The 128,489-nt window shown below is 41.6% G+C and overlaps 14 protein-coding genes across 21 annotated transcripts in view; 7 read left to right on the top strand and 7 right to left on the bottom strand.

Moving 5' to 3' along the window:
* The window catches only part of LOC137596181 (T-box transcription factor TBX1), a 4,321-nt gene extending 2,254 nt beyond the window's left edge, over positions 1–2,067 (top strand). The window contains exons 6-8 of the mRNA XM_068316494.1: positions 10–77; positions 447–535; positions 1,904–2,067. Coding sequence (XP_068172595.1) covers positions 10–77; positions 447–535; positions 1,904–2,067 — 321 coding nt within the window. The remainder of the gene's footprint in view (positions 1–9; positions 78–446; positions 536–1,903) is intronic.
* Positions 2,068–4,662: 2,595 nt separating this feature from the next.
* bace1 (beta-secretase 1) lies at positions 4,663–14,414 on the top strand. Its single transcript, XM_068317464.1, has 9 exons — positions 4,663–5,548; positions 9,032–9,120; positions 9,563–9,779; positions 10,262–10,399; positions 10,489–10,623; positions 10,716–10,817; positions 11,242–11,391; positions 12,490–12,661; positions 12,924–14,414. Exons 1-9 carry the CDS (start codon positions 5,225–5,227, stop codon positions 13,160–13,162), a joined length of 1,566 nt encoding a protein of 521 aa, XP_068173565.1. The 5' UTR covers positions 4,663–5,224; the 3' UTR covers positions 13,163–14,414.
* Positions 14,415–28,226: 13,812 nt separating this feature from the next.
* Positions 28,227–46,516, top strand: pcsk7 (proprotein convertase subtilisin/kexin type 7). The gene is made up of 17 exons (XM_068318020.1): positions 28,227–28,346; positions 31,356–31,652; positions 32,462–32,677; positions 34,072–34,206; positions 34,412–34,577; positions 34,744–34,834; positions 36,570–36,624; positions 37,021–37,159; positions 37,262–37,362; positions 39,494–39,661; positions 40,342–40,446; positions 41,235–41,337; positions 43,464–43,620; positions 43,795–43,889; positions 44,029–44,134; positions 44,327–44,444; positions 45,312–46,516. Exons 2-17 carry the CDS (start codon positions 31,407–31,409, stop codon positions 45,570–45,572), a joined length of 2,262 nt encoding a protein of 753 aa, XP_068174121.1. The 5' UTR covers positions 28,227–28,346; positions 31,356–31,406; the 3' UTR covers positions 45,573–46,516.
* A 1,389-nt stretch (positions 46,517–47,905) lies between these two features.
* Positions 47,906–53,659, bottom strand: tagln (transgelin). Of its 2 annotated transcripts, XM_068317213.1 has the most exons (6): positions 53,501–53,648; positions 50,297–50,339; positions 49,264–49,455; positions 48,996–49,167; positions 48,593–48,695; positions 47,906–48,498 (listed from the first exon to the last, which is right to left on the bottom strand). In XM_068317213.1, exons 2-6 carry the CDS (start codon positions 50,306–50,308, stop codon positions 48,360–48,362), a joined length of 618 nt encoding a protein of 205 aa, XP_068173314.1. In that variant the 5' UTR covers positions 50,309–50,339; positions 53,501–53,648; the 3' UTR covers positions 47,906–48,359. The 2 variants fall into 2 exon arrangements, with proteins under 2 accessions (XP_068173314.1, XP_068173315.1); XM_068317214.1 differs by lacking the exon at positions 50,297–50,339 and having other exon boundaries at positions 53,501–53,659.
* A 5,214-nt stretch (positions 53,660–58,873) lies between these two features.
* On the bottom strand, positions 58,874–61,396 carry cbln18 (cerebellin 18). Its single transcript, XM_068318297.1, has 7 exons — positions 61,330–61,396; positions 60,241–60,340; positions 59,880–60,059; positions 59,641–59,778; positions 59,428–59,516; positions 59,265–59,345; positions 58,874–59,123 (listed from the first exon to the last, which is right to left on the bottom strand). Exons 2-7 carry the CDS (start codon positions 60,338–60,340, stop codon positions 59,004–59,006), a joined length of 708 nt encoding a protein of 235 aa, XP_068174398.1. The 5' UTR covers positions 61,330–61,396; the 3' UTR covers positions 58,874–59,003.
* A 12,012-nt stretch (positions 61,397–73,408) lies between these two features.
* On the bottom strand, positions 73,409–74,411 carry cbln20 (cerebellin 20). Its single transcript, XM_068316493.1, has 4 exons — positions 74,405–74,411; positions 74,164–74,268; positions 73,934–74,074; positions 73,409–73,842 (listed from the first exon to the last, which is right to left on the bottom strand). The coding sequence occupies exons 1-4, from the start codon at positions 74,409–74,411 to the stop codon at positions 73,409–73,411; spliced, it is 687 nt and encodes a 228-aa protein (XP_068172594.1).
* A 1,607-nt stretch (positions 74,412–76,018) lies between these two features.
* ftr86 (finTRIM family, member 86) lies at positions 76,019–81,693 on the bottom strand. The gene is made up of 12 exons (XM_068318179.1): positions 81,601–81,693; positions 79,672–80,398; positions 79,402–79,497; positions 79,028–79,261; positions 78,758–78,917; positions 78,581–78,682; positions 78,398–78,448; positions 78,276–78,326; positions 78,111–78,182; positions 77,935–78,000; positions 77,664–77,866; positions 76,019–77,098 (listed from the first exon to the last, which is right to left on the bottom strand). The coding sequence occupies exons 2-12, from the start codon at positions 80,170–80,172 to the stop codon at positions 76,763–76,765; spliced, it is 1,872 nt and encodes a 623-aa protein (XP_068174280.1). The 5' UTR covers positions 80,173–80,398; positions 81,601–81,693; the 3' UTR covers positions 76,019–76,762.
* nudt8 (nudix hydrolase 8) lies at positions 80,915–84,054 on the top strand. Its single transcript, XM_068318180.1, has 5 exons — positions 80,915–80,953; positions 81,574–82,446; positions 82,536–82,668; positions 83,097–83,174; positions 83,849–84,054. Exons 2-5 carry the CDS (start codon positions 81,575–81,577, stop codon positions 84,032–84,034), a joined length of 1,269 nt encoding a protein of 422 aa, XP_068174281.1. The 5' UTR covers positions 80,915–80,953; position 81,574; the 3' UTR covers positions 84,035–84,054.
* An 803-nt stretch (positions 84,055–84,857) lies between these two features.
* On the bottom strand, positions 84,858–89,943 carry mfrp (membrane frizzled-related protein). 6 transcript variants are annotated; one of them, XM_068318176.1, is made up of 13 exons: positions 89,516–89,943; positions 89,176–89,287; positions 88,470–88,601; positions 88,094–88,261; positions 87,733–87,982; positions 87,004–87,134; positions 86,680–86,805; positions 86,540–86,616; positions 86,298–86,446; positions 86,043–86,173; positions 85,691–85,825; positions 85,252–85,379; positions 84,858–85,093 (listed from the first exon to the last, which is right to left on the bottom strand). In XM_068318176.1, the coding sequence occupies exons 1-13, from the start codon at positions 89,567–89,569 to the stop codon at positions 84,869–84,871; spliced, it is 1,818 nt and encodes a 605-aa protein (XP_068174277.1). In that variant the 5' UTR covers positions 89,570–89,943; the 3' UTR covers positions 84,858–84,868. The 6 variants fall into 6 exon arrangements, with proteins under 6 accessions (XP_068174277.1, XP_068174278.1, XP_068174276.1 ...); XM_068318177.1 differs by having other exon boundaries at positions 87,763–87,982; XM_068318175.1 differs by having other exon boundaries at positions 86,540–86,805; positions 88,470–88,626.
* Positions 89,944–90,482: 539 nt separating this feature from the next.
* si:ch1073-280e3.1 (complement C2) lies at positions 90,483–97,073 on the top strand. The gene is made up of 19 exons (XM_068317057.1): positions 90,483–90,637; positions 90,720–90,826; positions 91,486–91,633; positions 91,723–91,908; positions 92,372–92,545; positions 92,714–92,812; positions 92,928–93,070; positions 93,143–93,284; positions 93,450–93,584; positions 93,697–93,801; positions 93,965–94,102; positions 94,240–94,328; positions 94,423–94,534; positions 95,149–95,296; positions 95,653–95,726; positions 96,177–96,274; positions 96,402–96,534; positions 96,617–96,666; positions 96,754–97,073. Exons 1-19 carry the CDS (start codon positions 90,586–90,588, stop codon positions 96,934–96,936), a joined length of 2,316 nt encoding a protein of 771 aa, XP_068173158.1. The 5' UTR covers positions 90,483–90,585; the 3' UTR covers positions 96,937–97,073.
* A 38-nt stretch (positions 97,074–97,111) lies between these two features.
* On the bottom strand, positions 97,112–104,859 carry pnkp (polynucleotide kinase 3'-phosphatase). The gene is made up of 17 exons (XM_068317059.1): positions 104,534–104,859; positions 102,997–103,043; positions 102,470–102,748; positions 102,048–102,347; positions 101,496–101,575; positions 101,269–101,326; positions 101,084–101,191; positions 100,749–100,820; positions 100,547–100,595; positions 100,121–100,191; positions 99,864–99,956; positions 99,451–99,547; positions 99,306–99,367; positions 98,930–99,039; positions 97,728–97,815; positions 97,570–97,637; positions 97,112–97,407 (listed from the first exon to the last, which is right to left on the bottom strand). Exons 1-17 carry the CDS (start codon positions 104,652–104,654, stop codon positions 97,287–97,289), a joined length of 1,824 nt encoding a protein of 607 aa, XP_068173160.1. The 5' UTR covers positions 104,655–104,859; the 3' UTR covers positions 97,112–97,286.
* Positions 100,113–111,278, top strand: LOC137596480 (TRPM8 channel-associated factor homolog). Of its 2 annotated transcripts, XM_068317056.1 has the most exons (14): positions 100,113–100,203; positions 100,761–100,850; positions 103,782–103,845; positions 105,958–106,654; positions 106,964–107,180; positions 107,404–107,695; positions 108,078–108,379; positions 108,492–108,666; positions 109,198–109,292; positions 109,389–109,599; positions 109,729–109,965; positions 110,058–110,281; positions 110,428–110,541; positions 110,694–111,278. In XM_068317056.1, exons 4-14 carry the CDS (start codon positions 106,008–106,010, stop codon positions 110,934–110,936), a joined length of 2,757 nt encoding a protein of 918 aa, XP_068173157.1. In that variant the 5' UTR covers positions 100,113–100,203; positions 100,761–100,850; positions 103,782–103,845; positions 105,958–106,007; the 3' UTR covers positions 110,937–111,278. The 2 variants fall into 2 exon arrangements, with proteins under 2 accessions (XP_068173157.1, XP_068173156.1); XM_068317055.1 differs by lacking the exon at positions 103,782–103,845 and having other exon boundaries at positions 100,119–100,203.
* Positions 111,279–112,104: 826 nt separating this feature from the next.
* Positions 112,105–114,115, top strand: LOC137596179 (serine/threonine-protein kinase pim-2-like). Its single transcript, XM_068316492.1, has 7 exons — positions 112,105–112,282; positions 112,413–112,507; positions 112,630–112,677; positions 112,781–113,002; positions 113,386–113,563; positions 113,681–113,785; positions 113,991–114,115. Exons 1-7 carry the CDS (start codon positions 112,105–112,107, stop codon positions 114,113–114,115), a joined length of 951 nt encoding a protein of 316 aa, XP_068172593.1.
* A 7,838-nt stretch (positions 114,116–121,953) lies between these two features.
* Positions 121,954–124,075, bottom strand: diabloa (diablo, IAP-binding mitochondrial protein a). The gene is made up of 6 exons (XM_068317644.1): positions 123,766–124,075; positions 123,492–123,624; positions 123,267–123,392; positions 122,897–123,007; positions 122,678–122,774; positions 121,954–122,451 (listed from the first exon to the last, which is right to left on the bottom strand). The coding sequence occupies exons 1-6, from the start codon at positions 123,897–123,899 to the stop codon at positions 122,246–122,248; spliced, it is 807 nt and encodes a 268-aa protein (XP_068173745.1). The 5' UTR covers positions 123,900–124,075; the 3' UTR covers positions 121,954–122,245.
* Positions 124,076–128,489: the final 4,414 nt, after the last annotated feature.

The following is a 128,489-nucleotide window of genomic DNA, read 5'->3' as shown; positions in this document are numbered from 1 at the left end:
CTGTCTCAGATCACCCAGCTAAAGATTGCTAGCAACCCCTTTGCTAAAGGCTTCAGGACGTCAGACCCTCAGGACCAGTGAGTGTCAATCTGTCATTCAATGTATTCTGAATGAAGTTTGTCAAATTAAGAAACACATTTGTTCCTGGAAAAATCAGCTCGAATAATGACTTTAACACAGTGTATTCTTATTGCTGTTATCAGTTGGTACGTAGTGATAAGATAGTAGCATTGCTGATAGCATATCTTTGAACTTTGTATGCAAAGGAGGTCCACATGTGCTAGTTCGTTGGCCATGATGTATTGCATTACTGTAGAGACATGATTCTATTGGAATTGGCTTTAGTGTATGTGTGTAGGGATGTCTGCTGTGCTTGTAGAGTATATACAGTATGTACTGTAATGTATAATGGGTGAATATTTAATTGTGCACTTGTGTTTGTTCAGGTCAGTATGGTGTCCACCAAAGGGTAGAGCTCAGCCTCTCATCACCAAACCAGGGAAACAAAGAAGCTGGGGCCCAAATGCTTCAACTGGTAATTATTGTGATTAATTCTGACAACAATCCTCCATTCATCCATCCATCCATCTATCCATCCCTTTTCTTGAAGATTTCTTGGGTTGTCACCTTCTTATCTCCTTGCAGGTCATGGGTGACAACAACTATCATATTAAGTACACTATATTTGCTTAAAGAAAGAACTACCATTAAATAAAAAATTCTACAAAATGCACTTTTAGTTATTGTTACTGGTCAGCCACATTAAACGGTCAGGTTCTGGTTTGGGTCTTCAAGAAGGTTTCTGTTAGTCCTGTATAGGGCAAAGGGTTCTTTCTATCATTAACAGCATATGTGTTCTGGCAGCCACTTCTGAAGAAACCTGGTCTTGATACCAGTCTGCTAGCCAATTTTAAGCCCACCTCCAAGCTTCCTTTTATTTCCAGTATACTGGAGAAAGTTGTTCATGCTTGAAGTCTTTCTGGACAAGCATGGTGTCCTACAGGTATTTCCGTCTGTCATCTCTTTTGAGAGTTTTTAATAACATATTTAAGTTGTACAACTCTGGTGAACATGTGATTCCTGTTCTGCTGGACCTAACTGCTACCTTTGACATGGTGCCCCACAATACTCTAGTGGCCCGGTTATGCCACCTAGCAGGAATTAGTGGTACTGCTCTGAGAGTTTGTCTCGGAAACTCGGAGTCCATCTCTGTTCCACTGTTGCATGGGGGTATGCTAGACTGCTGCATCAAACCCAATGACAATATCTAGCTGTGTCAGTTCGGGGAATAACTTGCTTAAATGAGTGTGATATTGAAACCACTCCAAGAAAGGATTAATTTTTAAATTTTTAATTTTATACACTGTTATAATCCCCAAAGGGAAATTAAGAACACACACTCTAGTTTTTGTTAAGTCAGTCAATCACACACATGCATATTAGTGTGTACAGACCCCTGTAATTCACACAACCACACACATGGGGGCCTGTAAGCATGCAGAGGAGGTAGAGTGGCGGGCAGCTCCTTCGTGGTGTGCTCCAAATGAGAAGCTTGTGAGGGGGGACGGCGCCTTACTCAAGGGCGCCTTGGCAGTTCTCCAGAGGTGAGCTGACACCTTCCACTGTCAGCTAACCTCCTGGTGTTATTTTTTGGGCGTGAGCAGGAATCGAATATGTGCATTAAAAGTATTTGTTACTGTCTGCATCCCCTCTGCACCCAACTTACCCAACAGGTAAAAGGCCTCTTGTTGCCTTATCATGCAGTGCTTTCACCTCTAAACAATTGCACTGTTATGTTAGTGTTACGAAGCTCGACAAACAGGCATAATCTGATTGTTTTAATCAACAATAACTTTAGTTTAATTGTTGATTAATACTTGTCTGTGTTTTCATGCATCTTCAGGAGATCCAGACCCAGCATCCCTATTGGTGGAGCAGGGGGGACTTTACCACTACTGTAAAGAGTCTGTGGGACTGACTGTGGAGAGAAAGGATGGGCAAGGTATATTAGCGCCTCCCTACTTCCTCCCTATTTCATCCTACTGGGACTGTCCAGGATCATCTTAAGAAAGAACCAGTTTGTCCCAGCAAAGAAAATCAAACTGATTGAACTGTAATTATACACGCATGGTTCCTCATTATACAGTGTAAGTGGGTTTTACAGAAATGTGAATGGTTTGTTTGTCTTTGTTGCAAATTGGTTTTCAGAGATTAACATAATATTTTATGCAAGAAACAGTAAAGGGTAACAGTACAGTGAGCCCCAAGTGACTTTTATTATGTTAATTTTTGAAACTCCTATTTATTTGTTGTCTGATAACAGAAAATAAATTTTAAATAACAGGCCATAAAATCAATGATCTTTAATTATTCTTTAATTCTAAACATTAAAATGTTAAAAATGTAATTTAATAATGTAATTATTACACACAGAAGATGATTAACGACACATGAATTCTCTTTATGTAATGTGTTTAAATTTAGAAGCTGTAACAATGAAATGTAATATTGTTTTTAAATACAGCAGGTAGTAATGTCTCATTTATTGAGTACAATTAGTGTGACCCACAAGCTATCAGGCGGAAAACTTTATTACCCAGAATACAAAGTGTGTCAGAGCCATTAGAGCCATGACATGATGGATATCTTCCAACTAAAAGGCATTTTCAAAGATACTATCTATTTCCCAAATTAAACGGTCATTCCATGAAAACTGTTGAATTTGAGTCCCCAATACATTGGGCATTAAAATAATTTATTGATCCCTGAAAGGAAAAGAAGATCAATCCCTGAAGGGAAATAATTTTTCCACATTAGTTTTATCCACATTAGTTTTATTCACATTCACATGTATAGTATACAGTATATGTGTACAGACCCGTGACACACACACACACGCACGCATGCACGTGCACGCACACTCACACACACACACACAAACAAACACACACACACACACACACACACACCCACACACACACACAAACACACACACACACACACACACACACACACACACACACACACACACACACACACACACACACACACACACACACACACACACACACACAAACAGGGGTCTGTAAGCATACAGATGAGAATAAGAGCAACAGGCAGCTCCTTTATGGTCAGCCCCCATGAGTACCTTATAAAGGGGATGGTGCCTTGCACAAGGGTACCTTGGCAGTACTCAGGAGGAGAACAGACACCTCTGCACTGACAGTTCAAACTCCAAATCTTTTTTCCCTGTGTGGGTCTTGAACCGTCGACAGCCTAAGATCAGTGGACTGAGCTACTGCTGCCCCATTCGAGGTAAAATGCAATTAAAAAATAAATCTCCCCACCTTTATACTGTATTTGAATAAACTCACTTGAAAACCTCACGGTGTCACGTTTTTACTCCACCCACTACCGCCCAAACCAATGCGGTGCATCTACCAGAAGGAATCATGTGAACAATGTGGTGCAAAGGATCAGGCAGCGAGGCTTTTTGTTGCGGTTACGCCTTTTATTCACACGACAACGCAGATATCTGGGACAAAAACAGTGGCCAAAGTGAAGTTTTTTTAAAAACGTCAGGTCTGCGTTGTTGTGTGGAAGCTATAACCAAAACTTTTTCTATCCGGGGCGCGTCTCCCTGCGACAAAAACCGCTGTGAAATTAGTGTGTGTGTGACCCGTATCTACATGTACACACAGAATGGACGGAATTAAAACCAGCTATTTATGACGTATAACAGCTCCACGTGATAAACGTGCTTGACAGTTGGATGTTTTTTCGTCTGTTTCTTTCTTTATGAGTCATAAAGTTTATGTATTTATGTATTCATTCTTTCTTTCACGCCAGTTCTGGGTCAGACCGGGATGCGCTGCTTGCTGGTGAGAGAGGTCTGTGATTGGTGCGCTTGGTTAAAAATACCAATACATTTGTTTTCATGTTTGGTAAGAAGTCTGACATTGTTTTATCAAGGAATTTCCACAGGTTCCCGCTAGTAAATAACAATTAAATAATAAATATACAATTCTGCTCATGTCCGCTCTGAGGATTTTTGTCATTCATGTTTTGTCATTCAAACTTAAAAAATATACAATAAATCTCACAGATTGCTCTTATGGTTAGAAATACTTTCCACTTAATAGGAAATGCGGTACATATATATTATTTTGATCTATTCATTTGTTAAAATATTTAATGTTCCAAATGTAATTTTGCGGCAAAACGCACACTTCCTTTAAGTGACACCACTAACAGGAAGTGACATAAAAAAGTTTTAAGACGTTCCAACAATTGAGAATTTTGATTTTCTTTTATATTTTTGAGATTTTTCTTTCAAAAACTTCTCCGTTAAGTTTAGCATCTCCACCCTGTCACGCAGGGAAAAAAACATGGGGAAAACAATTTTTGAATCAAATTTCCAAATTATATTTATATAAATCTTGCATCATGATGTGATGATAGATTGTCCAACTTTCTACCGCAAGTAAATGAGAAAAATAAAGTCTGATCTCTGGATCTAATGTGCTAAAAGTCTTTCAGGAAAATATGCTTTATTGTAGCATCCATTCATTTTCCCCTTCTTGGGGTCTCATTTCTTATTTTGAAAATTTCTACAGGAAGCTTCGACGTGTTCCATCGCTAACTTGCTGGCGGTGCTGTTTGTGCCTTAGCAGTGCTGAAGGATGCTACTGGGTGAATGGAGGAGAAGGAGGAGGAGGTGAACGCGGGGAAGGCGGAGATCAGAATGAACGGGTCGGGTGATCTTAGGGATGCTGATTCCGGTACCTCCTCTGGCAGCATCCCTATCGATGGTGGTTTTGGTCGTTTGACAGGTGGATGTGCAGAGAAAACGACACGGGCCTGCAGTCTGCACTGAGGGAGAACGTTGCCCGTACATGACACGCCAGATGATCCGCGCCACCGATGGTTGTGTGATTGTATTGTCCGGCTGGTTTGATTTGTAACGTTACTCACCTACATGCTGTTTTGTCATGGCGTAAATCGGGGTGTCTTCTGTGTTATCTGATGTCAAGCAAAGTCGAGGGAAAGACCAGTGACCCTCCTCATATCCGTGGGTCAACCGGAATCATTGGTTTAGCTATAATTTTAGCATCATCGCCACCTGACCTCTCCTCCGACGCTGCGGTCGGGATGTTAAACTGAACGGCGCATACCGACATCTAAACCAAACACACCATATTTTTTAACATTACGAGTGTCAAACATGGAGCCGTCGGTGCTACAGCCTCTGTTCGTGTGGACGACGTTCACGCTGATCAGCAGCGGTCAGTCCGCGGCGGACGGCTCGGGCCTTCCGCTAGCGATCCGCGTGCCACTGCGACAAGTGGCTCGCGCTGAGGCGCCACCGCGGCTTCCGCCTGACGCTCCGCTGGACCGCGAGCGCGGCGGCGCGAGGAAAAGCACCGCGCGCAGGAGGAGAGGAGCGTCTGTGGGCGGCATCAGCTTCGTGGACATGATTGATAACCTGCGTGGAAAATCCGGTCAGGGATACTACGTGGAAATGGCCGTGGGCTCTCCCCCGCAGAAGGTAAACGGTTTATTTACATGTTGTCTAAGCCCTCATTAAGCGCAGTTTACAGCTTACATACATGTATAATATAATATATGTATAATATATGTATAATGTATAATGTGTAATTAACAGTATATTACAGTTATAATATATAATGCATGCATAATAGTGATTCCGAATTTTTGACCTCTTGAACGGATAAACATTAATAAAATCTAATAGACAGGATAACTTGTTGAATCCATACAGAATAACAGCTCTGTATGATACTACACTAAAATAACAATTCAATCATTCATTCATTGAAAAAAAATGAATGAATGAACTAATCAATTATGTACATTTTAATTTATATGAAATTGCTTCATTAATAAAGACTTATAATTTACTATTAACGTCATCCTGTAACACAGCACACACATGCTCAAAGATTTGCATGTACATTACAACGAAACTCAATTGGAAGTTACCTCACTAAAAAATAACCTTATAAACACAAGCTGTTTACACGTGCATATTATGAGTGCTCCAATGAAAATATCCCTGTTCTTTTATTTCAAATATAAAATTTCTGCTTGCTGTGAAAGGGGGACTTAAAGTTTGTTGAATTGAAAGCACTTCAAATTTATTGTCTGGTGAGTGCAATCATGGTGATCTGGTGACAGATGAGATAAGTGTGTGTGTGTGTGTGTGTGTGTGTGTGTGTGTGTGTGTGTGTGTGTGTGTGTGTGTGTGTGTGTGTGTGTGTGTGTGTGTGTATCTGTGTGAAAGTAGAGAAAAGACCTAATGATGCAGGCAGATAAGGGAGCCATTAATTCTGCAGAGTGAGGAGTGCCAGCAGGGTGCAGCTGCAGTGTACAGGCTGGCACACAGAGGGCATCGGGAGGGGGGAGGGGGACAACGTGGGAGGCAGGAGAAGGTGAAAAAGAAGAATAAAGAATGAGAAAGAGAGGGAAAGATGGTGTGAGACAGGGGGTTTCTGGAGCTTTTCCCAGTGGACTTACAAGCATGGGGCGGGGGACACTCTGGGCACGACGCCGTTGCACCGTAGAGCCACAAAAAAGAACAAACAATTTTTTTGGGAGGTGGGAGGAAGCTAGAGAACCCAGACAGAACCCATGGAAACATGGGGAGAACATAAAACACTCCACACAAACAGGACTTGAACCCAGAACCCTAGCTGTGAGGCGACAGCGCTACACACTGTGCCGCCATGCCAGTGTGGTAAACTCCTCCCCTTCTTTGTTCAATGAAGACTCACTTTAAAAAAAAAAATTAATGTTACTCACCTTTTTTTTCAGTTAACCTCATTAATTTTGAGATGTTGCACTGGGTGTTTTTTTTCTTTGAAACATTTCTCAAGTCTTGTGATCATTATAAAAATTAATAAAATAACAACCAAAGAATCTTCTCATTTCCAACATTTGATATGCTGTCTGTTATTTACAGATAAAAATAGCTTTTCAGTTCTGCACATCCTCACATTCTGTTTCTATTTATGTTTTACACAGCGATAAGGCTTCTTCCTGAAATGTGGTAGCATTAAATATGATTTCAGGGCCTTTGGAATGGTAAAGATAGGGTTTAATTTTGGGCATTGAGACCTTAAACTTAATTGATGAGGAGGTCTGAAGGCTGTGTTCTGGTTTGAGACTTGTAACACAAAGCCCGGAAGGGGTCTTAAGGGTACAAACTGCCCTTCTAGGACTTATAAATATTAATAGCAGGTAAACTTGCTGATTGGGGGTCAGCAGGCATCTCATTCATTAAACTGACCAGTCAGGATTGTTTTATTTATTTTAACTCTTTTCTTTAGTTTATATACAATATTTGCCCCCCAAAGTGAAATTAGTTGGTTGCACACTCTTTCACACTGTTCTGTGTAGGTTCTCAGTCATCCAGGTCATGGTTATCCAAAAGCTGTTTAAGTCAATCCACTGGACGTTAAGAAAGTTCTTGAAGACGTTTTGTCTCTCATCCAACTGAAGAAGTCTCTTGGATGAGAGACGAAACGTCTTCAACAACTTTCTTAACGCCCAGTGGATTGACTTAAACAGCTTTTGGATTTCACACTGTTAGTTCTTAGAAATACATGTATATAGTGTATACAGGCTCTCAATGTATTTGGATATTTTGATGACAGGCGTTTAACTGGAAATTCTTGAGAGAACTAAAGTTGTTGAAATCATCTTAAGTCATTGATTCATGCTACCGTTCGTGTCGTGTTGTGTTCAGGGAACCTCAAATTGAGGCTTCCTGCATAGTGGTGGGGGGAGGGGCAAATATAATGACTGGAATACACAGGCACTCTTCCAGGGAGAACATGAAGACAAGGAGCAGGATAGCAGGAGTGACACCAGATAGAGAATGTTGGGGGGGCAGGGGGAGGGGAGGGGGTGTCGTCTGTGACAGAAACAGATCTCCTTCTAGTTGTCAGCACGTTTCAGGCCAACAGACGGTGTACGGTGTGTCTCTTTTTGTTCAGCAATTGTGTTTTTTATACAATCAGGTGCAGATATGGGTTCATTTTAGACATGTGATACCAAACAAGTATCAATACATGTGTTCACATCTATCTATCTGTCTGTCTGTCTGTCTGTCTGTCTGTCTGTCTGTCTGTCTGTCTGTCTGTCTGTCTGTCTGTCTGTCTGTCTGTCTGTCTGTAAAAACACACACAAACACACACACACACACACACACACACACACACACATAGATGGATGTGTGTGAGGTTGACGCTCAGCATTTATTCTGTGCTTTCTGGCCGAGCCTTTGAGAGAATAGGACTTGATAGGATATTTAAAGAGCCAATCTATTATTGAAAAGCTTGCTGATGCTCCAGACCTGCCTGTCTGTCTACCTGCCTGCCTGTCTGTCTGTGTGTCTCTACTTCATTTTGTCTTTGTGTTACAATCGCTGTCTTTGTTCAAATACAAATACCAACAATGAAAATTCAGCATAACATTATCAAATATTTCTGCAAACCAGAACATTTTGAGCGTGTATCTTGTCATTCACAATCTGTAACGGGGTGCACATAAATACAGGTAGTGTATATTAATCTCCCTCACCATCTGCTTCATTCACACAGTCAATGTTTTGACTGATTAGGCAGAATAGGATATCCGCAGAAGAGGAAGGGAGTAAGGAGACAGGGAGTAGAAAGGGCAACCTGAGAGGAGATGAGGACGAGGATGGAGACAAACACGGGGCAGAGAAGGACGTTTAGGGCAACAGGAAACAGCATGGGACATTATGCACTTATAGAGTAATTGATACAGAGAAAGCTGGATGGAGGAATAGAGGAAATTTGTGAAAGGCCAGAACGACAGACAAAAACTCCATGGTGACAATGGTCTCACAAATGGCCCTGTCTGTCTCCACGGCAACACAGATGGATAAAAGCTGCTCCTCAGAGATTGAATTTAATTGATTTCACAAATGTATTGACATTGTTAAAATTTACACAATAAATCTCCTTATTTCTGTCCACTTTAGTTGAACATCCTTGTTGATACGGGAAGCAGTAACTTTGCTGTCGGGGCGGCTGCTCATCCCTTCCTCCGCAGATACTACCATCGCTCACTGTGAGTGCAAACACAAGTATCGAGCTAATGCAGCTATAATACACACATTTTTCTTTACTATTCCATTAAAAGGTGATTTTATGATGACTTAAGTTTGCTCATCTGGATTTCACACGATTTACTGTGCAGTAGATGTTTGAAGTCTTGCTTACTTTTCTTATGATTTACATCTTGGTGATCAAGTCATTGTTAACATACAATTCATTTTATTGAACTCTTCACTCTTATTTTAAAATGACCCTTGCTCCATTTCTCTGCTCATCAACACCATAGTAAATTAATCTGAATCCTACTGCCTTTGCAACCTGCTTTCCTGCACACATAATAAATCTGTTTTCATCCTGATTCAGTCACTTTACAATCCCTGACTTGGAATCATATTTTAATTTACTTTCTAATCTGCCATTTTCTTCACCACTGTTCCATAACCATCCATCCACAGCTCCACCTCGTACCGTGACCAGGGAAGAAGTGTGTATGTTCCCTACACCCAGGGTCGCTGGGAGGGGGAGCTAGGAACTGACCTGGTCTCCGTCCCACACGGCCCTAACGCCACCCTACGAGCCAACATTGCTGCAATCACCCAGTCAGATCGATTCTTTATCAATGGATCCAACTGGGAGGGAATCCTGGGACTGGCATATGCTGACATAGCCCGGGTAAGATCAACACATTAGTTTGTCGCTAAAAAAACAAAACCATTATGTCTGCTGCAGTATAAAATACAGAGATGAACAAATAAGGTTTAGGTTAAATCTTGGGTTGGGTACCAAAACGTGGTTCCAGAGAGGAGCTGATTTTAAGTCCTCAGCCAAACTGAAGCCAGCAGCCAGCAGCACGTCACAATCGATTAGGCTTAGAGTTACATATAATAAAATAATGTATTCTTATATGTGTTTGTTACGATTTGGGTTAGAGCACAGTTCCTGATTGTCTTTCAGGAATAAAACTTTCCTCTCTCTCTCTCTCTCTCTCTCTCCGTCTCTCTCTCTCTCTCTCTCTCTCTCTCTCTCTCTCTCTCTCTCTCCGTCTCTCTCTCTCTCTCCGTCTCTCTCTCTCTCTCTCTCTCTCTCTCTCTCTCTCTCTCTCTCTCTCTCTCTCTCTCTCTCTCTCTCTCTCCGTCTCTCTCTCGTCTCCCCAGCCTGATGACACATTGGAGCCTTTCTTTGACTCTTTGGTTCGACACACTTCCGTCCCTGACATTTTCTCCCTCCAGCTGTGCGGAGCTGGATTCACCCAAAACTACTCCCTGGGTAGCGCTACGGTTGGTGGCAGCATGGTGAGACAGGGATGGGTACATGTGTGTTCACGGCATCTAATATCTCACCTGGAGCCAGCAGTGACTTCTATTTTTCCATTTGCTGTTAGATCATCGGAGGAGTGGACCCGTCACTTTACGTAGGGGAGCTTTGGTACACCCCCATCCGCAGAGAGTGGTACTATGAAGTCATTATTGTACGTATTGAGGTTAATGGACAGGACTTAAACATGGACTGCAAAGAGGTAAGACTGGCAGCTGCAAATAAATGAAGAAAGAAATAACAACCAATAAAGTTAAGTCAAGTTTTTTCAATTAATGTTGTGTTTTTCTGAAGTACAATTATGATAAGAGCATCGTGGACAGCGGCACCACTAACCTTCGACTGCCAAGAAAAGTCTTCCAGGCTGCAGTCAAGGCTATTGAAGCTGCCTCATCGGTCAGTCAGAGCAATTCCTTCAGATTTCTAATGCAATGATTGCGTTTTATCCATCATGAAAAGCTACAGACACAGTATCGTAGATGTAGAGGGAATACTCTCACCTTTTATGAAAGCAATGAAAAGTCCATGAAGAGCGACCTTAACCCGGTGAACAGCAAGAACATTTATAGTAGAAGGATTGTAGTTAGTGAAAATTTCAGTTCTTATTAGCTGTCACGTTTACAAGTGGGTGGAGTTAGGTACAAATGCCGCAAGCGTTTCTCTGGGTCATAACATGCTCTCTGGACATCTTGTGCATCTAATTATGGTGAATCTTCTCATTCAACTTTTCCTACTGGATAAAGCTCAGACCCTTGTGACCCAGATTCATAATGAGCAGGTTTGAGGAAAGACGCAATGTTTTCCTGACCTTGTTTTTCAGACAGAGCAGTTTCCCTCAGGGTTCTGGCTTGGGGAGCAGCTGGTTTGTTGGGAAGCTGGGATGACACCTTGGCACATCTTTCCAGTTATCTCTCTCTACCTGATGAGTGAAAACCATAACCAGTCCTTCAGAATTTCCATCCTACCACAGGTGAAGTCACTGGACCTTATCAGGAAGGAGATGGATTTTTGAAAAAATATCTCTATTTATTACTGTGAGTCAAGTAAATCCTCTAATTCTAAGGTTTCTCTGGTCATAATTAGCCACCTTGTTCTTTAGTCTCACTCTTTCAGATAGTCCTTGATTAAAGAAAGCCTGGTAATGTAACATGAGGACAAGAAATAACGAACACATTTTGAAGAGAAATGCCTTTTAAGATGGTTTCTAAAGCATTTCATAGAGCTCTGAAAAATATTTTTTGTTCAGATTTCATCCACTCATAAACCTTGGTGAATGAAGTTCAGAGCTATAAACCAGTGGGAGGCTCACGCTCTTCTGAGAGCAGCACGAGAAACTTGAAAACGTTTTTACTTACTCTGGCTTATGTTGCAATTTTAATTGCATATATAGCTAACATTCCCCACCACAGGTATTAACCTGTGACACCGATTACAAAGCAAACCTGGTTTATTCTACAAAACATATCAGACTCTCTATAAGTATGCTACAGATGTTCTTTGTAAATTAGCAGAATCATATCAATGAACTTTTAGGCTGATTTTGTAATCGTTATTACTGTGGAAATCTTTTTAACATTTTTATAATCATAAAGCAATTCAGAAATTGTGATTGGACCCCCTTTTTAAGTATAAAGTATGAAATATTAAAGATACTCTATGTACTGTACTCATTGGTGGGCTACAAATGTTAAGCATCATGTCAGCGCTCTCTGGTGGCGTAACTACCTAATCACAGCCCATTAGTGTTCATTCTCTGAAGAGTCATGTCTCCAGTCCTTGGTTCTGACTTTTCTCTACTCTGCCACTGCTCTTAGATTCTTTTTTTCAGGATTGTTTTCCATCACAGGATAGCGTTGCCTCAGCGTAGCTTACTGTCATATTAACACCTTGTGAAACATCAGCAACATCCAACACCATGTCGAAGTCTTTTGATTCCCTCATCAGCTATCAAAGCAAATAACTTCTCTTTGAAAGTGGTGGATGTGGGTTTGTGTTGGGTTCCTTCTGCTCCCTGCTGCCACGTGTCATTTCACTTTTCTGTTTTGTTTTTTCATTGTTGTGTACGCAGCAATACCTGCGGCCAGTGGAGGACGTGGCCTCTGCCCAGGAGGACTGCTATAAGTTCGCTGTGTCCCAGTCTAGTACTGGTACAGTGATGGGGGCTGTCATCATGGAAGGCTTCTATGTGGTCTTTGACCGAGAAAAGAAACGCATTGGCTTTGCTGTTAGCACCTGCCATGGTGAGGAGGTGTGGAAGGAATGAGGAGATGGAAAGAGATAGAAGGACAGTCAGTAAGGTTAATAATGGGAAAAGAGGAGAAGAAGTTACACTCTGGTGAAAAGTAGAGTGAACAGACTGTGAAAGGGGAAGGGCAACAAAATTTAACATAGAAAATGGAGTATTTATTTTGAAGGGATTTCACTTCAGACTTCTTGGAATTATATACAGTCTCATACGTATCATTATCATGTGCTGACAATCTGATTCTCTTTTGTTTGCAGTGCATGATGAGTTCCGAACTGCCTCTGTGAAAGGTTCGTTCCATGGTGTTGACCTGGAAGACTGCGGCTACAACATTCCTCAGACGGATGAGTCCACTCTTATGACGATCGCCTACATCATGGCAGGAATCTGTGCACTCTTCATGCTGCCGCTGTGTCTCATGGTGTGCCAGTGGCGCTTCGCCCGCTGCTTCCACCCACATGGGGACTTGGCTGATGACATATCTCTCCTGAAGTGACTCGGAGAAGAAGGAGAAAAAGGACCGACGGAGACCTACAGTCGAAATGCAAAGCAGAAGTGAATTATGGTGAAAGGGATGTACATTCTAACTAAATGTTGGTGCTGTTGAAAGAGATCTTTGAGAAGGTTCTTCAGACATAGATAATGATGAGTATAGATAATGCTGACATACAGTGAATACACAGTGAACAGTGCTGCCCTCAAATGGGCAAGCACTTTGTATGCAGAGCCATTATTGAGCAGAGGAGCAAACAAGGAAGCTGTCGGCGTCAACTTTGCCCATTTGAAGTAGTGTGCAGGTAAGCATAGCCAGTGAAGCTGGAGTTGCAGTAATGTGAAACAAAAAAGCAGCTCTGTTCTATAAATATTGTATAAATAAACCACAGAGATGAGCAGGAATTGGAATCTGAAAGATTTGTCTCAATTTTTCAGAGAACAGAAGAAAAATTCAAGAATTGCTGAATAAAGAATCTCTTCAGGTGGTTGTGAATTTGTTGTGGGGATCCATCATGTAATCAGACATGCTAGTATGATTTGAACATTGGAGTGTGTGGTTTTTCGTGTGTTCGTTTATTGCTCTCCTGTTTGTGGCTTGTGAATGAAATGAGCGATTTATGTGAGCATGCCTGTATGTTCGCACAGCTGTACTGTAAGGGAAGAATATAGTAAAGAGAATTAATGAAATGGTACTCCAGAGAACAGCGTTTATGAATTTACACTATTTTATAATTCTGCAACGCAAATTTAATAAACTTAGAGAAGCTGGTTTGACAGAAATCAGATGATTACAGCTATTTCCTGTATTCAGTTTTATTTGGTGTGAAAGCAAGACTGGAATGCTGTCTATCAGATGTTATCCTTTTTTTCATACTGATTGCTTAAATATATCTACTGTACACAAAAGTTGTGCATTCCAAATATTATATATGCACATAAGCACATGCACACAAATACTCATTGCTTGTCATTCTGCTGCACATCTGATGATTTGCACACATAATTATATTACATGCTGACAAACTTAAATTTAATAGGGCTTCTGTCATTGACACAAATAGCATAACTACATTTTTCAACAGGGACCATCTATGCTTGAAACCAGCCCAAAGTATCTTATATACTAAAGATCTCTATGTGAGTGTACAAACACACTTATATTGCAGCAAGCTGTAAATAGATAAACTCAGAACTATATGGCTGTCAGACGTTGGCAGCGCCATTCACCCAATAAAGTATTACTGTAACTATAACGTGTGTTCTTATTTATTGTCATGCAAACTCAAACTAGCTTGTAGTCTGACGTAACTCCCCCTGGACCATAGGCCGTCGACAACAATCCAACAGAGTGCTTTGTCCTGTGCCACTCTTTCAAGCTGATTCCAGGTGTTTCCCATCTTCTGCTGTCAAATCTGTCATAAATATCAATATGCAACACTTTATTTCTATAAATATGAGAAAATATTTACATTAGGTAAATAGGGGACCAACCAATACGCAACTCCCCTACATTAGGTAGGGGGGTTGCGTATTGGTTGATACCATCTCCTGTGACATGTGTTGTCTTAGAGGTAAGCTGATCCAGAGCTTCAAGGTCCTGCTTGGATCTAGTAGCAGGTTTGCTGCTCTGAAAGGGAAGGAAATCAACTTGCCACAGCTTCTCTACATTGTGGCGGGGATCAGACTGGACTGAGTGGCTCTCAAGAAACAGGTTTTGGACTACATTTACAGATTCTGACTCAGCAGCAGTAGAGTCTTCAGGAGTCAGGGGAAGCATAGTTGGACCTTGAAGAGCCCAGCGGAGGATATGGGGGGCTCAAGTAAGGAAGCTGCCGGTTGGAGGGCTCCATCACCACAGTTGGCTGTGCTGCAGGTTGCGTTGAACCAGGGGGTGCTACACAGGAGGCTAGGTAGGCATCTTGTGGGGGAAGGCTTGATGCTGGAATTACATATGAAGTAGGAGCAGGGATGGAGAGCCTCTGCAGCTGTGGTACCTCACAACAGGAGGGAGGCACATTTCTGTCAGGTGTGGTAGGGAACTGCTACACACACATGGAAAAAAGGATACACCTGTTCTCTATCCAATTTATAAATTGTCCTTCCTCTAGCTCATCCCACTTCCTGATCCTTCAGCTCCTCCTCCAAACCTGCTCTTCACAACACTTAGCAACTTTGACTGTCCCACTTACAATACACATCCGATTATCCACGTCTGTTGCAACTTTCCAATCAACACAACTGTTGTCAGCAATCTCACAACTTAGGAGCTCCTTGTTACAGAGCAACACAGGTGTAAGACATTTCTCTATTTATGAACTTATTTTTTATTGATATATTCTAACATGTGATCAAATTACACTATTTATTTTAATTTGTATCTTTTAATTTATCCACGGTAACATGACGATGGCGCAGTGGGTAGTGCTGTCGCCTCACAGCACGGCGGGTCTGGGTTCGAGTCCCGCTCTGTGCGGAGTTCGCAATGCTCTCCCTGTGTCGGCGTGGGTTTTGTCCGGGTTCTCCGGCTTCCTCCCACCTCCAAAAGCATGCGCTTCAGGTTGATTGGCCAGTCCCAAATTGCCCGTAGGAGTGAGTGTGTGTATGCACGGTTGTCCGTCTTTGTGTGTGGCTCCGCGGTACACTGGCGTCGTGCCCGGAGTGTCCCCTGTCTCACGCCCTATGCCAGCTGAGTTAGGCTGCAGCTCCCTGTGACTCGCTGCGGCGGATGAAGCGGCAGAAGATGAATGAACGAACGGTAACATGACTGGTAGGAGGCCAGCTAGTATCCCTTTGGACCGTGCCCTACAAATAATCCAAGACGGATGGGATGAAGAGCCTGTCACTGGTACTGACTCAGAATCTGACATCTCAGATATGGAAGACCCAGACTATGTCCCCCCACTGAACAAGGGCAGTCAGACACACAGGAGTCCCCTGATGAGTCATCTGAAGAGGAAATGGATATTGTGCCCAACCTAAGGAGCCAAGACGGCTTAGTGGGCAAAGTTACCTCCCAAACAGGCTAAAACACCGAGTCAAAGTATTCTACGTATTCGGCCAGGACCTGTACCTGCGTTTAGGACTGTCCCCCCAATAGATGCATGGAAGGAGTTCATGTCTGGTAATAAAATAGAAGTGGGATGACATGCACAAACAAGGAGGGAAAAAGAGTAGCCTCAGACAAGGGGAAAGAGGGAAAAAATGTAACCGAAGAAGAGCTGGTGGCCTTCATTGGATTGACCATTCTTGCAGGAAGTGAGGAGAACTTGAATGAATAAGTCCATGTTTTTGGGAGTCCCCTGCAAAACCCATTGTATTAGGCCAATATGTCATTTCCAAGATTTGAAGAAATTCGCCATTTCTTACGCTTTGATGACAAAGGGACCAGAGACTCCCGACTGAAAACAAATCACAGCAGTTTTTCACTACATATGGGACCTGTTCTTGGTCAGTTGCAGGTACAAATTCATCTCCGGTGATTGTGTGACAGAGGATGACAACTTGTGCCTTTCAAAGGGAGGACCCAGCTTCTGCAGTACATGCCAAGCAAGCCTGCCAAGTACGGCATAAATATCATCTGTGTTTGTAATGAACGTATCCCATATGCAATTGATGGGATTTTGTACCTCCGGAGACAACCAGCAGAAAATTCCAAGAAGGATCTGGGAGAAAAAATTGTCCAGTGAATTCAGACACGCAAGTCGCAACATCACCACTGACAACTTCTTCACCAGTATGCCTCTTGCAGAACATCTCCTGGAGGAGGGTCTGACTATTGTTGGAACTTTTGGACGAACTAGCTAGACATTCCTCCAGTCATGAAGGCTTCCAAGTCCAGAGTGGTCCACAGCACCGAATTTGGGTTCTACGTCAACATAACTGATCAGCTACGTAAGAAAGAAGGGAAAGGCTTAAAACAGCTGAAGTATTTTTTTCCTCCGCCTTCTTCCCACCTCTGAAAGCACTTAGTTTAGGATGTATTTTACAATTGCAATTTCCACCTGTCCAGCATCCAAGCTCAACGTTGTCCTTATCTGCTCAGCAATGCATGTTGTGTCTGACGAAGGATTAGAAATGAATGACATGCATGGCTCAAGCTGATCAAGGTCACAAAACCTGTTCTTAAACTTTTGCCCAAGTCTGCTTATGACTTAAAAGTACTTTTCTGCAACTTTTACAAAAGTCTCAGATGCAGAAGCATTGTCTTTCAGCACCATCTGCACAGAGGGGCAGCATTTTTTTCTCTGTAAATGCACAGAAAAATCGTTCATTGGGCTGTAAAACATTTAAGAGAAAGGGGGAAAGATAATAATTGTCTGTAGGAGTTGAAAACATCTCTAGGATTTCCACCTCAACAGAAAAGCTATTGAGGTGGAAAAGCAACAGTCAAACTCTTTTTGAACAGGACAATATTAACCTACGCAATATCTGAATAAGTGTTTTGATTTTATGAATACAATATCGACAGTCAGATTGTATCTGATCAAAAGTGTGGAAATAGAGCATACATTTGAATTTGTGCTTATTTATTTATTGATGAACATTTTGAGAAATATTGAACTGTTTAATTTATGACATATGGTGACTTCAGTAAAGGAGTTGTTTCAATGGATTACATAATTTTGAATTTGAAATTGCCATCCTAAATACAACAAATATCTGAACAAATGTTATAGAATTGTGTATCAATCTTGTTGGTTTTGGGTTCGTCACAGTTGAAAAAGCAAGGTTTTGATGATTGTTATTTGTTATATTGGTTTAACTCGTTACAAACAAAACTGTTATAGTGATTGTTTACTCATTTCAGAGGTTTTGTTTATTAAATTTGGAAAACCATTTTGCAATGATTTCTGTTTAGAATAAAAATGTCTTGATCTGTAGATGTGGAAAATGATTAGTCTGGTCTATCACCAGACGGGAAAGGTTTGCGGGTAAGCGGCTGAAATGAGTTTGCTCCTTAGAGTGGTTGGGCGTACCCTTAGAAATAAGACGAGGAGCTGAGGAACTCCTCCACATCGAGTGGAGCCAGCTGAGGTGGCTTGGGCATTTGTTCTGGAAGCTTCCTGGACACCTCCCTGGGGAGGTGTTGCAGGCATGTCCTACCGAGAGGAGACCTCGGGGGAGACCTAGGACACGCTGGAGGGACTATGTCTCTCGGCTGGCCTGGGAACCCTCAGGATCCGTCAGGAGGAGCTGGAAGAGGTGTCTGGGGAGAGACGAGTATAGGCATCCCTGCTGAGACTGTTGCCCGTGCGACCTGGGGCCCAGATAAGCGGTTGAAGATGGGTGTATTGTGGATGGAGAAGTTTGCGGGCTTGGTAGTGACGTTGAGGATGAAGTCGGAACTAATAAGATACACCTCTGGTTGAAGAAGCACGGCATTGCTCAGTGGTGATTTTATTCCCCCGTTTTCCAGAGTGTAACATTAGCATAGTAGCTTTCGTGACAGGTTCTGAAATGTCTCATCATTGTGCCGCATTGCATCCCCACGGCCCGCGGGCACCATGTTGGTGGCCCCTGATTTATTCAGAAGGAAGGCATCAATTTCTTGTACCACCTCTTCTTATTCTTCTTCTTAAAGCTGGATGTCATATCTTCTGTCTCCATGGTCCACTTCTGCTCCATCTCGTTCAGTGCGTCTTTCTCCTGAATTCTGGAGGACTTTTGTCTTTGCCTGTGAATTCGGCTGCTATTTACCTGCTGCTCAACCTCATTCTGCGGCCATCTCTGATGGGCGTTGTTGACAGCAGTCAATTTTCTCAATTTTCTGTTCTCGTTCTTGCTTTCCAACCTGTCCAATGCCTGCTTCTGTTTTTGCAGAGACTTTCTCAGATCAATTGTCTTAGATAATCTGTCCACGGTGAAAATCTGCTGATGAGCTGCACCCTCATTTTCGTTAAGTAGAGCCTCACAGTTCTCCAAGTTCTTTTTTAGCAGTGTTGTGGTGGTCACTGACTTCTTCCAGTCCTGTTCCATCTCTCTGAACTTGGATTTCATAGCCCTTTCGTTCTTCAACCACTCATCCTCCTTCTTCTTCAGCAGATTGATTTGAGCTTCTGTCTGCTGAAGGTGAGAGGACTTTTCCTCCTGCCATTGAATTTGACTGGTCTTCAACTGCTGCTGAGCCTCCCACAGAGTAGTTTTAATGGTGTTAACTTCCCTTTTCTGCTGCTCAGACTGTCTTTCAAAGAAATTTCTAGCTTCTTCCATCTTGTTTAACTTGGATGTCATGGCTCTTTCATTCTTCAACCACTCCTCCTCCTTCTTCTTCAGCAGATTGATTTGAGCCTCTTTCTGCTGAAGGTAAGAGGACTTTTCCTCCTGCCTTTGAATTTGACTTGTCTTCAACTGCTGCTTAGCCTCCCTTAGAGTAGCTTCAATGGCGTTAACTTCCCTTTTCTGCTGCTCAGACTGATTCTCAAAGAAATTTCTAGCTTCTTCCATTTCATTTAACTTGGATGTCATGGCTCTTTCATTCTTCAACCACTGCTCCTCCTTCTTCTTCAGCAGATTGAGTTGAGCTTCTATCTGCTGAAGGAGAGAGGACTTTTCCTCCTCCCTTTGAATTTGAATGACCTTCAACTGATGCTGAGCCTCCCTCAGAGTAGCTTTAATGGTGTTAACTTCCCTTTTCTGCTGCTCAGATTGTCTCACGAAGGAATTTATAGCTTCTTCCATCTCGTTTAACTTGGATGTCATAGCCCTTTCATTCTTCAACCATTCCTCCTCCTTCTTCTTCAGCAGATTGATTTGAGTCTCTTTCTGCTGAAGGTGAGAGGACTTTTCTTCCTCCCTTTGAATGTGACTGACCTTTAACTGCTGCTGAGCCTCTCTTAGAGTAACTTTAATGGTGTTAACTTCCATTTTCTGCTGCTCAGACTGATTCAATAAAATATTTCCAGCTTCTTCTATCTCGTTTAACTTGGATGTCATGGCCCTTTCATTCTTCAACCACTCCTCCTCCTTCTTCTTCAGCAGATTGATTTGAGCTTCTTTCTGCTGTAAAAGAGTGGACTTTTCTTCCTGTCTTTGAATTTGACTGACCTTCAACTGTTGCTGAGCCTCCCTTAGAGTAGCTTTAAGAGTGTTAACCTCCTTTTTCTGTTGCTCAGACTGTTTCTCAAAGAAATGTTTAGCTTCCTCCATCTCTTTGAGCCTAGCAGTCATGACCATCTCTGTCTTCAAGCACTTGTCCTCTTCTCTCTTGAGCAGAGAGGTTGCAACATTTACTTTCTGAAGTAGACAGGAGTTTTCCTCCTGCCATTTAATTTGATTGGCCTTCAACTCTTTCTGAGCCTCCATCAGATCAGCTTCCAACCTATTAATTTTCTGCTGATCAGACTGACTTTCAAGGAAATTGCTATCTTCCATTGCTTTGAGCTTGTCCGTCAGGACTCTCTCCTTCTTCAACCACTCCTCCCTCTCATTCTTCAACAAAGTGTTTAGAGCTTCTTTCTCCGAAAGTAGTGTCACTGTGTCCTTCTGCCATTTTATTTCGTTGTCCTTCATCTTCTTCCGTAAGTCCCTCAGAGTAGCTGTAAGAGTGTTAGCTTTACTTTTCTGCTGCTCAAACTGATCCTTAAGGAAATTTCTAGATTCCTCCATCTCTATGAGCTTCTCTGTCAAGGCCTTCTCCTTCTTCATCCATTGCTCCCCTTGCTTCTTCATTCGAGCTTCTTTTTCTTTATGAACAGACACTGTATTCCTTAGGAATTCAATTTCATTGACCTGCAGCTGCTCACTTTCACTCTGAGCAGCTGTAAGGCTTTCAATCTTCTCATTCTTTAGCTTAAGTTGAGCTTCAGAATTACTTAGCTCTCTCATCATGGAGTTAACAGAATTCTCTAGCTCCTCCCACTCTTCCTTATTCATCACAATAGACTTGGTGAAAGTTTCAAGCTTTGCCTTCAATTCTTCAATTTCAATTTGAAGGTCTTTCTTCTTAGTTTCCATTTTGTTCACCTTGGCTTGAAGTTGAGAAGTCAACTCTTGATGTTCAGTCATAACGAACTCAATGTTTGACTTGAGGTCCTTGCCTTCCTCTTGTGAGGATTTCAGAGTGTTGTTTTCTTGGAAATTGAAGGTACTCTTCTCCTTTACCAACTTCTTATTGTTTTGTGCCATCTTACTAGTTGCTTCCTTATTTCAGAGGTGTGAAAAATATGTAGAAAAATATATTGTAATATAATACATTGATTGAGCTATTGACTCCCAATATAATGTTTAGAAAAATCCAAATGCTTTCATCATCAAAGATATCTTTTGGCATTACATTTCTTTGTTGTTGCGAGGATACCTCTGTACATTACTCTCAAACTACATCAAAGACTTAGATTTTTTTATGAACTTTCCCATTTATTCTTTATGAGAAAATGACTCAAAATTACCAAATTTTCACAATTTTATATCTCATAACTCATCTTTCATCATCGGCAACTACGTGCTTCATTCGCTGTCGCGGGTCCTGGGGTGCTGGAGCCTATCCCAGCTGACTGGTGCGTGAGGCAGGGTACACTCCAGGTGCGATGCCAGTGCACTGTGGAGCCACACGTAAACGGACAACCACGCATGCACACACTCATACTTGTGGGCAACTTTGGAATCATCATTCACCTCCACTGCATGGTTTTGGAGGTGGGAGGAAGCCGGAGAGCCCAGAGAGAACCCACGCAGAAACAAGGAGAACATGCAAACTATGGACAGAGCGGGACTCGAAGCTGGAACCGCCTTGCAGTGCGGCAACAGTTCTACCCACTGCGTTACCATGCTGCCCTCATTTAACTAAATCTAACATTCATAGTTTTCTCACAATTTCTCACGAGGGTGCTCTGGTGATTTTATGTTAAACCTTATTATAGAAGTCACAGTTTTGATATATGTTATGGAAGGTGCCCACCCTCTGGAAGACGTCATGCATCGTTCCAGTTCCCAAAAAGAACTGGCCCAGCGAGCTGAACGACTTCCGACCGGTGGCGCTAACATCACATCTGATGAAGACTCTGGAGCGGCTCTTCCTCAATTTCCTCAGGCCTCAGGTGAACATGCTGAGGACTCTTTACAGTTTGCCTACCGGGAAAAGGTCAGCGTGGACGACACCATCCTCCACATGCTATACCGAGCCCATTTTCATCTGGACAAGGAAAGCGGCACAATGCTCCTACAAATGCGAGTGGACCACGGCCTGGTTGTTTGGATCCAAGACTACCTCACCGACAGACCACAGTTTGTCAGGCTAAAGGACGCCACATCTGATACTGTGGTCAGCTGCATCGGTGCTTCACAGGGGACTGTCTTGTCTCCAGTCCTCTTCTCCCTGTACACGGCGGACTTCTGCTACAACTCAGAACTGTGTCACATCCATAAGTACGCAGATGACACAGCTATCGTGGTATGTATCAGGGACAATGAGGAGGAGTATAGATGCCTGTTGAAGGACTTTGTTGACTGGTGTCACAGCAACAGCCTGCAGCCCAACACCTCCAAAACTACAGAGCTGGTCATTGACTTCAGGAGGGACAGACCCCAACATAGACCAGTTCTGATAGGAACAGAGGAGGTGGAGATTGTGCAGACCTACAAATATCTTGGACTGTGGTTAGACAACAAGCTGGACTGGACCAGCAACACGAGGCAGCTGCACAAGAAAGCACAGAGCAGGATGTACTTTCTGAGGAGGCTGAGGGCATTCAACATCTGCAGGAAGCTCCTTTGGATGTTCTATCAGTCTGTGGTCGCCAGCGTCCTGTCATTCGCTGTAGTGTGTTGGGGAGGGAGCGTGACCAAGGCGGATCTCTCCAGAATGGAGAAGCTGATCAGGCGGGCCAGCTTGGTGGTCGGGATGAAGATGGACCCTCTGGAAATGGTGGCAGAGAAGAGAACATTGGACAAACTGCTGGACATCATGGACAATGTCAGCCACCCTCTGCACACTGTTACCAACAACCAGAGAAGCCTAAGAAGCCTGACCAGCCAGAGGCTCCGCCTTCCCACATGCAGGACAAACAGACTTAAGAACTCCTTCATCCCCTGAGCCATTAAACTTCTCAACTCCTCTCTGGGGGAGTTGAATACAAAGAAAGTCTACACGAGAGCTGAGGGATGACAGAGGGCCTTCTCCTATCATGCCCCTTTCCTGTGGAATAATCTCCCTATAGGTATTAGACAGACTGAATCCGTAGATATCGTTAAATCTAGACTCAAAACGTATCTGTTCTACCTAACATATAAGTAATATCGGTGTGGCAGTCTCAATGTTTAGGATTAGCCTAGTCCTGCCGACGAGCCGTAGGATTTCTTAGTTAGACCCCTGCCTCCCAATTAATCCTCTGCCATTCAGGTCCCTCTAACACCCCTCTCGCCCCTGTTCTCTCTATCTCTCTCCCTCCTTCTCCTGTTCTCTCTCTCAGGCCTGTGTGGTGGGTCATCGGCAATCGGCTACCTCTGTCCGCTTCCATGGCTGGCGATATCAAAAGCTGCACAATGGTCCTGTTTCACCATCCACTAGGGGAGTCTGGTTTCATCTCATTTGGTTTTGCTGTGGTTTTTAGGTTTTGGCAGGGTAATTCTTACACTGTAAATTTTTTGAGAACAATGACTTAGGCACTGTTTGGTCTGTCCTCAGAGTGGTGGATTCTCGGCAACTGGTGACCTCTGTGTGCTTCATCGGCTGGTGGTGACTCGCTCTACTGGATGGATCAGCGTGCCTTTGTCATTCATTTATTATTGCTTTTGTTATTGTTATTATCATTGTGTTGTTAATCTGTACATGCGATATCTATTGCTTCATCTGTCCACTCCTGGAAGAGAATTCCCTCCTCTGCAGTCTTCCTGAGGTTTCTCCCATCAATTTTTTCCTCTGTTAAAAGGGTTTTGGGGGGAGTTGTTCCTTTTCCAATGTGAGGGTCGTACTGCTCACAGTGCACAAAGGTCAGAGGGATATCGTCCATGTGTAGATTGTAAAGCCCTTTGAGACATTGTTTGTGAATCTGGGCTATATAAGAATAAATAAACTTGAAACTTGAAACAGCACATGTTAGAGGTTTTGGAGATAAAGTCAGAGAGGCCAGACGGGGTTGGTTTGGACATATATGAGTTGTGAATGAATAAAATATCCAATGTAAGCGACTTTGAGTGCCTAGACAAGAAAGCGCTATATAAATCTAATCCATTATTATTATTATTATTATTATTATTATTATTATTATTATTATTATTATTATTATTATTATTATTATTATTATTATTATTATTATATCCAGAGGAGAGATATTGAATATATTCGTAGAAGGATGCTGAGTTTTGAACTGCTGGGCAGGAGGCCTACAGGAAGACCAAAGAGGAGGCTTATGGATGTAGTGAAAGAGGACATGAAGGTAGTTGGTGTGAGGGAAGAGGATGCAGAAGACAGGGTTAGATGGAGGCAATTGATTCACTGTGGCGACCCCTGAAGGGAAAAGCCGAAAGGAGGAGAAGAGGAACTACCTGGATTATTGAAGGTGTTCGGGAATGGAGATGGCAGAGGGAAGTGACAGAGTAGGAAGTGAGATGGGAGAGGAAGTTTGGAGCATTGCAGGTGAACAGCGTTTGAATAGGAAAAAAACGGAAGAAAGTGGCTAAGGAGGCAGCAAGGAGAGGGGATTATAACTCATCGGTATCAAGCAGTGAAGGAGAGCAAAGTGTAAGGCCAAAACAAAATGAGGAATACAAAGTAATTATTAGAATGACTCAAGAAGGACAATCGTTTGGTGAGTGGAACCCGGTTAAGCTGACGAAAGCTATACATAAAGTTCTGGGAGAGGTTAAAAGTGTGAAAGTGCTGCGAAATGGGGCATTGCTGGTCTTATGTAGGGATGGGGCACAGCAAGGAAAGGCAATAAGAGTGAGTAGAATGGAGGGAAAGTCTGTAGAATGCTCGATGCCAGAAGAGAGGAGAGGGGCTGTGGGGGTTATTTCGAATATTCCCACAGCTATTACCTGTGACGAGATCAGGGATAATATAGAAGGGGCAAGAGTGCTGGAAGTGCAGAGACTAAAAATGAGTAGAAATGGAGAGAAGATGGACAGTCTCTCTGTTAAAATCAGGTTTAATGAACCAAAGCTGCCAGAGAATCTATACATAGGTTACATGTGTTATAGAGTTAGACCGTTTATCCCCCCACCGCTCAGGTGCTTTAAGTGCCAGAATTACGGACATGTTGCAGCAGGAAAATAATAGAAGAATTCATAGATGATAGCGAGATGGCGTGTAAAAATGACGGCAGAGGCACTCGATATAATACCTCTAGAAATACGGAAAGTGCAATAGATCTCACTTTAATGTCGGCTGGGATGGCGGGAATTAGTACATGGGAAGTATTAAAATGCACAACTATGGGGAGTGATCATTATCCAATAATAATTAAAATAGGAATTAGTCCAATACCGGATAGTGAGGACAGACCGCCAAAGTGGAAGCTAGAAAGTGCAAACTGGGAAAGATTCAGAGAAATAAGTGAAAGTAAATGTGAGGAAATAGATGAGGAAAGAATAACGAATGAGGATGAGTTTAATAAGAAAGTGGTGGGAGCAATAAGGATAACAGCAGAAAAGTCAATTCCGCAGATGAAAGGAAAAAGACCAAGGAAGAGCATGCCATGGTGGAATGAAGACTGTAGCAGAGCAATCAAGGAAAGAAATAGAGCATTTAGGAAATTAAAAAAGCACCATACTCTGGAGTTGTTGACTAAGTACAAAAGAGCACAGGCAGTAGTGCACAGAGTTATACGCCAAGCAAAGAATACTTCATGGAGACAGTACTGTAATACGATAGGGCGAGAAACAAAATTAATAGAAATATGGGGAATGATAAGGAAAACGAGTGGAATAAACAGAAACTACGAAATCCCAGGGCTACGGGTCGATAACCAAATAATAGTGGGGAAAGTTAGAGCGGTTTGTCAGGGTACATAGCTCTGAAAACCTAACTCTGAATGCTAAAACTAATAGAGAAAAGATGATAGAACAAAACCAGGGTATTGAGAGTAAAAAAAACAATATCTAGGGAGGGAATAAATGTGCCGTTTAGGATGTTTGAAATAAAGAGAGCAGTAGCTAAAGCAAAGCAGACGACACCAGGGAAGAATGGAATCTGTTATGGTATGCTGGCACAGATGAGTGAGAGAGCTCTCAATACTGCGCTAAAGTTGTTCAATAAAGTATGGAAGTCAGGCAAAATCCCAGCCAAGTGGAAGGAATCAATTGTAGTCCCTATACCAAAACCAGGGAAAGACCAGTCAGACTCAGAAAGTTATAGACCCATTGCACTGACATCTCAGTTGGGGAAAATAATCGAGCGAATGGTTATGGAGCGGCTATTTTACTATATGGAGAACAAAAACCTCATGTCAAAGTACCAAAGTGGTTTTCACAAAGGAAGAGGGACTATGGATAATGTATTAGTGTTAGAGTCAGAGATTAGAAAAGCCCAAGCTAATAAAGAAATAGTTCTAGCAGTCTTCTTTGACATTGAAAAGGAATATGATATGATGTGGAAGGAAGGTCTCCTCATGAAAATGAGCAAAATGGGAATCACAGGAAATATGTACTGGGTGTTGAGCTTTCTGTTTGAAAAGAAGATTGAGGTGCGGGTGGGTACAAATTACTCCAGACAGTACAGTGTAGAGAATGGAACTCCCCAAGGAAGTGTGTGCAGTCCATCATTGTTTAATATTACGATAAATTATATCTTTGAGCAAATACAACCAAACGTAGGGAAGTCGTTATTTGCGGACGATGGGGCTCTGTGGGTTAGGGGGCGAAATATACAATATTTACAGCAGAAACTGCAGAATGCTATTTGGAGAGTAGAACGGTGGGCAGAATGCTGGGGATTTAAATTCTCAGGGAGCAAGACACAGACAATATGCTTTGCAAGAAGACGTAAGGAAGTGGAATTATATCTATATGGTTTTTTGTGATGCCAGAAGTAAATTGGGAAATTAAGAAACTTCTTAAGAAAACGAAGAGACAAAGCACAGCTGGGTTCATAGCCATGAAATACTTGGGAGAAAATATGACAATAATCAAATGATATTCACAGATGGATCAAAAGACCCAGATACTGGCCGATCTGGGGCTGCAGTATATATCCATACAGGAAAAATTAGAATAAAGCATAGGTGTTCAGATCACATATCAGTGTATGCAGTAGAAATAGTAGCGATAATAATAGCATTACAGTGGATAAAAACGCATGGGAAGGAAAAGACAGTTATAGTATCAGACAGTTGGGCAGCTCTTTCAAGCATACAAACAATGAAGTCATGTAGACAAGATCTAATATTTGAGGCACACAGTAATTTCTATGAAATCTGGGAGAGACGGCTGGGGGTGAGTTTTGTGTGGGTTCCTGCCCATGTGGGAATAGAGGGAAATGAGGAGGCAGACGTGCTAGCAAAGCAATCATTAAGGCAACAAGACATAGACCTGCAAATCAGTTTAAGCAAAGCAGAAGGGAAGGCACTCATTAAAAAATACATTCGGAAACAGTGGCAAGAATACTGGGAGTTAGCAGAAACGGGCAGGCATTTATTTTCAATACAGAGACAGGTGGGAGAGGGAAGAAGGATTGGAAGGAACTGGAAGGAGGAAACAACATTAACTCGGTTAAGGATCGGGCATACAAGGTTGAATGAAACATTGTACAAAATAGGTAAACACACAGATGGGAAATGTGAACAATGTGGAGTAACAGAATCAGTGCAACATGTGTTGATAGAATGTGAGAGATACAAAGAGGAGAGGAAGACCTTGAATGCAATGATGGAGAAGGATAAGGAACCATTTAATTTAGGAAACTTGCTAAAAGTTGATAGCAGTGCAAGACCGGGGCGACTGATGGACTTTATGCGGGAAACTAGGTTAATGGACAGAAGTTAGGAGGATCCGTCACTAAGGGGTTCTAGTCTGTAACTGCCTAATCTCCAGTTCCAATGTAGACTCAGTAGGTGGCGGTAATGCTCCAGACACGAAGGGGTAAACTGCCATTAAACCAAACAGAAGAAGAAGACGAACTTCCTGACTGTCAGCTAGACTGTCTGCGCATGCTCTGAATGACGTCACAAGTTTGGGCTGCGACTCGCACGTTTAGGAATGAAATGATCAACTCAACGTTTAGACCCGATGAACACAAGGAATTCGGTGCAAAGGTAATATATCACTTCAAATGTATTCGCCATGAACATATTCGGGTGTCTCGGTGTTCTCCATTGTTAGTGTTGGGTGTTTCCGGTCAGCTAGCGATCCTGTTACATTTGACAACAAAGCTTCCGTTCAAAGGCAAACCTCATTCCTTGTTATTTTGACTTGTTTTTTTTGTTGTTATTGTTTTTTGTAAATGCATATTGTCCATACTTTATTGCAGCTTTGATGTTTATATAGTCAGAATTTAAGAAGCGAGTTGCATCAGCTTACCGGACAGCTAGCTCGTGATTTTTTATTAGCGACATTGAGAGCTAGCTAACAGTAGCTTCCCACGGATCTCTGGTGTGATTATTAAACTATCAGATGTAGCAGATATTAAATAATTCACTGTTAGTCATAATGGAGGAGGCTGAATTCACTCAACCGAATGACATTAACCGGAGTAATGTTGTTGACAAGTGGAACAATTCTTTATTTATCCTATGCAGTAACAGAGGAATTATTTTTACATATGCACAATTATTTTCACACACATATATGCCCGAACACACACACACACACACACACACACGCACACACAAAAGCAATGTATGTGCTATACATATGCAATGAAAAGAGTGTTGGCAGATGAAATGAAAGGCAGTAACATGGGAGCATTTTTAGGTGCCTTGCTCAAAGCAGTGCCCAGGAGGTGAACTGGCTTGTCTCCAGCCACCAGCCTGCATCCCATTCTGTCACCCTCCGTGGTCTCAAACTGGTGCGGTTCCTACACCAAGTCCCTGTGTCCTTGCTGCTGTTGACACAAATTACATATTTATATGCACATGTTATGTGTCTGATTTGATCAGAAAATGTACATAATGGGGGGTGAGATAACACAAGTCTTACATCCTGGGGAAACCTGCTTGAATGGACACCTTATAACATAAAAGCATTCCTTTGATTTCAACGACATGTAAGCTGAGTATTAGTGTTGAGTATTAGTGTTGAGTATTAGTGTTATTTACATAACTTTCTTCAAGAAGCCTCAGAGTTAACCGCAATGTAAAATTTGTCCTGAGAAAAATTTCCAGATTAGAGTAGTATATCTCACAAAAAGTGAATAAGGAGATTGTGTGTCCTCCCCGTGAGTGTGTTGGTTCTCTCTGGGTTCTCCGGCTTTCTCTCACCTCTAAAAACAGTGGCTGGTCTCAAATTGTCTGTAGGTATGATAGCGTCGGTGCGTGTTTGTGTGTCTTTCATGTGGCTCTGCGGTGCACCGACGTAGCACCTGGAGTGTACCCTGCTTCTTGCCCAAAGTCTGCTGGGATAGGCCCCAGCATCCCGTGACCAGCAACAGCGGAAGAAGCAGTTAATGAAAACGAATGAATGAATAATGAGGGCAGTAGATCAGTCCACTAAGTTTTGGGCTGCTGGGCTTGCACTAGGAGCTAGTATGACTAGGTATGACTAGTATGACTAAGAATTGAGCAAGCCACGAAAAGCCACACTGTGTGTCCAAGACAGTGGCGCAGCACGCGGACGACCGACGCTCATCGCGGGGGGTGTTGGGCAGGTCCGGGGAGCCTCCCCCAGGAAATTTTTTAGAAAATGGGGTCGTTTTCCTGCATTCTGAGGGCAAAATCTTCTGTTCAGTTTACCTACAAAAATACACTAAAGTCAACAGTTCAATCTTAACCATCTTTATTTCTATCCTACTTTATGCAGGTATGACTGATATTCAACAATTGAAAACTTGCATTCACTCTGTGAAGATAGTCATACAAAATATTACTCAATGTTTACTTGTAAGTTCTACTGAGACTAGAATACATTTTAACTTTGACCACCACCAACACCATTGGTATGCCATAGTTTATTTTATTTCATTTTTTAAAATTCAATAACATGATTTTTCATTTCAATTTAAAAATGCATGAAAAATAACAAGCGAGGTGAATACATATTTACATGCATTGCTGGTTATTCCTGCCGGTCATAGGGATCAAAAGTCTAAGACAAGTATTGATAATATCTTTCATTTACCTTCTGATCGGTCCGTGGTGAATGCCTCTCAGCATTCACCATTTGTTTATTAATGAGGATTTTAACACAAACTCTACTATAAAACACTGAATTCTTTTGATTGATCGTCATCGCCTTGTTGGACACCAATCCGCGGGTTCAGCTTGTAAAAATCGAACATAAAATCAAAGTAGCGGCGCTATTTCCGCTAGCGCCGCTCTCCAGCGGCAGTAGCGGCGCTAGGGCCGCTGTCTAGTGGCATTAGCGGCGCTAGGCCCGCTCTCTAGCGGCAGTAGCGGCGCTAGCGCTAGTGAGCGAAAAAGTTGTAAGTTTTAGCCTTTTTTCTGTAAAAATAAGAACGCCACTGTGGCTACACAGTCTAAAAACCTTGTAGCCAATCTGGTATTTACTTTGCCTATGGCGAAGTGGCAAATGGCTAGCGCAAGCCCAGGGCTGGTAACTGGAGGGCGGCTGGTTCATCTGCTTATTGGAGTGTTTGTGTTTGTTAAGGTGAGGTGGCAATGTGTGTATTGTATTGATGATTGTTTGAACAGTGTAAAGACTAACCAATGTTGCTTAGGTGAGTTTGACTTTGTATGAAGTGTTTTCCTCTGATTGTCAGCTATGGTGTAGTCCAGTGTTGATGACAAGAACAATGTGTGCTGTTTGTAGTCGGGGTGGGGTTTGACTAGCATGTTCTTAATGGATCTGCTTGTGCTCTACTGACTTATTTCAATGTTATTACAGTTTGGTAAACACTACTTTGATTTTCAGTTTTGCATCAGTTGTTGAAAGTGTTTTCATGGTCCCTGTCAGTGCAGGAACTGATCTGATCTCACACAGTCTTAAGTCAGTGAGCTACTGACTCCCAGTTAGGGTTGGACTGTACCCGACAAATAATCTCTGAATACTGCGCAGCGATATACTTGGCCACCAGCTATTTATTGTCAGATTGTCTTCATCGCACTAACGAGACATTCTTTCTCCCTGTCTTTCTGTTACACATCCAGATTGCTGAGGAGGGCTGGCCTGGTTGACCCTGTTTTCCAACTTTGGTTGCAATGACAACAAACTACTTCTACGCACTCCTGATCCTCTTCTCTCTGTCCTCCTTCACTCTCTTACTTATGACTCTCCTGCCCAGTGTCGCCCCATCTAATCCCATTTCTTCCTCCCCCCTTGCCTCACCTTGGCAGTCACCGTCTTGTGGCCTGGGTCAGTCCTGGGCTGTCCGTCTCCATGCCAGCCCACTTTATGAAGATGATGATGAAGAGGGCTTTGTGCACCTGGATGTGATCGCCAACAGGGTACGTAGTCTCAACTATTACACAACAGGAGGTTTTCTGTTTTAATATGTTCCTTGACATGCGAGCGACTTGAAATAAAAGTTTTTTGAGATACGAGGCGTCACTTGGTCAATATTTTTGTTCGACATGCGAGTGAAAATCCAAATTGGAGTCGTGCCTCAGGACACTTCTACTAGTTGGTGGATGGATACAACATCAGCTGAGATCGGACCTCATTATTTCCCACGGGTGTTCTTTTCATACTTATTAATAGTGTACATGGAATAATTTAAGTGTAATTAATTATGCACAGGAAGAGTATTCATATCTATTGATTGATAGAAATTTTTTTTTTCATAATAATTTAGAGGAGTAAGAAGTTTTTTTCTTACAAGGCAGGATTGGATTAAAACGATTTTAGTTATTTTAAGTAGGGAAAATTTGTTTTGAGTTCCGAGCTCAGTCACAGAACGAATTAAACTCGTGTATCTCAAGGTGCCTCTGTATAATGAATATAAGAGAGCTACAATATTTATTTCCTGATTATACAATTAATATCACTTTATTTTTTTTATTATATGTTGGACTTTTTTCACCCATCTTTCTCTATGTATACCATAGGCCAGTTTACCTTTTTAAACATGCTTTGAATTTTACATTTTTGTTTCATCCTCCTAGCTTGAATCCAGTTTTTCTGTAAAGCCTCTCGTCTTTGCAGGAACTACTAAAGTTTCCATGATTAATTCTAATTTAATGAAGGAAAAGTTGCTAATTTTTAAAACTTATCTCAGACAAATGTATGCTTCTCATCAGTATTTTCTGCATCTCAGGTGGCAGAGCAGGCTGGACTGTGGAACCAGGGCCAGATTGGACAATTAGAAGGCCACTACCTGCTGTGTTCTGTCAATCCTGCCACAGGCTCTGTGGCTGGGGACATCCTGGCAGCTAACCCTCATGTCCTGTGGCACTCCCAGGAGAGATTACTCAGCCGTTCCAGGCGGTCGATTGCCTTCAATGATCCCTGCTACATGAAACAGTGGCACCTGGTGAGAATCTAAAGTTCCTATCTTGCCTTACTGATCTCCTGTTTTGTAGGAAGTCTTCACATGAGCACCTGAAGTTATCGTAATGACTGTCAATTGAAGAACAAAGTAGAACTAGTGCAGCAGACAGCCTGTCAGGAGTCTGTTTTAAGTAGAACCGTTTTCAGATTTAATTGACTTTTCTTGTTATCAGTGAGGTATACTGATACAGGCAGGGGCGTGATTGAAGAGAATAAGGGGCCCAAGACTTTAGTCTTATTCACAATAGATCAATTGTCAACATGATCCTTGTTGCTCATGTGATTTCTTTGTTTAATTTTATCTAGAGATTACACGTTTGTCCTTGCAAAGTCAGATTTTTGACTCATCTGGCACTTGTTTCTTTGTATGTTACTCCCATTCAACTCTAATATGCAGTGCATTGCCTTTGTCATGAGGACTTTTTAAATCTGTTAAGCTTTATTCTGACTGTCACCTGCGACAGCAACTTGCTCAAGGTTGTTTGGTGATCTTTGGAAGACATGTCTGGGATGGTATCCTCAGTTGGTCCATAAACCCCATCTGGCTAACTCACTCCGTCTTAATTCTTGGTTTGCAGATAATTTTTCCTTCATGCATGTGTAGTCTCCTGACAATACTGTGTTATTTGAGGCGCTGGGTATCATGATAAAAATAAGCAGTAAGATTTTCACAGCTCTAACAACAAAAGTGCTGTTCACGAGCCAATCTCAGCTCAATCTCTGAGTTATGAGAGTGCAAAAGGTGCTTGATAAAAAGAATGAAGTCATTTGTGGGAGTACAGGACTGTATGTCCTTACTGGACAAACTTACTTTGTACTTAAAGCGGAGAGCCAGGTGATCAGTCATCATCTTCACAACTGCTCACACTGCAAACCATTGTGCTGACACTCGGTTTACAACAACAATTTACTAATCCACACAAAGACGAGTTAACGGACTGGTTCTGTTGAAATTGCAGAAATATGTACCACTGACATGGCTTTTCTTTTTTAATTGTGTAACATCAGCGGATAGAGTTTTAGGCCAGTGGCTGTTTTCCACACTTGGTGAACAGTTTCACTGAACACTGAACAGGTTTGCATCTAGATCATCTCTGTTACATTGAGAAGTGTCAATGCCATTGCAGAAATCCGTTTACAGGATTAGAATAGGTTTTCACAATTTTTACATCCAATGTTTCACAAATAATTATGAGTTCATCTGATGTAAAAGCTGCTAGAAGGCCCAGATGGAGACTTTTCATACACCTTTTCATACACTGTCTAAAACCCACTATGGATCATTACGTTAACAGGAAAACTTTGAATGCTCTTACATTAGGCCTTGTGTTCTTTCTACATGAACTCATCTTCTTTTTAATCATCCTTTTCTTGCAGCACAATGACGTCAATGAGGGTATGGACATTAATATAACGGGGGTTTGGGAGCGTAACATCACAGGCCAAGGAGTTACGGTGGTTGTAGTTGACGATGGGGTGGAACACACCCACCAGGACATCCAGCCCAACTATGTAAGTAAATTTCACTGGAGTTTCTTTCTGTGATCAATTAATTGCAGATATTTCTTCTAACTCACCAATGAGCTGCACATCTTATTATCACGGTGGAACCATGAGGCTTATTTACCATCGATATGTCAAGACATTCACATCCGCTCCTAAAATATATTACTGTATCCAATCAACCTGTACAAATGTTCATATATTTGCCTCTCAGAGCCCAGAGGGGAGTTATGACCTGAATTCCAATGACCCAGACCCCATGCCTCATCCAGACATCCACAGTGAGAACCACCATGGAACACGATGTGCTGGTGAAATCGCAGCTGTTCCCAACAATAGCTTCTGTGCTGTTGGGGTGGCCTATGGCAGTAAGGTGGCAGGTACAGAAACGATAAGTCAAAATGAAGTCGATGTCTGATTGTTAAACAACAACTAGACAAAATCTGGACATTCTGGCTTGTGTGTGTATGTGTCTTTGTGTGTCTTTGTGTGTGTTTGTGTGTGTGTGTGTGTGTAAAACCTTCACTTTTGTTGTTTTCTGTTCAGGTATCAGAGTCCTGGACGGCCCACTAACAGACAGCCTGGAGGCCATAGCTTTCAACAAACACTACCAGGTCAATGACATCTACAGCTGCAGGTAACCAAACATGTCTGTGTCTGATTCTATCTACGCACTGTGACCCGAATGATCAACATTTCAACATTTCAAATTGATCAGCAGTCAGAATACAGACAGAGACAGTTTGTCTGCATGTCTGTCTGTCTGTTGATCTCGAGGTGGTTGGATAGATATTACCGTATTTTCTGCACTATAAGGTGCACCTAAAAAACTAAAATTTTCTCATAAACCCGTAGTGCGCCTTATAATCGGGTTAAAAACATGGTCACTGAAAAAAAGCCGGCAGTCTGGCCGCCAGTCATGCCGCACTCCTCCACCAGAGGAGTCCCCTCACAAGGCACTCGGGCCCACGACCCCTAACAACGGTAGTCAAGGGGCGTCACCGAAGTCCCGGCTCTGACTGAGCTGCTCTCAGACGGTAGAGCAGACTGTAGGAGCACCGGTGATTACGTAGCAAAACATAAGGAACGTTCAACAATTCTACTAATAAAGTTTGACTGACTGACTGATCTCAGTATTTCCCAACTACTGTGGCGTCGGAAATAACCCACTTTAAACTTAATTGGTCTTAAAAATGCCATTGTGCTGTCATCTGGAATCTAGTGACGGTCCATTCTATAAGTCTGTGGAAACACACAGAGAAACTGGCATAAAGGTGAATGAAAGACCCTCAAAGCTGAATTTACAGCCCTTTCTGAAATTTCAAGAGCAGAGTCACTGCGTTTCTGTTGTGTTGCATAGATTTGCAAATGTAGTTGATAGCTCTGGGCGGGCGGCAGAGGGGCGCATTCAGGCTTTTGTATTCTGTCTGCAGCGACGTGCAGTGAGATTCACGGCTGTGAGATACTGACGTTAAAAGTGTTCTATGAGTAAAATAGCATCACATTTTCCAGTAAATTAGCAGCCTGACATGAAAAACTAGTTTAAAAATTGTTTAGAACACACAGCAGCAAATAGCTGCACCTCACCTCCGACTGGACTACCGATCGATCGAAACAATATTTAATTAATAAACGAAGACGAACGTCGGAGTTTAAATATCTGCTTTGAACTTCAGATCAGGAAATAATCCGCTCTGTTCGCACTGACTGCACTCGTAATGAATTTAACCAGTTTTAATGTCAGCTTTTTTAATATGCGTGTTGACTTCTTTCTAAGATGGCAAAGTGATCAAGTGATCAGGTTTTCTCGATGAGGCACAGAATGGCTTATTGACATAACAATAGGAGCCATTCAAAGGTAGTCAGAGCCGCACTGCTCAGGCAGTCATGCAATCATGACTGCCTGAGCAGTGCGGCTCCATCTAGTGGGCGGATTGCGCAACTACAGCCGCTGCAGTTTATCAAATACATTTTATTTATTTTTTATTGTGTGCGCCTTATAATCCGGTTTGCTTTGTATATGGAATAAATTATAAAACAAACAAATTATTAAGGGTGCGCCTTATAGTCCAGTGTGCCTTATAGTGAGGAAAATACTGTAGTTGTTAGATATGTCATGAACTGCGACAGCTAATACTTGAGTTAAACTCCTCTTTTGTTGACGCTATCATTTAATGGTGAAAGACGTAAATCATCTTAAATGAACGTCTTGGACACAATTTCTTTTTAACAAGTATAATAAAACTCACGTGTCCTTGTCATTGGTGTATTACTTGTGAGTTTTTTGTGTTATATTACATTATCATACACTTTTTTTTTCCATACTGTGAAAGTCATGTTTGGATTATGATTGAGACCCTTGTCTCCTGCAGTTGGGGTCCAGATGATGACGGATTCACTGTCGATGGACCCCACCCCCTGGGCAAGGTAAGAGAAAGAGGAGGAAACAGCGGTGTTTTGTCCTGCAGAGGGCAGTGCACTAAAACTGACCGATTACAGAGGCGGGGAGAAAAAGTTCATTTGCAGTGTTTTTGTCCACCTCCTAAGGTGGAACATGTTGACTTCCTTGTTTTCTCATATCTGTACGTACGTTACAGACTTGATACCCACCTCTAAAAAACTGGTACATAGAATTCAGTCAGATTTTATTCACTCTTTCTGTATATCTCACAAATGGTTTCTTGAATTTGTTGATATATTTAGCAAATATCACATCCATCTAGAAAGATATTGTGGTCTATTCACGTCACGGCATCTTTGATCTTGTGCAGAAATGTCAAATTTTCCTCCTTTATCTCAGCACAATGTATTTTTCCTCCACAGGCGGCGCTGCAGCACGGTGTCATTGCAGGCCGAAAAGGTTTTGGCAGCATCTTTGTGGTCGCCAGCGGCAATGGAGGACAGTACAATGACAACTGTAACTATGACGGCTATGCCAACTCCATCTACACCATCACCATTGGTAAAAACACAGAGCTTATCGTGTTCCTGTGTGTGTCTCTGTTCGGTGGTGGACATGTGCACACACAGCAGTAAGTGGTCGTTTTGTGTGTATGTGTTGCAGGAGCAGTTGATGAGAGGGGCAGGATGCCCTTCTATGCAGAGGAGTGTGCATCTATGCTGGCCGTCACGTTTAGCAGTGGTGGAAGCAAGCTGAGGAGCATTGTGGGTATTTCAGAAACACACTCATTCACACAGTGAAAATGATGATGATAATAAAGATTCTATTTAATTCTGATATACGGGTCAGCTGGAAAACAGGAAGTCAATTACAAGTTGCACTGGAGAAAGGTTTTAAAAGATAGCACCTAATTAAGGAGTTAGCCCAATCACAATGCAGAATTTTCCTATGTAAAACATTTTAATGAACCCCAATATGTTTGCCGCTAGTCACTTGTTTTGTTTGGACTGCAAAAGCTGTAAATTTTATGCTGAAAGGTTCTAGTTCCAGTGGGAGTCTGGTACAGTTAGATCAATGTCTTAAAAAAGGCCAGACCCAGCCACTGTGGTTTGTGATGTAAATGTTAGCTTGAAGTTAAAAAACAACACTTTACTAGCTGTGAACTCATTAACTGATTTGGAACTGTCATGAAAGTCATGGATGTCAGCCTTCAAGTGAAACACATGTATTCACGCAATTATTGTTCGCCTGAAGGAGAGACTTATGAAAACAAATTCATTTACTTTTCTTTTGAAACTCTTGAATACCAGAACAGGACATGTAAAACAATACATCTACGCTTCAACTTAGTTTGGTATGCATTAGAAATTGTGAAAAAAGCAGCTCCGTACCAGGAAGAACAGAGATTATTTGATGGCTGACGATGGTAAGAGTAAAGGTCCATTAAAACCACTGACTCATAGTTGCTATTGTTTGTGGGTGTTGTCATAGCGACTCGGTTTGGACCAGGGATGTCATTGCTTGGTGGAGAAGAGCTTAGCGAGAATTGGCTTTATCTAAAGAAGACTGATTCACTCCTGATCATCATGCCCGTGGGCCAAGTGCTCACGGCAGATAAATACAATGATCGAATGTTAGGCCCAGCATAAAAACTGGTATTTAGCAGCTTTCTTTTTCTTTCAAATCATAGGTCCTTCTTCTGTCTCCTCATTGGCTCTTTTATCCTGCACATAGAAACTTTCCAAAAACGTGTGATTTTTGCTCGTTTTTCTTGTTTGGGAGTTTCAATTTAGCGGTAATTGTATTCTGTGTTACCGGTTGCAGCGGACCCTTTGAGAAGATAGTCATGTGACCGAGGCGAGCATCTTGACAGACATCAGTAGTGACTCATGGACAGATGTAGAAGAAAGATTCTGGTAAATTCTCCAGAACAAAACGTCAATCAGAATCAAGTAATTCTCTGTGGCCCGGTGTCAATTGTCAAAAGGACCGGTTCCGGTCTGCGGGCCGGGCGTTGGGGACCTCGGCTTTAGTGGATTATCGCAGTGAAGCCCTTTAAAGTGCACCAGTAACAGCTGCCCTCACAAATGAAGAGACTTTGAATGCTTCTAATTCAAGATATGTCGACCTCCGACAAATGGATCTTGTTGCTGCGTAGTGCTTGTCTCCTGGTGACGCTGTATATTTTTCACCACCTCGGCAGCTCTAGATAAACATGCACAGGGACAAGCCCTGCTGGGAAACCCACTGCGTGTACGAAACCAGTGGCTCCAGAGCTCGAGCAGCTGTTGGAAAAGTGCCACATGTCTTACACATGTAAACTGAGGGCCCAAGATTCCTGACCCCTCGCCCCTGTGGTCCTGTCAGACTAGCTTGTAGACAGTATACACAGAACAAGTATGAGACATGTTCCATACATGCTCCTTAAACTCCTCCTCACCAGAGGAACTTGACAGGGTGCCACACACATTGTGATGAGAGACATCACTGTAAAACCAGTATTAAATCTGTCTGGTTTTGCTCACTCGAGAGGTTAATCTCCTTTTAAATCGGCTTTTCTTTGACCTTTTTAGGTCCAACGCTGTCAGGATTTCAAACTGCTCATCATTATCATTCAGGGTGTATATATTATTTTATTTTCCTCACTTCAAGAACTGAAGTTCTCCAGAGCTTAAACAACTGTTCCTAAACAGTCCTGACCTCTGGTCTACCCCTGGTAAAGACATCCTTTCATAATGATGACTCCAGCTTGATGAAGGGCTGTTTGCTGCTGGTTTAGTTACAGAACTCTAATGCTGGAGACTCTGACTGAATGTGTTGAAGGGGTCTGTCTTCACTCATGTGTCGTTCACACTGATCTACGAGTTCTTGCCCTCCTGCCTTCTGGCTTTGCAGGTGACGTCAGACTGGTCCATGCAGAGGGCAACAGGCTGTACGGAGGGCCACACTGGCACATCTGCCGCCGCCCCCCTGGCTGCAGGAATGGTGGCCCTCATGCTGCAGGTCCGTCCCTGCCTAAGCTGGAGGGATGTCCAGCACATCATCACCTTCACTGCCACCAAGGTATACAGTATGAAATCTGCAGTGTCAGCTATTACTCTACACAGCCTGTGTGTACGTTTTCATTCCACCTGAACACTGTCAGGCAGTTGTGGAAGACAAAGCACACAGAAGATTCCTAATTAGTTTTTGTGACGCACTGGATTCCAAAAGATGTAATCTGATTTTAAAATTCTTGTGGACTACTTTTCTATGACTTAAAAATCAAAGGACCAAATCCAACCTGGTTCTTATGCAGTATTCTCGTTTGCGTGCATCCTTGCGTCTTTGATGCACATTTTTTGACAGGGACGCACGGTCATCAGACAACGTGGGACGCAAGCTTTAAATACTTACAGTAAAATAAATCGATGCTACCCTTTTCCACGATATAATATTGGGAAAAATGCACTTCCATTCAACAAAAATATTCATAATTTATTCATTTCTCCACTTAAATATCGAACCCAGAAATGACCATTGATCTTGCGTGAGTTGCTCGTCACAAGACTCATCTGCTTGATTCAGCTTTGTTAAAATCGAACAGGGGCGGTGCGATGGCGCAGCCGTCGCCGCTCAGCAAGGCGGTTTGCGTCCCGCTCTGTGCAGAGTTTGGAAGTCAATATTGGTGTCTCCTCAGTTTGCTGATAAAATGATGTGGCTGCTGAGAACCAACAACCTGACCTGTGTGTGTTATATAACAGTGTGACAGCTCTGCAGACTGGAGGGTAAACGGAGCTGGTTTCCATCACAGTCACCAGCACGGCTTCGGTCTACTCAACGCGTGGAGGCTCGTCAACGCTGCGAAGGTCCGCAAGTAGACAGCGGTGTTACAACTGTGTAATAGTTTAAATAGGACGAGGCCACATTAAGGGTCTACATAGTAGTTCTAGCGTAACAAAGAAGAAATAGCATGTTAGAACAATGTTCATCATCTCAGTAATGATATATCATCAAGAAAAGACGTTTCTATTCAGTGGTTCTTTCATTAAATTGTAAGAATACAAATTGATAGCGTAAGACAGTAGATGTTTATTTTGTTTATCATAGAGCTGAAATACTGTCAATACATTTTTTATAGTTAGCTTTTAATACCTTAAAAAGGCTTTCTGGCTAGCCCGGTTAGCATTCCTTGTACTAGCTTTGTTTGAGGTGATTGCTAAACAAAAACAGAAGTTTTATGTAGTATTTCCACAGAATGTGGAAACCGTTTTTTGTAACAAAAGAGGTTATTTTGAGCATAATAATATGGTAATTAGCCATTAATTAGCCATTAATGCCTACGTTACATACAGTTCTAGCCTCTATACCCGATGTTAAAGCCGATGTCTGGTTACTGCTTTGGTATTGAGACGTTATTACCTCGTCATGACCGCTCTTATAATCAAATGAGTGCCCCATAAATGTATTTATTAGCTAAAGAGTTCTTTCAGCTCATGCATATACACAAGTGGAACTACAAACACTTAACAATAAATTAGACTTTTGAAGATTTATTCTTTCATTGATTTACAGAAAAAACGTAAAAATTAAAAGCATAATTTTCTGATCTCCTCCAGAAGTCAGTTCCAGACGTTTTCTCTGTTCTCTCTCCAAGGTTTGGGAGTCGGTGCCTTTCCTTGTGTCTTATCAGAGCGCAGTAATAAAGGAGGAAGTGTCCATCCAGACTTACCCCGATGAGCTCATCCGTACCTGGATAGGTAACGCCACTTTTACAATCCTGTCTTTGTATTGGCAGCTGGTTTCTAGTTTACATACTGCACTGCATAGCTGACTCCCTCCCTCCCTCCCTTCCTCTCTTCCTCTTTGCCTGCTCCTCCATCAGCTTACTATTCCATATTTGGTCATGTTTTCTGCGTCCACATTCAAATAGTTGTTGACAGTTTTCCAGATTGCCATCATTCCTATTCTTCCCTCCTGATTAATCTTTTCTTTCCAGAATCTTTCTCTGGATTTAACAGATTTTCTCAGCATTTTTAATTTTAATTTTTACATCTCGCCCCTCCTAATCTCTGTGTTACGTGAGCTGTCTCCTTTCTTTATGCTTCAAACACACTTTTTTTCAACTAAGCTCACAATGACATCATCCTGGATGAACCGTCTTTGTCACTTCTCCCTGTATCGGGAGGAGCACGGCCTCAGACTGATATGTTTGTGTTTGTAATGTAACAGGGCTTTCTTAGCGTCAAGGAAAATAATAAATGGTATGTCAAGCCTTCATTTAAAAAATTAAACAAATCATGTTCAATTTCTGTATTTAATTTTTGTAATTTAATCATCTGTCCAAACATACACATCAAACTATAGACAGGGTTTGGGTTCAGACAGATATCAGGTTTGCCTTTCACATTGCTCAGCAGTCTTGTTGCAGCCCAATTGATGTACTTCCCCTTAAGCATCTTAAAATTCCATTTTTCCATGTATTTGGCCGTCACAGTAAAGACCCAAAGCTACGGCTTTGGTTTTCAATTGAATGGAAGCAAACGAAAAAAAGAATGTGATTAAAGAAAAATTGACTGAATAAACATTTGTCCAGCATTCCAGTGGAACGAATGAGATGCAGGGGAGGACAAAATGTGCTAAAACTCTACTGTCAAAAAAGTATGTTCTCATTTTATGATTCGTACTCAAACAAATATGACCGTACCGCAACACTATGTATTATTTTGTTTTGATCTTTATTGACAAATACAAAAGAAAATACCAGGTACAAACATTCCACAATTTTGTAAGACATAGAACATGTTCAGATTTATGTATTCATTTTGATCCACACCAGCTGGTCGCGTCTGTTTCCTGTTAATCTGTGAGAATAGACTGAGGAAGGAATCTGCCAAGGTCGGATGACCAGTTTGAACATCAGGACTACTTGGGGCCTCCAGCAGAGATCCTTCTTGTTTTACCCCATCTAGTTCATGATCTTTTGGGTCGTATCACACACACACAGACACACACACACACGCACACGCACACACCTCCCTGCCTGAGCAGGAGTGCTGCAGTAGTGGAGTTCCTGACTCAGAGATGGTCTTGATCCCTCGTCAGCCAGCACAGGAAATGAAACTGCTGCACAATCAGCAGAATATTCAGATTAGAGAGTTTATATTTTGTCTGTTTTATTAACATGATTAAGTCAAAAAGCACTTCAAGCAACGTCATCATATCATGTCTCGTCTTTGTCGTGGAGAAAAAAAATTCCAACCCTGAACTTACAGTTCTACAGTATGGAACAAAACTTTAAGAAGGGGATATGAATCTCTGGGAGAAGGACATCACCACATTCATACTGGCTGTCATTCATTTCCTCTCGCCCCCCAGGTATATTTCCTTAGACCCTTCATCTGTTTCTTCGTTCTGTCATTCCTTCTGCTTCTCTCTATCACTCGTCCGTCTCTCTCCTCCATCTCTGCTTCATCTGTCCCCCGACTCTGTCTTTCCTTGTGGAATGTTTATGTTTCTGGCTCCCTGGTCCCTTTTTGTCCCTCCCTGCCCTGAGGATGTGTGCAGCCCTACATGGTCATGGAGCACCATGGCTCATTACCAGTCATAACCCAGGAAATACTGGGAAATTACCAGACACTTACGGTGGGAGAGTGGGAGGTGATCAGGACTGACTGCTCTGTGAGGAGGAGAGAAAAACAATTATGATCGGGATTTCATTTTGTTGTATTGAAAGGTTATTGGTAGGTGACTACTCATCAGATCAAGACATGATCATAAATGTACAGTACACACACACACACACACACACACACACACACACACACACACACACACACACACACACACACAAACAAACATTAATCTGATCTCAATTCTCCTTCAGTCTCCTCTGCTGACCTGAGACCATCTGGAGTGGAGACACTGGAGCATGTGGCCGTTACCCTGACGATAACCCACCCATGCCGCGGCAATTTGGAGATTGAGTTAATCTGCCCCAGTGGTATGACATCAGTGATTGGGGCACGGCGTGCTGTCGACAGGTTCTTAAACACAGACACACAAATCCCTGCAGCCATATTACAGCTAGCGATGGTGAAATTATTTGAGAGGATGAGTGAAGATCTTATCATAGCTGTAAAAAATACTAGACTGAGGTCGGATTGATATTTCTGACCACAGCCTGGTTTAACAGCGTCTTGCATTTTTGTACACAGAGACCCTTCAGGCTACCGTGAGTGGACTTTCTCCACTGTGCGCTGCTGGGGAGAAAAAGCAGAAGGCCAGTACACTCTCAAGATATCTGACCACAGTAAGACTTTCCTCACACACCGACATTTTGCGGATACCACACATACACCCACTTCCCTATCCGATGTATTGTTCTAGCTGTTTCCTTGTAACCTCAAAATAGTTCACTTCCTCACGCTGACCCTTCGTTGTTCCTGCAGAGGAGCCGCTGTCTGAAAAGTGTGCCTCTGAAGGAGTGTTGAAGCAGTGGTTGCTGACACTGTATGGTTCCTCTATGACCTACAGCGAGGTCAAGGAAAGACAGTGGTGAGACCCGGCTGACTTTTCTTGCTGCCATTCCTGTTCTCTCAGCTGGTTTAGACTGTTCTGATCATTCTTCATGTTTCACAAGTATATTTCTTGCATGTATATACCAATTAGTGTCCATCGTAGCGTCTTGCATTCAGACTCTTGTAACCCTTGCAAATCTCTTCTTGCTTACTGTGCGTTGACTGACAGGCTAGTGAACGAGGCGATGAGTGGCAAGTATTTGGACAGCAACTTCTCTCTGCCCTGCCCTCCAGGCCTCGACATTCCTCCAGAGATCGTCAGCCCCTTCACGCCCAACAGCCTCAAGGTAAACTGTGTAGAGCCAACACCATTCATACTGACCGCAATCTGGTCAATGAGAATGACCAGATAATATATTTCTCTCTTCTGTCATTCTCTGTTAAACCAGAGCTCTATACTTCTGCGTCAGCAGGTTCTTTATGGTAGAGTTTCTGTCAGTTTGACACATGTCCAGGTCTTGTGAACGTGATCTTAAGAATGATTGGGATGGCATTTTATAATACATGAATAAACAAAACAAATAAAAGGAAAAAACTGACCATATTCCACCTATTGTTAGATGTTTAATTGGTGAAACTAATTTTTGTGACCACCTTGAATCTGTGGGAACTGTTAAGATGTGTCTGAATCACACATTTCTATTTCTATGTTTACAAGAATTATGCTGCTGGTTTTTGTTTTGTCCATGAACGTGAGGCTAACACTTATACAGACGCGGTCCTTTTTCTTGACTGATATTGAACTTGATGAAGTTCTCTATACCTTAAAATAGGCTTAGAAACATCACATTTCTTACTGGAGGTTGTTCACTGGTATCACTTACTCTAGTAGTGAATGCCGTACTTAATACATATCAAAATATTCACACATTTGAGTCTGAGCTGACTTGGATGTAAAGTAAAAATGATGGGAGGAGAAAAAACCCCCACAAGTCTTGTTTCAGTTCAGTTAAAAAGAAATTCAGGAAGTGAATTTATAATTTGACATTGATTGAAGGGAAAGTCACAATTTTTCTGGACAAAGTTACCAAATCCAGCCTGCACCTTAATGGAAAGGAGATATAAAGCATTAATCCAAGGTTTCTTGAATTCAGTCTCAGAATCCAGAGGACAGTGATTCACCTTGTCTGCCTCTCCTCTGTTCTCTCCTGCAGTTTCTGCTGTTGTTGGGCTGCTTTGCTCTCTTCTGGTCTCTCTATTACACCCTGGAGGTCACCCTGGCACACGTGGACCGCCGAAGCCTCTTCTGCATACACAGGGGATGGACAGGTCATCGGGTCAGGAGGGGGCGTGCAGCGAGAGGAGTGGAGGAGGCGTTGTTACCACAGGAGAGCAGGGAAGAAGAGGAGCGTGACTCTGGGTTGGATTTGCACACAATCTTGGACTCAGAAGCCAGTGTGATCTTTGAAATGTAGTCTTGAAGGACAATGACATGACGATGAAACTTTGTGGCTTTCTGAGCTCATGGTACATCTCAGGTTTCCAACCGTTCCCCCCTCCCATCTCACCCGCCTCCACTCAGACCTACCTGTGGTTGTTGAGGTTCACAGTGTGGACTGTAGATCGACATAACTGAAGAGGGAGCTCTTTGTCCCCGATCGCATTCCTCAGACGCGTGGCCTTTCATCAAGCCTTTGTTAGCATCAAAACAGTCCAGGTGTAGGTGTATTCTTCTACACCCAGCCTTCTAACATATGGGATCATTTCCACACAGTTGTGATATTTTATGTGGCTACATTTCACGCGGAGATCAGGTTTGGTTACAGCTGGAAATGGAGGTTTTAGTATCCTGACACAACTGCACATTTGAATGCTTGCGGGTGTGTGTTCATGTGCACACAGGCAGGGTCTGAGTTCACAGATCGATAGGATGCAATATAAGGACGCCTTTGAGCTCCTGACACAATGGGGAAATACATTTGCTGTGTGTCTGTGTGTGTGTGTGTGTGTGTGTGTGTGTGAGTGAGAGAAATATGCAAGGTTGTTTCTGAGGCCTGACCTCAAATACGATCTTAAGAACTGCTGATGTATTTTAAGAAAAGTTTTTATTTTTGGAGGATTGTTTTAATTGTTGGGTTATTATCTGTGGGCTATTAACCAACTACTGATTTTAAAAACTTGAAGTGGGATTTTCAAGTGTGGGATTTTAGAATGTATTTTTTATGAAATGTAATATATATTCAAAATGTGTGCCTGTTGTACGGATAAAAAAAAAGATTTATTGTTTTGTAAAGTGTTTTAAAAATATATGAAAGAGTTCTAATTTTTTAATGTAAAAGATTGATTGTAAATTTGGAAATTGTGTATTGCTGTGCAAGTCACAGACGGTCTGAATGATAATAAAAGACTGCTGACATATTGTCTTCATGTGGTTTTTAATGCACAGCTACCCCCAAAACAACAGGAGTCAGTTATACTCATACTGTTCTGTTATTCTGTATTCAGGGAGTGTTAGGTGATAAAAATTTTATTTTTTCAAAAAAAGATTGATTTGATTTGCAGTAATTTGCTCAAGAATATGAAAACATTAAAAAACTAGAACCAATGCAGTCACATACTGCAACATCTTGCGACAACCCTGAATTAAAATTTTTACCCTGACCTACTTGCATTGGTCAAAGATCAAAGCTACTGCTCTGACCTACTGTCATAGATCAAAGCACTAGCTGTGATCTATGGTTTTACACTGACCTCCCTCGTCTTTCTAGTTGAAGTTTGACCTTGACATAGTTTTCTAAAGGTCATCATCTTTTTTTATCCCCTTTGCTGCCCGAGTAATGTGCTTTTAGTTTCATCTTTCTATCTGCAATGGTTATTTGGTGGACATACTAAAGGACGAACACTGACAATCACAGTATTTTCTGCACTATAAGGCGCACCTTTAATTTTCTCAAAAACTGACAGTGCACTTGATAATCCAGTGGGCCTTGTGAAAAAAGTTTTGAAATAGGCCATTCATTGAAGGTGCGCCTTATAGTCCAGTGTGCCTTATAGTGCGGAAAATATTGTACAATACATTACCACTTTGAAGCGGAATGTAAAAATTTACCCAGCGGTATTTCATACCTGCTCTTAGAATCACACTGGAGTCAAGGAAAGCGATATTTTCAAAGTGGACCTAGCTCCAGACTTTGCTCATTTCCTGCCTGTACTGTTTGATGATGATCAATCAAGTTGTTGGGATGGAATTGATGAAAAATGGTCTGAACAGTTTTGTCATAAAACAGACTTAAAACAGACATACCCGAGTGGCTTCAAACTCTGCCAGGGGAGTTTAGATGGATACGGTGTCAGATGGATGGAAAGTTTCGTGAAAGATTTTCAAGTAGTATTTGTGTAGTCTTGCGTACTGTGAAATTGACTAAATTATGGTTTGAGGTAATTTCTAATTAATCAAAAGAATTTAAAAAACTGCAACGCAGGTGTAGGATGTTCAGTGGGCAGCAAGATAATATAATGAATATTTAGACTGATGTTGGTGTGTATTTATCTGGTTGTGTTTTTGTTACCTTACAATAATTCATTCGCATCCAAACGAGCGAACAAACAACACGTTGCTGCACCACCGTTGTAAACTCTAACCCAGAGAGCTTATTTGTGTCGTTTAAAGCCTTGTTTCTGATAGGGTTCAATGAGGGATGTCCAAACCGGATGTTTAATAGGTAAAAAACTCAGGACTGTTGATTTTTCTCCCAAAACCGCCAGACTGCTCAAAGTCAGGTGCAAAGAATCACAAAGTCAATTCAAATACGTATTTCAAGTTTTTTTATTATAAGACAATGTACAAAAATATTGGCACTGATACAACAGGCTGGTAGAAGAACATAGGAGCCTGTGAAAACAGGCCAGCTGAAACTAGCCAGTTATCTATAATGAGTGCCATTACTTAAACTTTAAGGGAACAGTTCGACTTTGGCACATTGTCTTTGGGGTTTTTCTCTAAGACAATTTATTGGTATTTTTTAAGATTGTTATTTCTGTGTAAGACTACAAGGATTCAGCTGTACTGGTCCTGATTGCAGGAGAGAGGACGAAGCTTAGTGTGGTCTGTGACACTAGTGTAAGCAACTATTTTAAACAACAGACTTCCATTCTAAAGCAGAGAAGGTTTAAAGTGTTAGGGGGTAGTAGACCGAGTAGCTTACAGGCTTGAGACAATGTAGGGGCCTTCAAAGGTTTGGAGAATCGGTGGGACAGTGACTTTACAGGATCTGTCTCTGTCTTCCGTAGCTCATGCCCTCCTGACTGGCGCCTTTATTGGATCCCATCTGTAGGCCAATCACATTCTTGCCTGCTTTCATCTGGTCTTCTGAGAACTCTCGCTTGTTCTCCTGTGATTTCCTGCAGAAAAATCAAACAGTTTCAGCAAATAAATAGAACTGAGGTCCAGTGGTTGGTTAGACTAAACAGTTTTCATTTTCTGTGCTGGACTCACCTGAAGAACCAGTTAGGGTCCCCCTGATATGTTCCCTCATCCTTTGTGACGGCCAGGCTGCCCAAAGCTGACAGGGTCCTCTGTACTGCTGCCAGGTCCTTTCCTGCCCCAAGGGCACACACACACACACACACACACACACACACACACACACACACACACACACACACACACACACACACACACACACACACACACACACACACACACACACACACACACACACACACACACACACACACACACAAAGCCAGCGTTATTAACCTGACCTTAGATGATTGGGCTGTTTCTGTTCACTGTAGCCTCACATTCACGCATAGAACCACACTGGCGGATTATTTCTTTTTTTCTAGCATTAAATGTTTATAGAAACACGGAAAAGCGACCACTGAACATCTCTGACCTTCCCAGAGGTCCACAGTTTGGAACATGTCAGTCTTGGTGACACCGTATTTCTCAGCAGCAGTGAGGAACTGGGATATCTGCTCCATCTGTTTGAAGGCCATACATGAGTTCAAGATCTTCTTCACTGGCTTGTCACCAGGAAACAGACTGTTAATCAGTTCACTGAGAACCTAGGGAGGTGACACACAGACAGTAGACAAGGGTTATGAACGCACTCAACCATTAGACAACTTTGAGGAACAATCAAACTGATGGGCTGTACTTACACAACCATTTTTTAGCCAGGCCTGGAATTCCATTTTGCCTTGCTCTGGCCTCCCCACACTAGAGCCACACTGACGGGTGATCCACTCAACCAGGATGAGCTCCAGCTCAGGGTCGTACTTGCTGTTGATCTTATCCTGAACCTGTCGGGACAGGCCATAGGATGGCCCTTTGTTAGCCATGCCAGGGGCGCCCTAGGAAGCGAAATGAAGGAACGCAGGAAAGATCGATCAGGAGACATGAATAGAGAAGATAGATATTACATTGGAGAAGAATGGGTGTTGAAGTGTGGGGAAAAAGACACATGGGATGCAAGGACGTGACAGATTTATAAAAACATTACAAAACAATGATCTCAGCATTAAGTGTCACCTCATTTGTTGGGTTTTCACCAGCATCCTTTGTTTATTCATCATGCTCCCATCTTCACAATTCACAGCGTCGTGTATGTTTAGCATACAGATTGAATACGCTTACTGATTTTCTTGTGAAATAATGTTCCAGTGTTACTAACCTGTAGTCCAAAATGGCTGTTTCTAGGCAATACAAACAACAACTAACATTCACATTGACATTGCATTAGTGTTTGGATGTAGCCTGGATGCCCAAACATGCATAGACTTGTGGATGAGGTAGAGTAAGGTGGTCTTCCACAAACAGGAAGTACATATCGAGAACATGCAGGTCAAAGCGTGTATATAAGCACAAGTTCTCGGCACTTGATTTAAACACCTTTGCAGGAACAGCAATGTCTCCAAATGTGCACCATTTAACCCTTTGAGAGTAAAGTGGTGAACGATTGGAGCTCTACATCAGCCATACATTTTCATTTTACTCTCTCTCTCTCTCTCTCTCTCTCTCTCTCTCTCTCTCTCTCTCTCTCTCTCTCTCTCTCTCTCTCTCTCTCTCTCTCTCTCTCTCTGTCAACATGTTGCCAGCTTATTTTTTCTTATTTTGCCGTATGTTTCTGTATTGCTTTTGGGCCAGCAGCCAAGTGCAAAACCTATCTCAAAGTGCTGTCTGCACCATCCCAACCTTTGCTGCCATGTTGATGTCAGGTCACTTCGACTTCCTGTTCCTGGGAAGGTTCAAAGTTCAAATGTTAAAGATCAGGTCCAAGTGCTGACGGAATGAGACGCGCCTCTTGCACAGGTTGACGAGTGTTGTCACCAGGTGAACAATATACACTTGTCTAAACCCTTTTGTGTGTGTGTGTGTGTGTGGGGGGGGGGTTTGCAGGTCTGTTTACATATGCCAGAACATCGTCAGTCATTCGTAGTTCTTCAGAACAGTGTGTCCAATCATCATCTGTACATAGGTAATAATAGATTCATACACACACACACGCACGCACGCACGCACGCACGCACGCACACACACACACACACACACACACACACACACACACACACACACACACACACACACACACACACAATTTGAACACCAGCATATCTGATGGTTTCATTTATTTTGCTCTGACTTCCAGTATTTAACATTTTCCCTCCCGAACTTTACAGTAGTGGAGTATTTTTACTTTCCATTAATGTTAACAAAACTTTTTTATGCTTCTGCTCCTGCAAATAGAAATACTGGAGATCTTCCTAATGGAGTCTGTGTGCCGACAGCATTAATGGATCCCTGCCTGAATGTCTGCTGGCCGTCACCACCAGCCCTGTTTAATATCTCTGCTCTCCATTTGGTGCCGATCCAGACCAAAAGAAAACAGTACAGACACATGCACACACTCACGCACAGGCGTGCACACACACACACACACACACACACACACACACACACACACACACACACACACACACACACACACACACACACACACACACACACACACACACACGTGTAATACTACAGAGTGACGTGTGGGTTTATGTTCACTTGTCTTTTTATATTACTTTAGCCTCTAGTTCTTATTTTCACTGAAAAGCAAAAAGAAGAAGAGAGGAGAGGAGAGGAGAGGAGAGGAGAGGAGAGGAGAGGAGAGGAGAGGAGAGGAGAGGAGAGGAGAGGAGAGGAGAGGAGAGGAGAGGAGAGGAGAGGAGAGGAGAGGAGAGGAGAGGAGAGGAGAGGTGAGAACAGAACAGAACAGAACAGAACAGAAGAGTAGAAGCACTTCCACAGTGATGTCCTGTAAAAGTGAATACTTGTTTGTCAAGCCTTCAAAGGTCACGTGATGTTTCTGGAGGTTCAATAAGTTTGTTAAGTCCTGACCTTTATTTCTGGTATTTATGTTTGTCCAGGGAACTGATGTTATCTTTAGGATGTGGCCCAGATTCAGTAAATCCAGACAATCATATAAACAAGCTTCTGTTGTCCGGCCAACTCTCTTTTTGCAAGTCATGGTCGATTTAAAGTTAATATAGAAATATTTTATATATATATAAATATAAAACTTCTCTAAAACAATATTTGGACTTAACATAACCTGCAGCAGGAGACGTGGAGCAAATTACTACTACAATTATAAATACTTTTAAATTTCCCAGTTTGGGATCAATAAAGTATATATTGTCTTACTGCTGGTATTGGTTGTAGAGAAGCCAGCAGAATTATGTCTGCAACAATACTGTTTCTACTATTTGCGCTCATGCTGCAATGATAACTGAAGAAGAAATAATAATGCAATAAAAAAGTGGAAATATAAAATTTGTATAAAGCATATTTAACATCAGTTTGAAAATTCTGTATCTCTCAAACATGACTTCATCTCTTCCTTACATTCGGCCCTCCCAGTTGTGTTTGGCCGTTGTTTCTCTGTTACCATGGTAATCGCACCTAATGTCAAAAAGGAAACCAGCATGAGTGTTCTGGCAGCTGTGGCTCATCTACAGTCAAACCAAACAACCGCTGAATAATGATATGGTGTGAGGTATGTTCAGCAGTCACGTAGCGGTTTAATACCTCTGCGTCACAATTGTGTGATGTCTCGGTCGGCTATTATGATGTCATTGATTCACATAGATAAAGGACGCCGTGGAGCCATAACACATATCGTCGGAGTCACAGCTCTTTTCTTCATAGCTCTGACTCGTGCCAGCTGTACAGAAGTCTGCTGCTCCAAATTTAATGAGGCCTAAAAGAATTTTGTGAAACTGCTGCCAAGGCCTTTCATGGTTCTGGTGATTCTGACAAACTTTGGAGCTGCCGTGTGTCTGAGCTGAAGGACTTCTGAGGGCTGCAGCCCCTCCACTGCTGTACACACACCATTAGTTCCTGGCCATTCACACAGTGCTGCTGTGTTCTACAGTCTTTATTTGCATTCTTGTGATTGGCAATGGAGATAGTCTTATCTATCCTGGCAGCTGCTGCTCTCTCTGGAACTGCTTTACTACTGGAACCATTGGTTATATGGCAATCTTTAGTAACTGACTTGTAATCTTAAATCCAAACATCACAAAACAGCTTCACGGTTAATTAAATATTTTCTCTTAGAACAACAATCACAACATTTTATAAAAAGAAAGAAAAGTTTGAAGTGCTTTTATGACATATTTTGTAAGGAAATATTTCTACATCATTAGGTGTGTTTATCATCCACACCCAGTGAATTCACAGGGAAACACAAAACCTCTGTACAAGTTGATTGTATAAGTTTCCATAAGTTAGTAAGTTTAAGTTTTGTATTCTGAGGGTGATATGAATCATTAGCTAGGGTGGCTCATTTTCCTACTTCTCTTCCTGTTGAAATGGTTAACTCATTAACCCTTATATAACAGCAGTATCATTATTAACATTAAGTTCATTTGCAAAGAAAAAATTCTCTGTCTTATTAATACCAGTATTGAGGATAATATAACAATAAGCAAAAGACAGGTCGGTTCGCAACCACATTACAAACAACAATGGGTAACGGATCATTATTATACTGAGCATGGGAACAAAGCCTTAGTATCACAGACTTTCTGTAGATATTAAAACCCGTACAAATCCTGTATTTGTACGAATACAAAGCAAACAAAACTCAAACTATGAAGAGCGTGACTTTACATATTCTCTACATATGTGACATGTGACATGTGGTTGTGACATGACCTCCTCTTGTTTTGTTGTAACCTCATATTAAAGAACAGGAAATGAAGAAATCTTTGAAGCACATTTTTGGTAAGATGCTAGAAAGGTCTCATAACTGTTGACAAGCCATCAGCAACCTTGTCTGGACTAAAGGAACCAAATCCAGATGAAGTGTTTTATCCTAAAGGAATAAAAGAAAAGTATACTCACTGTGTGGAGGAGTGGGTCAGTTCTCTGGCTACTAGAGCAGTGTGTCGGGTGTGTGTGGACGGTTGCCCGGGTGTTTGTATATGTTTCACAGGGACCACCCTCTCAAAAATGCCGGCTTAAAAGGAGCATATGAGGCAAGATGACTTCACTAGTCTACTAGAGATAGAGGGAGGAGGAAGGAGGGAGCTTGACGGAGAAAGAGGAGGGAGAAAGGCGAAGGAAAAAAGGAAACTTCATCCTTAAAAGGGCATTGGCCTTTCAGCAGCTCCCTCTCCCTGTCGACTTATGCCTTCCCCTCATGTCTGGCTGAAAAGCCCAGCCTTATTTGGGTAGAGCTGCTCGATGTAGAGACAGTGGCCAGGCAGTGTTGGTTTGGTCAGCACGAATTCTCCACATATTTTCTTCACATCCCCATTTGTTCGCAGTGGCAGCGTGATGGTGAGGGCGAAGACGAGGGATGGTGGAATGCAGAGAGAATCACTGGTGTGTGAAGAAAACTGGGAAGGAGACACTGGGTGTAGAAAAGAGAGTAATGATGTTGGTCCCCCCTGCTGTAGAAGTGAAATGATCCTCCATTTCTATGTGCTCACAGGGACAGAAAGGAGAGACGGAGTGATGATGAAGGAGTGGACAGGAAAGGGGGGCAGACAGGAGTAAGGATAAAAAAGGAGTGGAAGAGGGACAGCAGGATGGAGAAGGAAAAAGAAAAGGAGGGAAGGTGATGAAGGAATAGCGGGGAGAAGAAATGGGGACAAGTGAGGAGGAGCAATAAAATCAATATTGAGAGCTCCATTTATGTCCTAACTCCTCTTCAGCAGCTGCATCCAGTGTGTGTGTGTGTGTGTGTGTGTGTGTGTGTGTGTGTGTGTGTGTGTGTGTGTGTGTGTGTGTGTGTGTGTGTGTGTGTGTGTGTGTGTGTGTGTGTGTGTGTGTGTGTGTGTGTGTGTGTGTGTGTGTGTGTGTGCTACCACTACTGATGGCATTTCCATTACAGACCCTCTGGCACAGCATAAGACTTGTTGAATGTAATCAAATAATCGTCATCAGTCCAACTCCCTGAATGGAAAGTGAATTTGCGAAGATCACGGACAAACTCATATGTAACCATATGTAATTTAACACATACGTGAGCATCTCACACACAGAGCACTAAGTAGAATTACTGAGGAGAGTGGATTTCTCTGCCAAGAGCAAACAATCCTCCACGTTTTACACACACCAGACCTGAATACCTATCAAGAACCAATGAGTAAAATTATCTTGATATATGTAAAAAAAAGAAGCACATGAAGCAGGAGATTACAACCACTGTCTGCATTATTATCATAAATATCACTCTTTAAATCAGGATTTATAGATTATTTTCCAGTAAATTTAAGAAAATGTCTAAAAAACTTGTGATGAAAAGGGAAATCATAAAAAATTCCAGGATCTGCCTGTCTGTTTGTATCCACAGACATTAAGGAATATATATATATATATATATATATATATATATATATATATATATATATATATATATATATATATATATATATATATATATATATATATATACATACATATATACATATATATACATATATACATATATATATATATATATATATATGTGTGTGTGTGTGTGTGTGTATATATCTGTATCTGTATACATCTGTATATATACATGTGTGTGTGTGTGTGTGTGTGTGTGTGTGTGTGTGTGTGTGTGTGTGTGTGTGTGTGTGTGTGTGTGTGTGTGTGTGTGTGTGTGTGTGTGTGTGTGTGTGTGTGTGATTGTACTAAATGCATGAGTTTATGTGACAAAAAAGCTTCTTCCTCCAGGACTGCTAGACTTGTTAAAACTTACGTTTTCCGTGATTTGGCTGCGGTTTGGCGTCATCTCCCAGCAGGACGTGAGCTGCACTGACAAAAACCGAGCAGCCAACTGTAGATTCAGTGTTAGGGTCTACATTATTGAAGTCTGTGTGAAATCAGAGAGTGTTCGGTCACTCCCGTGTTTTTAGAAACTCAAACTCATATTTTACACAGATGCCAAGTAAATGTCCAACATCCATGCACAAGCTCCATATGCAAATTCCTCTGGATTTATAACACATAATCAGGTGTATTTTGTTTAACCACATTGGGTATGTTAAAAAGAAGTTCAGAAATAAAAACTGATAGAAACACAAGACAGAAAACAAAATATACAGGATATGTTTTACAAATACATAACATAGTTATGTAAAACAATGAATATTCAGTATGTAATATACTATTCTATATGATAAACCAATGCCCTGCACGAACCACCAGACCTCTCAGATGTCAGTCAGCTGTGGATTCTGCCAAAGCACATCGTACAAACCTGCAAAAGCCTTTTTGACAAAGTTTCTGTTCATAGTATGAAGTCGTCCAAGTTTAAACTCAGTAGCCATTGGTGACATTAGCAGTCACGTTCTCTCTGTTTCCTCACATTTTTCCATCTGTGTGTGAGAACAATGCAGAGTTGTCTTTGGCGGTGAGCCTGCTGCATCTGACCGAATCCAAAAACCACAGTATCACATCACTTTCAGTTTGTTTAATTCCTGGTGTCACATCTAGTCAGTAAATGGTTTCACAATGGCAGCAGGTCAGTGTGAGTTGTTGCTCCGACAGAATCCCAACCAGCGAGTGCATCAGCAGCATCTTCTGGATCTCTCCTGCCAGTGCATTGTATGGTAGCATGAGTCTCCACGCTGTCTCTCGTCAAGGCTGACGTCTCATTCAAGGGTCTGTGATGCATTTAAAAAGTTGAGTCTGTCCTCGTTTCTGCAGTGAACATAAATCAGTTTACTGTAATTGACAGTAGGCTGATTTATGTCACAGAACTATTTCTTAAATGAAAAGCAAAATTCATGTACAATAAAAGTCTGCATAGTAGGAACCATTAGATAATACAAAGTTTGATCCACACAAAAAGTTTCACCAAAATCTTTAGATTACATTAACTTTGCATTAAAGGTTCTATATAAATGTTTAGGGCGAACACCCAAATCCAAAATATGTGGTCAGTCTACATCTTTTGTCTGACACAGCAAAAACACATGATTTCATATCTTTAACATATCCTCTCTCTTCATCTGTCTGTTATCATTGACTCATTTGTGTTAGATTCTTCCCTTGTTAACAGTATGGAAAAAGTCTGTGGCGAGATTTATAATGTGGTTCAACACCAACTGAAATTTGTTACTGTGAAATAATTGTTATAATGAAAGAAAAACACATACGTCCAAACACACAAAGTGATAACAAGTGAGGACACCTTTGCAGATTCCTCCATATGTATTTAATCAGTGATGAGCGATGGATGAGAGGTGATGCTACTGTTTCAGCCACGCAACCATTTGTTCTGATATAACTTTAAAGGTATGATTTTTAAAATATATCCAGTCATAGAGGCTGCACTGGCAGAATTCTGTGACTCCTTGATGTTTCTGATCAAATAAATAATATATCAATAGTAATAAATGTCATCAGCAGTGGCGTTTTCATTTACTGTAAGATAAATTTCAATATCAGATGGTATTAGACACATTCACATGTGACTCAATTACATGGTTGAGTCCAAAGACATTTATATAACCTAGATCCACTGGAATGCAAGAGACACGGATGACTGTATTTTCTTCTGATACTTCCATTTCAACCAGAAATCCCAACACACACACACGCACGCACGCACACACACACACACGCACATCCAAACAGATGGGTGCGAAGCAAAATTTGAAAAACACAGTCCAAAGCGTGCAGGATACACATGTTTCATACATGCAAACGAACAAAAACATAACAAAAGGTGTTAGCCATTACATCCTGCCATATGTCTAAGCATATGGTCTGTGTGTGTGTGTGTGTGTGTGTGTGTGTGTGTGTGTGTGTGTGTGTGTGTGTGTGTGTGTGTGTGTGTGTGTGTGTGTGTGTGTGTGTGTGTGTTAGAAAGAATTTTTTTAGTCTGGCTTCCATGAAAGGTTCTTGTTTACGGTATTATACAATGCTGTCATAGGCCGGAGGCTAGTAGCAGCAATGATGTCATCACGTCTGGCTGCTACCTATTTCCTGTCATTGTTTATATATACAGTATATAATATGCGTGCGTGTAACTGTAATGTAGCCACAAGAGTGCACAAGCCAGTGTCTTCTTGTGTTGGTCCCAAGCCTGGATAAATACAGAGGGTTGTGTCAGAAAGGGCATCAGACTTAAAACTTTTGTCAAATCAAACATGCAAATCAAACCTATGACTTCCATACTGGATCGGTTGAGGCCCAGGTTAACAACAACCGCCATTAGTGCTGTTCACCTACAGGGTGCCGATGAAAATTGGACTAATGTTGGTCGAAGAAGGAGAGGAGGAAAGTGTGTTCGTAGGAAGAGAGAGAAGAGGAATGCCAAGAGTATAAGACTGAGAGTAGGGACGTTGAATGTTGGAACTATGACAGGAAAAGGTAGAGAGAGACATCCTGTGTGTCCAGGAGACCAGGTGGAAAGGTAGCAAGGCTAGAAGTTTAGGAGCAGGGTTCAAGTTGTTCTATCATGGTGTAGATAGGAAAAGAAATGGAGTAGGAGTTATCTTGAAGGAGGAGTTTGTTAGGAATGTCCTGGAGGTAAAAAGAGTGTCAGATAGAGTGATGAGTCTGAAACTAGAAATAGAAGGCGTGTTCAATGTTGTTAGCGGGTATGCTCCACAGGTAGGATGTGAGCTGGAGGAGAAGGAGAAATTATGGTTGGTCTTTGATGAAGTAATGCAGAGCATACTGAGAAGTGAGAGAGTTGTCATTGGAGCACACTTCAATGGACATGTTGGTGCAGGAAACAGGTGATTAGGACGTGATGGGCAGGTTTGGTATCCAGGAGAGGAACGCAGAAGGACAGATGGTGGTTGACTTTGCAAAAAGGATGGAAATGGCTGTAGTGAATACTTTCTTCCACTAGAGGCAGGAGCATAGGGTGGAGGTAGGAGCACATGTGTAGACCAAATCTTGTGTAGCTGGTGTAATCTGAAGGAGATCAGTGACTGCAAAGTAGTGGTAGACAAGAGTGTAGCCGAACAGCATCTATGTGTCTGTTGTTGTTAAATTTTGCAAATGAAAGAAAAAGCCATGTTGTTTGAATCAAAATAACATCCCTCATACACAGACACAGTTCAGTTTAATTATTGTGGTTTATTCACATGTGTGATATATATATATTATATATTATATATATTATATATATATATATATATATATATATATATATATATATATATATATATATATATATATATATATATATATATATATATATATAAAATTTTAACAAGTCAAATATTTCCAAACCTTCCACCACATGGTATGCAGAAAACAAATTTGTGTTTGATGATAAATGCTACTGTATGTGTACAAACACTAGTGTTCATTCAGGAATGGGTGAGGGGAGAAACAGTTGAATATAAATTTGTGGTGTCTGAAGAGAGTAGCTTCTCTGCCACTGTAGCTTCTAATCGTAGAAGACAATGTAACCAGTAAAGCTGTTGGAACGGTATAAGTCGCAGATTTTCTTCCCAAACGTCAGCTCCACATAGACCTGATCACCTTGATCCATTTGCTGCTGGACAAACTGAAAGCACACACCGCCGTTATTGCACGATTAAGTCAGAGTCACAATGTCTGATTATTTTTTTTGTTTTGTACATTTATAATAGTTAAATGTGTTTGTTGCAACCATTCATTGAATAAAAATATTGCTTTGACTTCGTACTTGACTGCCGCTGTCTTGGCTATCTTCTCGATTGTCCTCCCACACGCCGGCTATGGGCTCTCCGTTCTTCATCAACTGAACCTACAAACAGAACAGAACACACAATGAATGATCAAAAGGCAAGTTACTCCTCAGGTAGCAAACCGGATTGAGGTTTTTTTACTTTATGGTGCAGGCGTTCGTTTTTGTCCACGTGTGAGTAGACTGTGAACGAAAAGGCGTAAATTCCGGAATAAGGAGCCGTGAAGGTTCCTGGACATACAGATGAAGAGTTAGAAGAACTGCATAAGATTATGTGTCATAATAGGCTTTAATTCAAAACATTCATTAGACATTTTACTCTTTTTTTGCATGTGTGCATGTGTGTGTTTCTTACCCAGGGACGGGTTATATCTTAAGCCATCGTTCAAAGTGACATTAGTGTATGGAATTGGTACATTCCGATTGAATGGACCAAAACAATTAGCCGTCAAAGTAGGATCCATGGTGGCTTTAAAGGCAACCTTGATGCGATCTAGGATTAAAACATACATTAACTGTTCAGTACAGAGGTTTTTGTATTCACGGCTGGAATGGCGGATTTGTTGATCCTACTGCTGCTGTAACTGTATTTACCTGTGAGCTGCTGCACACCCGTGCTCAGTTTTTTTATATCACGCATCAAATATTTCATCTTCATATAGGTTTGGTTTTCTAACGTGGTCATATCACCGACAGCACAGCAGCAGCTACGTTCACGTTCAAAAGCACATTTGCAGTCCCACTTCTGACACGTCAGGTCTCCATTATAACTGACTGGAATGGAAAGGAGAACGAGAACGGAAGGGAAGAGGCTTGTGTGAGTGAATAAGTGGAAGTGGAGGGCAGAGGTGTGAAAATTTCTGAGTACATTAAGTCTTGAAAGCACCCATGGCTTGAAAAGCAACAATAAAGGCTTTGTCTTGTAAAAACTTGCGTGGCTGTTAGTCTGGCTTACTTGCAGCTTCTCTTAGATTGTCAGCGATAGTGGGCGTTTCTGTCGCACAACCACAGACAAAGACAGACCCCAACAAGAACAAAACCGGTAATACTACCATCTAGAAAGTAAAGAAAGGAAAATAGTAGTCAGGACTGGAGCAGTCACAAAAAACCAAAACAGTTTATTTAATTTAAACAAGTTCTTTAGATAGATAGATAGATAGATAGATAGATAGATAGATAGATAGATAGATAGATAGATAGATAGATAGATAGATAGATAGATAGATAGATAGATAGATAGATAGATAGATAGATAGATAGATAGATAGATAGATAGATAGATACTTTATTAATCCTGGAGGAAATTGCATTTATGTAATTTATGTATTATTTATGTATTATTAATTTATGTAATTAGTAATTAGTAATTTATAATAATTAGTAATTTATGTAATTAGTAATTAGTAATTTATGTATTATTATGTATTATTATTTATAATTTATGTATTCATTTATGTAATTTCTGATTTCAATTTTTCGATACAGCGTAAAAATTCTGTCAGACTGAATCTGTGGTGCGTCTATGCTGATATTTTCTGTCAGCGTGTTTATGTTTCAGCAGCGTTGGAAATTTTCACATTGAATTAATGTAGTATCCATGTAAATACTAACAGAACAAAGGTTTATGTAATGGAGAAATCTATGCACCTGGATTAAGTCTAAACAGATGTGATAATCAGCGCTCACCAGGAAGCTGTGACTAACCCACCGATATGAACCACATATGGAACTGAGACAGAACTGCACGACAACAGCCAAAAGAGAAAGGGGTGCTCATTTGTTCCTACGTCTGCTGGATGTCTTGTATTCATGTCCCATTAATAAGCACCTGTTGAACAACCTATCAAACGCAGCCTGCAGTCTCTGAACCCCCCCCCCCCCCCCCACTCAGTCAACACCTTCATTAACTACTGAGAAGGACTTCCGAGAGGAAACTGAAAGGTATTCAACCGTCACAATTATACGGAAGGCAATGGCCTTTGACCAACATCCACTAACAGGACTACGTTTTTGTGTTGTATAAAGATAGAAACATCAGACTTACTGTTTCTGTTGTTGTTGTTCTGAAATACTATGTCACCTCCTTGTGAGTGTGAGAACTGAGAGTGACAGCTTTAAACTTGGAATGGCTTTAGTGTCTTATTGATGTCCTTCAGGTGATCCTCCTCTCGAGGAGGAAAAAACAGGAAGCTCCACCTCCACACGGTGACACACATATCTTCCATGATGGGGGTCAAGCATGTCTGCAGTAAACAAAGATGCTTTTTCTTCAGTGTGAAAGGACAAGAAATTATTTGTTTCACAAGATGAGGACAACAGTGTCCGGTTGCCAGTTTTCAAAACACCACTGGCTTCTCTGGAACACTGAAAACAATCTTATCACATCCCTCAGGATGGGGATAAGTGACAAGTCAAGTTCTCAAAATATGTTTGCAGGTTGTAATCTGTCCATTGATGAGGCCCCAGATAAAAGAACAATATATGGTGTCCCCGGTTCTAAAGCCCAAGAAGAAGGAGGAGAGAAATGATCCTGTATGTTCCCACAACTACTTTCCTTTGGGACATTGTTAGAAACCAAGATTAACTGACTGATATATTTCATAGTTATTCATACAAAACCAGTATTTGTGTGAAAGGAATTGTTCTCTTGGACAATAGTGACTGAATAATTTGTCCTTGTGTTTCATGTTTAATCTAGTTTTTTAAGAACAGATTCAAAGGAAGTTTTCTTAAAAGCAGGTAACTCAGCCAGGAGTAACTACAAAATTCCATTAACCTGAGAACCAACACGATCGGCTTGAATTGAGAGATGTTTGGTAATAATGGTGCATCTAGAAATTCTTCATAGTGGGGACAGTTGGGTTGGGGTGAGAGTTAAGATGGGATGTCCACTGAGAATCTTGGGGTGTCATGCCAAAACCAAAGCAAGAACTGAATTCCAGTTGCTCTACAATCCCCTCAGGATAATGACCTCTGGCCACTTTTGTATCTGGAATCATCTGACCCGGTTTTTAACAGTCTTATCTGCTAGATAGAGGCCAGGGTGTGTACAGGATATATTTCCTCACAACAGAAGGGTCAAAGAGATAATTGACATCATAGCTTGGGAATTAAATGACAATCAGTGTCCTGACTTTAGGAGTATTTCAAAGCAGAGCTTTGAATTATGGCATTATGGTGGAAATAAAACTGGGATTTTTATCAGGTAAGATCAAATTGCCAGAGCTTGTTTTCCTGTGGTCACTTCCAGTCAGCAGCAAGTGGTCATGTCTCGACAGTGTGAATAATACCCACGTAATGGAAGATGAGTCTCTTGGGGTTCTCAATTTATTGTAGAGAAAAGTCAATTCCTCATTATTTGGTTGTATAGTTCCCTCTAATGTATATGTTAAAGAAAAAAATCTTCAGTCGCATCAGAAGGCTCTATTGAAATGGTGGCCATCCATCCATCCATCCATCCATCCATCCTTCCATTCTTATTCTACCGGGTCGCCAGGTCAACAGTCTGCCATAACATATAGAACTTACCATAAATAAATGTTTTATTAACTGCAAGACAACAGAGAAAACATTAACAACATAAACAACAAATGAAGTCATTGCTGTGGATTCCGTGTTAATTCACGACGTACATCTTGATGTTATCCATGTTGAATAGGTGGCTGATTGTTGCGCCATATCTGTTACAATATGATTGTAGTTCCTGTGTTGGTTGTCTGGAGGACACATTTGAATGTAACACTGCTGAGAACAGAGATGCAGTAGAGCGCACATGTGATAACCAGGCTGTTCAATAAAGATAAGTAGGCATACTGTAGATATATTGCTTTAACCGTCCGTTCTGTATAGTTTAGTGTTCAGACAAACAGAACAGAATGAAACAACATCGGGCTCAGTATCTGTAGACATTCTGGTTGATGTTCTAGCACTGCGGTTCTGCAGAACCGCAGAGGCGACGGTTCTGTTCCATGGAATTTGCTGCACTGGGTATTAACTTTAGTCATTGGCTTCAAGTTGACCTCTTCCACTTTGTTCCTCAGTGTTCAGTCATGGCTTTTCATGTCGTGTTGATGTTGGACAGTTCCACATATTCCAGTATACATGTGTGTGGCATTGAGGCTTATCGTAGGCTTACTGGTTGCCAGCCCAGGCAAAGGTGGACTGCTCTTTTGACCACAAGCTGGTGGATTACTCCTCTGGATGATGCCTCAAATTCCTTTCTCTGCCCCACTTATGTATTGATTCATATGCATGATAATCTGAAATGCCATGATGGCTGACGGGATTAGGGTTAGAACCAGTATCATGGCTCTATGTACTGGAGGATTTTTCCCATTATAGATGTATTTGTGGCAGTTAGGCTTTGGAAGTGATCTTTCATGATCTCCCATACTTCATCTAGAGGCAATGTCTGCTTTGGAAATCACAGTGATTACGGCGAGGGTGTGGTAGCAAGAAGAACTGATCAGGTATTTGTTGTAGAGTAGAGTAGAGTAGAGTAGAGTAGAGTAGAGTAGAGTAGAACTTTATTTATCCCTTAAGGAGGTTCCGTCAGGGAAATTAATTTCTCTGTTGCACACAGCATAGTAATTACACAAAATACAGAAAAACACACAGAAAACACCAGCACATAGAAAGTAATACAACACCAAATAGAAAGATTAATAAATAACCCATCAAGAATATACAAATAGAAAATCATAAATAGGTATAGAAATAAAAATAAACAGGCCTAGTTAAGTATGGGTATATTGAAATGTCTATAATGTTTGCATTGTTTTTGGTGCATTGTTTGTGTCATCCCTCAGCTCTTGTGTGGACTCTCTTCTTCTTTATCTCTCCCAGAGAGGAGTTGAGCAGTTTAATGGCTTGGGGATGAACGAGTTCTTAAGTCTGTTTGTCCTGCATGTTGGGAGGCGCAGCCTCTGGCTGCTCAGGCTTCTCAGGCTTCTCTGGTTGTTTGTTACGGTGTGCAGAGGGTGGCTGACATTGTCCATGATGTCCAGCAGTTTGTCCAAGGTTCTCTTCTCTTCCACCGTTGCCATAGGGTCCAGCTTCAACCCGACCACCGAGCTGGCCCGCCTGATCAGCTTTTCCAGCCTGGAGAGATCCGCCTTAGTTACGTTCCCTCCCCAACAAACCACAGTGAACGACAGGACGCTGGCGACCACAGACTGATAGAACATCCAAAGGAGCTTCCTGCAGATGTTGAATGCCCTCAGCCTCCTCAGAAAGTACATCCTGCTCTGTGCTTTCTTGTACAGCTGCCTCGTGTTGCTGGTCCAGTCCAGCTTGTTGTCTAACCACAGACCAAGATATTTGTAGGTCTGCACAATCTCCACCTCCTCCGTTCCTATCAGAACTGGTCTAAGTTATGTCCCTCCTGAAGTCAATGACGAGCTCTTTAGTTTTGGAGGTGTTGAGCTGCAGGCTGTTGCTGTGACACCAGTCAACAAAGTCCTTCACCAGGCATCTATACTCCTCCTCCTCATTGTCCCTGATACATCCCACGATAGCTATGTCATCTGCGTACTTCTGGATGTGACACAGTTCTGAGTTGTAGCAGAAGTCCACCGTGTACAGGGAGAAGAGGATTGGGGACAAGACAGTCCCCTGTGGAGCACCGATGCAGCTGACCACAGTATTAGACGTGGCGTCCTTTAGCCTGTGGTCTATTGGTGAGGTAGTCTTGGATCCAAGCAACCAGGCAGGGGTCCACTCGCATTTGTAGGAGTTTTTTCCTGTAGTATACAGGGCTGAATGGTGTTAAAGGCACTTGAATAATCCAGAAAAAGGATCCTCACAGTGCCGCTTTCCTTGTCCAGATGCGAATGGGCTTGGTGTAGCATGTGGAGGATGGCGTCTTCCACGTTGACCTTTTCCCAGTAGGCAAACTGCAAAGAGTCCTCGGCATGTTTCACCTGAGGCCTGAGGAGATTGAGAAAGAGCCGCTCCTGAATCTTCATCAGATGCGATGTGAGCGCCACCAGTCGGAAGTCGTTCAGCTCGCTGGGCCAGTTCTTTTTGGGAACTGGAATGATGCACGACGTCTTCCAGAGGGTGGGCACCTTCCTGAGATGCAGGCTCAGGTTGAAGACCCGTTGTAGCGGCTCCCCGAGTTCAGTGGCGCAGATCTTGAGTAGATGGGGACTCACCCCATCTGGTCCTGCTGCCGAAGCTTCTTCAGTTCTCCTCTTACCTGGTCCGCCGTGAAGATTGGAGGAGACTGTGATGGTGGCGGGAGCTGGGGGGTGGAGGGAAGGTGTCTGTGACAGAGAGGAAGGCTTGCTACGATAGGTGTAGGTGGGCTTGAGGGAGGTAGAATAGGTGGTGGGATGGGGGTGGAGGAGTGCTCGTAGGAAACGGGGCTGAGGGGGACAGCTCCGCTGCTGCAGAGAGGGGGCCAGTAGGTTTGGAGGAGAAAGAGGGACTGGGGGGAAGAGGGATGGTGGGGGACTCCCTTAGACCTACAGATTTGTGGAGTCTGTGGGGGGAGGTTGAATGGGGTGGGGGGGCTAGGGAGAGGGGCAGGGGCTGGGGGGTGGAGAGGGGCCACTTTGCTGCTGTGGAGGGGGGAAGGAGGCCATGGGATAGGGGTGAGGCTGGTGAGCTGCTGCTGCTGAGGTCGTGAGGGTGGAGGGTGATAGGGGGTGTTGTGGGGGGCCTGGTTGAACCTATTGAAGTCATTCAGGTCGTTAACTCCCCTCCCACCTCTGTTCTGGTCCCGGCTTTGTGCCCAGTGATGTTTCTCAAGCCTTCCCAGACGTCCCTCATGCTGTTGGTGCTCAGCTGCTTCTCCACCTTCCTCCTGTAGGAGTCCTTGGCCTCCTTTATGCAGCGCCTGACCTCTCTCTGTAATTCTCTCATCTCCTCTTCATCCTTCGTCCTGAAAGCCTTCTTTTTCCTGTTGAGGACATCCTTGATGTCCTGTGTTATCCACGGCTTGTTATTTGGATAGCATCAAACTGTCTTGGTGGGGGCGACCACATCTACACAGAAGTTGATATAGTTCGTCAGACAGTGGGTCATCCAAGCTATGTCCTCTCCATGTCCACCCAGCAGTACATCCCAGTCCGTGGTGTTGCAGCAGTGTCTGAGAGCCTCCTTTGCTTCAGGAGTCCATCTCCTGATGGTACGTGTAGAGACTGCCTGTCTGTGGGCCAGGGGGTGTACTGGGTCTGGACGTACACCAGGTTGTGGTCTGACTTGCCCAATGGAGGCAGGTTGGTGACTCTGTATGCCTCTTTAACATCGGTGTACAGTAGGTCGATCATACCTGTTCTTCCGTGTGTGTCAGTTAACAACTGACTGAACTACCGGGGTAAATAGTATGGCCGTATGCTAACGGTCAGCAGCTCCAGATTAGGGCAACACACAGCCGCCTTCACTGATACATGGCCGGGGTTACACCAGCGGTTGTTGGTGTAGATGATCAGTCCCCCACCTTTGCTTTTACCACATGTCTTCGTGTCTCTGTCCGCTCTCACCGCAGTGAAACCTCGCAGTTCCATGTTAGCATCCGGTATAGCGTCAGTCAGCCATGTCCCCGTTAGTATGAACATGCTGCACTCACGGTAGATCCGATGGCTCTCCATAGCGACCAGGTCGTCCATCTTGTTTGGCAGTGAGTTGACATTGCCCATAATCACGGAGGGAAGCGATGGTTTGAATCACCTTCGGTTGTCTGCCTGCCTAGCCTTTAGCTTAGCCCCAGCCTTGCAGCCATGATAACGTCTCTTCAGTTCAGCCGGTATGACATGTCTCTGTCCATGTTTCGTGTTTCTAAGAGCCAGTAACTCCCCTCTAGAATGAGTGAGAGGGATGGCTCTCCATTGTACGGCTGTCATATCCATGTGATACATGTTAAAAAGTAGTAAAAGTAGAAAAGGTAGTAAAAATGTACAAAAAACATGAAGAATAAAAGACTTTGTTGCGGTGCGTACGGAGTGGCTGCCATCACCTATGGCGCTCAACTGTCATGTCCAGTTGTGCATAGGTATGATGGGGCAGGTTTAATTCATGGCTGTACTTCATTATTTATTTGGTCATTGTGAGCTTTGAATATTTTGCAAATGCAAGATAAATGTCCTCTGTATCATTCAAAGCTAAGAATGTAATTGATTAAAGCTGTTACATGATGTGTGCATCAGAAGGTCTGTACAGTACATAGTCCGTGTTGTCTGTAGTGTCTGTATGGTGATGACATTCATTGCTTTCTGTAAAATTGTTAACATGTCTATAGTGTACAGTACTCATTTCATGCCACCCCCTTTCATCAGTAACCTGTCCAGGAGAAAACGGTACCATTCGTAATTTGCTTGATTTAAATACTGTATGCCACAAACTACAAATTAAATTTAAAATACCTTTTTAACGGTTTATTAAAACTGAAAACTATGGATAGTGTTTTAATTTTGCAACACAAGTTCTTCAGCTTAAACAGACTCAAAACGGTTTTGATTAAAATCATCATTTATTCATATTCTTGTCATTTTACAGCAGACCAGATGTTTCATGTGTTTCTCTTAAATGTTACATGATTTAATTTCAACGAGGAAAGCTTCAGCTGTTACATAACAAAGCTTCTCATGCTTTTAGATCTGCATCCTTGCATATTGCAAGAGATGAATCCAAACATTCCTCTGCATATTGAAAGGAGTCACCTCTCAAGACATATTTTATCTAGCACACTTTATGTCTCAGCTAAGAGTTAGTTTTGCTTCTGGTACCAGCACAGAAAAACTTTGAATTAATCTTTATAGAGCAGAAGGACACTGAAACTGTTGTACCGTTTCCCACAGATTCCACATCCTTTGTGCATGAGCACACTCACTTTGTCACCAACATTCATATGGATTGCTATAATAGTCGAGATGCTGTCCTCTTGGTCATCAGAATTTATATCTCTGGCTTTAACAACTGCCTTATTATTGAGCAGCACACTGAGGCAGAGCCTCAGCTCCACACTAGGGGAACCAGAATCACTGTGGGCGTTGAGGGCGATGCTGTAGATGCCAGAGTAGAGAGCAGTAAACATGCCAGTATTAATGTCATAGCCGTTACCCAAGTTAAGGCTGACATTTTGGTAGATAATGATTTTGTCCTCCGTGCTGACTTCAGGAAAACAGTTCCCATCGGTGGAAGTGAACATTATGGCAGAGAAGGCAGTCCGGCAGGCTGCAGATGCAAAGATGAGACAAGGGGTTAGAAGTGGGGGAAAAAAAACCAATTTGTGCTGCCTCTTGAAGACAATTGAGACAACACAAATAATGTGGACTCTGTTTCCACTTTGTGTCACTCACATTTCATTTGGCTGAGAGTGTGGTTTATTTTGGTGTAATCATTCTTCAAGTCAGTCAGGTTCTGGGTAATATAGTTCTTCAGCTCATCAACCTGTTTCAGCATCTTGCAGCAGCCACAAGAGCTCTGATCACACACTGACCACAAAAAAATGAATACAATTACAGACAAGAATACATGCAGAAACATTAAAAAAGCGCTTGCCGTTCCTCACCATTGCTGGGAATACCTTCGGTGTCAAGAACCCAGGAGTAGTCAGCCTCATCCTGGGTGAAAACTGTCTCCAACAAGCACAGCAATACAATTGCTGCAAGAAAAGAGCAAATCCATGTTGCAAATTAGTTGCCTGGTACTGCATTGTTGTATATCAGAATTATTACTACCTCTGTACATGTCTCTCATGTTGATGTTCAACGATAACAGCCTCAGAAGGATGGAAGGCATGATGGGCGGATTAGGAAGTGTCAAGGATATATAGATCTCTGAGAGCCAATCCCTTGATTCCATCATTCCTCCTCTTTTGTCATTGCTCCTCCTTTCTTTTTTTAATCATCTGCCCCATTTTGCCATATGACTGTATAACTTGTTTTACCTTGGCATTCTCAAAGGTCACACACAAGCTGACGCACACCCACTAGAGTATTGTGTGGTTGTTCTCAAGCGAGGTATCATCTGATTATGTAACTGTTCCAAGAAAGCTAAAATGGACCTTGCTTTGCATCAAGCAGCTGCATCACTGTGTTTGAATAAACCAAAGTAGGAAACTCAATGAACGTGCCGATCTACTCAGTTTTTGAGCAACATACTTTCTTGGTTTGTCAATAATGGAGAAAGAAAAATGTCAACATAGTTAACGTAACCGTTATTCATAGCTTTCATTCAAGATAAAGTATGTGTGTCCAGACTGATTGTTATTTCACTGAAGATGATAATGTTTCCATTAGTCATGCTATAATAATTATAGATTCAGTTTCATAATGGAGTCATGGAACATCCACTTTGATTTAAATCATCAGTTTTTATGATTAAGTCATTGACACAAATCAAAACAGTAATTTACAGGCTTCAATAAAATTTATGGGTAATAAAAATGTAATGTTTATTGCACCCCCAGCTCCCATGTTAATATATTTATAGTTTAAATTTCTTTAATGGAACTTAGAACATGATGATTTCAAAAGCCAAGATCTTTGTTTGAAACTTGTATATTTTATTTGTATGTTTCAAGCACAGCAACTTTCTTTGACAAACATTCAGATTTCAAATCAAAACTTTAAATGACATTGTTTCAGCATATCTAGATCAACACCTGTCACAAGCAACGCACTAAAATATTATTACATGAAAAGCTATGAAAATCGTTTAAACGGTGGTTTAAAAGTCTTCCTTTCTCCTTTACACTTTTTGATAATTGCTTAGACATGATCTCAGAAGGGAGACTGAATAATGATGGGGAAAAAAAACAACCTCTAAAGGACGCAGCAGTGTGTTTGGTTGGTACAAAACATTAACTGGATATGAGAAAAAAAATTATGTCAATGGCCACTTGTCTTTATGTAATCAGCATACAGCAGAAAGCCAGTGAAAGTGTTGTGGTGATTTTTGTTATCGCAGATTGCACAACCAGTGGGCAGTATGACGGACACCCGATCCCCAACCTGGAGTTTTGTGGTTATAACAGTGGTGCTACTATCTTCAACGTCCTGGCCACTGGTTTCAGAGATGTGAGACACCACCGAGTTGTTAACCACCAGATCAGCACAAGTGGCCACGTTTGTACCAGCGATAGTTCTGGAGTAGATGGTGAGAGAGAAGCTGTAGGTGCCGGAGCAGGGAGCAGTGTAAATGCCAGTAGACATATTGTAGTGGTTCTTTGGGTTGATGAAGATGTGGCTATAGGTGATGATTTCGTCATTCCTGAAGGTGCCAAAGCACTCTAAAGTCTCTGCGTTGTTCAGAGAGACGGAGAAGACGCTGCGGTTGGCTGGAAATGCATAGAAGATAAAAGTCAGTCCATATTCACAAAAAAGGGAGTCAGTTTAGTTATTTAAGATGTTTTTTTTAAATGATTTTCTTAACTGCATCGCACCCGTCAGATGGTCGAGGATCATCTCTGTCTCAGCCAGCTCTTCTTTCAAGTCATTCACCTTGTACATGAAGAGATTCTCTGACTCTTTTATCCAGTCCTGCATCAAACAGCAGCCGCATGACTCTGGGTTTGACAAACAAGCTGTGTGCAAACATACACACGTATAACAGTGAGTAGTAAAAGACAGTACAATGTACAGTATAGACTCAAAGGATAGACTTTTTCCTGATTCTCTCACCAACTGTGTTTGTTGGTTGACCGAGAACATCCCAATTAAACAGTGAGTCGCTATCCTGAGGTTCAACAGCCCGGATGAAGACTACTTCCAACAGACACACCAACACAATAGCTGGAAAGGAAAGGGGAAAGGCAGACAACCCCAGACAAAGCTTCACATTTGCAGCCTATTGATTTCTTTAAAAAAAAATTTTTTTTATTTTTTAGATAAGTATGGGCATCAATAAAGCCCACCTAAACAAGTTGAAGAAATCCTCTCATTCGTTGTTGTTTGTTTTAAAGCTCAAATTCGCACAACCATTTCCCTCCTAAACAAAATTACCCCTGCTCTCACCTCTCATAGTGACGTTTCTCAGAAGGATGGAAGGTGATGAATGACCCAAAAGACAAAAGTCATGGATTCATTTATATACACTTTTCAGACAGCCCCTCCCTTATTACCTCTTTTTATGACTTTTTTAATCCTTCCTTTTCACATTGCTCCTCCTCATTTTTTTATTGTCTGCACTCTTTGGCATTATAACCTGATAACCATGGAAGTACTTCTTCATCACCGGTGGCTCTCATTTTCTAAAAATCACACACCCACCAGGGCTTTGTTGGAGATGCCACCCAGGTATCAGCTATCATCTGAGATGTGGAGTTCAGTTTTATTATCAACTGGAAGCATCAGGGCTTGTGGAGCTTCACATTTATTCCAGTAGTCTGTGTACAAGATTTTTTGTTGTTTCTAATTTATTAACAACATCCAAGCACTTTTCAAATCCACCCTGAGACAAAAAGCAGTTTATCCTAAGGATAAGACACCTGAACACTATGTGAGTAATTTCTAGTTAGGTGTTTCTGCAAAGAGGGTCTGTGCCATCACCTGTTAGTCACATGTGACAGTCTTGGCATCTCTCTCCAAAAACTTTCCCCATCATTCACACTTTGAAATCAAGTGACTCAAACAAAGCATTAGTGTCCTCAGCAAGCCATAATAGAGTTACATTACCTGAGCATCAGATGTTTGATGCTGTCTGTCGTTCTCATGCAAAATGAGGGGCGGCAGTGGCTCAGTGGTAGAGCGGGCGGTAGAGCGAGTCGTCCAATGGTCAAAGATCGGCGGTTCGATTCCCACTCCCGGCCAAAAAACAATGGGGTGTGAGCTGACAGTGGGAGGTGCCAGCTCACCTCTGGAGCACTGCTGAGGTGCCCTTAAGCAAGGCGCCCATTTGGGCGCACCAAGCAAGAGCTTTCCGCCACTCTACCTCCCCCTGCAGGCGTGGAGGCCCCCTGTGTGTGTTTGTGTGTCCAGGGCCTGTGCACACTATGCATGCATGAATTACTAACACGAGAGTGTGCCACTTGTTTCCCCTAGGGGATCATTACAGTATATAAATTTAAATTAATTTTTAAAAAAAAAAAAAACTCAGCCTCCAACCTGTCGTGAGTCTTGCAGCTTCCTCTGTTGAGGGGTCTTTAGAGGTGTTTCACAGCCCACCCACTCCCCCTGGCTCTGATTGGTGGTTTAAATCCATCCATCCATCCATCTATCCATCCATCCATCCATCCATCCATCTATCCATCCATCCATTCACCTAGTAGGTCTGCTGGAGCATATTGTAGCTGGCTATTGAAGAGAGGCAGGGCACTTCCCAGACAAGACGCCAGCCACATTGAAGACAGAGAAACACACACTTATGGATAACTTAGTGCACACAATTCACCTGAGCTGAATGTTTTTGGAGGTGGGAGACACAGGGAAACTCAGCACGAGAACTGAACCTGGAACCTTCTTGCTATGAGTCAGCAGTGCTGCCCACTGCGCCACCTACCCCCCAGTTTAAACTCAGTCGTGGTGAATTCTTGCTGATGCATTATGAATGCGGAATGGGATTACACGGGTCACTGATAATCTGTCTCATATGTTACTGTGGGCAGATTGTAACACTTTTAGCAAATGTCACGTTATTTTTTTTCTTCAAAAGGTTTCTTATAGCAATTTTAACATTTCTCAGTGTGTTAAAAACCCCACAGGAGTTTGAAGCGCCGAAAGTCTTCATCAATAAGTTACAACTGATGACGCCTCCTCTTGTATGTAAACCACATACAGTCCGTCTGTTAACACCTTCACACGCCTCTATGTCCATTAACGTTGACATCATCACAATCACATTAATGCTACTGTAGGGGTCAAAATCATGATTTATTTTCTTGTAATTTTACAGGTATATCACATAATTTGATCACATGGCTCACAAATCAGTAATTAATGTCATATTGACAGAACAACAAAGATACAGAGATTATGTAACATAAAACAGCTGTAAGGAAGATTAAGACATGGACAGTTACAAACAGTATTTGAATCTATTTTAACATTGAAAAAGATTCAGTAAATTGTTGACATTGGTGAGGGTACAAAGGAAATGTAGATTCAGGACGAAAAAGTTGTAGCAGCAAAAAGCTTTCCGTTTTCAGACGGTCAAGACTTTTCCCAGATCATTTCCCTAAACTAATCAGTACTGTAGAGCAGGAACCCACTGAAGGTGTTATAGTGGCTGCTGTTGTCACAGAGGAAACATCCAATAGGCAGGTTAACGGACACCCGGTCGCCAGCCTTCAGATGGACTGCCAGAACAATAGTGGCGCTGTCCTCTTGGTCCTGCATGTTCAACTCTCTGGGTCCTGCCAGCAGCCGTCCGTTAACCTGCAGACCAGCACAGGCTGCCAAGGTGTTACCAGGGGAGCCAGCGTCACTGTAGATGGTGAGGGCTAGGTTGTAGACCCCAGAGCGGGGAACGGTGAAGACACCAGTGTCTGGATTGTAGCTGTTACCCATGTTGATGAAGATGTGCTTGTAGGTAACAATCTTGTCATCCCGGAATGGGCCAAAGCATTTCAAACGGTTCTCGTTGGTTAGAGCCACGGAGTAGGCACTGCGACTACCTGGAGAAGCACAAAGGAGGAGAGAAACATGAGGTTTGATTCTTCAAGATGTTCTGATGACCTTCACTCCTTTCTCCTCTTAGTCATTCACCTCTAACATTGTTGAGGATGGTCTGTGTTTTCTCCAGCTCCTGCTCCATCTCCTTGAGGGTGGTGTTAAAGAACTCCTTCATCTTGTGTATCTGCTGCTGCATAAGGCAGCAGCCACACGATCCCGAGTCCGTCAGACATGCTGAGCACACACAGAGGTGGAGCGGTTTGTGGATGAGCTGCAGAAATACTGACTTTGTCATGTGGTGTATTTTCATAAAAGTCTCTCACCATTTCCTGGGGTGTCACCACCATTGTCGGACTCTTCTTGTTTGCCCCAGGAAAATACATTAGCATGGATAAAGGCTGCTTCCAGTAGACACAGAAATACAATAGCTGGAAGAAGAAGAAGAAGAGAAAACACTTACTGAACCAGAAACAATCACTGATGTACATAGAAACTGTCGCTGTATAAATATGTTAGGCACTCAAAGCTTTACTGTTTTCCTTTTAGATGTACTGCTAGTCTCACCTTGCATGATGATACTGGCAAGTGATGACTCCTTCAGGAAGGTGTACTAGGCAGCTGTTGGGTCAAGAGTCACAGCTATATGTATATATACATACATATGTCTCCTATTAATTCAGTTCCTGGGTTGTCAAGTTGCTCCTCCCTCCCCAACGCCTCCATACCCCACCCTTTCAGTCTTCATCCTATCTGTATATACCTACAGGCCTATATGTTCCTGAATGGGGGCTTCACACAATCATCAGCTATTCCAGCTCTTTGTGTTGTAGATGTAGGTCAGGTGTCATCTATCCTTCAAAGGAAAGTTGTCCAAATGGTTTCTTGTTCATAGTTTGTACTTCATCTTGGCATTAAGTTTATGACAATTTGAAACATCAAAACTTCCAAACGGTTCCAAAACTTCCAATTAACTTCTTTATAAAGACAAATTAATTGGCCCAGCCATTTATCTCTGCAATGTTCCAAATTGATCAGATTCTGTTCATAATTCTGTGCATATTCTGATTTTGTATAATTCAAGTATTCCATCAGTTTGCAATAAATCTGCTACATGTAAACTATTTTAATTCTATTTTCTGAGCTGTTGTGATGATGGAAATGTCCCCAGTTGGGGATAAATAAATTCACATCTTGAACGGGGACTCTTGTTGATGAGTATACAGATTTCCCATCCAACTAGTTTCAAAAGTGTTCAAAAGTCAATGTAGTTGTGAAGGTAAAATATAAACTTTGATCTATTTATACAATTTTAGAAAATATATTGAAAATAACGATTTTTTTTGTTTTACACAATGTGGGTTACACTGTTTGGTTCACAGAAACCTGTTAGAATAGATTTAGATTAGTATCAGTTACATTAATCTATTCCATGTTGAACGTCACTGTATTGTTTCTCTATCAGCAGATGTTTTCATCTCAAATTTAAAATTTAAAAAAGTGCAACCAGACGCCAAACCTCCATCCGGTGTTTACTGTATCCTTTCAATTTGTATAACAATTTCATTCAGGCAATGACACAACAGATTATTGACAAGTGTGTAAAATGAGAATCTCATTCTCCTCTTGTGAATAGTGTTGAATTTCATGAGGTTACCAGCACAGAGTGAAGTTTTCTGGATGTTTGGAGCAAGACAGATGAGACTTACAAAAAGGGTTTCTCTTTGACAGCAACAATCAAGGAAGTGATAAGGAGTCAAAATATATTGGGATGAAACATCTTAGCTTGGTCAAGACAAAAGAAGTGGGTGGGTAAACAACCAACGAGAGTCAAATGGTTTGTTCTAAATCCATGTGGGAATACTAAAGATACTGCAGACAAGTGGAGAGGTGGAGAATGGAATAACCGGGACACCGGTAAGATCACAGATAAAACCAGGAGAGTCTATCTAGTCATTCCTTTGGTCACAAGTAATAAGTATGTTTAAAGAATCTGTTTTAATCAGAATCAGAGAGAATCAGAGTCTTTATTTGTCATACTGACACACGTTTTCACATTTGACAGCACGAAATACATCTCTGAAGGTCCCAGTAAGCCCGGTCGATAAATAAGATAAGTTAAGAAAAACTAGAAAAAAGGTTAAAAATGTAAATAAGAAAAGAGAACAAAGAAAAGTTAAGATGTAAAATATATAAGTTTAAAGTTTAAAGTGTCTGAACAGCAAAATTTAGTAACAACGCAGCAGCTTAAGTGTGTGGGTGCTCCATATATTGCACTTGATGAAGCACCCTATTGCACTGAATCCCCGTGTGTCTGTGGTGACATACGGGGCGTCGTGAGGGTGACTACAGAGCACCACAGGAGTTCAGCTGTCTAACATCCTCTGGAAAGAAGCCCTGGCCCTCCTTCTACACCTACTCGTGTAGATTTCTGTGGCGGTAGGTAGGCCAACCCCTACAGTCCTCTGTGCAGCCTTCACAACCCTCTGCAGCGCTTTCCTGTCTGCTGCAGAGCAGCTGCCGTGCCACACGGTGATGCTGGTGGTGAGGATGCTCTCCACCGCTCGCCTGTAGAAGGCCTTCAGGACAGGGCTCCCCAGTCCAGCACGCCTCAGCTTCCTGAGGAAGTAGAGCCGCTGGTGGGCCTTTCTGAGCAGGTAGGAGGTGTTACAGCTCCAGGTGAGGTCCTTGGTGAGATGAACCCCCAAGTACCTGTAGCTGGAGACCACTTCCACAGCTGCTTAACCTGTATTACATTTAATAAATATTTTATGCATGTAGTGCCACAAAGTTTAGAGGATTTATGTGTTTTTTACTGTTCTTTATTAACTAACAACATGCATTAAATCACAAAAAGACTAATACAAAAACCAAAAGAAAGAATAGAAGAGAAACAGAGCAACAACCGTATCATTTAAATACATCCTATTCTAGTTGGCAGATAGACACTGTCACTCCTACCCCTGACCAGAACCTGAACCCTGGGTACAGTGGACCAGGGAGCTGACCCTGGTGGCAATGGATGAGATCTGCCTGGTTGTTTGCAATGCGGTAATATGCCAGAATTCCTGCGTGCTGGTCCAGATAAACGCCAATCCGCCGGGCTTTAGGTGAACCCAGTAGTTTTTCTTGGCCATCATGCCAGAAGGAGAAGCCGGTTCCAGACCAGTACAAGGTCCAGGACAGAGCGTTATGGCCCAGACGACTTCTGTTATCAGAGCCTTTCCGTTCCATGTCTTTGGAGGCCACACCAATAGTGATCTGAGTTGTATGACAAGAAAATATAGATAGTGAGGGAAATATAACAATGAATTTAGTGCCTAAAGTAACATTTAAAGGATGCCACTGAATGTTACGGACATTCAATCTGTATTCCTACTTTCTGGTTTTCAGACATTTGGCAAAAGTGTCAGTAAAAAAAAGATGGCACATCTAAATGATTCCGATTAAAAATAGTTTTCAGGATCTTTTTTTAAAATCTGTGTTCATCTTTGGGAAAACTTTTCACAACCAGCACTAAGCAAAGGGAAGACAGATCTAACGCTGAAGACGAGCTCTCTTCCTACAATCTGGATATTATTGTGACCGATTTTGTTGTAAAGTTGGAAGCTGTTGCTGACTGGAAACGGTCTCATCACTTCACCTCAGTTGTAATTAAAAAAAACGGGTCTTAACAATCAAACACCCTCTATACACAGGTCTCTGATGATGTCTGATGAATGTTCAAGTTTACATAAAATCACTGGATAGTTAGCAGTGATTTTTCATCAGTATATAAAACCTATGTGTAGCTCAAACCATTTCAAACAGGTGTCTCCAGCTTCACCTTCTGGCCAGTCCACTCCACCTCCCAGTAGTAAGGGCTCCCTGCCAGAGGCTCCTTGCACAGAACCTGTCTCCAGAAGCTGAAGCGTTCAGGGTGGTCTGGTAGGTTCAAGTTTCCTGCCTGCATTGTAGCCGTACGTCCTCCATCTGACAGCTGCACATGGCGATACACCGTGTTGGGATCCATGGTTGGTTCGAATCGGACTGAAGGGAGATGACACATTTTAGCGAACACTCCAGACAGCTTTGATATTGTGCTGCATTTGACTTACATTTCAGTAATTCTGCTCGTGTTTTTGGTTGCGGGCTAACAAGTCCCACCGTTGTTGCAGGACGTGCTGAGAAAAAATATATTTAAACTTATCAAAAGATCAAACATCACCAACACCACACTATCTCTAGAGGTAGAAGGAATTGTACGAGTGGATTTTAATGCTTCAGTATTTACCTCGATTTAGAGGAGGAGCAGAGGGTGGAGGAGAGGAGGGCAGAGGGGTGGAGGGCAGAGGGGGGGCTGAAGCTTCATGAGGGAAGAGCAAAAGAGAGGCACACCAGTTCAAATCTACTTCAACATGGATAGTTTTTATATTGTGCATCAGACTTATATTCTTACCTCGATGACGAGCAGGACGTGTCGGCAGAGATTTAGATGAATCCTTGACTTCTGGGGTGAAAACAATGAAGTGATAAAACAGAACATTAATTCATGGACTGTCTAAGATTCAGGATATTCACCTTGAAGTCGCCGGGGTGTCACAGGTGGAGGGTCTGATGTCATCTCATAAACTGTAGAGACAGGTGGAGCAGTGAGAAACACATCTGCAAGTATCTTCTTCTACTGTTTCCTTGAATCTTGGTGAATCCTTGAACTTCCTTGAATCTTGGTGGCACTATAAGTGAAATATAGGTATTTATTACCTGTGTTCTGTGTGGCAGACTGTCCACTAGTGGCCGCTGCTGACGCACTTGCTACTGGTGGACTATTGTTGATTAGTATTGGAGCCACAGTGTCTTGATTCACTGGAACAAAAAAGGAGAGGTTTGAGTTTGTGGAAGTGAAGACAAGACAAGACTAGACAAGACAAAAGAGCAGACCTATGGTGGCGATCTTGGTCAGGCTGGCTTTGCAGACCTCCTCTATTGACTCTTGTAGTTCTTTCACAGCCAAACGGATCGAGGCTACAACTGCTTCCTCCTGACTTACTGACTGTCCTGATGTGTCTGTATGACCCAGAGGCTCCAGGGTGAAGAAATTCTTTAAAACAGATGGGTGTTTTACAACATTTTTCATGCTTATCTTAATTCTTCATTTATTCTATTTATGCTAAATCAATTTCCAGCAGCACCCTGCCTTGCCCTCAGTACCTTCAAGAAGCAGATGTCATCCTGCATGTCGGCCAGCCTGTTCAGCTCTTCACTCTTCCAGCGTAGCTGTGCCATCTCCTGCTGCAGCCTATGGATCTGCCCCTCAGCATGGCTTCCTAAGGATGTCTCATGGGTGCTGAGGAGCTCGCCGATCTGCTCCCCTGTTAGACTCACATGCCTGACCAGCTCAGAAAATATGTCTGTGTCCTCTTGCTTCAGAGCCTGTACCAGGGCCTTTGTGTAAACAGAGGAAGAGCATGATTGAGGAAGATGAGCGATGAGGAAATTATGAAAAGAGTGTGTAAATAACACCAACAACATCAGTAGGAAGTAATATGTCAAAAAATTCAACCTGGTACAAAGATTCCAATTACCTTTTGCTGGCCGGCAACATGTGGGATCTCCTTGAGCTCCTTTTCACTCTCCTGGAGTTTCCTCTGTACATCAACCTGCATCTCAACAAGCTCCCTCTAAACACACACACGTTTTACAGCACGTCAAATTCTGGCCTCATTTTGAAAATATTTCTGTAGGGAAAGGACAGTTCTTCATTTACTCGCACTTCATTTTAACAAAGTTCAACGTAACAACACAAACACAAGGAGTATTGATGAAGTTATGATGGTGATATTTGCTGAACATACCTGTCTCTCTCTCCTCTCTTCCTGTGGTTTGTGAACTTGATGCCCCTCATGTTCCTGCTGCCAACACACCTCACACACACAAACCTTGTCTTCATGGCAGAACAGGTCCATGGGGCGGTTGTGTTTTGGGCAGGGTCTGGGGTCCACTGTGGGAAGCTCTGGGTACATGGTGCCCTGCTGAGGCCCTGTATCCGGTAGGACCTCCAGGTAAATGGGAACTGACGACGGAGCAGGTGTGAACAAGCGATACGTCAGGCTGTTGGTTTTCAGTTTCTCCATAGCCTCCACAAGCAGAGTGCTCTTGGCCAGTGACGGTCGGGGCCTGAAGATCTGCCGGCACTGGGGGCAGCTGTATTCACCCTTGCTGTCATTCTTGTCCCAGTGGCTCTGAATACAAGCCAAGCAGTACGAATGGCCACATGGTAGAGTGGCTGGGTCCTTGAGGGTGTCCAGGCACACCGAGCAGACAAAGGTGTCTTCTTCAGTCCAGGCAGAGGCCATACAGTCTTCTATGGAAGTGAAGATGAACAGAAACTAGTGAACCAGCGAGTTTCACAGAGCAAGTACACCCAGGGATGGTTGGTTTGAAATACCAGTTCAGGTGAATCAGCTGCTCCTTAAAAACAAAGGCACGCTGGTTTCAAGGTGTCGGGCTGGTAAAACAGGTGAGGCGAGGAGTTTCCCTGCTTATGTCATTGGTACTTCCCATTAGGTCAACTGCTAAATGCTAGACATAAATGAATGGCAGCATTGTTACTACGGAAACTAATGATCAACAGTAGAGATAAATCAACAATCTGATCCACTCAGTGACATTCTTAAAGACTACATTTTTGATTGTTGGGGTGAAACGCAGTGGACAGACTGTTTCTCAGGGAAATGACGTAAAGGGCAAACAAATGGTGATGATTTTTAATCAATCACCAATGTCAGTGTCATGACTCGTTATCAAAGAACTACTTAAACTAAATCGTTGCGAACTTAATTTTAACATCAACACATCTTACAGAACAGCAATACTGTATGTTCTTGTTGTGGGAAAGAGTTGCGCCGTATTTCTAAATTAATACGATGATCTTAAAATTCAGAAAATAAATCTAGTGATAGCTGTATTATCGCGTCAGAAAAACAAAAACCGTTTTATAAGCTAATTATCTCATTGATTCGGAGAAAGTACTTTCATTTTTTTTTTCAAACTGAGGGCAGCTGTGACGCGACCGAAGCCGCTCGCCGCCATCTTTAGTTGGGTCAGCCGGGTAGCCGCTGCTATTCAGTTTAAAAGGTGAGCGCTTATTCCTTCCATTGATAAATCATTTCAGAAACTGTCAGTGGCATTATTCTGAAATCCTTTTGTCACCAAATGCTTGATATTAACCAAACGCTCATTTTAGCGTCGGTACCCGACAGTAACCCGTTGGTTTGTTGTTTGTTGTTTGTTGTGTGCTAACACGCTTTAGCCTGCTAGCATAGCGACACATGAATTCAAGCCCAGAAAACAAACAAACTTGACGATACGAAGCCAGCGTTCGACGATTAGTTGTTGTTGGAACAGTTCCAAAAGTAATCCTTTCACTGAGTCCCATTTAATTGTGACTCTGTGTTGCTCAGCTGAACTAGCTGCTGTTGCTAACAACAAAAGTGTTACTGCTGACGGGACTGAAGCGAACTGGTGAAATGGAGCGTTTATAAGTTTATAAGTTTATACGATCAGTCTGGATCCATTTAAAAGTTACAGGAGGTTTCAGATTGATGCTACATTATTATCTCAGGTGAGCCTCGTTGTGACTGACCAGCATGAGCTCTCTGCAGCTCTCAGGTGTGACTGTCACTGACCTTTACCTGCAGTCACGTTCTGTTGAGATGTCTAATGCTACTCTCATGTGCTTCTGTGTGTTGGTGTAGGATGTTTAGGGGCCCTCAGATCCTCACCTGCTCTTGCCCCTTAAGGCCTTTGCAGACACTAAGGGAGTTCCACCTTGCTGCTTTCTGTGAGAACCCTTCTGTAGGCCTGCAGAGCGGACACACAGTGAGGGACAGGCGTTCCGGAGCGGGACACAAAAGTAAGAGGTCGTCATCGTCCACAGAGACCCAGCTGTCTCCATTTGGGTTGGACTGTGACAATCAGCAGCTGAGAAAGCCGTCATTTCAAACTGTTGTACCCAAAACAGCTCTGTCCTACCGTTATCACTACCTTCAGGTTAATGACTCTGTAAACAGAAATCTGTCTGTTTCTGGGAAATGCACTGTAGCAGAAACTTTTGATGCAAAACACACAACTGAGTTTGTTCCCCGGAACTGTAAAATCAACACACCTGACTCTCTACCCTGGAGGAAGCTGTGTAAACCTAGCCAACATTCACACAGTTGGATTTATAAGTCCTTCCTTCAGAGTAGTCCATATTATGGAAAGATGTTTGTTAGACCTCTCAGCTTGTCGGTGAAGCACTCAGGGATTTTGAACCACATTCTCAGTAGCCCAGAACCCTGCAGCGTCTGTTTGCACCGAACAAGAGCTATTCATCAGGTCGCCCCAGCAGATGCCTGGAGAAGCTGTCTATCCCTGGCGAATGAAAACAGGTGTAGACAGAGCCTTGGTCCTAACTTGAAGCTCTACGAGTCAGACGAGGGGAGTGAAGCACTGTTTCAGAGGGAGGGAAAGAACCAGGCAAAGTGGGCATCGGTCCTGGTGTCGCTGTGCTCTGTGGAGGGAGAGCCGGCCTTCCTTTTCACTCTACGCTCCAGCAAATTGAAGGGTAGGCACAGAGGAGATGTCAGGTGAGTGGCAGGCCGGAAACAGATCAAAGATGTTTCAAGATATTTTAAGTAGAATGTGACATCTCTCCTCATTTCCAATTTTTTTGTAGCTTTGCAGGAGGAAAAACCGATCCGTCAGACAGCGATGTGGTTGCCACGGCGTTGAGAGAAGCAAAGGAGGAGCTGGGTGTTAGCGTGACGACAGAGAGGGTCTGGGGCATCCTCAGGCCTCTCAGAGAGAAGGTGAGTGTCAGGTGTTTACTGAAAGGTTTGTTCCTTTATTCTGAATGTATGACTGTTGTTGTAAATCTAAAGTCATATGACGCTGATGACTCTGTGTCATAGAGAAACCTGCATTTTTATTATACATCAATTTAGTCTTATATCAAACAAAAAAACACCTTTATAGTTAATTTCACTTCCAAGTAAGGCTTCAGCTAACTTGTACTTCTTTGGAATAAGGTATTCAGGCTCTGGATCTACTGTAGTTTAAAAAGCAGCTGATCCTCTCAGCGCATTGTTTATTTTTTTGTTTTACTGTGATTTATTTAGTTTTATTATTATACCAAGGGTTAAATTGTATTTTTAATATATTTGAGAGTCTTATAACTGCCATAATTCTGAATAAGCTGGTGTGTGATCGTGACTACTCCTTCTATTTCTGTCTTCAGTCTGGGATGATGGTGGCTCCGGTGCTGGCTAACCTCGGGCCTTTAGAGAAGCTGACCTTGGCACCAAACCCTGGAGAGGTACAGTCTGTTTTATATCCACTTGAAATGGTTCCACATGTGTGAAAAACAGAATTTTTTTGGTGAAAAAGAAAAAGGGTTACTCTCAGTGAAGAAAATCATTGCTAGAGCCTGTTAAAGATAAGTTATTCACCTTACTGAGAGAAATAGTTACTAACTCTTTAAGTATTAGTGAGAAGAAGGAGGTTTGGACATGAATACAGCAGAAAAAAAAGAGGTTGGAGAATTTTTCTCAAACACCGAGTGTATTAAACATGTCAGTTTTTGTGAGATAAAAGTCTCTCCTAAACATTCCTAAGCTGGGATTTCATGCTAAAATAGTTGATCTGAACATATTCCTCGAAAATTTAAGAACGTAACTTGAGATGAGCTCTTAAAAAATGAATACAATGAAAATAAATTAAAACAACAATCTTGTTCTGGTTCCATTTTTCAGGAGTTAAAATTTAGGACGCATTTTGCGACGATAAGACTTTTGTGTGCAGATCGTTATTATCAAATCATGAAAAATAAGAACAAAAACTAATTAGGACAATTTTCCAAGAAGTTATTCCAACCTACAGATTTTTCTTTACTGTTGAATATTTAAAATTGGGGAGACAACCTACTAAAGTAAAATAACTGACGCAATCCTAATTTGTGAACTTAGCTTCTTTTGTCTGTTTTTGTCACAGGTAGAGGAGATTTTCACCCTGTCCTTGTCCCACTTGTGTAATCCTCAGAACCGTGGATACACTCACTTTCGCATCGGGAGCAAGTATGGATACACAACCCCGGTGTTTCGTAACGGGAAGCATCGGGTGTGGGGTCTGACAGCTGTCGCCTTAGACCATACTCTGAAACTCATTTTGCCTCATTAGCTGCTCAACCAGATTGACGTCACCACAGAGCAGAGTCTCAACAAAGTTAAATACACAACCAAGCTTTGTGGTGCAAAATCACGTCAGGAGTCTGTGTGAATATTTAAGAATTAAAACACTTTCTCCTTGTCATGAACAACATTTATACGAGACTCAAACTCAGATGAAGGACGTCTTAACTTGAGCACTTTCTGAGCCCCAGGTATGTGAAGATGAGGGGCTGCTGTGTTGACATTACTGATAAAGCTCAGGTGTTGAAAGATATATATTTTTAAAACAGGTCTGGTATGAAAACAGCTTTTATTCTATAGACTTTTTTTCGTATGACTTGAACTATCTGTGTTAAGAAAGCTCAGCTGTACTACATTTCATCATACCCAGTGTGATTCAACTCACAGGCATTAAACCACACACTATATCAAACCTCGACTGTTAAAAAACGCTGACATGGAAAAGAAAATCGTGTGTTGTGTGGATGAACAGTACATTTTGGTTGCTTTAAAGTTGCCCTCTGTATATTTAATGTTTATTATGATTCAAACAAAGCAATAAATAAGGGCAAAAGATGATTTACAGTACCACAGTTTCTCTTAGAGAATCATTTTTCTTCATTGGAATCTGAATCACAAAACTGAAAACTTATTCAAAAACCTGACAGCTTTGTTCTTAAAAAGGCAGTCGTATGTCAGGAGTTGCAGTTTTGATCTTTGTCATGCAACACGTCTCTTGAATGCAGTGAACCGGCTGGCGTGAGACTTGAAACTGTAAAAGTGACCCCTAACATTAAAGTAGATGAGCTGGAGATAAACATCTAGTAACAGCATAATGGGAGCGTCATGGCAGTGAGCACTCCATGGGCTCTTGTGAGTCGGCCAGGAGGTGGCAGTTGAACGGCCAGCTGAAGGAGAAGAGACGCAGGGCTTGTCTGCACTGCTGCTCAGCCGAGGAGCAGACGGAGCGACATGGCTGGAGGACGCCGCCCTGGGGGCTGCACTGAGGAACGAACATCCCACACACCAGCCGCCGCAGGGGCTCGAAGCACGCCAGCTCCTGTAACACCTGGACCGCAAGAAGGGGAAATGTGTGAAACGGATGTTATTAAAAGAATCTTCATCCATCTGGTCGGACGATGCTTGACAAAGTTTTTGCTATCAGCTGGTCTCATTTTGAAACATTCAATTAAGTAGAAGAAGGTACATTAGGAAGGTCGCTTTTACCTGATACTGTCGCAGGAGTCTAGAAGCTTCTCTCTGATCAGAAATGGACAACCAGATGTTTGGGAAAGACGTGAGATTGTAGCTGAGACCTTGACACATCTCTACCTCAATGAACTCACAAGATGAAGCTGATGGCATGGAGAAGATGTTATTTTAGTATCTGGTTTCCGTATAATGAGAACTTCCAGTGTCATACACAGTGTAACATTATTCACTTGAGCTTCCTCGTGAGAAATGAAGATGACGATCACAGATTAAAAAGTGAACATTTAGCTACATAGTGTATCATCTGCAAAATAACTTGATTCAGGTTTCGATTTGCAAGTGACCTGTTGACCTTTAATCTGATATGGGCTTGGAGGTGTGATTTTGACTGAACTCATAACAAAAACCATATCTGCCCGGAGGGAGAACGATGGAGGGCAGAGATAAGACTCACTGAAGGGGGGGTAGGTGGAGTTTCCACAGTCCTTTTCATCTGCTCCATCAGGGCAGTCGTTCCATCCATCACACAACCACTGCTGGCTGAGACATTCCCCTGTTCTGCAGGCAAACTGACTGGGACCACAAGACCCTTTAGATACACGGGAAACAGCTCAGGGTCAGGACAATGAAATGTGAATGGAATGAGGAAGAGGCACCAGGAAGAAGGAAATAGTGTGAGCTTTTAAAGTGCTGGATTTATACTCGTGTAAAGCATAGAAGTAAGGGAATAGAAACAGGAAAAAGGAAGTTAGAAAATAAACAAGAAATAAAAGTACCAGGATAAACTGGTCAAAGACCAAACCCACTGTTCAGAGCAGATACAGACTGGTATGTTGCATTGAAGCCGCTGTCAGCTACTCCATCATCAGCTACAAACACCACCGTCATGTGGGGGCCAGAGGATGTCAGGTCTGGAGGGATGGAGGGACCACAAAACCTGAAGCAGATGCAGAGGAAAACCTACTTCACAATACTGTGGTAACAATATCTGACCTATTTCCCTTCAACATAATAGACCATGGATGGATGAAGCTGAGTGTACGTCTGAAGGCGTGTCTCACCTTCCCAGCACTCGTCCTGTGTTGGTGTTGATGCCGTCATGCACCTCCACATAATCAAACTCACACAAGTCCTGAGTCTCAAGGCTGAAGTTCCTGAAGCTCAGTGTGATGACATGACCGTCCTCGGCAGATAGATACCAGATGCACATCTGATGGGGAACAGATGACATGACTGGATAGCGTGAGCTTCTTCCTCCTGCACTGGTTTCTCGTGTGAGTCTAATGTGGTTAGAGTAAAGTACCTGATGGTGTGGGTATGATCTGGGGTGGTTTGGACTCCACAGGTAACCGTGTTCCCCGGTCTTCTGACCCCCACATTCTGTGAAAACATTAATTGAGTCAAAGCCGGTATCCAGTGTGAACTTTGCCGGCGTGTTGTCACCTGTGTGTTTGTGGCTGCAGTAGGCCTCGTCCGTCTGGTCCTGGCAGTTTGGATGACCGTCACACACGGATACGGGCAGCAGACAGAGGCCGTCGTCACACATGAACTCGCCCCTAGAGCAGCTCTCTGAGAAAATACACCACCAACAACACACACACACACACACACACACACACACACACACACACACACACACACACACACACACACACACACACACACACACACACACACACACACACACACACACACACACAAGGGTGAAGGCACATGAACATGAGGGCAGAGGTCCATGTGTTTTCAAACACACTCATCACTACTGACTGTGTCCAGGCAGCACGGCTTTGTAATGTGCAGCAAACCCACTGCCCGCAATGCTGCTGTCAGAGCGGAAGGTGACACACACCGCGCTGCTGTTGGTGTTGACTGTTGGGGGGGCCACATTACCACAGAACCTGAAGGAAGGAAGGATGATGCATTTGTTTATTTATTTATTTATTTATTTATTATTTGCCCTTTTTTTCTGCATTTTCCAATTCTGGAGGTGCTTCTTAAGTTTCAGCTTTGCCCTATAAATTCTTTAATGGATTTAAGTGTAAATTATGCAACAGAGTTTTAAACTCTTGTAAAACAGTGTTGCATTGCAGTGAGCTCATGAACCTCACTTATTAGCAGACCTTTAGCGCCATCTACCAAGTATTTAAGATTATGGCATGAAGCTGATCAACTTCCCATTATAGGAGGGAACCAGTATACTGGAACATATCAGTTCGAGAAGAGAGTTTTGCACAATTAACCATTTGAGGTCAGCGTGCGTACTAAGTGGAGTTGAATTTCTGCTTTTTGTGTAATTAGATAAGTATTTTCCGGCAAAGTATTAGCAGTAATTAATCCACAAACAACACATCTAGGTAGAAATTCATAATCATTTTTGACCTGTGGACTGCAGAGTTCAAGCCCTTCTTGAAATAAAAGCACATGCATTTAAAAGGTGACGCTTAGCATTATCAAATAAAACAGAGCATGTGATTGAGACGGCCTAGCCTGACTGACTCATTCCAATGAAGATGGAGTCTGATCGACCTGGTTGCCACAGAGTTCTGTTCTTTCTGCTCCTGCACTTCAAGCCAGTCAAACAAACAGGGAGACGGTCCCTCCACAGTCAGAGAGGAGATATGGATCTGGACCAGGGAGGGGGGTGGGACTCGGATCACCCACACACACAGCGAGTTGGGTGGGTAGTTTCCCGGGTGGTTTGGAGAACTAAAACTGCCCTCTGAGTCAGTCAAAACCCCTCCACAATCTGAGAGGAAGGGAGACCGAGGGAAGCAATCACCAGATTAGGAGCAGATCAATACAGAGTCATCAGATTGTATATGAGAAGATAAACAAGCATTCTGTTTGAATCTCTCACTCGTTCCAGACGGTGGGGTGCTGGTGGGCTGTGGAGCAGCTGTAGTGTCTGGCTGACTCCTGTCGACCGGGGCTGCAGGTGGAGTAGGAGGTGATCCACCTCCTGCATCCAGTAGGTCTGAAGGTGGGGTGGCCAGAAACTGACCGTCCACTGCCTGACTTTTTAACTCTAAATATGAACCGCAAGACAAAGAATAGAAACGTGACTGTACATATAAAAAAAAGCTGAATATATTGCATAGAGAAATAACAAATAAAGCAAAAAGGATGAAATTATTCACCACATTCTCATTTTACCACCTTTGTGTTTGGTTTACATGAATACACATATAGTACAAATCTGACTTTATTAAATCGACCGATTATCTGCAACTCACGCGTCAGGATGAGGGCCAGAACCAGTCCAAAAGTGGCCAACAGGAGCAGGGTGGCGGCTGATACCACCACCACACCCCACCCACATCCAGGGGCCCGCAGATGCATCACACAGACCCCAATCAGACCCCAACCTAAGTCCAATGGCATAAAGACGCACTGACAAGTTGATATGTGACAGTTCAGAGACTTAACATTAGAGATGACTATCACCTGCAATATATTTTCACCGCCTTGTTATTTTCATTGACTGAAATGTGAGAACTCATTAAGGTGTGATGATGTTTTCATTTAAAGGGACGTCTCATTTTATATTGCTTGCTTTGCACTGGACTTCTAAGAGGCAGGTTCTACAAAGACTAACAGACATCTGATTTAAATCATGTCATGATGAGTGAACCCATCTGTACTGATAACTCTAATAACTAATGACTCTAATAGCTCTAATAACTAGTAGCTCTGATAACTCTACTGACTCTAATAGCTCTAACATCTCAAATATCTTAATAACTAATAGCTCTAATATCTCTTATAACTAATAACTCTAATAGCTCTAATGACTCTAATAGCTTTTAATAACTAATAATTCTGATAACTCTAACAACTCTATGCTTCACACACTCTTCTTTTCTTTGAGGATTGGATTTAAAGGTGAAGCCATGAAATAATGTCAGTAAGGAAATGCGACATCCTCATTGGTTGACTCACTAGCTGCTGGTGGTGCTTTGATTGGTTCAGGCGTGGATGTGGATGTCCTGAATCCCTCCATCCTTTCTTCTTGCTCTCCCCCCAGTTCAAAAGCGGGGTTGAAGAACACATTCTGAGAAGAACACAGCAGGAAGTAGTGGAACTAAAAGCAAGACAACCATTTAACTTTATTCTCTGTTTCTGCCCCAGCTGCCTCTTCTATACGCATTTGTGATAGATCCTAGCAGAATTCTAGCTCCATAAAGCAAATGATGACCACAGTGGCCCCTTCTTAATCTCCTCCTACTGTGCTGATAGCTGTTTTGACGTTTTCCTTCATTCAACACTTATTGTCACTCACCTTATAGATGTCTGAAGAGTCTGAGAACACTGCCACTTGGCTGAGGTCAGACATCTTTGGTTGCTGCCAGACTTTCAGAGCTCCACTTCCTAAAGAGCCTGATGATGTGAAGAACACATGAGCGATGACTTTGTAGAGACAGATCTTTCTAAAGGATGGGACGTTGAAGATGTTTGTCCAGACTCGCTAAACATTGTCCACCTGTTGATCAAACTTTCTCTGAAGTGCTCCAGGCGTAGAGAGTTTCCTCCTCCAGCAGAGCCCAGCAGTATAATAGGATCAAATTAATATATAGTTCACAGTACTTATTAAAATAGTAAAAATATTCCACTCCTCTTCTAAAGCTGTTTGAGTTAGTAGCATTAGCCTTGTGTTATACTTGATTTCTGTTGCTGTTTGAGTGGTCGCAAAAGTTTTAGAGACTCTGCTGTGCTGAATAAAGCCGAGTCAGCTGAGAGGACTGAGCTCCTGGGAGGAGGAGGAGGAGGAGGGAGGAAGGGAAGAATGGGCACTAGATGTAGATGGTGGTGGTGGTGGTGGTGGGGGATCCTGTTTAACCCCTGTAATCACTATAATAATCTTTTGAGCACTAAAATGCATTTTTCACTTTGCATGTACAAACACATAAATACAAATGCATTTAGGTACATAACCTTAAAACCAAAAGTGACATTAAGATGAAATGTCTGAACCTTCACTACTCATCCTGGGTTATTTTACTATAGTATTAAATCATATTTAAAGGGTACGCAAGCAACAGCATGATTAGAAATTGAATCATTTACCCAAAGCTGGCTCATGACATTACAGATGATGATTTTTACTGTAAATCTGTAGAACAGCTTTTGCGGTTTTAAATAAATTAATAATATCAGCAAAGAAATTCATGCAAAACAAACTTGAACAGATAACATCAGTTAGAAACCAAAAGTGAAAGTTGGTGTTCTGTCCTGAATTGCTCAATGCATCCCTTCAAGTGTGGAAATGGGTAATCGGTCATCAAACCAGAGTTCTGGTCAGTACAGACACTCCTGCTGTGGCGTCGGTCACACAAACACCGTAGAACAGTCATGGACACGAAGCTCCTGCTTGGGATCGCAGTCTTTATCTCTGTCCAGGATGGTAAGCATTAAAACAAATGTGCGTGTGTGTGTGTGTGTTTGTAGATGTGTGTTTACCACCATGTTTACTCTCTGGGCTTTAGTGTTCCTGCTTGAATACGATGAGTACACCTATGAAGATGAAACGTATGAGCCTCTGAGCTGCTCAGTGGCAGAGAGCATCAAAGATGGACATGTCACCTACTCACAGGTAAAAAATAATATCCATCTATAAATTATCAATTATCATGTAAGTTGATTTTCAGGAAATGTTCTTCATTAATATAAATCCTATGATGACAGATTGCACTTTCATTGGTGCATTCTTGTGCTCTGATTAATGATGTTATTATATTAATAACATCATGAGACTCTTTATCTCTTAATGGGAACCTGTATCCAAACTTTGTGACTCTTGCAATATAAAATGTCATAGTCTTGGTTTCACAGCCAATGATCGAAATGTAATAAGCAGAAATACAAAAGTTAAATTTAGCTGAAAGAGGAGAACAGGAACAAAGACAACAAAAAACAGACTTCCTGATTTTTGCTAAACCAAAGAATTGTGGATAAGACAGCTAAAAAGTAGCACAATAAGCACTACAGCACTATAAGCATTTCTTTAAATTCCAAAACCCAAACCCTTCTGAAGCACCTCTGTCCGCCAAACATGATTGATGGTGAGAATACAATTCCAGCTATTTGTAGAATGATTCTATGAATCAACTGATATCCAGGAAGAGACGTGATTGGATGAATGGAGCAACATCTGCAGTGAGGCTCAGACTCAAGGTGGACCAGAGCCGATAGACAGACAGACAAACAGACAGACAGATAGATGCTTCAGCTGATGATGTGTCCCCCCTCCAGGGGGGGCTGGAGGGCAGTGTGCTGACCTATCACTGCAACCCGGGTCAGTATCCATTCCCGGTCAGCTCCAGGCTCTGCGGTGCTGGTGGGGCGTGGTCATCCATGAGATTGCCAAATGGCAGACAAGTGTCACTGGCCAAATGCAAAGGTAATGTCGTCTCTTCAAAAACTGAATTCTCTTCCTCAGCACCACTCCCTCACATGCTCCTCTTCCTCCTCTCCCCCCCCACCTCCCAGACATCTTGTGTCCGGCCCAGCTCCAGCTGGATCAGGGTGACTTCTGGCCCAGAGCGCAGTGGCTCCCTGTTGGCGCCACGCAGAGCTTCTCCTGTCAGGAGGGGTTTACTCTACATGGGTCAGCCCAGAGGACCTGCACCCTCTCTGGGGAGTGGACAGGAACCACTCCTGTCTGCGACAACCATGGTGAGGATGGACAGCCGCATGAAACCTGCTCAAAATCATAAATCACATTTATGGTTAAAGTATATCCAGTACGGGACTACTCAGGTCTTCCTGCTCCTGCTTTAGCACAAGACAGAATGATGAAGACTGTTCATATTAGGCCCTGAGTTAAGTTCAGGTATGTCAGAACCTACGGTAGCATGAGCATAAACTAACGTCATACTTAGTGAGATTCATAAAGCAGCTTCTGATAAACAGATTTTAATTGTCCCTCAATACATTTTAACCCTTAAGTACAGTAGTTTAAGGGAGTTTCTGTGATAAGACATTTTTAAAAATGTTCTTGACTTCTCTTTCCTGGAGTGTTTCAAGACACAATCCTATGACAAGTTTTTCAAACATTATAGTGTGAACGCTTCTGTAGACACCACCACCAATATCCGAGAGAATATTAGATGCCTATAAACGCTATCTTTAAACACAGCGGATGACTGTGATGACCCGGGGGTGCCACCGGGGGCCCAGAGGTCAGCAGGCCGGTTTTACGTCGGAGAGAAAGTGAGCTACCAGTGTCAGGCCGGTCTGGACCTGCTCGGGTCGGCTGAAAGATTCTGTCTACACGGCAGGGAGTGGAGCGGCTCGACGCCACGATGCCAAGGTACAGATGAAGAGTTTATACATTCAAAATGCTAAATTGTGGCTGCAGAAATAAGTTAGACTGCTAGGAACTAGGCCTACAACAACTGGACTTTAAACCAGAACAAGATCAGTTCACATTAAACTGTCATTATGAGAAATCAGCTATGCAGGATTTGCTTTAATGCAGGACCCCAAACCTTTGACTCCCCCAGTGATGTGGCAGCAGCTATGACAGGATCACTTGCAGGAGTCTTGGATGTGCTGTCACCAGCCTCCAAAAAGACAGGTGTGTGTAACGTTTACTTGTGTTGACGTTATTGCAGCACAAAATACATTTTATGTGCAAGCATTAAACTTTTTTTAAATTTATTTTTTTAACAAATGCTCTGTGTGTGTTTAAGATGCAAAAATAAACTTTGCCCGAAGTTTTCGTGTGGCTGAAGGCAGTCGTATGCATGTCTACATTTTACTGGACACATCAGGAAGCATCAGTCAGCAGGACTTCAACATATCCAGGGATGCCACCATCGATCTAATCAGAAAGGTTTGCACAAACAACAACATGTTGTCACATTTATTGTCAGTTGTGTACCTACTTGTCTGCTCCTGCTTCCAGCTGGACAGCTACGAGGTGCAGATGAACTTCCACGTGTTGTCGTTTGCCAGTGAGGTGAAAGACATTGTAGACATCAAAGACTCGGCTATAAGTGGCAGCGTAGACGATGTCATATGGAGGTTGATGGAGTTTGACTACAATAGTAGGATCATGATATCTTCTCTTCATCCATTCATTTCAAATCTTTTTTCAACTCCTGGACTATAAGTAGGCCTCATTCGGTATAGTAAATTATTGTGCTCAACAATTTACAATACGTTTTTACATCTCTTAATATTTCATCCATTCCTTGCACGTTCTTCTGGAGGCCACGGGCGCAAGACGGGTACCAACCTCCATGCTGCTCTGAAACGTGTCAATGAGGCGATCAGCTTCTTTAAACGACACAGAGACACAAACCACTTTAATGAGACTCAAAACATCATCATCGTAGAAACAGATGGTAAGTATATAGGAGATGTCGCATATTTACAACATAACAGCTCATAAAATCTCTTGCCTTAAATTCATACTGGCCTTTAATCGCTCTCTATCTTCATCTTTTTCTCCTGCAGGATACTCCAACACAGGGAGCAGGCCTCAGATCGCCATGGCCCAGATCCGGAATTTACTGGGATATCAACACACATCTCAAGATCACACGGATGAGATGCTGCTGGGTATCATGATAATAAAAGCATTAAATACTACAGTACACATGTGCAGTAAATAACTCTATTCAACTGAATACTGTACTAACAATTATTATCTTTGAGCCCAACAGCTTCAAGATCACCAAAATTACACACCAACTGTATGAAGTATAAGTTCATGTGTTTTTAGATGTCTATGTATTTGGTATTGGGACCAAAGTGAAGAGAGACGAGTTGAACTCTTTAGCTTCAAAGAAGCGTGGGGAGCAGCACGTTTTCGTCCTCAAAGACTTCCACTCGCTGGGACAGATGTTCAACAGCATCATCAGTGAGTGGATCCTCCTCCCGAAGACACAGAACCTTCCATCTGACAGCAGAGAATTCAGAAACCAGGATGTTTAAGATGGAATCAACGTTTTAGTGATTGCCCTATGACCTTTAAAACATGCACGATTTCTAACACAGGTGATGAGAGTGTAACGATGTGTGGGGTGGCCCAGGAAGAAGAGGCCAGTGAAGTTCACGCCAGACCCTGGCACGTCACCGTGACAAGTGTGAGAGCTTTGTAAACATCAGTCACAAAGGTCACAGCTTCTGTCTGATGATTGGCAGCGTATTTTAGCACCTGAACGTTTTCCTCTCTAGTAGTCTGTGTCGTGTTTTGGATCCATTGTGAGTCCTAACTGGGTGCTGACAGCTGCACACTGCTTCGCTAGAGCGAGTACGGAAAACGTTCCTCAACAAGTGGAGATAAAACACGGTCAGTGTCAGAATGAAAACGTATTGGAAACATGTTGCTGTTGGCGGTTCATGTATGAAAAAAAAAAAAGGGATGGTGGAGCGGTGCTTTCTGTGGTAATTATTTGATGGTTTTGAGTGGCTGGACATCAGCATTGTACAGCATGGAGAAGCGTGTTGAAAATATTGTAATGCTAAGAACAATACAGAACCACAAGAACAGCAGGAATCATAGTGTAGCATAAGCATAGATGTAACACCTCATGGGTTATAACTGTTCACAACCGAAAGAAAAATATTCAGATTTTTGAGCCCACAAAATCTTGTATATCTCAAATGCTATCTTAGAGAGTTTGGTGTTGGACAACATAATCATTCACCTGAAAGAAGGTTTTATAGGTGTGCCTCAGACCTGTCACATGAAATCGTCCTCCATATGTGCAGTTTGTCGAGACATTTTTTTTCATCATGTGCTGAACTGTGAATTTCCACTCCCAAAAAAGGGAGTGACATAATTTATCTGTTTACATATTGTTGCTCAGAGCTGCCATGGTGTTTCTTAGTAGACTAAATTTAAGGATCACAGTGATCACAGTGTTTCTTCTTGAAATAATTTGCAGCTCCTTTGGTTCCCAGGTGGGGGCAGAGTGCTGTCTAAATCTGTGATCATGCACCCTGACTTCAACATCAATGCACTGAAGCACAGAAATGTTTCCGAGTTTTATGACTACGATGTGGCTCTGGTGCAACTGAACACAAGCATCCCTCTGTCTAGGAAAGCCAGGTAACACAAACACACCTAAGATTCAAAAGTAAATTATATCTCATCAGGTTTCAGAGATGTGTACCTAAATAGGTATAAAAATTGAAATTTGACATTGACCTAGTTTTTTCAAGGTCAAGGTCATCATATCATTTTCATCTGCTTTGCCGCCTGAGTAATGTGCTTTTTTTTCATCTTTTTATCTTCAATGGTTGTAAAGATATTTGGTGGACGGACGGACAAACACTGACAATTACAATACATCGCCAGTCCGCGCGATCTAACAAATGAAAAAGATGCAGTTCTTTTATAGCTCAGGAACAAAATGCAAACATCTGAATTGTTCCTTAGTGTCAGTGCTGTGTGTCACCCAACAGACCCATCTGCTTGCCTTGCACTGTGCCGGCCAGCCGAGCCATGAAGAGAGTCAACTCCACCTGTCAGCAGCACAGTACGTAACCTTTTGACTTTTACAGGCATGCATATTGTTAAAGTAGTAGTGTGTTGTTCTGAGTGACTTTTAGATTTGTAGTTGCAGATGCCATTGAACTGAACACACCTCATCCCACCCTGTGCCGTGAATTAAACACCCTGGCACCATTATGAATAGTGTTATACTCCAACCATTCAAAAATCATCTCATGTAAAAAGACACTTATTACGTCTAATAAAACTTGTATTGGATGAGTGGACATTTTCACAGCTGACCACAGTCACACACATTGATGTATGATTTTTGCTGATATATTGAAACTCCTGCCTCAATCTGCTTAAATTCTACACACAGGCCCATTTCTATATTTTGTTCTATAACATGGTCCCAGTTATTTATTACAACATAGACTTGCAACCCTGTATAGATTCTAATGTGTTGTCAATTAACACTGAGGTGTGTATTTAGGGGAGGAACTACTGTCACACACGGAGACCGCTGCCTCTTTCATCCACAGTCACAAGAAGCCTGAACGCAAAGAAACTCATATCCACACTCAGAGCCAAGTGAGTCTTTAGAACCGGATGTCCAGACTGTGACCTGCTTTCAGGCTGTTCGTAAATAATGTGGAGGAAACAAATCCGTTTCTCTGTTCTCAAGTGTGTGGCGCTGTAAGTAGTTTGCTGTGTGCAGAGGCGGAGCTGTGTGGAGAAGGCGAGGACGACACTCACTGAGCCCACCGACGTGACTCTGGAGGAGTACGTGCCTGACAGATTCCTCTGCTCTGGGGGATCAGATGGACACCAGGATGCTATCAGCTGCAAAGGTCTGCAGTGTGCATGTACTGTTCCACAGCCATCAGCGTCTGACTAGTGGCTCCACAGACATACTCTATGTTCTCTTTCTAGGTGACTCTGGTGGAGCCCTGTTTCTGCGAAGAAGAAATCGCTACTTTCAGGTCAGTTTGACAAGTTTCTCGCTTCCAAAAGTATCTTTAAAGTGAAATCAGCACCACGTGGATGTTTGCTCTGCTTTAATCTCCAAGGTGGGAATCCTCAGCTGGGGCAGCGTGGATCTGTGTGGACCTCTCAGCTCAGCTCGTAGAAGACACAGCAGTGACACACCACCTCCTGATGCTCGCGACTTTCACATCGACCTGTTTAAAATAACGGGGTGGCTGAAAAAGCATCTGGGTAAAGACATCCAGTTACTGCCTGAGTTTGATTAAGATACATTAACAGTTTTATTTTCATGAAAAAAGTGTCTATGCAGAACCCCAGAAAGATTTAACATTGATTGCTATGGCTGCACTAACATCATTTGTAATGGAATATGTGCTGCAAATAAAATCAAACAGAATATTAAAAGAAATTCCAGTTGTCACTTTGTTTTATTTAGTATTTAAAACATTCATAAGTAGCCACTAAGATGGATTCAACACAAACAGAGGTCATGTTGAATGTTTGTGCCGCACTTTGTAGTTCCAGGACATTTGTCATACAGTACACTTTGTTTACAATTTGTTTCAAGACTGCTGTGCATTTTGTCTGCGTCAATGTCAAAGTCACCAATGTCTAATCAGCCCTCAGAAAACTGTCGGAACAGAGCTTCTGACTGGCTGTCGTTGAATTTCGGGACAAAGTGGATCTGAAGAATTTCGGAGAATCCCTCAGAGAGCGCAGGAGCCACAAAGTGTTTTCTGTTCAGAGAAAACAAGATTAAATCTTTTAACTGAGAAACAAGTACAAAACAGAAGTTTCCACAAACCTTCTAGAACATAAAACACATTGAGTGTCAGTAGCTGAAGCTTTGTGACACAAATATGTTTTATGAGTTTGTTAGAAAAAAGGATATTTCTTACTTGTAGCTATGGAACACCATGTCATTGACCTTTGGATGTTTGCCGTCTGATGGAGCCATCTCACGGAACTGGGAACAACAGAACTGAATTAAATGAACAGCCGACGCCCCTCAGAATGAACTGAAACAATGGCCGACGGTGTGGAGAGGCCATCATACCCTGTTGTTGTGTTTTGCTTGTTCCAGAGAGGCCGTGAAGCAGAAGCAGCGGCAGGGAACTCCTGCAGCCTTTGCCACGTCCACATAGCTTGAAGCAACAGTTCAACAATAGCATTATTTCATGATCTGTAACCCACATGATTAAAGGCATCTATATGGAAGGGCCTCTCAGCTCAGCCCGTCGAAGATACAGCAGTGACGCTGCATTTTAAAAAAATACTTGTGAAAAAAGTGTCTTGACTCAGCTGAGAGTCAAGACACAAAATATTTCCCTTTTAAATCTATTGTTAAAATCCCGGACAGCAACGACCATCTTGAACTAAAATGATTGTAGTAACTGAACATCTGTCGTGTCTACCAACACACTAATCTGTGTCTAGAATTACTCGTAATGAGTAAGAGCTTCATCTAATGCTGTTTGCATGAATATGAACCTGGTGAACTGGATCCTGAATCTACACAACACTATGTTTGGACACACCTTATTTAATGGTCTTCTTTATTTTCATGACTATTTACCTTGTAAATTCTCACTGAAGGCATCAAAACTATGAATGAACGCATGTGGAATTGTGTAATAAATAAAATAACGTGAAATACCTCAAAACATGTTTTATGTTAAATTCTTGCTAATGTATACCTTTTGCTCTGATGACTGTTTTGTACTCTTGACATTTAGTAGTTGCCTGAAATGGTTTTCCAACAGTCTTGAACAGTCTTGAGTTCTGAGCACCTGTTAGTCCTTTTGCCTTCACCCTGTGGTCCATCTGACTCCCATTACCTCCTCTGAAGCCTAGATATAGAGATGTGTCTCCTACTAACACTTGAATGAACTTATCCTCAGCAGCAGGAGAAGCTCATTCAATCCCTGGGCGGTTTTCATGTGAGCCAGTTTCGTCGTAGCGCCTGACGGTTTTTGCAACTGCACTTGGGGATACATTCAGCTTTTGAAGTTTTCTCTTTACTTAACTAATTGGTTCTTGCCATAAAATGGATTCTAATAGTTGTGAAAAAGGACTGAACTGTGTAACCAACCTGACTTCTGAACAACAACTCTGATGGTCCGAATGTGAGAATGTCAAAGGAGTCATCAAAGCAAAGGGTGTCCTATAGTGCATAAGTATACTGGTAGTGTATATGCGTAGTGAAACATGAAGGGAAACACGCACATATTTTTTTCTACACAACACGGTGTGCATTACCGTTTGCGTGACTCCACGTCTGGGTTGGTGTTGTCTACAGCAACACTGCAGCCCTCGTTCAGATAGCGCTGACATGCTGACACACAGCTTTGCCATGAACCAAGTGCATCCTGCACAAAACAAACGTTTGGTCACATCTTGTCAGGAAAGACCTCAGGGAGCTACAAAAAGGGACTGATGATAATAATAATTACAATAAAAATGATAAAACAAACAGTTAAAATCTATTTTCTCAAATACGGTATAAAAGCAATACAGCATCAAAGTACAACCACTTTAATTTATGACAGTTTACCTCTTCCATACAAACTACAATTTCAAGCTAAGGCCGTGCAGGAGCCTCGCTCATTAAATCCCCTTTATTCTGTGCACTCACCCTGTTGACGTACGCGTAGCCTTTAGGAACAATGTGGGTGTGGAAGAAGGTAGATTTACCCGCTGAGGAGAAAAGGAGGTGGAGGGAGACGGGGTCAGACAACGCCACAAATAAGCTACATTCTATACAGTGTTCTTTCTCTTACAAGCAGGGAAACCCACGGCAACAACAACCTCCGTCTGGCTGGAGGTAAGAGAGGCAGACGGCGGCTCGTACAGTCGTGCATTGCAGTCGAGGGTCCGCTAGATTTTCAGATAAAGGAAAAATATTGACTCTTCATGTCATCGCATTTTAAAACAATAATCCCATAATCTGACTCTTTGACCTTTATTGCATGCTTTGAATTTGGACTCACTGGTGTCATTATTACTTTGGGGTCACAGAATTCACCCTACTGCCTAGTTTCATAGTAATTTGTCAACTAGTTTACCTATAATTGACTTGCAATGTTCAAAAATGAGGAAAACAACATTTCTGCCTATAAATAAGGGATGGAAGGACAACCTGGCATGGAAAACATGAAAACAAGATACTAGTAGGTAACATCTGTGTGCTTACAGGATCAAAATTAGGTAAGTTGTAGCATGCCCTCTTCCAGCCCAGGAAGTATTCCTCTGGGGTGAAGAACTGCAGCCCAATGTTCAGAGCAAACTGTGAAAACCAGACAGACAACATTAGGCAAACATTTCTAAGATGAAACTTGAAAAAAAAAAAAAGAGAAACACAAGAAGTCCCAGGTAGGTGTAGGGGAAGAATATAGAGGAGGAGGAGTGGCCTGACGTGCCTAAAACATTTAGCCTGTTTACAGATCTTACCAGTCGATCACTGCAGGAGAAGTCCTTCTTCTTCTTCCCTGGAGCCCAGTTCTCTGGCCTGCCAGCAGCATCTGTGCACGGAGGTAATATCAGAAACCATTTGTTAATGTATGTGTGCTTCAGCGCCTCTGGCTGTCTGGGAATCAAGTGCTCTTCAGACAATGTTGCAGTTTGGAAACCCACTCCTGTGCTAGATTACTCTTGTTAACTTTAGTCAGTTGTGTTTAGGTTTAAGTCATGAGCATGAAGACAAGGATTTAGAACAATTTAAGGATATTGTGACTAAACATTTGGATCACTGTTATTTAAGGAAACAGGACTGAACAAAAAGTTTTATTTTTCAGAAACAGGTTACTTGTGATGGCAACCTGCATATATGAGATGTTTACTGTTGTGTCAGCACTGCTTGATAGTTATCTTATTTACCTCCTATGTAAATACTCTGTGTCCGGTCCACAGTCACACCTTGATTTGCCTGAGAATAGGTACACATAAAAAACAGAAATGCAAACGCATAAGTGAACAAAACAGTGAGGAGTGATTACTGGACAGCCGGTCTACAGTTATTGTGTACTGTACTTTAAATCTATATAAAAACAATGTGCGAGGTGTGACCCAAACTGTTTACCTTGACACACAGGTGATTCCACATTCCCATCACTGGTTTCCTGTAGACACCAGGACCGGTTGATACAAATACCTGACACACAGACAAGGAAAGGATTTACAGGTAAGATTTTTTTTCTCCAGAAATAGAGATACTGTATTATTAAACTGCCCTGTGATGCCCTGGCGTGTCATCCGGGGTGTACCCCATGTCTTGCCTGTAGTCAGCTGGGATAGGCTCCAGCAACACCTGTGACTCCTAACTTTGGATAAGCGGCTGAAGGCGAGTTGATAATGATCATCTCATATACAAGAAGATGAATTAACGAATTATAGTAAACGTTTAACTCAACAAACCTGCACAGGGAGCTGCAGCGTAGCCAGGATGTCCTCTACTTTAGACTTAAACACCTCCGGTCTCAGTTTGCCTTTAGCAATTCCAAGTTGGTTGGTGAAGAACACCACCTATAGAGGACCAACAGAGTAAATAAAATTAATCTTGAAATATATCAATCATAGCGGTTGTATTTTTATTCCACTACCTTGTATCCCATCCTGAGCAAACTGGCCAGCTTCGGCTGAATCTCAGGGTACAGAATTCTGATAATTAAAAACACAAAAAGAATCAGAAAATATTGAGCAGATGTGAATCCTAATCTTCATACATTGCTGTAAAAAGATCTTTTAAAAAAAAAAAAGGTAGAAGACAGTAGTGTATTATTTTATTCATTTTTGAAAATAATTAAGGATTTTCAGAGTACAGGCGTACTTCCAGTCATCTGGCGCTGTTGGAAAGACTTTGCCAGATTTGGTGGTGATAATGCAACCGTCTATGTCAAACCCAGCAATCTACAGAGGACCAAAAGTAGAGACAAGGTTTACACGTTAGCTACATGATGCTAAATAAACCACTGGTGCATAACAATCATAGGTTGAAACACTTTAAATGCATTTTTCAGATTTTGTGCAGGATAATTTTAGTAAATACCTTTCACACCTTTGTGTAATTTCTAAATAAAATAAGTCAGCAGGAGTGAAAATTGATCCAACGCTGGTAAGAGAAGCATTTTGTTGGAGAGCTGCTAACACTGTTTAGCTGTTTGAAGGACTTCACATTTCCTGAGGCAATGAGTTCACGTCTTACTAAACCTAACTGCACAAATTGAATCTGTGACCAGTTATTTTCATACCTAATCAATCTGCTGATTACTGACTGTTTGGTTTATCAACTGATGTTGAAAACACACAAGACATGAAGAGCAAACTCTCACTTCAGGCACCAAAATGAATGCATAAATAAAACAGCAGAAACAGGACACACCTTGTCACTCCCTTTCACACCAGCAGCAGTGTAAACCATCAGGTTGTCGATCTGTGCCCAGCTGCTCTTTAGGCAGCCCTTTGAAGACGGTGAGGAGGATGAAGATGATGATGAAGGCTGTGCGTTCTTGCTCCTCTCTGTCATAGAACTCTCTGCTAACTCCTGCAGCTGCTTCAGCTTCTCCTCTGCCAGTCTCTCCTGCTCCTGTTCAGTCACATTTTGATCTGAGGCCTCTTTGGCTCCTCGCTGGCGCTTCACCTTAGTTTGGCCACTCTCTGGGCTCAGCTGTCGTTTGGTCGGCTTTAGAGGAAATAATATAAAATTCAAGCAAAGTCCCCTTTTTTTTTTGACCAATAAGTGTTATTTCTGAGAAAGGAAAGAATTCACCAAGTAGCCTTTAACAGAACAATCAAATATTTTACCTTCATGGAAGCAGGAGAAAAGAAATCCTTGATACTGCGCTTTGGATTTGGACTCAGCTGTGCCTCCTCCTCTCTCTTCTGTCTTGTGACCTTTGGCTCAGCTATTGATTTTAACCCTTTCTGCGCAGCACTGGTGGCTGCTCTGTTTGAGCTCATTGAGAAGTGTAGTTTAAATGGATGGTTCTGGTTCACCAGGAACAGGGTACCTCCATGGGTGAGTTTACCAGACTGGCCCCGTCCCAGTTCCTCACCATCCAGGGAAGATGGGTTGGGACCCAGCTGTGGAAGAAATCTGACATGTATGGGGATTGGACTGCAAATCTGTGCTGTTAGAGACTTTTGATTGCTAGATAAAAAGGGTGGGTCAATTAAGTAAAAAGAAAGGTGCGCTGTCATCGTTTAGACTTATAGTATTGTGCCAAAGATGAACTAAGTCCGCTATTTGTCTGGCTCAGCCTGCTACTCATGTCTTTCTCGTTTGGGCTGAATTGTCACACAGGGCTGGGCTAAAATATTTGTTTTCATACCTGAGTAATAACCACATCCTGGTCTGCAAAGCAAGCCACAACCTTCACTGCAAGAAGCACAAGAATTACTCCCATCACAAAGTACAGTCAGTCACACACACACTTCATTATAATAACATGAATCAGTGTCTGGCTTTCTTGGCCAGCGTTGAGCATTCCTATAATGGAATGGGGTTTGTGTAAATTGAAATAAACATGAATACCATCCTGATAATTATTTAACCAAAGAAACATTTATACATGATGGAATCTTATGATTTAATTAGGGCTGCAATGGGTCTAACCAACAACAAACATCACACTTGTGATCCTGTGCATTCATACTCCATTTTAAAAGACGGTACGTTGTCAAAGATATCAATATCTCTTGCAAACAAATCTACGTTCTTTACATCAATAGTCCTCAATAGAGTGTCCAGCATTGAATGGACTCTTGTATATTCCTGTTTTTAAGACTTCCTCTTCTGCTCAATAATTAAAGCCTTTATGCATTTCTCAGTTGACATTGGCAGTCAAAATGTTGACAGTCACAAATAACTTTGATAACACATGCACTAGTCTACTTGACAAAATAGATTAGTGCAAATACAGAACTGCCTTAGAGGGTTTTCTCACTTTGATATCTGACAGCGTCTGTGCCTTAAAGCCAGACTGACGTAGATAAGAGCAAAAGCAGAAAAGCTCAATCTGACAGCGGAATACAACATTGAAAGAGACTCTTGGAAGATTTTTTTAACATTCTGGGTAAATTTTTTTTAAAAATGCCACAGCACTATGTTTTTCAGATACCACCGAAAAGAACCACAGAAACTATAGGGTTCAATGCCATTCATCATACCGGAGCCTCCAGTAAGTGTCATTTAGACTCTTCTTGTGAGAAATCTGGAAGAATTTTTTTACCTTCTTTGTTAACAAAATCTCAAATATCAGAATGTGAAGTTTCCCTCCTGCATAGGAGTCTGCTTTACAGTTTCAGCCTCACATCCTGTTTTCATTTGTCACTCTGAACATTGACACCCTCAGCGGCATAAAAGCAAACATATGGATGTGTCAGCCTAGATATTCTCTCCATATTTAACATATCTCCACTGACTGGTTCTGTCACTGCTTGTCTTTCAAAATGCAATTGTACAAACCCTACTGAAAGAAAAACAACACACCTTGACTCTACTTATCTCCCTGGATAACTGACTGATTTCTTACGGAGATGACATTCAGCTGTGACTGTCTTTTTACTCCAGTGATACCTAATCAAATCTCCATGCTCAATAAATGAATGCATGACTCACAACGCTGGATGACCCAGAATTCATTGCAGCTAAATATTACTAAAAGCGAAGTAACCTTTCCTGGCCGAGGCACAGGAAATAGAGTTTTTTAGAATTTTTTTAAAATCACATTCCACTACACAGAATTGCAAAAATCCTGGTGTCATCCTAATCATGAGTCTGTACTGCTTTCAAAAACCAACAACAATGGTCTGGAGGTAAACAGGACTTTCCAACACGCAGTGTATTCGTGTAGGAGTGCGCCTCACCCTGATGCCTGGAGCATTTCTTGTCGGTGACTCCTGTCTCCGGCCCTCGGCCCAGAATCACAGCTCGCCTGTCCGACAGAGAGACTCGCGCTCCGGAGGGGCCAATCAGCGTACACGACATGTGAGCGCGCGACCACGAGCAATTGTGTAGCTTTACTTTATAAACAAATCGTGTAAAACACGAATAGGCCGCAACTTTGTATCTTACGGTAAGGGTTGAGTATACTTTGAATATCCTACGATTTATTGTTTTTTTCCCCCACAAGTTATTTGTCGGTAAGTTGGTTGTGAAAGTTCAGTATCAGTTCATACCTGAGAGGGGGGAATGTTTGTAGTGCGACAACGGTCCGTCACAAAATTGTGCTCGTGTAGAAACGTGTTCCCTCAGGACTTTAATTGTTCCGGTTTTTCGGAAACTATATCATATATTTACATTTTATCATTACATCCCGCTTCAAAGCGGTGGTGCATTGTAATTGTCAGTGTTCGTCCGTCCGTCCATTAGTTTGTCCACCAAATATCTTTGTTAACCTAGCAGATAGAAAGATGAAACAAAAAGAACATTTCAACTTTTGTACACTCAGGAACCGGATAAGATAGAAAGACGAGGGAGAAGGCCAGTGTAAGACCGTAGATCAAAGCTAGGGCTTTGATCTATGAAAGTAGGTCAGAGCACTAGCTTTGACCTATGGAGGTAGGTCAGGGTAAAATTTCAATTTCAGGGGCGTCGCGGGATGTTGCAGTCTGTCGCTGGTTCTAGTTTTTAATTATGTTTGCTATTAGACAGCTTAAAAGAAAGATAAGTCATCCAATAAAAATTCTGTAATATTTCTTATAAATGTTGTCAATTTTGCCACATATTTTGTGTATTACCTTTTATTTTAATTTCAGTTGCAACCACAGACCCAAACTCTGGCAAAACAGATAGTTTAAAACCAAAACACATAATGAAAACAGGTTCTCTTAATGAACTTTAAAATAAAGTCATCATAAGATAAAATTTACACCAAACATGCACAGAGACGTGATGAAATCAAGTTAACTGTCTGGTTTGTCAAAAGTATTTTTCCTTTTGTGATACAGTGTGTTTTAGATTGAATGTCTGCCTAAAGTCCTCAATCTATAATAAATAGAAACAACAAATGTGAACTCAAGACTTATTTGCTTTATTGCAATTAAGTTAAGATTCATGATGACGTTTTTTTCACATTAAAAAATGTTTATGTTGAAGTCTGTGCTTGATTGTTAATGAGCAAACTTCTACTTGGATGAATGCAGAATCAGACTGAATGCATCAGATTAACTTTTTGTCTGTGAACCAACTCGTTGTAGATCCAGTTATTGATGTTCATTTTGATTGTTAGAGAAGTAACCTAGAATTATGATATCGTCATTTGGGTTTTAATCGTTCTATTTCTCCACAGGACAATCAATTGACACAACATACATCCAAGTCAACTTGATCCTTGTCACCATGGCCACCCATTCCCCACATAACCACCACGAAGAGGCCTACCAGTGTTTGATGAAGGGCTTGACTGAGCTGGACCTCTGTGGATGTCGTGTTCCCAGTGATCTGGTTCTGATTGGAGACCATTCCTTTCCTTTGGCATTGAACAATCAAGGCCAGGTCCTGATGGCTGCATCTCTGTACGGCCGTGGGAGGATAGTTGTTCTGGGGCACGAAGACTACTTGACCTCCTTTCCTGTTCTGGTAGAGAACGCTCTCACCTGGCTGCAAGGAGATGGATCAGAAAACTTGTCCGTTGGGATCCACAAAAAAGTCAGCGAGGTTGCTGCCAACCTCAGCGATTCCAACTTTCAAACTAAAGTTGTGGGGGGCTTTAAAAAAAATCAGAACTTTGGTGTGTATGTAACTAATGCCTATAGTGTGGAAGAAGATCAGAAGGAACTGGTGGCATTCATGAAAGAAGGAGGAGGATTGCTGATTGCGGGACAAGCATACAACTGGGCTAGAAAAAACCCCAAGAAGAATGCGTTGCTTTTGTTTCAAGCGAACAAGGTGTCTGGTGTGGCCGGAATCTACTTGTCTGAACATCATGGAAAGAAGGAGTGTCTTCCTGTCTACCCACAGATTCCTTCCTCCTGGATGGCTGTAGTGTGAGTGCATTTATTTAACTTTTATTGCATATTTAGAAATGATCGATTTTGCATAATGTTAATACGAGGATGTATACATTCTTTAACTCTAGTAATCATGACAGTATATTTAATATTGATTTTCTCAATTGCTTCAAACATTTTTATCATTTATTGTTAAATACGATGTTATTTTATGATATTATAGCATCATTATGACATATTCATTGCAATGAATATGATGCATGTACCTTTTGAATCTTAAAACAGGCCGTATCTGTCATACCAGGCACTTCTATTATGCTGTCATATTCTCTCTTCACAACACAGAATCGGTAAGGATTTTGAGGATGACCTACAGTCTTTACTCGAAGACGTGTCAGAGTTTGACCTCCGTGGAGGAATGCTCGCCTCTGAGGTTCTGGTTCATGGACCACTAGCCTTTCCAATCGGGATTGCAGATGATGGCAGAGCATTCCTGGCAGGAGCCTACTATGGGCAGGGACGTGTCATTGTTGTTACACACGAAGGACTTCTGTCACGAGAGGTAGGGTTCGTAAAGATTCATGTAAAATATTCTGCCTTCGAGCACAAAATGTCATTATGTGCTCAGTTAATCTGATGAAGGCAGGAACCGTAAAACCATGTCAACTCTGTTATTTTATTATAGAACATTAAAATGAAATGAAAATGAAATGTGTTTATTGATCAGCTAGATATTCATCTGTGATTCACGACTGGCTTTCTTTCCATCACTTTCTTCATAACAGTCAATGGCTCAAGTTTGGATTAATGCCATTCGGTGGTTGGATGAAGGCCGGGAGGGTGTCGTTGGTGTAATGCCAGAAAAGGCAATCCCATTTCTCAAGAGGTCTGGGCTAAATTGTAAGAAGTCAAACTTCAACACAGACCTGAGTGTGTTTGTATGTCCAGCATACTGTGACAATCATGCAAAGGAAGTTGCAGAATTCGTGGCAGAAGGGGGAGGCCTGCTGATTGCTGGGCATTGCTGGTACTGGGCACAGTCACATTCTGGACAAAACCCATTAACAGATTTTGCAGGTATTTTAAGAATTTTATTATATAAGTATTTTAAAGTTCATGATAATTAAACATTATGCATTTGAAGCATTTTCCAGTAACAAGTAAGAAAATTGCTTATAAGGGTCTTAGAGAATAACAGTAATGCAAGTAAACAACATATGATTAAAAAATGTTATGCATATGATTTATCAACTGCAAGGACTTATACATAAAAGGGAAAGTAGTTAGTCAGGAATTATAACAATTTAGGAAATTATTTTTCATAAACAAGATACAATTTATACAAATGACCAGACTTAAATAAATTTAGATTTAATACATTTGTAAATATCTAACTCAGATGTGAATTACTTCAAAAATAGGATACAGTTTTTGTGGAGTTTGCTTGAATGTCTTTCAGGGAACAAGATCCTGAACAAAATGGGCTTGAGTCTGTTGCCCACAACGATAGGGGCAGGTTTGTATAAGGCTCCTGTGCCGAGCCAGGACGTCAAGGATACCTACCACTTCCGCCTCATTTTACATCGCTTTGCAAACCATGTGGCCAATGGAGAAAATCTAACCAGTCAGGAGAACAAGTCTCTTAAGAGACTGGGCAAAGACTGTGAGAGTTACTTGAGAATGAAGTGTCATGACTGCCCCTCCTATGCACAGATTGTGTCCACTCTCACTGACATTGTAATGAAGGCGGGTATGCCACAGGTGAGTAGACAAAAGACAAACATTACAAAACAATTCTGCAAACCAGCATAAACCTGACCAAACCAGTGAGATGCCTCCAACAGACTTGATAATATTGTCATCTGCCTAAAAGGTGTGTGAAAGCTGTCCGGTGAAGAGTCCCAAAGACCACCTACTCCTCAGAGTGGGCTCAGAGATTTATAAGGTGTGTCAGAATCCTGACGATCTCCTACCCCACCTCATCAAGGATAACCCAGTGCTGCCTGTTGTTCACAACCACGCAGTCAAGATCGATGTGAATACAGGAGGTTAGACTTGATTGATTTGTGAAATTTGTTGACTGTTTTTTTAGGTCAAGTTCTTTACCATACGTGTTATTCTGTAAACCTCAACTTTCAGCACAAACGTGTCTTTCAGATTCAGAATTTGTAAAGTTGCACATCCAATGCCACCTCGTTATTCGCGGTTAATGCGTTCCAGCAACCACAGGCAAATAACGAATTCCACGATATAGTGACAAACTATTTATTTTATTATCTACGGTAATTTAAACGTTTATGAACCCTCCCCATACTGATAATAAACCACCTTCCATCTGTATTACCTTTTCCCACACTCTTATCAACTGTTTAAAGCACTTATGGTCTCACAAAGTCCGAGACTCACGGAACTGAGCGCACTTCCGGATGCCGTCAGCCAATAGAATGCGCGTACGATATCATGTGACTTCCTACCAAAAATCCGCAATGAGGTGAAGTCGCGAGTGTTAATGCGCAAGGGCGCACTGTACTATAATCTTTGCTGTATGTGTGTTTGTGTTGTGCGTGTGTGTCTGTCAGGAGGGGAGGAGTGGATCAGCACAGGACTCTACGTCCGTCCTGGTATGAAGACCAATATATCCGTTCCAGGAGAGATTGTCAAACAGGGATGGAGGGTACAGTAAAACTCACAAACCCATCCTTGCGTCATGTATTCATAATAGACAACACTGGATGTAAAATCAGTGAGACATTTTCACTGTTCTCCTCAGATCCAGATAGGCTGTCAAGTCGATCACCTCAAATTGTCAGAGTTGAAGAGAGCTCCACGTGTTCATGAGCGATTTCCTGTTGCCTCAGAGAAGATACTGGTGTGGAACCTGTGGGGAGGGCTCATCTACCTAGTTGCTCCACCCAAAACACGAGTGGGTGGGATAGAGGTTGTGGTGGAGGAAGCTGTACTTGCACCATATTATATATCTGGTGAGTGTTTGGTAAATTAATTTATGTCTATGGACGTGCATCTGGTCAAAGTCTTATCGTCATAATGTCTGAATCAAAGTTACTCAAACAAAAAACAACCAGCCTTAAAGTAATCTGTATCCTTCTTAGGTGTGACAACGAATGAGGAGTGGTCACAGCTGCGTTCAGCTCCTTCTCCCTGGGCGGAGTTGGAGTTTGACAACATCATCCTGACTGTTCCATCGGATGCTGTTCGGAATCTGGAGCGCCCTGACGAGTTGGCAGGACTCTGGAATGACATTATGAAGGCCATTGCTGACCTGTCTGCCAAACCACGCAAATTTCGTCGCAAAGAACGTATCGTGACTGATGTGCAGATTTCCCATGGTATTTGCGTTATGCTAATTGCATGCCGTTCTATCAAACCTTTGGTCTTTCATTACCATGAACAGCTGCTCTAAAACTATCTCTCCTTCTAGGTTTTATGCATGCAGGGTATCCTATCATGGCACACAAGCCTGCAGCAAACACAATGGTCAACGAAAAGCTAATTCGAAAGTCAGGCATGTGGGGTCCCATCCATGAACTAGGACACAACCAACAGAGAGGCTGCTGGGAGTTCCCGTCACACACCACAGAGTGTACATGCAACCTGTGGGCTTTGTATGTGCATGAAGAGGTGCTGGGGATCAACCGCGAGAAGGTGAGGTGATCACTGTGTTTAGATTGAACAGCAAGACATGTTCAAAAGACAACTCATCTTTTTAATGTTATGATGAAAACATGTTTGACTTTTATTTACTGTATATATGTTGTATTTGTTACTTCATTTTATCATGTATGACGCAGGCCCATCCAGTCTTGAAGCAAGCAAATCGGAACCATCGAGCAGCGGAGTACGCAAGGGGAGGCAGGAAACTCAAAAAGTGGGAAACGTGGGTCGCACTGGAGACATACATTCAGGTGAGAGAATGATGGTAAAGTACATCCTGGACATAAGCAAGTGTATAATTAGCCTGAGATACTAATTATACACTAAACAAGAAAATTTTCAACAGTGGGAAGAAAATCACAGTTTTTCACATTTTCCACTCGCTCTGTTTTCTTCCACGCAGCTCCAGGAGAAGTTTGGTTGGGATGCCTTTAAGAAGGTGTTTGCTACCTACCTGAAGATGAGAGGCTTTCCCAAAGAAAATAAAGGAAAGATGAACCTGTATGCTGAGACTTTCTCTGAGGCTGTGGAGATGAATTTGTGTGGATTCTTTAAGGCCTGGGGTTGGCCAATCCAAGAAGAAACAGAAGAGAAACTCTCCAAGCTGCCTCTCTGGAGTGACCACCCCATGGCCAAGTACAACTGAACTCCACACAGTGTAGAGAGATGAGAGAGTTACTAATATCATCTATGGAATGGGAGAGCCATTAACTGTTTTGTTTGTCAGGATCTATTTTCTGTTTTACAATATTTGTGGGGAAATTTTAAAAAGGGAAACAAAGGAAATATATTATCCATGTTATGTAGACTACATATGTTGATTTTGAGGATGAGGTAGTGTTCTATTTGAAAATAAATCATTTCATCTTTTGTGGTCAAATGTGACACACGCACACACACACATACACACACAAGGGCTTTAAGTAACTTTCAAACTTTATGTGAACTGTATTTAATTATTTACAATATTTATCTTTCCTGTCATCAAACAAAATAAACTAATAAACATTTACATAATGTACTGGTGCACCATTTTGTTGTATTCATCTGTTAACACGACATCAAGATGACGCTTGTTGTTAGAACAACAAACCCAGAAGACAACTGTTAACTAGTGACGTAGTGAAAAACATCAGCTGTTTTGCTTCCTGTTACATTGTATATCACAACGTGGTGTTTGTGTTTGAATTTCCACATCAAAGGGGTTGCAAAGAAAAGAATTTATTTCAGCGTTGTTAAAAAATTCTGTTTGAAAGAGAAAAGCAGGCTCAGTGGTCGGACAGAGCCTGGACTCTGTCACACATTCACATTTTCTGCATATCACTTCCCTGTGTTCCTATTCATCTGTGTAAGAATGGAGAAATATTTTTCGCGAACCAGGAACTGTTTCTCACTCCATCAGTCAGCTGCTCCCCACGGTTGCTGGAGCATATCCCATAGGATTTATGGATGAGAGGTGGGGGACACTCCGGGCACGACATCAGCGCACTGTAGAGCCACATGAGAGGCAAACAACCACTCACACACACACAGTCACAAATTATGATTTCTGAACCTTTTGTGGCTTTAGTAATCTGGATTACAATGGCATTATTAAATTAATTATTGATTATCTTTGGCTGAAAAATATTGTGTTATGATTGATCTTTAGAATGGTAATTTCTGTTTGTTGGCAGTAACCCTTTGATGTATTTACATATATTCTATGTACTCAAACATCAAAGCCAGAGGCTCATTTTAAAACAAAGCAGGAAGGATTGACAGCTATTTTAACAATTGCAACGACCTGGCCCAAGTTACCATTGGCTCTAACTATGGCAAAGAGAAAGGTAGAGAACAGTGACGATGATTTGGAGCCACCTAAAAAGATGATCATGTGCAGGTATGAACACATAGCAAAGCATGTTGTTATACAAGCACCCAAGGAATTTACAAGAGACTCAGATGAGATGAAACTTTATAGGATGGCCTCAAAGCCAAACAGAGAAAAAGGTAAAGTGATAGTAAGCAACACAATCATTTTCAAATATCCTGTCAGCTATTGGTCAGGTATGGGTACATTTTGAAGAAGGGAAAGATCACCTTTTTTAAAAAACGTCTTTATGTGCTTGTGTGCTTTCAGCTGATTTTAGGGAAAAGTACTGTAGACACTCTAAGATTGGTGCAGGAGGTTTTGGTTTAGTGTATAAAGGCACGCGGAAGTGTGATGGATTTCGGGTAAGTCTCACAAACACATGCTAACATACATTTGAACATCTATTCATTGATGCAAACAAAACAATAGTAATAATCGTGGGAGGAAACTTGCCAACTTATTTATTGTTATTCCCATCTTGCAGGTTGCCATCAAGTACATTTATAACAAAGATGTGAAATGGAAAAAAGTGGTGAGTATTTTGATCATGCTGCTCATATTTTAACATTGTCTGTTAAACATGTTATTTAAAGCAGGGGTGCACCACTTCACCTGAATGTGTTAACTTTCTTTAGACTTGCCAGGGTGAAGAGTTTAAGATCAATCTGGAGGTGGCTCTCATGTTGAAAGCAGCAGGCTTACCAGAGTCAGCTGAGAAGTCTGCTGCTGTATCTCTTCTGGACTGGTACATGACAAAACGGAAGACCATCCTAGTGATGGAGAGACCACGGCGCTGCATGAACCTCGGCACGTACCTGACAACTCGAGACGAATACCCAACTGAACTCGAGGCAAAGGTACAAAAGCTATAATGTGAAATGATGTGTGTGATCAAATTTGAAAGTATTTTCTGTTGTAACTGAATAGTCTGGGTTCAACACGTAGAATGTCTCTCAGTTATACATCAACCAAGACCAAAACATTCTCTCACATTTCTGTCTGCACTGACATACATAGGCATACCTCATCCATCCACAAAGTACTGTATAAATCAGCGAAATATTTCAAACCTCACAGTCTTGACAGAAGTTATTAGTTTCCTGGGTGGACTTAGAAATCACTTTGAGATCATTAAGTGGTATATTCTTGACAAATATTCAACATCATCCTTAAAATATTGTTTAAAACAAAGAATTGGGGAAAATTCTTCCTTACAATTTCTTTCAACTTTGACTCTCAGGTGATCTTGAAACAGCTGGTGGATGCAGCTGTTGACATGCATTCCAAGGGTGTCTTTCACCGGGACATTAAACTAGAAAATGTCCTTGTTGACACTGTCTCTGGTCAACCAAGAGTCCGTGTGGTGGACTTTGGCTGTGGCACATTCTCATCGGAGGCCACTTACCAGGAATTCTGCGGTATGATATCTTTTGTTATTTCTATGAATAAGCACCTGTAATGCTAAATGTTTGAATACTTTTCTCATATGTTTTTCTGTGTTTACCTTAATCTTTGTATCTGTCTTTGTGAACTAGGTACTTGGAACATCTTCCCTCCAGAGTTTTTTGAAACAGGGACATACTGGGCCCATCCCACGACAGTTTGGCAGCTTGGAGCGCTTTTCTATTCAGTGTTGCAGTGTGAGATGTTTTCAACTCCTGAGTTTATGAGCAGCATGATAGAAATTGACAATTCACTCTCTTCAGGTTAGGTGCACAAATACAGCCATTCAGTTTATGACAAATATGTGCCTTACCTTCTTATTGAATGAATCAATATTTTCAGATTTCAGTTTTTGTTGGCTGACATCCGATTGAAACTCCTGCTTTGTCTCTTGCTTTTCAGATGTCAAGTCTCTATTACATATGTGTTTGGAAAAGAATCCAATGAAGCGAATCCCTCTGGTCCTGCTCCAGGTCCATCCTACTCTCACACAAGTGAGTAGTCCGCTTACCTCAGACTCTCAGTGAGCATACAACCTTTAGGCAATGTCTTACTGAGAAACTAAGATACTTCTGAGCCCACCGCTATCCTGTCTGGTCCATAACAGCTCTTTGGGCACATGCAAGCAACTGGTGAGTAATTGCCTCCAACAAACTAAGCTCCCCAGTTGCCTGTCCTTGTTGGTCCCTGCTTAGAGTTATCTGTCTATCCTGACAGTTGTGACTAATGTGGTGACCTAGCTGCCACTAGTGGGAGGGGCTGACGGATGTGAAGACGACACTGCATAACGGGGCTACAGAGTGTTCCTACTGTTGAGTGGATGGTCAACAGAGAACATCAAGACACCACCAATGGCTGATCCCTGATATAAATGAATTACATTAAAGTCAGCCAATCAGTGTCCATAAATCAAACACAAGTGATTCAACTATTTTATCATCATAAACCAGCTTACGTCAAGTCTGGACAATTTGCTTTGGGCACCCCATTTACAATGACAAAACTGTGACCACCCTCCAGGGGAAAGAAGAGAAGAACCTATAGACATCACTGCAATCTGTTGTAAGTCTGGAATAAGAGCTTCAAAGAAAATAACTATTGATTATTCAACTGCAAAGTAGTACTGTCAAGAACCCTAGGACAATTTGGGATTAAAGTTTGAAATCCAGTGGTTAATTTGTAAGGAACTGGAATACCGAGGTCTAAATATGTGTGGTCTACACACATGTCATTCATTTGATTGTATTCTATCGACCATCACTTAATTGAAAATCTTCTTTATATTAAAAAAAAAAATCAAACAAAAGTATATGAAATTTCTTTTTGATGAAGATGGTGCGCCATAAAATCCTATCGGGAAATAGATCACAGTGCGACAGAGCACAGCATTATCAGTCACCTGCTCGTCATTTTTTTAAATTAACTGTATTAATCCCCGAAGGAAAATTAAGACTTCACTCTACACACAGGTTAGAAGTTACATGCATCTATATAGTGTGTACAGGCCCGTAACACACACACACACACACACACACACACACCCACACACACACACACACACACACACACACACACACACACACACACACACACACACACAAGGGGCCTGTGGGCATGCAGGTGAGGGGGAGGTAGAGTGGCGGGCAGCTCCGTTGTGGTGCGACTCCAATGAGCATCTTGTAAAAGGGACGGCGCATTGCTCAAGGGCGCCTTGGCAGTGCTCCAGAGGTGAGCTGACACCTCCCACTGTCAGCTCACTCCAGGTGTTTTTGGGCGGGTGCGGGAATCGAACCGCCGACCTCAGAACATTGGACGACCCGCTCTACCACCCGTTCTCCCCTGGACTCAAAGATCAGTCCAGGGTTCATTGCTATTTTCATTACATATCAGTAACTTTGAAAAACAATGTCTGCACACAAACATGAAAATGTATCCAAATGTGTTCAAGATGACTGGAACTTATTGACATGGTGCTAGTCCTATACTAGTTGTCACTGATCTCACAATGTCCTCGCTTGATTTATCAGCGCATCACATAATGTAAATCTGTAATATGTCATTCCAGACTGGCTGTTTTCTGAGCAAAATGAAAATTGCTAAAGTAATTCCATTCTTCAAAAATGAAAACAAACATGCATTTACTAATTACAGACCGATCTCACTTTTCTTCGTCAGAACCAAAAGAACTACATCAATGTCAATAACTGAAGCTATTGAAGAAATAACTAATGCACTGGAGCAGAAAAAGTATGCAGTTGGTCTCTTCATTGATCTGAAAAAAACATTTGATACTATTATCACGCAATATTACTAAATAAAATGGAAAGATATGGATTTAGGGGGTTGGCTGGGGACTGGTTAAAAAGTTATTTAACAGGGCGGGTACAATCTGTAAAAATGGGTCAACATTCATCAGATGTACTTGGCATTGCTTGTGGTGTCCCCCAGGGATCATTGTTGGGGCCAAAACTTTAATCTGTACATAAATGATATATTTAACACAACCAAAGTACTGAAACTCATACTATTTGCAGATGACACAAATATATTTTACAGTAGTGATGATTGTTTTGAGCTTGTAAATACAGTAAACAGGGAACTAAAAACAATAAAAGAATGGATGGACACAAATAAATTATCTTTGAATATAAATAAAACCAAGGTAATGATGTTTGGAAATCGCAACAAAATGTCTCAACAGAAAATAAGTATTGATGGCACTCGTATTGAAATTGTAAGTGAAAATAAGTTTTAGGAGTTACAACTGATAGTAAATTGTCATGGAAACCCCATGTCAGAACATAAAAACAAAAACGTCCCTAACCCTCTCAATTATAAATAAAGCAAAAGTATACCTTGATGGAAATGCACTCCATACTTTATACTGCACCTTGATCCTCCCATACCTTACATATTGTGTTGAAGTTTGGGGAAATACTTATCAGAACACAATAAATCCTCTGATCATATAATTTCACATAATTTCACACATAATTATTCCACACATAATTTCCCCCATTGTGTGGACGAATGAAGTGGATTTAATCTTAATCTTAATATTACAGAAAAGAGCATTGCGGATCATTCACAAGGTTTGCTTTCTTGAACATACTCATAACCTGTTTACGTAGTCAAAGTTGCTAAAATTTCACGGTCTTGTACAATATAATACATCAGTAGTTTTATATATAGCATTCAACAAATTATTACCACCAAACCTCCAACGATTCTTTATAACTCCAGTCAGGGCTCATAACTTGAGAGGTTTGAGATATTTTTCATTGCCAAGAGCTCAAACCATGTGTAAACGTTTTTGTGTGTCTGTGTGTAGAGTGAAACTCTGGAACAATCTGGACTCAAAACAGGCAGTGCCAAAGTACTCATAAATTCAAACTGTTATATAAACATCATGTCTGGTCAAAATGTAGAGATGAGGGTCTTTAACTCAAACTGCTGTTCTGTTTTGTTAACATGTGCTCACTGTTTCTTTACCATCGTTGGTATTTGTTAATTACTGTTGTTGGCATTTGTCCATTACCATTGTTGGTATATTGTACATTACCATTGTTGGTATATCATGCCTTCCTTACATTGTTGTGTGGAATTGCTATTGCAATGTGATAATTATTGTTGCCCATGGTGATGCCATCATGATGCAATCATTGTGTGGTTGTCCGGGAATGAAGTAGCAGTGAAGCTCAGTGTGTTGATTTCTGAATCAGGAACTGGGGTGGGATTACATAAGTTTTCTTCTTCCCACTCCCTTTCAGGCAGAATTGTATTGTTGAGTTATGATCTTTGCTTATCTATTTGCTGATTTAATTATTTTGTTTGATGTTTTTTGTTTTGTCCTCGCTTTAACTGAAATAAATGAATGATGAAATGCTACCTACAACTAAATGTTTCCAATTTTTTTTTTCATATGTTTTACCAAGGTGAACATATCCAATGTAGTAGCAAAAGTGTTTGTAACAGAGTTGTATCGCTGTACTTTAGAGCTCTGCACAACTCAGATATTTCTGCCAAGACTCAGGTGAAAAAGGTCATGCTTCATTTCCCCGTGTCTTCAAGATGAGAGAGAGAGATGATTTTGGTCAGTCTGCATTCTCAGTTAAAGCTGCACACCAATGGAACACAATCCCAGTGTCAATTGGAGAACTGGAGGTACACATTTTATTTCAGTAATGTGTATTGTTGGGTCTTTTTCTTTGTCACAGCTAGAAATTCTAAAAAAAAAAAAAACACTGTGCAATTTAAGCCAGTGAATTTTAGTGACCTGACAGATACCGATTCATTCATTTGTTCATTCATTTTCACAATCACTTCATCTGCTGTCGCAGATCACGGGGAGCTGGAGCCTATCCCAGCTGGCTTAGGGCATGAGGCGGGAGAAACTTCGAGCGATGCCAGTGCACCGCGGAGCCACACAGACATGCAGAAACACATTCATACCTATGGTCAATTTGCGACGAGCAAATTTTATATCAAGCGTATTTTGCAAAAGGTGCCTTCAATCCTGTCTAACCCTGACCAACCATTCTTAATTAAGCACTTTAGCTCTTAATTTGCGGTAAAGTTATAGCCAGACTACTCAACCGCATTTTATTTTTATCGTATTCATTTCACTCATTTATTTATTCTTTCTCTGGTGTGACTCTCTTATGTATTCTTTTATTTGTTGTTGTTGTCGTTCAATATTGTAATGCAAATCCAATTTCCCCTTGAGGGACAATAAAGATCTGAACTGAACTGAACTGTCTTTTTAAAATAAAAAGTTAAAAGGATGACTGACCACAATGGAAGCATGACATTTTCATGATTCAATTTTACTGGAAAAAACTCCTTGAAAAATGTTGCTAAAATACCAGAGGTGAAAGGGAAAGAAAATTCAACAAAAATGGATGGATGGATGGATGGATGGATGGATGGATGGATGGATGGATGGATGGATGGATGGATGGATGGATGGATGGATGGATGGATGGATGGATGGATGGATGGATGGATGGATGGATAGATAGATAGATAGATAGATAGATAGATAGATAGATAGATAGATAGATAGATAGATAGATAGATAGATAGATAGATAGATGTTTAAATCTGAGCACAAAAAATGGTCAAAGATCACATAATCAGTTAATTTTTAATTTTTTTATAAATATAAAGCCGTACGACACTCCCAAACAATAAAGTTTTTGTTGCACAATGCTCAAAAATTCAACTCAATATCACAACTGTAACTTTGGAGTTGTGAACAACACAAAGACATTACACAACAGTTTTATATCTAATAAACACATGAGCAGGTGAACGAGCATGAAGCTGTCAGATTACCAAAGCATCCCTGCAGTAACATGTTGCGTCTGAGCTTCCTGCAGGATTCTGAGCGACTAACGCTGTGCATGAAGTATTTGAAGCACCCACAGCACAAGGGGAACACCAATAGCACCAATCAGGTTTCACGCTCCACAGTGTGGACATCACTATTTGTTGCCAACAGGGAGCAGTTCTCAAGTCAGACATTTGTGGGTGGGACTCAGTTAGAGGTTGGACGGATGTTTGCATGTGCAGAATTTTTCTTTTTTTGTAGCCATGACTACAGCAGGTAGGCCATAAATGCACATGGCATTTGAGATCCAAGTGCTTGATATGTATCCCCCTCACCTAGGGGGTTTTATTCTAATTGAGTATTTTGTATGAAACATATTGAGTTGTCTTGACAGCAATGATCAAACCCCCCCCCCCATGAGTCGGATGTTCATATCTTGAGGACTACCTATGTAATAAACAGATAGCAAACGGTGATTTCATAATGCCCAGTTATTAGTATATAGTGTTTTGATGATCCAATAAAGTGAAACAGTTAAACAGTCAAATATCAGCATGAAAAACATCAAATTTAGCTTGTTAACTAGCAAATAGCATGAGCTAGTTGTTAGCGGCGCTTCAGCACATTCCTATTTCGTCATTCTGAGCAGATTTTCAGTTGCAGAATAATGTGATGAAGTTTGCATACATACTGATTCATGGCATTGAAAGCAGATAACATATTGCACATTGGGAGGTGATACGTAAATATGACCACTGGCCTTATATGTAAGCACACCAGGAGAGTCAGTCTCCTTAAGTATATTTACTTATCGCTGTTCCAGACACATAAAACCTTGAAAATAACAAACCACACTCAAAACATTAACAGAACATCACTAAAAGATAACTTTGTGATATCAACATTAACAGTCTCCTGAGCCTCTGCTTTCAAACTCATGACTGTCACCAATCAGAATGACAGCTGCCATACAAGATGAAATGTTTAAACCGCACTTGCAGGTACAAGTCAGTATTAGTATTTTGTATTTCTATCGTCTGGAGTATCAGTGATTTCGTTTTGTATATTTGTTTATTTCATTTGCCAAATCAGGAAAGTTCTTCGGTGTTCACAAAGGCAGCATCTCTCATGTGACAGCAACTGTTAGCAATAGTGATCAATTATCAGGGGCCCCCGACTCCCCAAATGCTTGAACAATGAAAACTGATGACGGCAGGTAAAACTTTTGTTCATAGAGTTGTTGATAAATGAACTATGACTGATTCATTAGCCAAACCTACAACAACAGAACATTCTTTAAATTATTGATGATCCCATTAATCTGGACATTTAATTAATTTCACTGGAAATATAGGATGTCTCAAAGGTCCTCATTACATTGAAGAAAACATTTAATGTTAACAACATGCCATGGATCAAACAGCATAATGTCCTGTTGTGACATTTGACAATCCCCATTAGACATTGGTCAAACACCAACATCAACAATGGTAAAAACACTTCATTGTGCTAAAATACATAATTTTCAGACTTATGTCATTGGCGACATCAACACCAGTGTCCTGAAATTGCAAGAAGTGTTGCAATGGTCAAAAATGGACAACATGTAAAAACTGAGCTTTAACTTTGTCTGTGTGTCAGTGTGGAATCAGAAAGAAAACATGTTGACAACACGATTTAAATAATTAATGAGTGTCAGTGGGAATTCACAAGTAAAAGAAGACTTGAAATAATTGGCTAATTACAATGACTACTATTTCTGTAATCTTATTCCACATGGACAAAACCATGAATTACAATGTGTTACCATTAGTGCGAGAGCAGAAACAAAGTATGATTGTTGTCATTCTGAGTGAACTCATAACATTACTATAGTTATTAGTTTTGCAACTTAATAAAACTACAGTTTTGTAAGTTGGCAAATGGGTGGGCTGATGGGTGAGCGAGCATGAGAGAGAGAGGTAGCAGGAGAAGAAGAGGGATGCAGGAGGAGATCTGTAAGGCAGGAGAAGGTCTCTAATCAATGTATAATTTTCCACACAATAGGTTACCTAAATCCTCATTTCTGTCATGTTATACTTTGTTCTTCCTAAAATCACACGGGATTACACTGTTATTCAGACTGATTTACTAATGTGTAGTTCAGACAAAAAACCCAAAAAACTAAATTTTCAAGTAATGATTTTTGGGAAATGGGAGAAATGTAGAATTTGCATGTCCCCATGTCTGCCTGCATTCTTTCCTGGTTCTCCAGCTTTGTCCGTCTCCAAAAAACATGCACTTCAGGTTAATTGGTCTCACTTGACCATAGCTGTGAGTGTATGCATCTGTAGTTGTCTATCAAATAAGAGAAATGTATAAATGGAATGAAACAAAGCCAGAGAATGAAACATTTGATTTTAGAATGTGTGAGGACATGGGGAGGAAGAATGTAAGATTACAAAGTGACAGACAAAAGTAAAATGTGACAACAGAAGAGAAACCTTGATGAGTCCAGTGTGTCTGGTCATGTGTTTATTTCTGGGTGTACGATGTGCCACAGTCAGCACCACACATCACAAAGAAGTGCAGTAAATAAAGGCTTTGAAGCGTGAAACATGGGGCCTAAATTGAAGAATGGATTGTGAAATGGAGAAAACTGATAACCAGTTAATTTATCAATCTTGGCATACAAAATAGATGAAAATCTTATGTGTTTTATCCATGATTGTCAGACCATAGGAATTTTTAGCATTCCACTATCATTCATATCATAGCATTCCACATCAACAGTACAGCTACACAAGCATTCCTCAAGGATACTGTCATTCATCAGAAATTTCCAACCAAATCATGACGTATAATCTCAAGGGCTTAAAATTAACTTAATGCGAAAAGAGGATGGCCTTTTGCTTTGTGTGGAGAAGTATCAGTAATTTAACAGTAATTTAAAATTGGTCCACTACTATTTATATACAGTATATTTACAGTTCTATTTGTCTGTGGCTTCTCTCCTGTTTGATAAAAATAAAGGAATAAAAAATGACAAAGAAATACAAAGTGTTTACAAAATTTAATAGGACTTCTAGTTGTTGCAGAGGTGATCCTCCATTCAAACATCTGATATTCATTGATAAGATAAATACGTACTCCTTCATCACTATTTAAGAAATGTTAACATTTCCTTTCTTTCCCTTCTCAGACATTGATTTCAAACATTTAAAAATGTTACGGATTCAGAAAGGAAGGGAAATGACAACAGAAAGCAAAAGACTTAAGGTTGGAAACATTTTATGGTGAACATTTGCAAGTATTTATGATTACTGTTCCAGTTTCTATATTCACTTTAGTCTTCTCGCAGATAAGCCTCATGCAGCTCATGTTCCTCATTATTTTCTCGAAAAGCAGCATATTCAGCCATCCTTTGGATCTCTTCTACTTTTGTCTCAGCCAGCCTCTTATCTGCTTCCGCTGACAGTTTCCGAGCCTCCTCCACCTGAGAGTGGGCCACCTGAATGTTTGTCTTCAGTGTGATAGAGGCTTGCTCTGCTCCTGGAAACACACAAGTCAAATCACACATTATCTTAATTTAAATGATTGATTTCAAACTAAGTCTTTCAGAAGGTTCATTAGCTCTGTACGCTTTCCAGGGTGCAACTTGATAAGATTAATTAATTACTTCAACCTTCTTTATTTTGTCATTAGATAAACGACCATGTTTCAGCATTACATCAAGCCACAAAAAATACAGCTATGCTCAGACAGACTGTTGACCTACCTGAGGTTTGCGCTGCCTCAGCTGCCATTTTAGACAAGTTGACAGAATTGATCCATATTGACTCAAAATGTCTGCATTCAGCTAGACTTTCACTGGCCTGTTAGGACAATGACGTAAATCAAACTTAATACAAAAGCATCATACTGGTTTTTTTTTTTTTTTAAGAATAAAAGTTGTTTAAAAATTAAAAACATCTTTTCAGATCAGCTCAAAAATCACCTGTGCACGTTGACTGTTGATCACCTGCTGAAATGAATCTTCTTCTGCAGGAGTAAGCTTCCCCAGCGAGGTCAAATACTGTCTTTGGACAGCAATGCGTGTGTACACAGCCTGTTAGCACACAGACGGACGACAGTCAGTCAAGGACGGAACAGGATTCTTGTCAAAGTAATAGAATTACAGAAAGATTATAATAATATGTAATTGTTGATAAATGATTAAAAGGTTTTCTCCTTTTTCACTTGAGAATTGTTTGTGGTAAGGAATCTGCCTCCACTTGTCACCATATAGTTTAGTTTGGAAATAATGTCTTCCCAGCGAGGTTTGCAAAATGTGAACGCACTGATTTAACTATAAGATGACAGCCTACCTTTGAGTAGTCTGTAAGGGCATCTGTGAGAGCCAATGTAGACTGAGAGAGGTAAGTACTTGAACTGTCTGTAACCATGGAGAGTGCTCTTCTGATCAGGGAGTCATGAGAGAGGTTTTCTGCTTGCTTCACAAAGAGAAAATAGATAAGAATTAGTTCTTCATTAGCTACACATTCAATCTAATCAGAACAAGCTTTTTCTGAAGTGGCTGAAGACTGGCCAACCTGTGTAAATGAAGAAGCGTGAGGTCCACTGCTATTACTCAAGGATGCAACACTCATGTGTGCGGCATCTCTCCATCTGTCCAGCGTTTGGGCTCTCGGCCTCCTGCTGCTGAATAGCACACTCTCAGAGTTACTGCAAAGAAATTATGACAGAATATAAGCAGGTTATTACAGGTTATTACAGGTATTTCAACTCAAAGCCTGTAAAGTTAAATGGATAACCTTAGGAGTGGACCCTTGCTGGTTAAGATCTTGCTTGTTATTCATAGCGTACCTTAGGAGCTGGACGCAACCTGCTCCCCTCCTGAACATGTTCTGGTGCCGCAGCAGGGAAACTTTTGTCTGTTGCAGCAGATGTCCTCCAGCAGCACGCCCGGCACACACCGAACACTGACGCACCACCTGCATTGTCTTTCTAACCTGCAGTACTTAATGCCTTTGAATAAAAGTTATATGCTTTAGTAGGACTATCTCTGAATAATTGGTTTTCTGTTTGCTTAAAATTAGTGTCTTGCCTACTGATTGTTTTCCTGTCTTAGTAAAATCAGAAAATCTTCTTTCTGTCTGCTCGACGATGACGTGCAGTCACATTCTGAGGGTATTTGTAAGGCCCCGTCCCTGTTTCATTGCGTAAAAAGTATTGATCTGTTGACTTTGCCTTGCAGATGTGCGTATATGCCCTTATCTGACAAAGCTCACTGAGGCCGGATGTACGTGCAGATTTCTGTCTATCTTTGTGTTGCTATATTTTATGTGTGCATGAATCAGAGGATCATTTGTTCTAAAGCTTGAACCATAAACCCCTTTCGAGAAAACGAGTACTTTTATTTGAAACTTTTTTTTAAAAGTCCTGATTTTTTAAAGTATATACTTTCATGTATGGATTTTAAAGTGGCTAAAAGTATGTTGATTATTAATTCATTCATTTTCTATCTCTTCTTGTAATTTTGTAGGTTATGGGTGTTGCTGGAGCCTATGAACAGAAGACACTGTGGAGCTACATGGAGAACAAACAACCACTCATGCACATACTCACACCTATGGGTAAAATGGAAAGACCATTTCACCTAAGCTGCATGTTTTTGGGGGTGGGAGGAAGCCAGAGAACCCGGACAGAACCCATGCAGATAAGCAGAAACTCTGTGAGGTATCAGCGCTACCCACTGCGCCACCGTGCCACCCAATATTGTATTAATCACAGACAAGTACTACATGATGGCACAAGTCAGTCCTAACTCATGGAATGCCATGACAGTGGATATACTGTATATTTTGTGGCATAAAACACATCAAAGTACATATAATTTAACACTTGGAGGTGAAACTTCAGCTGAAAATCAGAGATATAGATGGTACAAAGAGGATAGATGGTACAAACCATCAGTTTGAATAACGGCATTATGTACTCCATACTGCACAGATGAAGAGTATTTTATTGTCGTTAGGCCAACCTCAGTATCATATCATACTTTAAGCTACCCTTTGATGATTCTAGTCAGCAGCTTCATTCTCTATATTTACCTAATGCGAGTGCACGACTCGGAGCAGTGGGCTAATGTTCCTGTTCAAAGACATTAACAGAAGAATTAATGAGAATATTGGAGAATTTTAGTGGCCCAAATTGTTCTTCACACATTAACATGAGACTAAAGTAATCTTTATATTAAAAGTTACTTATTAGAACTTGTTTTGCCACTCTAGATATCAGGTTATTTGTCACATACACACACGTATGCACGCACGTACACGCACACACACACACACACACACACACACACACACTGTTAGCTGCTGATTATGAGAGGTAGAGTAGCAGGCAGCTCTTTTGTGGTGCCCCCAATGACTTAAAAAGGGGACGGCACCTTGCTCAAGGGCACCCTAGCAGTGCTCAGGAGGTGAACTGACACCTCCCAATGCCAGCTCTCACTCTAAGCTTTTTTAATCCACATGGGCCTTGCACTGGCCACCCTCTGGTGCCCAGTCCAAGACCCAGTGGACTAAACTCCTGCTGCCCAGACACCCACTCACGCACACACTAGCACTTCCGGACAATTTGGTGGAATTTGGAACAATCCAATTGTATTAATCACAGACAATTACTACATGATGACACAAGTTAGTCCTAACTGCGTGTTTTTGGAGGTGGAAAGGACCTGGAAACCCCGGAGAGAACCCACGCAGACACAGGGAAAACATGCAAACTCCACACAGCAAGGCCCAGGTGGAGCAGCACTTCGCACTGCAACATTGCGCTGTCCCACACTGTAACATTATGTAATAAATTCTAATGATAATTACTGTTTGATATCAATATTCTGATTGTATTTCCAACCTCATATTTTATACATATGATGACTTATTCTTTTGCAGTCACAGTCCTGATTTTAAAGTAAGTGAAATATTTCACTTTGATTGTATTTGAATGCAGTGTTTGAATACAGGATATCATTATTTATTTAGTAATAATCACAGGATTGTGGTAAATATTGTGTTTTCGGTTGTCAAGCCCAAACCGTGCTGCTTTTGCGAGGTCATCTTTTTCAAATTTAATTTGCACATAATAACAGCTGAATGAAAAACATATCCATGAATACCTGAGCCACCATGACACACAATCACACCTCCAGATAGATTAGCACAACGGTTGAACTACAGAAACCAAACATGCTCTACCAGATGATAACTGTAAAGGACGCTCCACAATTTCAGACTGTCTTCTGGACACTGTAATAACTATAACTTCAAGACATTATAATTATTTCGCAAGAAACACATACATATAAGGATGTTATATATTACATAGTCATATTTTTCTAATGAATATTTCTCTAAAGGTTGTGTTGCCATGAGATAACAATAAGTTCGGTAAATTACTGTTCTGACAGCTTGTAAACAAGTCAGTTGTGAAGACCAACTGAGTTCAGAGGCAAAGTTTGTTTTGGACGTAAGTCCAATCCCCTGCAGTCCTGATTACTGACGTTCAACTTGCGCAGAGAGCCGAACAGCCCTAGTGAGCTGCTCTCAGCAGAGTCAACTTGTTTGTCAAACAAGTGAAACTTCAGGTTGCACAATTACATTCAGGAGCTTTATGTTAATGATCAGCCAGCATGTTAATTGCTAAGCAGAGGAGACCTCCTCTGGAGACATGTGTCTCACTCAAAGGCTTTGCACACGTCATTTAACAGCAATAACATCTCATTAGAAGTTACATCATGTCTGTTTACTTCCAAACATGACCAGAGTTACGCACTGAATTTATCTTGAATGTCATGATTGACTTAAAAAATGTTATGTAAGAGAGTGACACTGGAACACTGTCAAAAACAATAATGCAACACATCCACCTGCTCTGAGTTCAATCCATGTTTTTTCAAGGACTGCAATTTGCAAATAATTCAGCAATTTCCTTAAGTGCAATACAAAGGGCATTTGTAGTTGTGATGCTGTATTGGAATACAGTATTATGAGAATTTGGATAGGGGCTAATTCCCATAGAAATGTATTTTGAATAGTTGCAAAAGTGTTATTTACCACATTAAATATTTAAAACACATGTGACGTACAGGTGCATGACCTAATATGATTTCATTAAAGTACAGATGTATTGACTGTTGCTCGTTTTTTACACATTTCTTTCTTCTCTCTTTTACATAATTTCGCAGTTAATATTAGGGGAGGTAATTAGGGGACAGGGATTGTCATTCATTATGCTTACTGTGCATCCAAAGAAAAATCATCATAAACTCAGTAAAAACTTAATGGAGTAGTAGCCTGCTCAACATACAAACACCATTGGTTTCAAGAGGTTATTAGTAAGCTGAATTGTTCGTAAGTTGTTATTTATTACATTTCAATCTATAAATTGAAACTGAATCTAAACTACATTCGATTTTGGGGATGCTATAAAATCACTTTACTCAGCATTTCACAAACAGCATTTTACAAGTCACAGTACAAAAACTGACCCAGTTTTCTTGAAAAGGCCAACTCAGCAGAATCACATCGGTGCAATGATCAATATGGGAGCTCCTCTTCCAGCATACAGTACATTAAAAAATGCACTTAGTGGAACATTTACAAAAAAGCAGAATCTTTAGGATCTATAATGTAAGATCAAGATCATACTTCTACAGTTTCATGTTAATATATAATATTATCCTCTGTGTTCTCTGTGAATATGAACCAAATGTTTTAGATGCAATGCTAATAGGTGAAGGATACAAATGAGCCTCTGCAAACAACATATCTGTGGCAAACTGCCAGCAAAGGGCTGGACGTATTAAATCAAGCTAATAAGGCCCCATCCACATGATGACGGATTTTTTTTGAAAACGCAACTTTTTAAAAATGCATCGAAAACGATTCGCGTCCACACGACAGCGTTTTCAAAAAAATCTCCATCCACACGTAAACACACCAGTGCGTTTTCGAAGATGGCTAAAAGCATGCCAGACCTTGTGGTGGCAGTATTGAGTCAAATTTTATCCAATAGGAATCCTCCGTGTTCTGTTGTTACAACACACAGGCCCATAAATATGACGTCACAGCGGTTTTCGTCGCAGGCAAACGTCAAGTGTTTTTAAAAAGTTGCGGATACGCCGTCCACTCGACAACGCGGACCTAGAGTTTTTTTAAAAATCCACCTCGGCCAGCGTTTTTAAAAAGTTGCGTTTTTGTTCTGGATATCTGTGTTGTCGTGTGGATGGAAGGCGTCAATGCACCAAAAATTTGCGTTTTTAAAAAAATCTGTCATCAAGAAACAAAATCAAATGTTGAAATAGGTTTTTTTTAACATTAACGTTGACATTAACAACTACTTATAACTGTGATAAAAGTTAACTTTTCATATTGACTAATCGATACGATGATCTCATCTCATCTCATCTCATCTCATCTCATCTCATCTCATCTCATCTTATCTTATCTTATCTTATCTTATCTTATCTTATCTTATCTTATCTTGTTGCCATACTGTCTCCTAGTGGTCAAAATGAAAAA

Source organism: Antennarius striatus, chromosome 6 (genome assembly GCF_040054535.1).
Source record: "Antennarius striatus isolate MH-2024 chromosome 6, ASM4005453v1, whole genome shotgun sequence".
Lineage (NCBI taxonomy): Eukaryota > Metazoa > Chordata > Actinopteri > Lophiiformes > Antennariidae > Antennarius > Antennarius striatus.
This window is presented reverse-complemented; position numbering and strand designations above follow the sequence as displayed.

Bases quoted from the DNA above. Each gene is read 5' to 3' on its own strand.
- bace1 (XM_068317464.1), top strand. From the start codon at position 5,225: ATGGAGCCGTCGGTGCTACAGCCTCTGTTCGTGTGGACGACGTTCACG. The intron at 9,780-10,261 runs GTAAGATCAACA...TCGTCTCCCCAG, and splicing joins CATATGCTGACATAGCCCGG to CCTGATGACACATTGGAGCC. The intron at 11,392-12,489 runs GTGAAGTCACTG...TTGTGTACGCAG, and splicing joins GAATTTCCATCCTACCACAG to CAATACCTGCGGCCAGTGGA.
- pcsk7 (XM_068318020.1), top strand. From the start codon at position 31,407: ATGACAACAAACTACTTCTACGCACTCCTGATCCTCTTCTCTCTGTCC. The intron at 40,447-41,234 runs GTCCGCAAGTAG...TCTCTCTCCAAG, and splicing joins GGCTCGTCAACGCTGCGAAG to GTTTGGGAGTCGGTGCCTTT. The intron at 44,445-45,311 runs GTAAACTGTGTA...TCTCTCCTGCAG, and splicing joins TCACGCCCAACAGCCTCAAG to TTTCTGCTGTTGTTGGGCTG.
- tagln (XM_068317213.1), bottom strand. The intron at 49,168-49,263 runs GTAAGTACAGCC...TCACCTCCCTAG, and splicing joins CCTGGCTAAAAAATGGTTGT to GTTCTCAGTGAACTGATTAA. The intron at 48,499-48,592 runs GTGAGTCCAGCA...ATTTTTCTGCAG, and splicing joins GACCCTAACTGGTTCTTCAG to GAAATCACAGGAGAACAAGC.
- cbln18 (XM_068318297.1), bottom strand. From the start codon at position 60,340: ATGGTAGTATTACCGGTTTTGTTCTTGTTGGGGTCTGTCTTTGTCTGT. The intron at 59,779-59,879 runs GTAAATACAGTT...TTTTAATCCTAG, and splicing joins GGGTGTGCAGCAGCTCACAG to ATCGCATCAAGGTTGCCTTT. The intron at 59,517-59,640 runs GTAAGAAACACA...CTGTATGTCCAG, and splicing joins AAGATATAACCCGTCCCTGG to GAACCTTCACGGCTCCTTAT.
- cbln20 (XM_068316493.1), bottom strand. The intron at 74,075-74,163 runs GTGAGAGACTTT...GTGTGTGCTCAG, and splicing joins TGGTGACACCCCAGGAAATG to CATGTCTGACGGACTCGGGA. The intron at 73,843-73,933 runs GTGAATGACTAA...GTGCTTCTCCAG, and splicing joins CATCCTCAACAATGTTAGAG to GTAGTCGCAGTGCCTACTCC.
- ftr86 (XM_068318179.1), bottom strand. From the start codon at position 80,172: ATGGCCTCTGCCTGGACTGAAGAAGACACCTTTGTCTGCTCGGTGTGC. The intron at 79,498-79,671 runs GTATGTTCAGCA...GTGTGTGTTTAG, and splicing joins AAGAGAGGAGAGAGAGACAG to AGGGAGCTTGTTGAGATGCA. The intron at 77,099-77,663 runs GTGAAGCTGGAG...CATACAACTCAG, and splicing joins TGGAGTGGACTGGCCAGAAG to ATCACTATTGGTGTGGCCTC.
- nudt8 (XM_068318180.1), top strand. From the start codon at position 81,575: ATGTTTAGGGGCCCTCAGATCCTCACCTGCTCTTGCCCCTTAAGGCCT. The intron at 82,669-83,096 runs GTGAGTGTCAGG...TTCTGTCTTCAG, and splicing joins TCAGGCCTCTCAGAGAGAAG to TCTGGGATGATGGTGGCTCC. The intron at 83,175-83,848 runs GTACAGTCTGTT...TTTTTGTCACAG, and splicing joins TGGCACCAAACCCTGGAGAG to GTAGAGGAGATTTTCACCCT.
- mfrp (XM_068318173.1), bottom strand. From the start codon at position 89,569: ATGTCTGACCTCAGCCAAGTGGCAGTGTTCTCAGACTCTTCAGACATC. The intron at 85,826-86,042 runs GTGGGTTTGGTC...GTGTATCTAAAG, and splicing joins GTCTGTATCTGCTCTGAACA to GGTCTTGTGGTCCCAGTCAG. The intron at 85,380-85,690 runs GTGAGTCTTATC...CCATGCCATCAG, and splicing joins CTCCACCTACCCCCCCTTCA to CTTCATCTTGTGAGTTCATT.
- si:ch1073-280e3.1 (XM_068317057.1), top strand. From the start codon at position 90,586: ATGGACACGAAGCTCCTGCTTGGGATCGCAGTCTTTATCTCTGTCCAG. The intron at 94,535-95,148 runs GTCAGTGTCAGA...TTTGGTTCCCAG, and splicing joins ACAAGTGGAGATAAAACACG to GTGGGGGCAGAGTGCTGTCT. The intron at 96,535-96,616 runs GTCTGCAGTGTG...TTCTCTTTCTAG, and splicing joins GGATGCTATCAGCTGCAAAG to GTGACTCTGGTGGAGCCCTG.
- pnkp (XM_068317059.1), bottom strand. From the start codon at position 104,654: ATGTCGTGTACGCTGATTGGCCCCTCCGGAGCGCGAGTCTCTCTGTCG. The intron at 99,040-99,305 runs GTGAGTGCACAG...TGTTTTGTGCAG, and splicing joins GCTACGCGTACGTCAACAGG to GATGCACTTGGTTCATGGCA. The intron at 97,816-98,929 runs GTAATGCACACC...TGTTGCTTCAAG, and splicing joins GACGTGGAGTCACGCAAACG to CTATGTGGACGTGGCAAAGG.
- LOC137596480 (XM_068317056.1), top strand. From the start codon at position 106,008: ATGGCCACCCATTCCCCACATAACCACCACGAAGAGGCCTACCAGTGT. The intron at 106,655-106,963 runs GTGAGTGCATTT...TTCACAACACAG, and splicing joins TCCTCCTGGATGGCTGTAGT to AATCGGTAAGGATTTTGAGG. The intron at 108,380-108,491 runs GTGAGTAGACAA...TCTGCCTAAAAG, and splicing joins TGAAGGCGGGTATGCCACAG to GTGTGTGAAAGCTGTCCGGT.
- LOC137596179 (XM_068316492.1), top strand. From the start codon at position 112,105: ATGGCAAAGAGAAAGGTAGAGAACAGTGACGATGATTTGGAGCCACCT. The intron at 112,678-112,780 runs GTGAGTATTTTG...AACTTTCTTTAG, and splicing joins ATGTGAAATGGAAAAAAGTG to ACTTGCCAGGGTGAAGAGTT. The intron at 113,003-113,385 runs GTACAAAAGCTA...TTTGACTCTCAG, and splicing joins CAACTGAACTCGAGGCAAAG to GTGATCTTGAAACAGCTGGT.
- diabloa (XM_068317644.1), bottom strand. From the start codon at position 123,899: ATGCAGGTGGTGCGTCAGTGTTCGGTGTGTGCCGGGCGTGCTGCTGGA. The intron at 123,625-123,765 runs GTACGCTATGAA...ATTTCTTTGCAG, and splicing joins GGTTGCGTCCAGCTCCTAAG to TAACTCTGAGAGTGTGCTAT. The intron at 122,775-122,896 runs GTGATTTTTGAG...TTGTCCTAACAG, and splicing joins TCAACAGTCAACGTGCACAG to GCCAGTGAAAGTCTAGCTGA.